General features: G+C 36.4%; 14 protein-coding genes and 1 non-coding gene across 19 annotated transcripts in view; 8 read left to right on the top strand and 7 right to left on the bottom strand.

The window, feature by feature from the left end:
* The first annotated feature begins 2,522 nt into the window (after positions 1-2,522).
* On the top strand, positions 2,523-6,323 carry LOC137736514 (zinc finger BED domain-containing protein RICESLEEPER 1). Its single transcript, XM_068475774.2, is given in 4 exon segments — positions 2,523-2,530; positions 3,701-3,842; positions 4,724-5,982; positions 6,111-6,323. Coding segments are annotated over 3 exon segments (1,386 nt in total). The 3' UTR covers positions 5,960-5,982; positions 6,111-6,323.
* Positions 6,324-8,617: 2,294 nt separating this feature from the next.
* On the top strand, positions 8,618-11,931 carry LOC137738249 (zinc finger BED domain-containing protein RICESLEEPER 2). Of its 3 annotated transcripts, none has more exons than XM_088682255.1 (3): positions 8,618-8,718; positions 9,692-11,386; positions 11,514-11,931. In XM_088682255.1, exon 2 carries the CDS (start codon positions 9,694-9,696, stop codon positions 11,371-11,373), a length of 1,680 nt encoding a protein of 559 aa, XP_088538381.1. In that variant the 5' UTR covers positions 8,618-8,718; positions 9,692-9,693; the 3' UTR covers positions 11,374-11,386; positions 11,514-11,931. The 3 variants fall into 3 exon arrangements, with proteins under 3 accessions (XP_088538381.1, XP_088538383.1, XP_088538382.1); XM_088682257.1 differs by having other exon boundaries at positions 8,672-8,794; XM_088682256.1 differs by having other exon boundaries at positions 8,701-8,866.
* A 4,911-nt stretch (positions 11,932-16,842) lies between these two features.
* LOC137738036 (Galactosyltransferase family protein) lies at positions 16,843-20,822 on the top strand. 2 transcript variants are annotated; one of them, XM_068477640.2, is made up of 8 exons: positions 16,843-17,172; positions 17,413-18,355; positions 18,726-18,958; positions 19,082-19,357; positions 19,660-19,788; positions 19,920-20,096; positions 20,183-20,290; positions 20,412-20,822. In XM_068477640.2, exons 2-8 carry the CDS (start codon positions 17,551-17,553, stop codon positions 20,616-20,618), a joined length of 1,935 nt encoding a protein of 644 aa, XP_068333741.2. In that variant the 5' UTR covers positions 16,843-17,172; positions 17,413-17,550; the 3' UTR covers positions 20,619-20,822. The 2 variants fall into 2 exon arrangements, with proteins under 2 accessions (XP_068333741.2, XP_088539444.1); XM_088683318.1 differs by having other exon boundaries at positions 17,014-17,172; positions 17,661-18,355.
* A 7,676-nt stretch (positions 20,823-28,498) lies between these two features.
* Positions 28,499-30,903, top strand: LOC137736835 (putative protein phosphatase 2C 47). The gene is made up of 2 exons (XM_068476118.2): positions 28,499-28,681; positions 29,643-30,903. Exons 1-2 carry the CDS (start codon positions 28,661-28,663, stop codon positions 30,645-30,647), a joined length of 1,026 nt encoding a protein of 341 aa, XP_068332219.2. The 5' UTR covers positions 28,499-28,660; the 3' UTR covers positions 30,648-30,903.
* Positions 30,904-31,537: 634 nt separating this feature from the next.
* Positions 31,538-34,110, top strand: LOC137736763 (dihydrolipoyl dehydrogenase, mitochondrial). Its single transcript, XM_068476021.2, has 2 exons — positions 31,538-32,110; positions 32,629-34,110. The coding sequence occupies exons 1-2, from the start codon at positions 31,820-31,822 to the stop codon at positions 33,877-33,879; spliced, it is 1,542 nt and encodes a 513-aa protein (XP_068332122.2). The 5' UTR covers positions 31,538-31,819; the 3' UTR covers positions 33,880-34,110.
* A 412-nt stretch (positions 34,111-34,522) lies between these two features.
* On the bottom strand, positions 34,523-37,353 carry LOC137737733 (craniofacial development-like protein). Its single transcript, XM_088682313.1, has 5 exons — positions 37,198-37,353; positions 36,193-36,282; positions 35,959-36,083; positions 35,659-35,868; positions 34,523-35,211 (listed from the first exon to the last, which is right to left on the bottom strand). Exons 1-5 carry the CDS (start codon positions 37,241-37,243, stop codon positions 34,849-34,851), a joined length of 834 nt encoding a protein of 277 aa, XP_088538439.1. The 5' UTR covers positions 37,244-37,353; the 3' UTR covers positions 34,523-34,848.
* Positions 37,354-39,620: 2,267 nt separating this feature from the next.
* Positions 39,621-41,193, bottom strand: LOC137737672 (stress-response A/B barrel domain-containing protein HS1). Its single transcript, XM_068477216.2, has 2 exons — positions 40,987-41,193; positions 39,621-39,948 (listed from the first exon to the last, which is right to left on the bottom strand). Exons 1-2 carry the CDS (start codon positions 41,124-41,126, stop codon positions 39,759-39,761), a joined length of 330 nt encoding a protein of 109 aa, XP_068333317.1. The 5' UTR covers positions 41,127-41,193; the 3' UTR covers positions 39,621-39,758.
* Positions 41,194-48,032: 6,839 nt separating this feature from the next.
* LOC137737671 (galactinol synthase 2) lies at positions 48,033-50,575 on the bottom strand. Its single transcript, XM_068477215.2, has 4 exons — positions 50,201-50,575; positions 49,458-49,778; positions 49,187-49,321; positions 48,033-48,468 (listed from the first exon to the last, which is right to left on the bottom strand). Exons 1-4 carry the CDS (start codon positions 50,489-50,491, stop codon positions 48,232-48,234), a joined length of 984 nt encoding a protein of 327 aa, XP_068333316.2. The 5' UTR covers positions 50,492-50,575; the 3' UTR covers positions 48,033-48,231.
* A 3,019-nt stretch (positions 50,576-53,594) lies between these two features.
* Positions 53,595-53,665, bottom strand: TRNAG-GCC (transfer RNA glycine (anticodon GCC)). Its single transcript has one exon. It is a non-coding gene; the product is annotated as a tRNA-Gly (tRNA).
* Positions 53,666-54,419: 754 nt separating this feature from the next.
* Positions 54,420-57,274, top strand: LOC137737670 (small ribosomal subunit protein bS1c-like). Its single transcript, XM_068477214.2, has 7 exons — positions 54,420-54,796; positions 55,243-55,518; positions 55,638-55,718; positions 55,968-56,249; positions 56,336-56,446; positions 56,631-56,717; positions 56,871-57,274. The coding sequence occupies exons 1-7, from the start codon at positions 54,503-54,505 to the stop codon at positions 56,976-56,978; spliced, it is 1,239 nt and encodes a 412-aa protein (XP_068333315.2). The 5' UTR covers positions 54,420-54,502; the 3' UTR covers positions 56,979-57,274.
* Positions 57,181-64,058, bottom strand: EMB1441 (zinc knuckle (CCHC-type) family protein). Of its 2 annotated transcripts, none has more exons than XM_068477212.2 (14): positions 63,736-64,058; positions 63,508-63,620; positions 63,330-63,426; positions 63,098-63,222; positions 62,283-62,814; positions 61,956-62,141; positions 61,400-61,693; positions 61,147-61,299; positions 60,558-60,712; positions 59,755-59,860; positions 58,641-59,636; positions 58,241-58,313; positions 57,730-58,095; positions 57,181-57,573 (listed from the first exon to the last, which is right to left on the bottom strand). In XM_068477212.2, exons 1-14 carry the CDS (start codon positions 63,838-63,840, stop codon positions 57,380-57,382), a joined length of 3,495 nt encoding a protein of 1,164 aa, XP_068333313.2. In that variant the 5' UTR covers positions 63,841-64,058; the 3' UTR covers positions 57,181-57,379. The 2 variants fall into 2 exon arrangements, with proteins under 2 accessions (XP_068333313.2, XP_068333314.2); XM_068477213.2 differs by having other exon boundaries at positions 57,730-58,092; positions 63,736-63,996.
* Positions 64,059-65,011: 953 nt separating this feature from the next.
* On the bottom strand, positions 65,012-77,309 carry LOC137736881 (E3 ubiquitin-protein ligase UPL6). Its single transcript, XM_068476189.2, has 26 exons — positions 76,788-77,309; positions 75,381-75,478; positions 75,142-75,269; positions 74,220-74,331; positions 73,353-73,533; positions 72,062-72,244; positions 71,749-71,931; positions 71,284-71,365; positions 71,001-71,116; positions 70,575-70,879; positions 70,322-70,418; positions 69,950-70,093; positions 69,682-69,765; positions 69,527-69,613; positions 69,279-69,419; positions 68,901-69,026; positions 68,233-68,331; positions 68,091-68,158; positions 67,927-67,993; positions 67,099-67,269; positions 66,924-67,013; positions 66,276-66,356; positions 66,041-66,114; positions 65,812-65,883; positions 65,609-65,698; positions 65,012-65,520 (listed from the first exon to the last, which is right to left on the bottom strand). The coding sequence occupies exons 1-26, from the start codon at positions 76,944-76,946 to the stop codon at positions 65,454-65,456; spliced, it is 3,105 nt and encodes a 1,034-aa protein (XP_068332290.2). The 5' UTR covers positions 76,947-77,309; the 3' UTR covers positions 65,012-65,453.
* An 18,142-nt stretch (positions 77,310-95,451) lies between these two features.
* On the top strand, positions 95,452-97,736 carry MYB108 (myb domain protein 108). The gene is made up of 3 exons (XM_068477564.2): positions 95,452-95,853; positions 96,395-96,524; positions 96,682-97,736. The coding sequence occupies exons 1-3, from the start codon at positions 95,637-95,639 to the stop codon at positions 97,394-97,396; spliced, it is 1,062 nt and encodes a 353-aa protein (XP_068333665.2). The 5' UTR covers positions 95,452-95,636; the 3' UTR covers positions 97,397-97,736.
* Positions 97,737-110,342: 12,606 nt separating this feature from the next.
* On the top strand, positions 110,343-114,305 carry LOC137737859 (alkaline/neutral invertase A, mitochondrial). The gene is made up of 6 exons (XM_068477427.2): positions 110,343-111,471; positions 111,847-112,012; positions 112,190-112,401; positions 112,694-113,187; positions 113,313-113,361; positions 113,546-114,305. The coding sequence occupies exons 1-6, from the start codon at positions 110,659-110,661 to the stop codon at positions 113,870-113,872; spliced, it is 2,061 nt and encodes a 686-aa protein (XP_068333528.1). The 5' UTR covers positions 110,343-110,658; the 3' UTR covers positions 113,873-114,305.
* A 1,003-nt stretch (positions 114,306-115,308) lies between these two features.
* Positions 115,309-117,098, bottom strand: part of LOC137738345 (gibberellin 2-beta-dioxygenase 2-like) — a 5,604-nt gene continuing 3,814 nt past the window's right edge. The window contains exon 3 of the mRNA XM_068477983.2: positions 115,309-115,900. Coding sequence (XP_068334084.1) covers positions 115,622-115,900 — 279 coding nt within the window. The 3' untranslated portion in view covers positions 115,309-115,621. The remainder of the gene's footprint in view (positions 115,901-117,098) is intronic.

Below are 117,098 nucleotides of genomic sequence, written 5' to 3'. Positions count from 1 at the left end.
ATATTTTCAACGATTCTGAATAAGAACATGTTACGCAACATAATTGGTTAAAAATTTTATCAAAATCTATTTACAAAAATTGTACTTTTGGATAATGACATATGGTGTGACGAGATCGGTTAAAAATCTTATTCAAAATTTAAATTTAAATTATTTTTTATTATTTTATAAAATAAAAATTACTAATATTTTATTATCTATTGTCATGACTATTCAATTTATGAGTAGAAATGCAAAAGACAATTACTATTCATTAAAGGCAATTACTATTTACCACTGTTCTAAAAATCCCCACCTAGCGCCGCGTAGGCCTTGCCTAGATGCTAGGCAGTTAGCCACCACTCCGATTAATGCCTATACGTTTGAAAATTAAGAAACGACACCTAGACCTCCTGAAGCGCCTACCTAGACTGCCTAGGCACCCGCCTAACCCGTTCAGACTTGTCTAGGCACTTGATGAGTCCATATTATACTATATATTTCACCCTAATCTTAGTATTAATTTATTGATTATTTTGGTAGAATTTTGATATTTTGTTATATATTCTCAATGTAGGACATGCGACTTCCTCTTGAGCAAAAAGTGAACTAACGGATAAATTTTGGAATGATTCTAATTGGACGATGTTCGTGATTCTTTCAAGATAATTGTGTCAAAATTTCAGATTTTTCTACCAAGCTGTTTGACCGTGGCAATGAAATAAAGGCTCAATGCATAGCTTTTCCAAATTGACCTTTCTCGACGTTTTGGGTATTTTGGAGGTCAAGATGGCATATTTTGAGGAAGATTCCTCCTGAGGATTTGTAGGGGACGTCTCCAGCTTTCAAAAGAGACCTTTTGGGACCAAATCGGAGTTGATTTGATCTGTCAAAAGTCTGATTTTCTAAGAAGTCTGAATTTTAGTTCAAATAGGAAACCTTTAATTTCTGTTTTATTATTTTTATTATGTTTGCTAGTTTTATTCTAAGACCTTTTAGGGTTTTATTTTGTAATAGTATAAATAAGGTTTTTTAGCCATTAGGGTTAGAAGGGGAAGGAGAGGTGGAAACGCATGCACAAGCCCTTGACAATTCAAGTTTATTTTCTTGGTGTTTTCTATCTTTATTCTTAATAATATTTTGTTTTATGATTGTTCATAACTAAGTTCTTTTGTTAGGGTGAAGTTTTGAGCCTTAGCATGAATATGTGATTATATTAACTTGCTTATGAATGGATGCATGTTTGCTTTGAGTTATTAATCACTGCGATTAAAACTATCTAATTGTCTTAGTGATTCGCGACTATTAGGGTTTTTAGACAAGTAATTTGATGCAATTTTTGTTGGAACATTACTCTGAAATTGAGGAGGGCTTCTTGTGATTAGTAATTGTAAATTCACTTAAGGTGAACATCACGCTCTTAAGGGTTGCATGATTTTTCAAAGGGTTTTCCCAAAGCTTAATGAGTCTTGCATGTTTATATTTGATCTGAACATCACAAACGGGTTGCATGTTAGATATACATTTTCGCTTGAACATCACGATGAAGATATGCATTAGGAAAACCTAACCTTCAAAGCATGTATGTGGAAATTCATAAGTAGTTGGTAAAACTGCGTAGGATTGTTAAGGGGACGGCAGAACCCTAGACTTTTACAAATTGATTTTCTTTGAATTGTTCTCTAGTTAATTTCTTTAATTGTTTTATTTTAAAATTCGTTTTTATTATATTAAATTCTAAAATCAACATTTTCCAAACTTTGTTTTCAATAATTAATTAAGAGTTGGTTTTAAACACAAATTATTCATTCAATCTCTGCGGAAAATGACCTTGCTTGAGCTGCTATACTACGACAACCTTATACTCTTGCAAGTGTTTTTAAGTGTTTTTATCCCTATTTTTGCAAGTGGTAAAAATCATATCAGCACTCGCCTAGGTCGCAATTCAGTTAGATAGAAAATAGATAACTTTCATTTTTCATTTTATTTTTTTCCAATAAATTGTAAAGAGACTTTTTGCATACTTAAATGAACACACATTATATCCTTATTTCATATGTTTTCATTATGTTCCAATACTTCATAATATATATATGCATTATATTTTGTAGTTTACGATGAAATTATATATATTTTAAGTATAAGCAAACATTTATTTACACAAAATATGATAGTTACTTAAATCTGCCTAGACGCTAGGCCCTAGCCTGTTATCCGACTATTGTCTAGCGTCTTTTAGAACTTTGTTATTTACTGGAGATGATTCAATTGCCAATGGCCATAAGGAGCCCTTAGACACTAAAATTTCTCTAAGGCCATCTCTAATTGAAGGAGGGCCAAATGACTCATTTTAACCTTATAGTCTTCTAAGAAATTAATATTTTAATGAACAGTGTTAAGCCATATTTCATATCATCTCCAACCGAGGGGTCAAATGACCATAAGCCAAACATAGCTTTGTGATAAAAAATCATCTCCAACCTAGGGGCCAAAGGATCATACTATGAAATGTAAAAAATTGAAATAAAATTAGGTAAGATAATATGGAATGGTAAAAAGTATGTGAGAAATAGTGTAGGAAAAAAAATTAAAAATTAAAAAGAAATCGTCATAAAAAAAAAGTGAATTGGAAAAAAAAAAAAATCCTCCAAAAAAAAAAATGTGGGCTGGCTCATCGGGCTAGCTGGCTGGCTGGAGATGGCCAACCCACTAGCCTGATTGGCTAGTTTTGATCCGGTAGGGCCCATAAGTTTTTTGGTCTAATTCTTGGTTGGAAACAATTTTCGTATTATTTTAGACTACTTTTGACCTTATTATTATCTAACTGGATCGATTGAAGATGGTCTAATAAACACCGCATAGCACCCTTCTTATTTGTTAAAAAGTTGAAATCGAACCAATACGGTTGGATTGATTTGATTTGTCCTGCTTGAACAGTTCAGCACCTTTTCTACCTACTTAGGGCTAGCCGGCTAGGGTTGCTCAATACATCTAAAAGCTATGAACCAAACGAAAATTGAATTAAGTTAAATGAAATTATTTTATTTAGCCAGGAAAGGTTGCCCACTTTTTAACCTTGTCGAGTCTGATTGACATGACGCAATGCTCCTTCGGCTGTGTCTCAGGATTTTCCAAGCAAATGAGTGTTTTCCTCATAAGTGCCAGAGATCTTGGCTTTTTTTTTCTCAATGAGATAGAGATCTTCTGACAAGTTGATGATAGCTTTTGACAAAATTGTGTTCTCATTTATTTGTGTAAAGTACCATCTAAATTTTTTTTTTTTTTTCGCACACTTTTAAATGTTCTATCACAATCGCTACTCTTATTTATTTTTTGCTTGAAATAAACTTCAAATTCGTAATTTACATAAAACGTTTTGCTATGATTTTAAATATTGAATGAATCACACAATAATGATTAAGGAAGGTTAAAATACTTTAGTAAGCATTTTCCGCTCAAAACCAACAGATTGTCTAGGTGCAACGACTAATTGGTCTTTATTTTTAAAACGAAATTTTTTTTTTACTGTACCGAAGAAATTCTACTATTTAAAAAACGAAACTCGTCGTGAACTTTATGTATTTTATATTTTAATATTAGTTTTGAGTCTAATATTAATGAGTCTGATTTCACTAAAATCATAAAATAAAAATTGAGCTTGCCACGTGTACGGTTCCGATGCTGTACTCTTTACTCTCCCGCCAAAATGATCGTTACACAGCCGACTCGTATACTTTGTTTCTCTCTCACCGGTCTCTTCCTCTTCTGGGAGAAGCCCTAAATTCCTGTGTGCCTCTTCTTTCCCCTTTTTCCATCGGGCTACTGCTGTTCTCACGACTCCGACCACCTCCGTACCTAAGGAGGTTAGATTTCTCCTCAAAATTGTACCTTTTTAATACTTTCTTATCAGAATACATTCTTTGGGAGATATTATCAATTAAATGTTTCAAATATTAATCACACATGTTTTGCTTCATGTATTCTAATTCCTTTTTTATGCTTCACTTTTTTGTTTGGGTCAGGATTATTCTGTCTTTTTATATACCAATTAGCGTATTTGTATAATTTCTCTTTTCGTTATAATATTTTTATGATCAGATTTTTGGTAATTTTGTTAATGGGTTTCCATGAAAATACTCAAATCTTACTATTTGAGTGTGCTTTGAGCGTTTGGAAACAAATTTAAAAGTGTTTTAAATGAAAATAAAATCACTTTAATTGGTTTTATGGAGAAGCGCATGGACTTTAGAAGTAATTACTTTGAAAAACAAGGGATGAAGATTTTAGGGTTCGTTTGATAACATTTTGTTTTTAGTTTCTACTAAAAAATGGAAAACTGAAACATTGTTTGACGACGGACCAAAAATTGGAAGCTATTTCTTGTGTTTGAAAAGTTGGTTTTGTTTTTTTTTTCCTCAAAAATGACTAGATGAATACATACGAGTGTAAAGGAGTCATTCGAAAATTATGTGTTTAGTGCATTTGTAAAGATTTTGTTGTAGGTTTTTGGTGCACGAGTAGTTCATTGATAGTGTTTATGTAGTGCATATTTGACAATTGAGTCAAGAAACTTTAAAAATTCCGTCATCCAAACATAGGGTTAGTTCCATAATGCAAGACAATTAGATGGCATGCTTGAATTATTAGTAAAAGGATGGGGTTTCTGAGTTTCTAATTATTGTGTGTTTCTTAGAAAGTGTGGGGGTTTTCCTGACTACTAATTGAGCTTTTGGTTTCTGAACAGAAGATAATGGGTACCAAAGAAATCTTGAAGAAATTTGACGGGCAGATTAGCCTCTCGGTGGACATTATGATGAACGAAAAAAACTTTGATCGTTATCTATGCCTTTCTGCACATTTTGTTGATGAGAAATGGGAGCTGAAAAAGCAGCAGGTTTATTTCCGTTCTCTTGAAGATACCAATAATCTCCTTCCTGAAGACGAAGATTGGGGCATTTTTAGTTCCCTTAAGAAATGGGGCATTGAGGACAAGGTATCCACACTCACTATGACCACTGATGGTGTGTATAATGAGTTAGCTGGATTTGTGAAGGGTCGGATCCAAGAAAAGAAAGAACTCCAACTTGATGGTCAGCTGTTTCGCGTGTATTGTTGTGGGGAATTAATTGGCGAAATGGTGAATGGTGCGTTTCAAAAGATTCAAGATATCATTAAATAAGTTGACCCGTTGTATTCTGTTGCAAATTTACCATTGTGGTATCTCACTAGTAGCAAGCTTAAAGAAGCTCTGGAGTTATGGTCTAAGGGAGAATTCTCCTCGGTAGATGAGACTTTTTACGAAGTACCATCCACTGAGGAATGGAAGAAAGTTGAAGGTGTTTGCAAAGTTTTGGAGAGCGTATATATAGTATCAAATGCATTGTTTGAAACAAAAGATCTAACTGCGAATGTTTATCTTTGTCGCCTTGATGAGCTTCGCGATGTTCTGACGCAAATGCACAATGACTCAGACGGTTTTACTAGAAAAATAGCTGAGGGCATGCTGAGTAAGCTTGACAAGTATGTGAACGACATGTTTTTGCATTTGGCAATAGCTGCAGTACTGGATCCTCGGTTAAAGATGCAATTTGTAGAAACTATTTGTTCAAAAGTTAAGGGTGCAGAGGGAGGCTCACGAGTTGCAGCTGTTTTGGAGGCCATTCACAAATTGTTTGATAAATATTCGCTGGACGTGCAAATGAATAATTACCCTTCAGTAGGATCAGACTTGCATCGCTATTTGGGAGAAGCTGTTGTGCCTTGGAGTCAGAATTTCACTGCATTGGCTTGGTGGAAGACCGCAGCTGCCCGGTATCCTACTGTTTCCAAGATGGCACGCGATTTTTTGGCCATTCCATTTTCTATTGCAACTTCATATGAGGCATTCTACATTGAACCAAGGCCAGCAATGAAAAATTTAGTTGGCTTGGAGCCAGGCTTGGCAAATGCCTTTTTATTCACCCGATCGAAGCTTGTCTAGTAGGCATGGAAGAATGTTAACAGGTTAACTTACACCTCAAGCTTCCTTCTGTGTTCCTTTGTTTTAATTGCCGTTTTTAATTTTTTTTTTACTTGCTATATTCTCCCAGATGATATTTTTTATGTTTTTATTTTTCTGTTCCATTTTTCAGCATTTGATGACTTGAACAGGTACTTGGCTTTTGTGATGACCTCTATTTTGGAAGACTTTTCGGAACTCCACTAGAGAGATTGAACATCTCCTTTTGTTTTTGGTTGTAACTTGCAATTGTTTGTGAACTTGTTCCCCTTGGATGGTGAGAACTGGTTAACTTTATGGCTGGAGATGGTTTAATATATGTATCAAGTTGAGATTGCTTACCTTATTTCTTGTATTTGTGTGTGCATAATCAAGGATAGTGCTATTCGCGCACATCTTTTTACTTTTCACACATTTTTGTTAATTTTTTATCATTGATCTTGTTCAATTCAATCGATTTGACTGTCAAAATTTAAAAGAGATGTGTGTGAATAGCATTGTCCTTAATTAATATGTAGAATTGCAATTACGTTGGAAATATTGGTTATTTGACTTGTTCATGAGGACAAAATGGACGTGACTCATGTTCTATTTGACAACAAAATGTTTTCGAAAAATTCTAAATTACAAAAGTATATGGCGTGCTTCGTTAATTTTACCATTGAATCCAACGGGGTCAACTATTTACCTTAGGCCACGTTTGGTGTATCAGTAAACTTAATAAGTAATTTGGTCTTTTTAACAAGTAATTAAAATTTGTTTTAATGCTAGACATCATTTAAGGCCTAGAGTATAGAATAGTAATCGCCGTTGGATCATCAACTATGTATCGATCCATATAAGTCTTGGTTGTCAATGCCTCATGATTATCAACCACAAATATCATCCGTTACCAGACTCTACGTATCCATCTCCTTCCTCTTATCAAACCTTAAATCTACAAACTCCATAGTCGTCGTCCCATGCTCCAGCTTAGGGCTGGTGGCAACTCTTTCTATATTTCTAGCCTTTCTCCTTTATCTTCTTATGGATTTTTATTTATCTATTTTTCATCTTAGTATTTCCGTCAATAAGTGTCTTCTTGGTGAAGTTGTTTATGAGTCTTTCTTCGTGAGTATTAAATTTTGTGTCGGTATGTTATCGGTTCCTTTGGGTCCACTTTGTTGGAATTAATATCTTCGTTGATTGTGTTGCGCAGAAATTTCATAGTGATATGAACATTAATTGGTTCATAGTCAGTTCCTCTTCAGAGTCCGTTATGATCATTGTCAAAATGTATCCTCACGCTCATTATAGTCAGAACTTTGTGTAAAGAAATATTTTTCAAGAATGAAGTTTCTTTGTAAGTTACAGAAAAGTTTTGTTCAAGTCAATACTTAATTATTACAAAGACTTTTACAGACTTACAAGTTAGAAGTCATAAAAAGTTGCTAAAGAGACTTTTAAGAGATTTTTTATAGATTTTCTGTCGTCTTATCGTTTAACGTCAATTCTCATCCCAATATAATAAAATATTATGTTAAAAATATAAGGTGACAAAAAGCTAATGAAAAGTTTCACTTTTGAAAAAGTCTTCATAGCATTTATCTTTATTCAATACAAAATGATTTTTACAAACTCCTTACAGGTTTATATTGAATATACCTAAACTAAAAAATCAAGCAAAGTCCATCAAGCTTCATATACAATACATCTCCCTAAATTTTAATTTTTAAATTATGTGAAAGTGTCTCGTTTAGTTAAATTTCAGTTCATTTCAAACTTGATTTATTTCTAACAAGTAAAACGTTAAGAAAAATAAAATAAAGACACCATTAGGATGCCACCAGGATCCTCTCCAGATCTTTTTGGTGAGGATCTTATAAATTCGTAAATTGTGTCTGCTCATCATACATTATTTTAATTTTTAAATTATGTGAAAGTGTCTCGTTTAGTTAAATTTCAGTTCATTTCAAACTTGATTTATTTCTAACAAGTAAAACGTTAAGAAAAATAAAATAAAGACACCATTAGGATGCCACTAGGATCCTCTCCAGATCTTTTTGGTGAGGATCTTATAAATTCGTAAATTGTGTCTACTCATCATACATTGTGCGATCAATTTTTATCATGTACTGTTTGTGTTTAATTTTAAATAAAAATATTTAAAATAATTTCTAATTGCATGATGTACGATGAACGAACGAACATAATTCATGAATTCCTAAGATCCTCATAAAAAGGATCCTACAAGAATCCGAATTCATTAGGATGTCGGGCTGGTTTGGTATTGCTGTGCTTTGAAGAAAAAAAAACTACTTTTGCTGTGCGGTGAGAATAAGCTCATTTTTACTGCTTCACATTTTCAGTTTTTTTTCACCTAAAACTGTAAAAATGTGCTGTTTTTAAGTGTTTACCAAATATCTTTTTAAATTTAACATTTTTTTATATTCATTTTTTATAAAAACACCTCAGCAACACATCAGTAGGTAGTCTAAAAAGGCTCTTCCAAATGTGAAGCGAGCGACTTAGTGAAACGAGAAAACGAAAAGTCACTTTGTCCTGTACACCAAAAAGCAAAAATTAAGACATGTCTTATCAATAACCCTGCCACGTGTACGGCTCCGATGGTGTTTCTTTTTTAACTTTCCCGCTAAGCTATTCATACGCTCCGTCTTTCTCTCTCTGTCTGGACTCTAGTGTCTATTCCATTTCCCACGACCCCAAAATCCCTTGAGCGACTGCGACTCGACGCGGACGAGGTTCGTCTTCGTCCTCCACTCAAGATTTCACCTTTACTGTTCATCTATCAAAATCGACGTTTGAATTACCTATTTCGTACGCTTCTCTTCCTGTGATGTCGTTCCGTGTTGTGCTTTCTGCGTTTTATTCTTCTTTTTTGTTCTGAGGGTCTGGTCTTTTCTGCCGTTTTCGTGCTTTTTCATTTACCAATATTGTAGTTTTTTGTGGTCATCTTTGTATTATCTTTAGTGGGCGAATAAATATTCAATTTTTACGATCTCTTGTGTAATATTTTTACTATATTGTTAATGCGTTTCCATGATTGTGCGCCAAGATTACTTTTTTGGTTGTTTTGTAGTAATTTAACTTGGAAATCTTGTGTTTTTGTTTACTAATATTGTCAATTTTTTTGTGTATTTTGTGTTTTTTATTTTATTTTATTTGTGATCTTTGAGTTCACAGTTTGGTGGATGAATATTAGAATTATGTTTTTCAGAATTTAAAGTAAGATTCTTGATTATATGGTTAATGATTATCCCTGATTGTGCCCCAAGATTACTCCTTTTTAGTACTTCAATGGTTCAACTCGAAACACGAAAGAGAAATAGATTTTATACATGAATCTAGGCGGCCTTTCTTATTTTTTAAGCGCTTAGCGATTAATCATGATGGTGACAAGCTGCCTAGCACCTAAGTGCGCTAGGTGGGGACTTTTAGAACACTAGCTATGGTGCTGTTAATCTTGTTCTGGCTGGGCTTAGACGTATCTGGGTCATTCTCTAGTCTATTTGTATCCTTGTGAATAAAGCTTCTGCTGTTATGAATTCACTGTAAGATTTTTGGTTGTGTTGTTAATGGGGTATCCACGATTCTGCACCAAGATTACGTTTTTAAGTACTTTAACTCCGTAGCACAGAATGAATAGATGTCATACGTTAATTAGTAGAAAAAATGATGGGTTTGATATGGTACTAATAATCTCGTGTTTTTCAGATATGCCTGGGGTTTCTGCAACCAATGAAAGTGACAACAGTGGTGATAGCAAGGATGCCAAATCCTCTTCATCAGTTTCAGTTACAAAGGGCAATGTGAAGGTACGTGAATACGATCCAAGAAAGGATTTGAGGGCTCTTGGACAGTGGATTTGCTCTAACCAAGATCCACCCAAGTATTTTGAAAATGTGGATTACATACAGTCAATTGGCGTGTTTAACCAGCTGTTTAAGCCTACTTTCAATGAGGTTGAAAGTGAATGCATGGAAGAATATGAGAGAATGAAAGTGGAAACTAAGAAAGTATTAAGAAACTTTGATGGACAGATTAGCCTCTCTGTGGACGTACTCACGGACAACAATGACTTTGGGCAGTGCAGCAATAACTTGGGACAACACTACAGTGATTATTTGTGCATTTCCGCGCATTTTATTGATGAGAAATGGAAGCTGCGAAAGTGGGTTCTTTACTTCTGTACTCTTTCGGTTTCGGGCCAGTCTGATGATTTACTTAAAAAATGTGAAGATCGGGGCATATTTAGGTCGCTGGAAGATTGGGGCATTGAGAACAAGATATTCACACTCACTATGGGTAATGATAAGTTCTGTAATGAGGTGGCTGAGTATGTGAAAAGGTACATCCAGGTAAAGAAGGAACTCCGACGTAATAGTCAGCTGTTTCGTGTGTATTGTTGTGGGGATCTGTTCCGTGAAATGGTGCAGGATGCATTTGACAAGATTGAAGATATCATTCACAAGGTCCGTCGAGTGTATACTTTTACAACTGATTACCCCATGTGGTTTCTCAAAATGGCCAATCTACAAGAAGCTCTGAAATTGTGGTCTATTGGAAAACTCTCTTCCAAGGATGTGATTGACTCTCACGACGTACCATCCCCAGAGGAATGGAACAAAGTTGAAGGTGTTTGTAAAGCTGTAGAGAGCATACATGAAGTATCAGGAGCATTATTTGAACCAGATATACAAGTAACTGCTAATGTTTATCTTTATCACCTTCATGAGCTTCGTGAAATGTTGACCCGAATGTCCATGGGCTCAGAGGGTTTTAATAGGTCAATAGTTGAGGGCATGTTGGGAAAGGTTGACGAGTACTGGGATCACATGTTCTTGCTGTTGGCAATATCTGCAGCACTGGATCCTCGATTCAAGATGAGATATATTGAATTTGTTTGTTCAAAAGTTGAGCGTAGGGACGGAAACTCACAAGTTCCAGCTGTTTTGGATGCCATTCGCAAACAGTTTGATGAATACGTGATCCGTTTTCCTGAAAAAAGGAACAATGCGAGTTATTCACATTCAGAAGGGCAGTCCGATCCTCCTGTACGTGCCAATCATACTTTCACTGTGTTGCAAGACTACCAGCAGTTTATCCAATCGAATCATCACCCTGCAAAAATATCAGAATTGGATATATATTTGGACCAACCTGTCTTGCCTTGGAGTCAGGATTTTAATCCATTGGCTTGGTGGAGAAGTGCAGCAGCCAAGTACCCTACCCTTTCTCGGATGGCACGTGATTTTCTGGCCATTCCAGTTTCTCTTTCGACTTGTGGCGAGGCATACTACACTTTATCAAGGCCAGCTGATGAACATATGATCTGCTTGAAGCCGGACTTGATGAATGCCTTAATGTGTGCTCGAAGCTGGGCTTATAGGCGCTGAAGAACATTAGCAGGTAATGAATACTACCTTCTCCTTTGTTCTTCTTCCCTTTTCTGTTCTTAATCATATCAGTATCTATCCTGCAAGATGCAAGACTGCTCACAATGCTTTTTTTTCCGTTCATTTGCGTGCTTGAACAGGTGCGTTTTTTGGGTTTTTTGCTGCCTCATTTTTGGAAGGCCAGAGAGAATCAATTTAGCTGAGCATTTGACGTGGACATCAAGTTACGTACTTTTGAAGTTTGAACTCCATTTGACACCGGCGGAGATTGAAAACCGATCATTGTTGCATTAGAACTGTTTTTTGAACAGTCGTTACTGGATGCCTCCACGTCTTGAGATGCTTTGAAATTCGGATGCTGAAAATTGGCCCCTCTCCCTGTGTATTTTGCGGTTCCGATTTCAGGGCGGAGTTTGCTGCTTAATATCGTGCTTTATGAACGTAAATCTGAAGCAAGTAGTTACCTTGTTCTTTCTAAATACTCGTGGTTGCCCATTTTTTGATGTGTTTTCGACACAGATCGATTTTTCTTTTACATGAAAGATCGATTCGGTTCAACCTTGCGAGATCATCCAAGAGAAAGTTTGGTCTTTAGAGGCGGAGAAAAGAAGCTGATGAGCCGGAGAAGCTTAAAAAACAAATAATGAGTAGTGAAAACATTTACTTCTCCAGTACGGACTGCTTTGCGTTTGAGGTCTTGCATTTGGTTCCCTCCTCGTCCGACGTAGATGTGGTAAACCGGAACACATTTACAACAAAAACAAGCAATAATTCTAATGGAAACACGTTTTTACAGCACGGGTCCCTCAAATCATTGTAGTTGCTAATTGAACATTGTAATTAATGTAACATGTACACTCCATATTTTACTATCTGGAGTTTAAAATATTTTTCACGTAATTTAGAATTTCTTCTAAAAAAGAAATTTAGTCACAAATAAGTTAACTTTAAAAGTGTACTCATCTCTACACTCAAACTCGAATCGCGTTCAAAATTTCCACTTAGTTTATAATAAAGTAAAATATTATTGACTAAAAAAAAAAATTAAAAAAAAAGGACACGTCCTCTTACCAACGTAACCATTTTACGCTAATTTAAAAAGTGAGTTGAACTTAAATTGTACACTTTCTTTATGTATTTCTTCTACATCTCTACCCCTATCATTCCTATTAGGGAGGGGTAAAATACCCATGGATTTGGGTAATCACGGTTACCCGCCCATTTAAAGTTCACAGCTACGGTTGTTTAGACGAACAAACGATTTATCAGTGAAATTTAAATGGGCGGCTATGAGTATTACCTGCGGTTATAACGGGTATTCACCGGTTATGGATATTACCCCCGATTATAACCAGTATCCATTTACCCATTTAATGTGTGTATATGAATGTTGTACACTCATAAAGAAAATAGAAGATATTGTGTACCACTGCGATGGGACGTTGTCGATCATCAAGACCTTCCCTTTGTAGGTGCTAAGATATATCTATTAGAGAGGAGAAGGACTAAGGATTGCTTTTTTTTTTTTTTTTTTTTTTGAGATAACTGAGGGTACAATGTAAACCTTCTGTGATCACTTACCTCTATTGAATTCATGATAATTGATGTCGGTGTTCATAAATGAGATACTAATTTAATTTATACATTTCTTTTGTAGGCCTCTTTTAGTGATAATGAGTCGATGAGACTTTGTGATTGAACGTGCTAAAGCATTAGTGTTCGAAAGTATTTAGTTTCGGAATATCTTTGGAGTTTTGAATCATCCAGTATTCAAGATAATGACTATTTTTTGTTTTTAAAAGGTTTACTTTGTAATCATATGCATTATAATTAAAGACTTGCTTGAGTGTAGTAGAAAAATATCGTTCATAAACTATTATTTTAATTATTGGAATTGTATGAGGTCTTAAATGATTAAAATAGGGAAATGCATGCTAAAATATACCTATAACGGTGTTTAATTGTCAGAAAACGAAAATTATGACAAATTTTTTCTTTTGTAATTTTCAAGTTGTTAAAAAAAAACATGTGGATGGGTGAAAAAATGGGTAAAAAAAAGATAAACGGGTAAATGGTTATGGTTAAATGGGTACACGGTTATGGGTATGGTTAGCCGTTTATAAACGGTTATGAGTATGAGTATAACCGCTTATAAACGGTTATATTTATGCAATTACCCAACGGGTAAACAGTTATGTGGGTATGAATATAAACGGTTATAGGTAAATAACATCGGTTACCCGCCCACTATAACCGTGCCCATCCCTAATTCCTATTCTATATCTTTCGTTTTCCCATTGTATTTTCCTCTCTCTATTCCAAAAATAGAAACTCAAAATAAAATGGTTATCAAGCCATCATCAGTAATATGAATTTTTTTCTTTTATCATTCTTAAAGAAAACAAACTAAATTGGCATAAGCAACATTTTAAAGTATGGTGGGACCAACAATTCACCGGGAGTACAAATACATGCTCTACAACTTCAGAAGGAGATTTAAATATATGTGCAAACTGTTAGAATTCCTCTGTCCTACATCGCCCAGAAGGCTTGGGAACAAGCCCTTTAAATAGAATTGCCTCACTCTAACTAACATCGAGGCATTTTGTAATAAAACCCCAAACATGACGGATTGAGCAGGTGCCCAAGTGGGGACAATATTGGTGTTGTTGGAGTGGGCCCATAGTTGTCTACCTAAAATTTAAGATGGTATCAGAGCCAGAGGACGGACCCGTACTACCATGTGAATGGGTTGGTCCCCTTTGGCCTCGCGCGAATGGATGAGCCCTGACTTGGCTCCACGTAGGCTAAGAGATACCACGTGAATGGGTGGGTCCCTATTGGCCCCGCGTGAACGAGTGAGCCCCAACTTGGTTCTACGTGGTTACTGATGTGTGGAACTCCAAGTGTGACCCATAAAATGGGGTCTCACGTGCGGGGGAGTGTTGGAATCCATTGTCTCACATTGGACAAAGGGAAAGAAAAAAATCAGTTTAAAGAGAATTACCCCACTTTAACTAACACATAGGCCTTTTGCAATAAAACCCCACACCTAACAGATTGAGCAAGTGGCCAAGTGAGGACAGTATTGGTGTTGTTGGAGTGAACCCTCAGCCTGTCTACCTGATATTTAATATGGTATCAAAGCCAATGGACGGACCAGTACTGCCACGTGAATGGTGGGTCCCCTTTAGCCTCGCGCGAATGGGTGAGCCCCGACTTGGCTCCACGTAGACCAGGAGATACCACGTGAATGGGTGGGTCCTTATTGGCCCCGCTTGAATGGGTGAGCCTCGGCTTGGCTCCATTTGGTTGTCGATGTATGGAACTCCATGTGTGAGGAATAAAAATGGGGTTTCACGTGCGGGGCAGTGTTAGAATTCATCTATCCCACATCGGCCAGAAAGCTTAAGAACAAGTCCTTTAAATAAAATTATCCCACTCTAACCATCACCGAGACCTTTTGTGATAAAACCTCACACCTGACGGATTAAGCAGGTGGCAGTGGGGACAATATTTGTTAGATCCCACATCGCCCAGGGAAGAGGATCCTCTATGTCTTATATGTACATGCCCACCTCCATATAGCACAAGGCATTTTGGGAGCTCACTGGCTTCGAAGTTCATCAAAACTCGGAAGTTAAGCGAGTTTGCGCGAGAGCAATCCTAGGATGGGTGACCCACTAGGAAGTTCTCGTGTGAATTCTCAGAAACAAAACCATGAAGGTATGGTCGAGGCACAAAGCAGACAATATCGTGCTACGGCGGATTCAAGCCTGGTTCGAGATGTGATAATTTAGTATTAGAGTCAATCCCTGGGCAAAAGTGTGCCGACGACGACTTTGGGCCCCTAAAGGGGAAGATTGTTAGATCCCACATTGCCCAGGGAAGAGGATCCTCTATCCCTTATACGTATAGTCCCACATCCATATAACACAAGGCCTTTTAGGAGCTCACTGGCTTCGGAGTTCATCGGAACTCTGAAATTAAGCGAGTTAACGCGAAAGCAATCTCAAAATGGATGACCCACTAGGAAGTTCTTGTGTGAGTTCACACAAAATAAACCCTAAGGGCGTGGTCGGGGCCCAAAGCGGACAATATCGTGCTACGGCAGAGTTGAGGCTGGGATGTAGTGGAGCCCGGGTCAGAATCTGACAGTATCGGTATTATTTGAGTAGGCACATAGCTCGTATACCTGAAACGTCCCCTTTGGCCCTACGTGAATGGGTGAGCCCCGACTTGGCTCCACGTAGGGCAAAAGATGCCACGTGAATTAGTGGGTCCCCATTGGCCCTGTGTGAACAGGTGAGCCCCAACTTGGCTCCACGTGATTGCCGATGTAGTGTGACCTATACAATGGGATCTCAAGTGCAAATGAGTGTTAGAATTCCTCTGTCTCACATCGGGCAGAAAGCTTGAGAACAAGCCCTTTAAATAGAATTATCCCACTTTAACTAACACCGAGACATTTTATGATAAAACCCCACACTTGACGGATTGAGCAGGTGGTCAAGTAGGGACAGTGTTGATGTTGTTGGAGTGGGCACATGACCTGTCTACCTGAAATTTAAGATGGTATCAGAGTCAAGGGACGGGCCAGTACTGCCACTTGAATGAGTGGATTCTTTTTTACCCTGCGTTAATGGGTAAGCCCCGACTTGGCTCCACGTAGACCAAGATATGCCACGTGAATGAATGGGTCCCCATTGGCCCCACACAAATAACTGGGCACCGACTATGTGGTTGCTGATGTGTGGAACTTCACGTGTGACCTATAAAATGAGGTCTCACATACAGGGGAATGTTAGAATTCCTCTGTCCCACATCGCCCAGAAGGCTTGAGAACAAACCTTTTAAATAGAATTACTCCACTCTAACTAACACCAATGCCTTTTGCAATAAACTCCAAACCTGACGGATTGAGTAGGTGCCCAAGTAGGAATAATATTGGTGTTGTTGGAGTGGGCCATGGCCCACCTACTTGAAATTTAACACAAAAAAACAACACAATGTATTGACCAATTGTCATAACTTATATCTCTAAACACAGTTAGACCTGGTTTGGTATTGAGGTGATTCTGAAAAAAGCTGCTATAAAAAAAAGCTGGGAGTTGTTTTTGTGTTTGGTAAACACTCAGCTTCAGCTTTTTTTCACAGTTTTGGGTGAAAAAAAACCAAAAACAAGAAGCTGCAAAACCCAGCTTTGAAAAACCGGTTTTTTTTCACATCTGTTTTACATAAAAGTTTACCAAACACTCTAATACTGTTTTTTTTTTTCAAAAGCACTTTTACAAAAAAGTTTACCAAACACTCTGCTGCTTTATTTCACAGCTGCTTATTCTCACAGCACAGCAGAAGCAGTTTTTTTTCAAAACACAATAATACCAAACTAGGCCTTAATCAATTTAAATCTAATCAAATCTACAGCTCTAAAAAATAAATTAAAATCGACAGTATGATCGGCACGCCTGGGCACACTGGATAATGACCCGGCAACCTCAATGTTGTTAATCAGACATTAATCATCTTTTGTAAAATCCAGACAAAACGTCGAACGGTGCGTTGACAAGGGAGCCTCCTAAAGACGACGCCGTATCGAAACCCCCCCGAATCTGCAGCATCTGAAACTCGATTTTTCTCACTGCATTAAGGTCACCCTAGCTTTCCATTTCAAGAACAACCCTTCTTAAAAGCTTGCAACTTTTGCATTTATAGTAAGATTGGATAGCAAATTTTGGTGCTTTTGCCTTTTTGGAGAATCAGATTTGGAAAAGCTCAACTTCTGGAGCACCATATAAGGTAATGCTTCTTCTGAGCTTATATTAGAAGCAGCTTCATTAAGGTTGCAATCATTTATTTTCGCTGATAGATACTTGATAGTGACACTGAAAGTCTGAATCTATATCCTCATCAGAAAGATGGAAAATTTTAGTAACATTTTTTAGTTCTGGGTTTTCTGGGGTTTTGATTTTTGAGCAATTTTTCCTTTGAAGTTTTGATTTTTAATTAGTTATTTTTGTGTATTATTGGGTATTGAAGAAAGAACAGTAGCATTCAATGTGATTGTGCAAGCTAAACTTTAGCAAGAATGTGAGAGAAGATGAGATTTCGGGAACTGGGTTTGATGCTCACTTGGGTTTACTGCTTATAGAAAGAGGGGATAGGAGTAGAGGTGTCATGGGGGTTTTGTATAAGCATCAGATTCGCCGGTTAACGAAAATGAAGAAGTGGTCCGGGGGCTTGTTAATCGTACTTCTTGCTATGATATTGGTTTTTCGATATTCCAGCATTGTCAAAATCGAGCCACCAACACAGGCGCCTAAGCAGTCGGCTGCTGAGTTCTTTGGAAACCATCCAACAACTAATGATTCTGTTATTGTGGATTCGGAGAAGAAAGGAGAAAAGCCATATAAGAAACCCCATTTTGTACAAGTTGATGGGCTGGATGATCTTTTTGCTTCACATGACATTTTCAAAGAAGGGTCGAGGGCCTTGCTTGTATGGCCTCACATGCATACCCTACTCTCTAGGTCCGATGCTTTGCCTGAAACAGCTAAAGGGGTTAAAGAGGCCTCCGTTGCGTGGAAAGACTTGTTGTCTGCAATTGACAAGGACAAGGCTTCCAAATTAAACAAAAGTGATAACGAGGAAGTCAAAAATTGCCCTTTCTCTGTAAGTACTTTTGACAAGATAGAGTCAAGATACGAGAATATACTTGATATCCCTTGTGGCCTCATTGATGATTCTTCCATTTCTTTGGTTGGCATTCCTAATGGGCACTCTAGAAGCTTTCAAATCCAACTCCTAGGCTCCCAACTTTTAGGAGAGTCTGAGCCTCCTATTATCTTGCATTACAACGTCAGTCTCCCCGGTGATAACATGACACAGGAGCCATTTGTAGTTCAAAATACATGGACACATGAACTTGGGTGGGGCAAAGAGGAAAGGTGCCCTTCTCACTGGTCTCCTAGCAACCTCAAAGGTAAATAACTAAATTTTCTGTTTAGACTTGGGACTGAGAGTGTCAAGTCCAACCTCTTTCGCTAGAACATTCTCACAATTTACTTATCATGTGATGGCTCAAATTTGAACCAAATATAGAACATTGTGTAAAAAATGTAAGTAAACTCATGGTATGCACGGCTCTAGTAAGATTTTTTTAATTTCTTATTTGTTATTCAAAAATGGTACTTACAACACTGTTTCCCAATATAGTCAAATCTCGATTGTTTGTTATTTTCTGCTTTCATTTTCTGTCACGTAAGAATGAAGGTCCCTTTAGAAATAAATAAAAAAAAATTTTAAAGGGGTTTTTGAGCTAGAAATCTAACATATTTTAACGAATTTGACAGTTGATGGACTTGTTCTTTGCAATGAACAAGCTGTGAGAAGCTCGTCGGAAGAAAATCTAAATGTGAGTCAGCCTAGTAGGGACATCTTGACCAATGTTTCCGGAGGTGCCTATGAAGGTTCCAATTTCCCATTTGTTGAAGGAAATCCCTTTACCGCCACATTTTGGGTTGGTTCAGAGGGATTTCACTTGACTGTGAACGGAAGGCATGAAACATCTTTTGCGTATAGGGAGGTAAGGTATGAATTATTGGTAATAAGCTAATAACAGATTATTGAACAAAATTTGTTGTTCTGCAAAACATTGCGTTTTTGTAGAACAATACAACCTACCTACAATACTTCTTTTCATATGCAGAAACTTGAGCCATGGTCGGTTTCCAAAGTCAGAGTGGCCGGTGGTCTGGACCTCTTATCTGCCTTAGCAAAAGGCTTGCCTGTTTCTGAGGATCATGATTTAGTTGATGTTGAGCACCTCAGAGCTCCGCCCACTTTGAAGAAAAGACTATTGATGTTGGTTGGAGTTTTCTCTACTGGAAATAATTTTGAGCGTAGAATGGCTTTGAGGAGGGCTTGGATGCAGTACAAGGCTGTGCGTTCTGGAGATGTGGCTGTCCGGTTTTTCATCGGCCTTGTAAGTTGAGCATTGCAGGCTGGGAGTGGTTTGCTTATATTTTTTGCTTAAATAGAAATTTAACCAACCGTTTCCAGAACAGATATGGGTGAAAAGAAATTTCTGCTACTTAGCTTTAGAGCTTGCTGCTCATTGCTTTCCTTCTTTTACTCTTTTACATTATGAACCTGAAGATGTGAAATAATCTCTGCGTTTAACATACTCCTCTGACTCCAACTTAGTGTTATAGTTGTGATATCAACATATTGATTGCTCGGAAAAATTGGCCGATAATGAGGTTGACAACTTTTTCATACATGCAGCACAAGAACAGCCAAGTCAATATTGAGCTGTGGCGAGAAGCGGAAGCATATGGAGATATCCAACTGATTCCATTTGTTGATTACTACAGCCTGATCAGTTTGAAGACAATTGCAATTTCTATTTTTGGAGTATGTTGATACAAATTTCTGCAAACTAAATTGTCCATGATTCATAACAACGTTTTTGTTATTGAACTTTTATTTGTTTTAGAAAATATATTGTTAGAAAAGTTACCAATCATCTTATCTTAAAAATGCAGACCAAAATCCATCCTGCTAAATATATCATGAAAACAGATGATGATGCTTTTGTTAGAATCGATGAAGTGATCTCTAGCCTCAAGGGCAAGCCGACCAAAGGTCTCTTGTATGGTCGAATATCCTTCGAATCTTCACCCGATAGGGACAAAGGCAGCAAATGGTTTATTGATAACCGGGTATTCACATCGGATTTCATTCTGCACAGTGCATTTTGCTTGTTTCACTTTGACTTTGTTTTTCTTATGAGTCTCCTTTTGTGCAGGAATGGCCATATGCTATGTACCCACCATGGGCCCATGGTCCAGGCTACATAATCTCTCGGGACATCGCCAAATTCATTGTCCGTAGCCACCAGGAAGGGGATCTCAAGGTAAAATTTCTTGTTAACTTTGTTTTGTTTTTCAAAAGACTGATAGTTGAAATACAAATGAGCAGGCTTTGAGTTGATTTTCTCACTCCTAAACTTACATCTCGGCGTTGTGACTTTTCAGCTCTTTAAACTAGAGGATGTTGCAATGGGAATCTGGATTCAACAATTCAAGTATAGGGGTCAAGAAGTGAATTATGTCACAGACGATAGGTTTTACAATGCTGGATGCGAGGCGAATTATATTCTCGCTCATTACCAAAGCCCGAGATTGGTGTTGTGCCTATGGGAGAAGCTGCAGAAAGAGCACGAGGCCGTCTGCTGTGAGTAAAAATGTCAACTTTAGGGGGAGTTGGTGGTTTTGGCAACATTGTGTTGGATAAAAGTTGTAACTGTACAGATATTCTTCAGCCTGAGGAAGTGGGATTTTGGATTGAACTCGTTTTTCTTGTTGGATCAAATGGTATTCTTTTGTTGATTTACAGTAAAGATTCTGGTGGTTTCCCACATCTAAGGGCTTTTTGGTTTTTCTCAATAGATCATATTGACCTCTTCAATGTCTTCATAGATATTCATGTAGCAAAAAAAATACCCAGAAGAATTTGCTCATGCTTATGAGCAAAAGTGCTTCGAGCCTGTTTAACGTTTTTGGTGTATAAGCACTTCTACTCATAAATACTTTTCTAGAACAACTTTTGTTAGAAGCATGCCAAATTGTTAAAAGAAAAAATCACTATAAAGTGCTTCAAAAGGCTCCACGCAAAGCATTTTTTTGGTCCTTTCAATGTTGACATGATCGCTTTTGATTGTCTAATCACGCTTCTAAACCTCAGAAATCAATACCAAACGAGCCATGTCCACAACATACTCTCAAATTGAAGAAACTTTAGTAGGGTTGGTCTATTAGTGTAAGTCTCATATTAAACAGAATCATTTTGGTATCAGATGAAATTAAAATACAATAATATTCTGTATTTTTATAAAAAAATCTTATGTAGCAAACGTGCTCGGGTGTATACATTTTTGTAAAATAAAAATATGTTACAAATAACGTGGTCGGATATTCCAGCACCCCAGATGGGTATTGGAAAAGAAGTAGTGGATGTATGACAATGGAGGGTGATGAGTTGACTTGTGGCTGTAAGCTCACCCCACCCAACCCAACCAGGCAACCACAACCCAACCTCCAGTTTTGGACCATGAGAAGTGTGGCACCAAATTAATAGAGATCAGATCAGATCAAGTGTCGCATCAAATTATTGTTATGTTATATGCAATGGTGGACCGACAGCCAACAGGGTCCTTTCCGAATTTTTTTTATGAGAATCTTAAGAATTTGTTAATTGTGTTCGTTCATCGTATATTGTGTAATCAGTTTTTATTAAATACTGTTTGTTTTTAATTTTAAATAAAAATATTTAAAATAATTTATGACCGCACAATATATGATGAACGAATATAATTGACGGATCTTAGAATTCTCACAAGAAGGGACCGGGTTCGACCTGCAGAGTCACATTTTTGTATACTTTTCAGCAGATGTGACATTTGGCATGCTGTTTGATGATCATTGGCCGGTGTGGATTGGACCAGAAGAAGATTGGCCAATCAAAAATATCCAAAGGGTAAGAACTTTGCCAACACAAGCGATTCTTGTTGGGACACGTATACAGAAGAAACTCGAGTGCGTTACCCTAGCTAAAAGTTTGTTGGAACTTTCGTGGATAAATACGAATATGTCGGACCAAATGATAAAAATATCGTCAAGGTTTTGGTTTTGGTTTTGATTGATGGGGAGGTTTTCAAGTTTTGGACCAATCATACTTGCTATCTAAATACCTCACGAGATATAAACTTCTACGTTACGGATGTTTGTAGATTTTATTTGGTTTCTCTCCTTGCGTAATTGGTTGAACCCTACTCGTAACACAGGGTTTGTTTTGAAATGTTATTAAAATGATCAAAACGCTTTCAGTGAATATGTTTTTAAAATAAATTTTTATTAAAAATCCAAGTAAATTCTAAAAAAAAAATATTTAAGTGATTCTTGGAAGAAGCATACATTTGGTGCTTCTTCTAAAAAAACACTTAAAATGGTTTGGAACTCAAGAATCAAAATCAATTTCATCAAAAACGTTTTTAGTCATTTTAAAATCAATTTAAAATGAGTTCTATAGAAGTTATTGTTAAAATTTGAACTTATTATAACAAAACAAAGAATAAAAATTATACAAGCGAGTCTTATCTGAATTTTGCTATTGAGAGGGTTTTAAAATAACATTCAGCTTGCTCTTCAAACTCGAATTCAGATTTTTTTTTTTTTTTTTCCCGTTCTCAATGAGATAGTGGTATTTATTTTATTTTTTGAGATGGACATAGTGGTATTTAAAGAAATCAAATTTGCAATTTATTTTACTTTATATTGGTATTAAGGGATATTAAACCAAAACAACTTTGTTTTAAAGTTGTATGTTCCAGAAAGCACCCAAGGGAATTTAATTTTATAAATTCGTACTTTTATGATCTACATAACAATTAGCATGCAGCATATCCACAAATTAAAAAAAAAAAAAAAAAAAAGGGAAAATACCTCCACCTTGTAAATATGGACGCCAAAGAAGAAAGATGTCAGAATCTTTGATGGGTAGGCTGAGATAGTTGATTAACCATCTAGCTAATCTGCTTTTGACTTTTTGTTAGATAATAAAATTAATAATTAACAAATTTAAAAGAAAAGTAATAAAAGTAGAGGAAAGAGGACTTGCTAGTTAAGTTACTCTGAGTAGTGTTGGTCTTAGAGTTGGTTAAGTATTGTTGTGCTTAAAAAAATAAAAACGTATGGTATGCTATAAGAATAAATAATTGTAAAATAAAGAAGTTGAGTATGTGGTCCAATGTCAGATCTCCATAACTTAGACAAGTCAGACCTCAGTGACCCCATTTGGAGTCACAAACTTGACAGGTTTGTCGCATGCAAAGCTCAAATTTCAATTTCCTTGTTCTTCCTTTCTATAAAACCTTCAATCTCTCTATGTTCCTATGTTGATTTTTAAGGTAATTGAAGGCCGCCAACCTTCAATCTGAAGAACTACAACGAGAAAGGGGTAAAGTAAAGGAGACGCGAGGATTGGTTGTGGAGGTTGATGTTCCTTACAGAGAAATTATTTTGAGAATTTTATTACATGAATACTATTCATCCGTGTTTAAAAAAATAAAAAAAAACTGATTTTGAGAAGCAACTCAAGCTTTTTTCTGATTATTTTGGCATAGGATTTTGAAAAGAAAAAAAAAACCGGATTTTTTTTTTTTTTTTACCAAACACATGATTTTTAACACAACTTTAAAAAAAATTAATCAATCTCAAACCACTGCTTAAACAACAAATTTTCCAAACTAAAATAATAACATCCCTTTCATATGATTTCCTAATACATATAGATATATTGACTTTACATTTCAGAAATTCTCCCCGATCCCGATCTATTTGAAAATAGTTATAATTCATTTATCATGTTTACACGTACATAAGAGCTTATGCCCAAAGGAAGCCGCAAATTATACCATATTTTACTAAATAGATATCCGTGTTATGATCCAAGTAAGTCTTAAAATATATATATATATATATATATGTATAAGATTTGTCCTTGTTGTATCTAAAAAATCTTGTTTTTTTTAACATAAAGAGATAACGAAGCCATTGCAATTGCCGGAAATACTAAGCCCACTAAAAGCACAAAAAAGGAGGGGAGACTGTTGAGAGTTATCATAGAATGGGTACCTCGATTTAATATTTGTACCTGTTATTTATTGTTATATTTATTGTTTTATATTTGAACCTTATATTGTTATAAAGATATCTTATAATTCATATATAATTGTTATATTATACTAAGTATACCTAAGTGAGTATATATATACTTAATAGGGATAGGGAGTCTATAAGTATATGTTTTAAGAAATATATATTAATTAATAAAATATAATAAATATATAAATAAATGGACCTATTCATCTTTCTACATGTTTCTAATTCATCTTTCTACATGTTTCTACATGAAATATATATATACGATAATCCACCCTTTTTATATTCGTATTAGTAGTTATTTTCTTGTCTTATAAATTTCATAATTTAATAAAATTTTAAGGTATTTCCTAAAAACTCCCAAAGAATTCATTATAATACAATCCAACAAAAAGGATTCTTAGTGGGGGATTATTTTCGGGAGATATAGAAAGATGCAAGACCTTGTTAACTAATTCCACGAAAGAAAGTGAAAGATCGAAGCTCCAATAGAAAAATATTGGAAGGGAAAAATACTTCGAAGATGAACCTGTTCCCATTCAATAGTCAGGAATTATTGATGGATTGTTTCGCTCCTGTATCTTCCAAAAGGAAAAAAGATATCTGAGAGCTGTTTCCTGGATCCGAAAGAGAGTACTTGGGTTCTCCCAATAACTAAAAAGTGTATCATGCCTGAATCTAACTGGGGTTCGCGGTGGTGGAGGAACTGGATCGGAAAAAAGAGGGCTTCTAGTTGTAAGATATCTAATGAAACCGTCGCTGGAATTGAGATCTCATTCAAAAAGAAAGAGAATGTATATTCTTCCTCGAATTTTTCATTGAGAGGGAAAAGATTAAATCCTTTTAAGAAATAAAGTTTTTGGTCGGAATGAAATATTAATCAAACCGAAAGAACCCTTAACTATAGAAAGGATTATAGAACGAATCACACTTTTACCACTAAACTATACCCGCTACAATCCGATTATTGTATATAAATGAACCTTTTGTCGAACAAGAAAATGGGTTGTAATAAAAAGTTAAAAGGGTAAAAAGAAAGGATAGGATCATAAGATAATCATGAAAATTGGTGCGTTTACGTGTTGTATCAGAGAACCCAATGAGATTCGGAAAAGAGAATTCATTAAATTTCAATAACTAAAACTAAATAACAAGTGTTTTTTTTTTACCGGAGGTTTTTGACCTAGACGTATCGACAAAACTAATTAAGCCATAACATACATGAAAATGTATTGTGCAAGATGATTACATACACCTAGTTCGACCACCCCCCCCCCCCCTTTTTTTTCTCCGCTAACCAATCTTTTTTTTATAAATCTCGTTTTTTGTAAATCCTTAATCTTACATTTTTATTATCCCACAAGGGTAGGTACAATCAATTTAAATGGAAATTTGTTAGGCCAAATCATTACATAGAAATATCAGTATTTGATTGATCTAAATTCATGTAATTTAGTATTTATTCAATTTATCGTATGATTTGATTTCTCGTACACTGCCCCTTCTTTTGACTTTTGAATGGGTTTCGAATAGAAAAATCATTTATTAATCTGTAGCCCGACCTAGTTTAATCCATGGAACTCAACCCGGTTATCTTATCCCTTCCTATTCTTAATAACAGTACGAACCATGAATTGTCTTCTGACTCATCAATCAGATAGATGAATTTTAGAATTGTTCAAGAAACAAGTGATCCCTTTTCTCCATACCGCTAAATCTTGGACATATTCTTCTTGTTTCATCAACTAATCTTAGTCTTGAATCCCGTTGAAGAGGGGAAATTTATAAATATTTTTATGTATTCTTCAAATTTCTATGTGTCTTAAACTACTACAGTATCATAAGTGTCATATATTTTATTACTTTCTACTTTACTCTTTTATTTTCTTTTAATAAATTTTCTATTATCAAATTAATATATTGTATTGAATTAAATACATATTAGTTAATTAAATATTAAATAATATGAGACTCGAAATGAAAGTACCCTTCTCGCACACATTTCCCATTACGTTGTCGGGACAAAAATATTGCATGTATCAATATAGGTGGAAATATTTAGTACATAAAATAGCGATTTGCTAGATATATAAATAGATATATAAGATATAACTAATAAAACGGATCTTGTGTTCTGGAATTGGAATCAAAGAAAGATGTTTAAAATAGCTCGTATGCTGTGAATTGGAATAAATGTTTCTCGGTAAAGGAAGGGAATAGTAATTTATTCATTCCTAATTTATTCTTATAGAACATCTAAGAATAAGAAATCGGATATATCGACAGATTCCCGCGTAGTCCAAAGAAAAAAATTGCAGACCCAAGCCACAAACTCTAAATCCAACAAGGCAACAACTAACCAAAACGAACTCTCGTACGCAACCTTTTGGCTATACGGTTGGAAAGGAGGAGCTTTAATAAAGTTGCTTAGTCACTCCGCTTCTTTAACTAAAAAAATTAGTAACCTAATTATTGAAAAGAAAGTACAATTAAAACAAAAACGTTTAACATAAAATACTGCATTTTAACGCTACGTGCATCCTTGTGTGAAACGAGGGAGGAATTTCGGCTTTCGTTTTCTTCATGATTAAAAAATAATGGCTTCCTCCTAATTTAATAATCATAATTTGTTGTAAATTTCAATGCTTCATTATTTGAAATCACAATAAGGTGCTCAGTGATTGGGGTTGAATTCCATATTTGTATTCTACACAACATTTTTTGTGTTCAATTTCTGGCGTTGATGACTCACATGATGGTCGTAAAAAAAAGTGAAATATTTTTGTGAATCTTTCCGACTCCTAAAAAGGTGGACTGCAATGACGAAGTTTTTTTTTTTTAAGAAAAAAGAACTTCATTATTTGCGTTGTACATCATGGTTCACGTGATTTAAAGCGAAACATAACAAATTTATGCAATGATCTTGCTTATGGCTATATAAAGTAAATATATTACATATGATTTGTGAGATTTCAATCATTTGCAAATCTTACGCACGTGGTTAACAGACGTTTTAATAATATCCTTGTGGTTAGTTTCGTTGTCAAATTCAGTCCACATCAAATTTTCTAACCTACTTCCCATCAATTCGGAATAATGCATGTGTTTGTGACATGGGTAAAATGCAATGCATCTTTATGTGTCAAATGAGTTTTGATGACTTAAGATCATCTCCATAAGATATCGTAAATTGTACAAATCAACAATAACAGTGAAAGAAGACAACAATATTGATTCCCAACCGAAAAGCCATCTATAATGCGACATGACATAAATTGACATTCCTAACCCTTATTGTAAAATTGATAGTAGGTTCATTTTATTTTTTTCAAGTGATTATATGCATTTTATTATTATTTTTTTAATTTTAAAACATTTATTATAATTATTTATAATAAATGTTTTATAATAGTTGTTTAATTTGACATATTGGATTGAAAAAAAAAACTTTAATGGTGTCAAGTGCCATATAAGCTGTCAAATTTAAAATTTGACGTCTCTTTTGAAGATAATTTTAAATGACTATTCGTGACTCACATGTAGACGAAATAGGATAGAATGAAAATATCAAGTTGGGCCAAGAATGATAACAAACTTAATCATAAGGTATTATTACGATTTTATTCACCACGTGACTAATATTGACACATGAACTACTCCATTTGGATAATTTATGCAATTATTGTATTTCGAACATTAACACAAGAGAGTAGTCTAATTTTCATTCAATTTCAAATTTTCTCTGTAGTTTTTTATTTAGGAAAACTAATGAAAATGGTTTGAAAACTTTAAGTTTTAATAATAAGGACAAAATAAAGGATAAAGTAAATAGTACAAATGTTGACTTTTTATAATTTTTCGTTAAAGTGAACAGTATTACACGCTTTTCGTTAAAACTCTCTTTTTATTTTGTTTTCACAAGTCATACAGTAGGCAAGTGGATTCAAACTCGTAACACATTAACCTACAGAGTTCGTTTTTTCGTAATTAAATATAATTAAAAGTAAATTACTGTTACCGAGTAGTAGGTGGCGTCAAAGTGGAGGCGGCAGCGGGAAGCAATCCCATGTCGGCACACTGTTTAGCTGTCACTCCGTATAAGGAAAGCAAAGCACGGAATTCCAATTCCCGAGTCCGAATTGGAAACAAACGGCCACAAAGGACACCTACAAACGGTAAAACCGTCAAAAAACCATTCAACCGCCTTCGGGTTGCCTCCAACAATTTACCCGCCAGGATTCACGAGTCAAACACGCTTCCTCATACAAAAACACCCCGAACCCGGTCCGCCACGCACACGTCCCGTCCTTGACAACGGTGTTACCGGTTCATCCGGTCATTTACTCATTACCGGACTTGGATCCCCGATACGAATATAAAGCCGACTCTCTCTCACGTTCCTCTTCACATTTACACACAACAACAAAATTCAGATAAAATCCGAGATCGATCGAGAATTGGAAACCCCAAAGCCGAAATAAAAACCTAATTTGCTATCCCTCTTCTTCTTCACTGAAAAAATCCCTAATTTGGTAATTTTTTGGACGGTACGACGGCGTTTAAGGATGATTGTGAGCCCGGAATCGGTATGTTCTATAGCTCTGTTCCACGTCGTATGAAGAATTAGTGAATTATTTTCTGCGTTAAGGGTTTTTGTAATTGGGTTTTCTATGAGGGATTTGTTCGATTATTCTGTTTTTTAATTATTTTTTGTGTGGGATTTGTTCGATTGTTTTGTTTTTTTTTTTTTGGGTTCTTCTGCTCTAGATTAGTTGTGTTTTGGGAATTCTATGAACATAGTCGACATGGGTTCTTGAATTTTTGTGGGTTCAGTTAGGGTCTACTGAGCTAACTGCTTCCGAGGTTCTTTCTTTTCCTTTATTTTTTATTTTTAGATTTGATGGTGTTTTTCATTAGCCTGGAATACCTTTTCCTCATGAACTCTGGCGAATTTTTTTACCGAATAAGTTCCAATTCCTTGGTGGTTTAGCTTTACAGTAAATTCCAAGTGAACCTTTTGATTTGGTTGAATTTTTAATGGAATTGATCAGAATTGTGCACTTGATAGATTGTTTGTAGAATTTCGAGTCTGTATGAGCCCGATTAGATCAGGTGCGAATTTATATACTGGGGTTTGGAAACTGATTTTCTTATATGGTTTTCTCTATGCTTGAATTTCTTTAATGGGTTACTCATTCGGTGATCGAGGTTTTTCTTTTATAACATTTGATTTGCTGCTTAATTTTTGGGAAATTCTGACTGAGGCAATCAACAGCTTAATTAAAAATGAATTGTAATGAAAGAATTAGAGGAAAAAAATGAGCCTTTACTCTTGTAGCGCTCTTAGACGAAATTTTTGGGTGAAATCTTGTATCATTGATAATACACCGGTCAGTTCTGTAATTTTGGTGATTTCTTCATTCATACTTTTTATGCTTGTTGGATTTCCAGTTTCTTTGTGTGCATACCAAAATCTATATCCAGGATTATGTTCTTTTGAGATGCATGGAACATGTTTACTCACCTACTTGGTTTCTGTTTTACCAGGTTCTGAGTTGCACAGAGACGATTAATAATGCTGGAATGGAGTCTTCTGCAGTCAACTTTGTGCCGAACATTCATTCAGGAAGCCATAGTGACATTGGACCAAGGGATTCCATGGATGACGAGCACATTCGGATTGATGATCTGTCTGCCCATGTTGGGGCTCTCTTCAAGTGTCCCTTTCCAAGTGCATTTTATGCGGTGTTTGATGGTCACGGAGGGCCTGAGGCAGCTGCTTATATGAAGAGGCATGCCATGAGACTATTCTTTGAAGATGCTGATTTACCGCAGAGAACGGATATGGATGCTGTTTTTTTCAGAGAGTTGGAGAATTCCCACAGGAAAGCATTTCTACAGGCAGATCAAGCCTTGTCTGAGGAACACAGTGTGCGAAGGTCGTGTGGAACAACAGCATTGACTGCTCTTATACTTGGAAGGCATTTGTTGGTTGCAAATGCTGGTGACTGTCGAGCGGTTCTTTGCAAGAAAGGAACAGCAGTTGACATGTCTCGGGATCATAAACCTAGTTACTTGCCGGAACGCATGCGAGTTGAGCAGTTGGGTGGTTTCTTTGATGATGAGTATGAGTGTCTTAATGATTCTATCAGAGTCACCCGCGCCCTTGGAGATTGGGGCTTGAAGTTACCATTAGGTTCCTTGTCGCCTCTAATTGCCGAGCCTGATGTTCAGCAGGTTATGTTAACAGAAGATGATGAGTTTTTGATCATTGGTTGTGATGGGATCTGGGATGTCATGTCAAGCGAATATGCTGTGAAGCTGGTTCGGCTTGGGCTGAGGAGGCACGATGACCCCCAACAGTGTGCGAAAGAACTTGTCGAGGAAGCACTGCGCTTGAACACATCAGACAACCTCACGGTTATTGTGGTGCGCCTCTCTTCACCGGAACGTGTTGAGTTCCCTCGCCAGCGCCCGAGGTTGGGGACCTGCAGGCTCTCGGAGGAAGCACTCAGCCGGCTGAGAAGCTTGTTAGAAGGCAAGTTAATGTAAATAGCAGTCGATTCCTATTCGCTGAGTCCAAATGGGAGATGCATTTTTATATGTTTGTGGCTGCTTCAGATTAGGTTTAGAACAAAGCACCCGGCAGTTTGGCTAGGATAGATTTACGACTTGATTGTGTTGTTGAGGTTGTGGAATGTAGCGGTCAATCGGTATTTACATTTGAGCTCAGTGTTGTTTTAAATGAATTGGGTTAAACTGATTCATTTATTTACATTAATCTTAATTATCTGATTATTTTAAATAATTGTTGTTTCGAGTGAACTTTCTCTTAATCCAAACTAGCTATGTAATTTATTTTTTGTTGTTGAGACTAAACGATTCATGTTGGTCGTATATCACCTAATTAGTATCTCTGATCGCATGTCACAGATTAGAGTGCACATATAACCAATTGGATGTATGGTCTTTTACTAATATCTTTCGTCACGGGACACAAATGCTAATAAGCTGTTGTGTATATCGGAACGGATGAGATGTATACCTCGATTACATGTTAGAATTTCTCTCCTGGTGATGAATTTGGCTTGGATGTTGTTTTAATCGGCACAAGACAAATAACCTCATCATGTTTGGGGGCAATTGCCCCTCCACCAAACATCCAAATTGGTGATATGCTAAGAGTGTGTGAGGCTCTACCATTTTCTCCATTTCGCTTTTTTTTTCTTCTATTTTTGTTACATAAAAAGATAAAATACGAACGAAAAAATAATAAATAAATAAATCGTTGAAATTAATTTTCTCAGATTATGATAGTAAATTATTGATCTAGTTGCCACCGCATGATTGTTCATCCTATTTATTTAATAAATTCCCAAAAAAAATAAGGGAGAAACAATTGGTAGTCAAATAAGGTAAGCGTAGAACAAGCGCACCAACATCACGTATCAAACGGCCACGATTCCATCTCATTTCTAAATCACAACTATATTACAACGTGGCAGCCACCTTTTGGAAGACCACGGATTATATCCTGGATCTTAGCACGCTGTATCTGTAAAAAAGAATATAATCAATTTTAATAATAGCAGAAAATAATTGTGAAAAAAGCGGCTCATTGGCCAGCGGTCGCATTTGAAGGCCTTTTACCAAGCGGCAGAAGCGCAAAGCGAAAGAGAGACGAAATAGTGAGAGGTTTAACATATCGAAGTTTCAAAAGGGCAATGGCGATGGCGATGGCGATGGCGAGCTTGGCGCGGCGGAAGGCCTACCTTCTCTCTAGAAACTTGTCCAACACGTCATCGGAGGCCGTCAGGTACTCCTCCCTCACCTCCTTCTCCAGGGGCTTCGCCTCCGCCGGATCTGACGACAACGACGTCGTCGTCGTTGGCGGCGGTCCCGGCGGTTACGTTGCGGCAATCAAGGCCGCGCAGCTCGGCCTTAAGACCACCTGCATCGAGAAGCGCGGTGCTCTTGGCGGCACCTGCCTCAACGTCGGGTGCATACCCTCCAAGGTCTCTCTTTTTTTAACTCTTGCTTGCTCCTGCAGTTCCGTACTTGCCTGCTAGGGTTCTTAACTTTCTGGATTTTTATTTTTATTTTATTTTCGTGATTGTGTTTGTTTTTACTGCTTGTCAGATCTAATTGTTGATCATTGGAATTATTTAATTGAATCCCAGTTGATTGATTTCGATTTCATGTTTGATAATATTTATTTCGATTGGAGTTTAATTAATTTTGAAAATTTAATGGATTTATTCAGTCGAATTGTGGAAATTTATATCATATTGCTATTGGGCTCCCTCAGAAATTTATAAAAGAAAAAGAAAAAAAAATTCTAATCTTGAGTAGCATGGCATTAATCATCCACTAAATAAGCAAAGAGCATTTCCAAGTTAAAGTTTTCTAATGTTGTGTGAATTACGTATTCTCGTTTCGGGTTGTTTTCAGTGTAATTTAGGGGTGTTTCTTCTCGTTGAATTTAGATTGGTATGTGGAATTTATCTCTAATATCGTCTGCTTTTGTGTCCAGGCGCTTCTTCATTCCTCTCACATGTACTACGAAGCTAAGCATGCGTTTTCGCACCATGGAGTGAAGTTCTCCGATGTCGAAATAGATTTACCTGCCATGATGTCCCAGAAAGACAAAGCTGTTTCTAATCTTACACGAGGAATTGAAGGGCTGTTCAAGAAGAACAAGGTCACTTATGTTAAAGGTTATGGAAAGTTCATCTCCCCGTCTGAAATTTCAGTGGACACCATTGATGGCGAGAATACAGTTGTGAAGGGAAAGAATATCATAATTGCCACCGGTTCTGATGTCAAGTCTTTACCCGGAATTACCATTGATGAGAAGAAGATAGTGTCATCCACAGGAGCTCTGGCTTTGCAGGAAATCCCAAAGAAACTTGTGGTGGTTGGAGCAGGATATATCGGCCTAGAGATGGGCTCGGTGTGGGGCAGACTTGGTTCTGAGGTAACTGTTGTTGAGTTTGGTCCTGATATTGTCCCATCAATGGACTCAGAAATCCGCAAGCAATTTCAGCGTTCCCTTGAGAAGCAAGGGATGAAGTTCATGCTCAAAACAAAGGTGGTTGGAGTTGATACCTCTGGAGATGGTGTGAAGTTGACCCTTGAACCAGCATCTGGTGGCGACCAGACTTCCTTTGAAGCTGATGTCGTTCTTGTATCTGCTGGTAGGGTTCCATTCACATCCGGGCTTGATTTGGACACGATAGGAGTTGAAATGGACAAGGGAGGGAGAATTTTAGTGAATGAGAGGTTTTCTACAAATGTCTCGGGTGTTTATGCAATCGGAGATGTTATTCCTGGACCTATGTTGGCTCATAAGGCAGAAGAGGATGGGGTTGCATGCGTGGAGTTCCTAGCTGGTAAGGTTGGCCATGTGGACTATGACAAGGTCCCTGGGGTCGTCTACACGCACCCTGAGGTCGCATCTGTTGGAAAGACTGAGGAACAAGTGAAGGCCTCTGGCGTTGCATACCGAGTTGGAAAGTTCCCTTTCATGGCAAACAGCAGAGCCAAGGCAATAGACAATGCTGAAGGACTCGTCAAGATATTGGCCGAGAAGGAAACAGATAAGATATTGGGAGTTCATATCATGGCATCCAATGCTGGAGAGCTCATTCACGAGGCAGCCATAGCCTTGCAGTATGATGCATCGAGCGAGGACATTGCACGAGTTTGCCATGCACATCCGACCATGAGCGAGGCGTTGAAGGAAGCTGCCATGGCTACTTATGACAAGCCCATTCACATCTAGAAAAAAATCATTACTTCCATTCATCTTTGTTTTCAATTTTTGTTTTTAAGAATTTTGGAATGACTTGGTATGAACTTTCCACTTAGTTGTTTTAGCCTTCATTCAAGGTTAGCAGATAAAAGTGTTTTCAGTACTTTTTTACCGTTCCCATTGGCTGTGTCAAGGGAATAAGTCTGTATGCTTTCTCAACTCAATGTGAATAACAACATATGGAAGGCTATGTTGGGCAAATGGAATGTTACCCATTTTGCGCAGTTTTACTGCCTAGTAATTACTTGTTCTTGGATGGTACTACTCGGGGTTAAGTAGGGCTACGGATCTGTTCTTACCGTGTCTTAATGATCGACAACTGATTAGGATAGGTCGGGGCTTGGCACACGTTGTAAGGGAAAGCGAGATAATAATGAGTTAAGATTAGGATAGGTTAGGGTTCAGTTCAAACGACGGAGATGGGGATTAAAACTTAGGTTGAAAGAGGGAGCTTTGCTATCTTAGGCAACTTGGCTGCGCCATGTTTGTTGCAATCGTCAACTGATTTATACGTCTTGTCTTAATTTTTGGTTTAACGCAGTACTCGGTGAAACTAGCAACATGATAAAAAATGGTCGAGTTTGAAGACCAACCATTATTTGACAAAGGGAAATAATTGAACTGGGACTCGATATTCCCATCATGTCATACTGCAAGTTCCTCGTCTAAGAATCGAGACCTACAAATAGGGTTTGAAAACGGCCCAAACCCAATAAAACCAACCCGTTTACAGGGCTACCTACACTCCCATCCGTAAAATCAGAATAAGATTAAAATATCTTCACTAGTTTACAATTAATGACCATTCTCTCCTCGAAAATCCAGGATCTGTTGAAAAAACCTCATGCAAATGCACAATACGCCTTAAAATTGTAGCTACTGCCCATCGTCCTCTCTATAATTCTGAATTCCCAGTTTGGCAAACCGATCATTGCGCAGTTATGGCTCCTCCCGCATATCTGGTTTCCTTTTGGCCTGCACGGCCAGGCGCGCATCCCTCTCCCGTTCAAACTCTCGGAAATCTGCTCGCTGCAAAAAGTTTACCTTATCCAAATATTGATTTGAACTCTTCTTGTAAGATTCCAACTCCTCCTCCAACCCTTTCTCTTCCTTGAACTCCCCCCAATCCTTTTTCGTTTTATCAAGCACACTGAGCTTTTGTTTCTTCTTAATCTGTTCGAGCACAGCATCGACACCTGAAGATGCAGGAGCTTTTGCCTTTTCGGATGCTTCCTTTGAATCAGCATCAACAAGCTTCTTGTATTCAATTTCTTTACCAGCAAAATCCCGAACCTCCATGATCTATAAAAAGAAAGAGACCTGGCTGTTGAATATGATTATAACCAATAAACTTTCAAAAGTCCGCACCCACAATCAAGATTTTTCAAACTTCAAACTTGTCTGTAGGATGATAATTGATCGTGACACTAATAGTTACGAGTTTTGGTCTAAGAACCAGCTCCAAGAGATTCAAGTTAAAAAGGAAAACTGCTCGGCAATCAGAGACTACTCAGGTGGTAAAAGGGGTGTGTAACTACATGCATACATGGATGTGTTTGTGTGTAATCTTATTATTTCCAAAATTAACTGGAAAGAAAACTAAGAACTAAGTATACATCTCTTAAAAAATGATTATCGAGGAGATTAAACAACTAGTGACTAAGCAAAAGGTCTATCTAAACCAAAGTTTAGCAAGACAGGTGCCCCCGACGGAATAGAAACAAACAGATAATACAACAATATGCTTACCTCAACTTTCCCTCTGCCAGATGTTGCAACTGCAGCATCCTTAACTTCTACAAGAGCAGCAGCAGCAAGCCGCCTGGCTTCGTCACGAGATTTGTCCTGCACGCCATTATCACTGGAGCTGTTCTTCATGACACTTGATCCCTTCTGTGCAGCATCTTCTTTAGGGGACTCTGCCTTCTTTTGTGCCAGGCCCAGATATCCCATCCAATTCTGAGAAATAAATCGACGTAAAAGATTAAATTCTGGCCAACTACAATTTTATAATTCCAACACAGATAGGAAGAATGAGGATATTCTCACATTAGATGACTTCTTGGGAGTTTTATTCACAGATGAGGAAGACTTCTTTAATAAATCCTTGAACTGCTTATTTGATACTCCTTTATTCATTTGCTCCCACATGGCATCTACCCGAGCTTTTACCTCTATCAAGATAGGAAATAACATTAGCCTTCTGGTCAATGAATTTATGGTACTTAACATCAGAATAGAAAATGGATAAACAAGCGTCTGTGAGTACAAAGAATTACTGACCCGTTTGTTCAGGTTTTGTCTCTAAGCTTGGAAGAGGAGCAGCTCCGTTGGTAGACTCGACCGGTAAACCATCCTTTTCACCTGCAGTACCTGAACCGGAAAACCAAACTGCTTAACCATAAGTATGAAAAAAACGAAAAACAAACTGCAACTAAAGTACTGCTAGTGAAAAAAGTCGTGGTACAACCAGTCCTGGCAGTGCCCGCATCAAATAGCATAAGACCAAATATCAGAAACGAACCAACAATCCAACATCAATGATTCAACTAGAAGCTGTGACACGAGTCTATCTATGGAGCAAAGTCATCAAATGAATATTTCTCATGCCCCCTGAATTTTTCTTTCACTAGAAACCTATGAAACTTCAAAAGATACGATAAATATCAGTCGTAAATAGTTGTAGCTGCCAGTATTGATCTCCAAATCATCTTAGACACCAAGCACCCAATTGGGAATTCAACTAACGAGTAAATAACATTGTGACGGCGAGCTTCAATGGTTCGGCGTGCAACTCCACCTATATTACAAATTCTGTACTCAACTAAAAACACCTAATTTTTAGAGTGCACAGAAGTTTAGCCAAACTTTGGTTCTGATCTAATTATTAAAACCCATTAACAGTAGATAACCCAGCTGAAAAATCAGAGATTATTCCAGGAAACTTACGATCCTTGAAATGGGTTTTAAGATTTTCACAAGAAAATAAATAAATAAAAAAGCAGGAAACTTCCGCTCATAAATCCATGAATGCTAAACCAAACAAAACACTCCAAAGTCTCTACAATCACATAGCCCATATATAAACTCATGATCCCCAAAGAAAAAAAGGGCGAAACTTTTCCAGGCTCAGCCTGTTTCGACCGCTCGGAAAACCCATTTTCTTTCATCATCAATGGTTTTTTTTCGAGGGAAACAAACAGACCTGGCCCAGCGTAAACATAAGAAAGACGGAATTATGAATAAGAAAATAAAATCGAGAAATATAAAAAGAAAAAAATGGGTAACCTGAACTGGAGGCGCCGAGAGCGGTGGTTGTGGTGGTGGTTGCCATCCAAGAGATAACCCAAAAGTGGAGAGAGAGGGAGAGAGAGAGAGGGAGAGCGTCTTGGTGGTAACTGGTACCAAAAGAATAGTCTGTTTATTGGGTTCTTCGAGCTTATATTTTGACTTGTTGGAGGCCCATCAGGCCCATAAGGCTAAATAACTAATTATCCCCCCAATTTAAATGTAATTAATAAAAAATTCTTTAGTTTTGTTTATTGAAGAACTAGCAGATGCCCACACACATTGTATGTGAACAATTTCATTTCATTTTGTTTTGTTTTTATTATGAAGTGGGATTAGATTTTAAAATTAAAAAAAAAAAAAAATCAGTTATGAAAATTGGGTTCATGTAAATAGAGCATGTTATATTAACCTAGCTGTGAGATTGCTGTAAAAAAAAGTAAAATATATGTTCATGTAATTATTAAATTGCCCATATTTTTTACTTGACTTCAATTTTGGTGAGGGGTTTAAAATGGTAATTTCCTGAAATTTTGGTTGACAACCATGATTTTATTAATAGGTAGTGTAGATTACAAATATAATGGAGATCAAATTTTCTTTAAAAAATTTTATTATTTGTAATATTTATTGGGAACCACTATATAAAGAAATAACAACGTTTAATAACCACCAGAGATAACTCAGTATATAAGGACGAATTCCATATTCGTATTTTATATGCTAAGTCATATGTTCGATTTCTGACGCTAGTGAATCACACAATGGTGGCTAAGAGTGAGTTGAAATATCTCTGTAAGACTTTTTGATCCCAAAAGAAAGACTACGTTGATGTAGTCACCAGTTAGTCCCCTTATTGCAAAACAAAAAAGAAAAACGAAGTTTAATTACATTAAAATGTGGCCAATATCAACTCAAAAAAAAAATGTAGCCTATATTTGGGTTGACTAATAGACCTTGCGAGCAGGTTTGAGATTGGCTAATTTGACTAGAGCCAAAAATAAAAAAATAAAAAAATGTTGCCGCATCAAGTTTTTTCTGACAACCAAAAGCATACCCGACTGTGTTTACCACATCAATCTTGCTAGGTGTTTTTTTTAGAAATAACTTTTAGCAAAGTGCTTTCAAGCATAATTACTTTCCATATCAGCAATCTCAAACGAGCCAAACTTAGTAACTGGTAATTTAATTGGGTATAACAAAAAATGAAGGAGGTTATGGATGAGAGGGGGTACCAGTGGAAGGACTTCAAGGGATTGGCTTAGGATTGGATGAACTTTGCTATCAAAACATTCTTTAACTCTCCCACCCTTTGCTTCACAAACTTCTGATATGTCGAGTTCGATTATTTTTAGTGAAAGAATCCTATATATGTCTTGTTTTAGGGGGGTGTATTCAACTGAGATTTTGAGAGATTTTAATTTTTTTGATGAATCTAGAAGTATTCAATCAGGATTTTAAATGATTATTTGATATTCGAGGTGTATTCAATTATAATTATAAAACAGTCTATTAAAATCCTTAGAAATCTAGGTGTAATCAATTAGGATTTAAAATTTTTTTATAACATTCTAGGTGTATTCAATTAAAAATTGATTTTATAGAATTTGAGAAAGTTGAGGAATTAAAGGGAATTAGAGAGATTTCGTAGTGCATTTTAAGCATCCACAAATCTCACATCTCCCCATGAAATTTCGAGGGAACAGAATCAAAATTTTATATGGAATCTCTACAAAAATCCATGAATTTATATACCTATTAAAGTCTTTCACATTCTCAATTGAACACAATTTGATTTTCAATTCGATTCGGGCATCAATCAAAGGACTCCTTTATGCATTACAATTTAGTGAAGATCTGAGTCCTCAACGATATAACTCCAAAATAAAAGATTAATTTCCGGATTCGTGACAGAAGATTTCGATCAAGTGAAACATCAGACAATCAGAATTCAGATCATATCTAAGGGGCAGAGTGTACTGGTCAGGGCCCAGCTCTATCCGAGCCTCAAAAGTTACTTGCGAACTCACTAGATTCAAGGTATGCTGATATAAGAAATGAAGGTCTAATAACTTCCAAGTTCAAGTTAAACGAATTAGATCGACTGGATTTGAAGTTAGGCCTCCATTTCGTCCTACATCACATACCTTGAGTTACCGTGAGCTATCAAATCCAATCCAATTATAGGCACCAAACGTGTCCCAAATCTCCCTCTCCCCGTCTCTCTGAAGCCGCCCTCCGCTGGATCCTCAGAGGAACTGATTGTCTAAGCACAATGCTATGGAGCAAAACACCAGTAAGGAATACTATGGACTTGAAGCAGTCCAATGTAATTATATAAGAAATCTAACTGAGTATTAAATCGATTCGATAGCGTCAACACCAATACAAGGCAATGCAGTTAAAATTTGAGGCACAACCAATGACAGACCTGAATTATTTCATTTTACTCACGGTTTGTAAATCAGATAAAACAGATCTGAATCAACCTCTTACACAGAAGCTTAAGTTCCACCAGGAGAAACAACACGACATACGACACCTGGGATGGTCCTTCCGATTTAAACATGAACTGTAGTTGGTTTGTAGTCGATCACAATGACCTTCTCCAAATTGGAAAGGAACAAATTTGCAAAGTCAACGTGGGCAGGATGGGCTACGTATTCTGCGACACCCTCCGTACTCTCAAAGGTTGACTCAAAGACATGAGTGAAACCTTGATGTAGGTTCTCAAAGCTCACGTCTTTTCCCCTGATCACAAAAACATGAATCAAATACTTACTCAATTAATTGCAGCTTGTCCAACTCAGGAGAAAACTTGGTGAATTCATTACTTGTTCGATAGCCTTAAGGGAAGGGGAACGCCATACATGAACAACGACTAGAAAATCATGTCGAATAATCTATGAAATGCTAAATAACCGTCTCAGGTTAAAAGGCATTCTAGTGATGTCCAGCTCTTTGATCATAATCCTAAATGGCCTCGTTTGGTCGAGAGGACCCAATTTACATGGTTATCCATTCAAATCCAATCCTAGAGACCAAACGAGGCCCATGTGCTTGGTACAAGCAACTGCAGTGTGATATGCCAAATGCGGCAAAAATATCCAAACATATCCACCAACTAAAAATTGGGAATATTTTTCGCTCACCGCTCTCAAGTGATGGTGATTCTCACAAACCTATTTATCCCCGTAGATGAGTTTAAATTCGAGACCTGTGTAGTGAACAGACACAAATCTCAAAATTTAAACTTATCCAATGGTAACAAAATAAGATGGTGAGCATTACCACCAATTGAGGATGGTGAGCAAAAATGCAACCATAAAAATTAGCTCTTTTCAAGAGAAAAACTGCAGCTTTAACCAATAGCTGATGCTTCAACCCCTTTTAAGCATCAAATTTTCACTAAAGCTGCACTCTTGCGAATAATGGGAGCTAAATTTTGCCTTAAAATATAGGATCTTGAGGACCCATCTGACTCCCACAGTCAAAGCAGCATCAACAACACTAATTTCTTTTCACAATAAAGGGTCAGACTAATGAAAAGCAAGTCTAAATCAAAGGTCAGATAACCAAGGCCAAACTAAATAGACAACTTCACAGGTTAACAAATTTCAATTAAAATTAATCAGAGAGAAAAATGCATCGAGATTCAAGTCTTTAAATTGGTAGCTCCATCAGTAAATTTCCAAGCAAAAAATGAATGAATTTCCAAGCAAGAACATTAAGATTTAAGAGAGATTAGATTACTAGTAACTTGGAAATTGGTATTATTATTGTTATTACCAGTTGAAAGACTTCATGGGTTCGATGAGATTGACGAGGTTGGTGTAACCTTTGATGAGTTCTTCGATCTTGCTTTCTGAGATCCCGTCTTTGAACTTTGCCAGCAGTACATGCTTCACCAATCCCTGTGCTTCCTCCATCTCTCTCTCTCTCTCTCCCTCCACCAAACTTCGTATATGCCTCACGACTCCCTCGCTCTCCACCAAACGTCGTATATGCTTCACCACTCTTTATGCTATACTGTATTGTAAAGGAAACGACGTGTCGTGTAATCGTGTGGACTCACATTCTTTTACATTCATGTATTAGAGTAACTCCACTCCACCCCTATCAATCCCCAAGGCTATTGGGCAATCCAATTCTCCAACCCAAAAAACGGCCCAGCCCTTTCCAATAACCTGAGCTCCAAGGGAGCCTGACACAGTCCCCTGGCCCTAATCGCCAATGACTGGAGGGAGTGACATCAAGTTGACGTCACGATGACATATTTTCCTCCAAATTAATGCTTATCCGAACTCATACTTTGAACAAATCAGACACATTCTTATGTTTTTAAGCTTTCAGTTCTTCATTGGTAATGTGTTTTATTCAATGAACATTCTCGTTGCTGCAAATTTGATTAATGCAATTGGGTTTTGTTTTGTGGACCTTTGGATCTTCCCAAGATTTGACTTTTGCCAAGGGATTTGTCTAATTACATTGTTTATGTGGTTCTTCAGGGTTGATCTTTCTTGTAATTCAATCATCTTTAAAACATTGGAATAAATGCATGTTTTCCTCTCACAGTTTAATTTTCAAGTTTTTGGATATTTCCAGGATACATTACATTACTGAAGACGTGCACTCTCAGATTCTCAAGGATTGGTACCCAATCATCCTTATCACTGGCTACAACGTTTTTGATCTCGTTGGCCAGTGCTTTTCTTGACATGGTAACCATCGCATCGTGGCACACCATAACATTGCTATTGGCCATGACATGACAAGCGTCGCGAATTGTTAGCAGAATGCATGTCATGACACGCTAGAGAATAAACCCTAATGCTTTGCTTGGTTTCTCGAAAAATTTAGGAAATTGAAACTAAGAATTTGGAGAGGAGAGAAAGAGAGGCTTACATACGTGATCAGCAAGTGACGGAACCGATTTATTAGAGAGAATTTGAAGGAGAATTTTGAAAGCCAACGACGTCGTTAAGGTAAAGCCAAGGAAGGTGAATCGCACGCTAGAACACCGATGTTGGCATGCGATGACATGTCATGGCATGTGTTTTGTTGACTTTTTGCACGTTTGGCATGACTTCTCTTGACACGGTAACCCTTGCATCGTGGCACACTAGAACATCGTTGTTGGCCACGACATGAAAAGCGTCGCGAATTGTCGACATAATGCATGTCATGACAAGCCATGCATTCTCTCTAAAAACCCTAATGCTTCGCTTGGTTTCTCGAAAAATTTAGGAAATTGAAACTAAGAATTTGGAGAGGAGAGAAAGAGAGCCTTACATACACGATCGGTGAGTGACGGAGCCGATTTATTGGAGAGAATTTGGAGGAGAATTTTGAAAGCCAACGACGTCATTAAGGTAAAGCTAAGGAAGGTGAACCGCCGTGCAGTTTTATTTTTTCCTTTTTGGATAACACTTGCCAACATCGATGGTTTAGTGTGCCACGATGTGAGGGTTAGCGTGTCAAAGTGTTAGAAAAATGCATGTCATGGTTTGTCTTGACACGGTAAACCTTGGATTATGGCACACCACTATTGGCCACGACATGACAACCATCACGAATTGTCGGTTGAAATGCATGTCATGACATGCATTTTGCTGATAATTTGCGAGGCTTATTATTGTGTGCCACGATGCGAGGGTTAGCGTGTCAAGATGAATCATTACACACCATGCATTTTGCTAACACTTTGCCTACTATTTTGGAATATTTAAAAAAAAAAAAAAATTTAGGAAATATATGAAGCGTTCTTATCGGTAATAACCTTGGTAAATATTCAAATCACACAATGCACGTGTTCTTACCGGTAAGAACCTGTATAAATATTCAGCTCAGATATTGAACGTGTTCTTACTGGTAAAAACACGTGCAAATAAAAGATCCATGTCATTACTTGTCTTGACACGCTAAGTCTCACATCGTGGCACGACAAAACATCGTTGTTGGCATGCGATGAAATGTCATGGCTTGCATTTTGCCGACGTTTTGCGTGCTTGGCATGACTAGTCTTGACATGGCAACCCTCGCATCGTGGCACATCAGAACATGTTGTTGGCGAAGATATAACAAGCATCGTGAATTGTTGGCATAATGCATGTCATAACATGTCATGCATTCTCTCTATAAACCTTAATGCTCAGCTTGGTTTCTCAAAAATTTAAGAAATTGAAACTAAGAAATTGGAGAGGAGAGAAAGGGAGATTTATGTACGTGATTGGCGAGTGACGGAGCTGGTTTATTAGAGAGAATTCGAAGCAGAATTTCAAAAGCCAATGATGTCGTTAAGGTAAAGCTGAGGAAGGTAAACCACCATTCAGTTTTGTTTTTCCTTTCTGAGTAATGCCTGCTAATAGCGATATTTTGGTGTAGGGATGGGTTCAAAAAACTGAAAACCAAAAAAAACCAAATCGAACCAAGGAAAACGAATCGAACCAAAATTGGTTTGTTCAATTTCGATTTTGTTGGTCCGGAAAACGAACCAGTCCGAACCAAATTGATATATGAAAATCTTATATAAATATTCAAAACCTGGTGGCGTGAAGATTCGAACCCTTTCCCTTCAGGTTGCAAATAGTTGCTTCAAGCCAACTTGACTGTAGGTTTTGTGTTGCTATAATTGTATAAGTAAGTTATTTATAGGGATTCTAATCTTTAATGCTTTATAAAATTTCTAAAGTTTACAAACCCTAGCCGTCACTCCCATTTTACCTTTTGGTTTTCTCAAACTCTCTCTCCCCTCCTCTACTTTCTTCCTCTCTGTTTTCTCAGTCTCTTTCTTTCTCTCCTTTCTTCCTCTCTTCCTCCAAATCACTCTCTCTCCAGTCTTCTCCTGTCCTCCTCGCTGATTCCTTCTTCCAAACCATATTTTCCCTTGCCCATTTCGAATTGGAACCCTTTCCAAATTGGAAGATTCTAATGTGGATTTTCCGATCTCTCATAGGTAATTTTCATATCAAAACAAATATGATTTATATTGTGGTTTTGCTTAATTAAAATGGGTTTTTCTTTTAATTATTTTGTTGGGGTATTGCATATTGTTCATGTGACAGCCCGTCCCGGATTATTCGTACCGTATGGGTGAAATGACGGTTTTGCCCCTAGTGGTTATGTTTCATTGTGTGGTTGTTCTGGGGTTTTGGTTGGCTGCATCTGGACTACACACACACCCACACTCTCATCCTCATCACCTTCTCTGTCCCGTGTCTCTCTCTCTCTCTTTCTCTTCTTCTTCTTTGTACTGACAAGTATCAAAACCCTCGCAAACGTTGCAGATCGAGTTGGAAAGTTATATATTTGTGTTCGTGAGGATCATACGAGTTCAACCATACCCATTTCACATAAGGAATCCTTCGATTTCACGTTGAACCATGGAACCCCGATTTTGGTCACTGTTCATGCACACGTGAAATGTTGTTTTTCAGGGAATTAGAAACTTGTAGGAAACTTAGTGAGGTCCTTAGGAAGCTTGGGGTGGTTCGTTGGAAGGTTTTGGACGTCGGGATCGTGAGTTGCAGGTTTGGCCGGAATATCGTGGGTTTTTCCGGCGAGATTCCGTTGGTTTTAGGGCTCCAAAGTGGTAAGGTTTTGTTCTACTTGTTGTAAGCTTCATTTTGGTACCAATTTCGTGGAATTTGGTTGAGAAATGAAGAAGATATGAAGTTTTGAAATTTTTTCCAGTTTCCGGCAACGCAAACGGCGGTGGCTTCGGCGAGACTCACCAGAGAAGACAGGGGAATATTCCGTTAAGTTAACGGAATATTCTTAACGGCGTCAGGTTAGTTTTAACGGAATATGCTTACTATTGGACGGAATATTCCCTAACGCCGTTAGGGATCCCGTCAACGTGCCAGGCACATGCCTGCGTGTAGGCGGCGGGTGTGGCCGTGCCTTGGCCAACGCGTGGGGGTGTGTGAGGCGTCGAAAAATTATTTTAAAAATATGGGGATGTTCGTGAGGTTAAGTAGATCACGTTGGTGTATTCATACACCCCATTTGAGCATTGTATAAGAAATTATTACCTAGTTTTGATTATGTGCTTTAAATTAACGTTTTTATAGTTGTTTCGCATATAGGTGAGACCTATCCTGAGGACGAGCGCAGTCACTCGAGGCAAGGGGGTTACGACCCTTCTACATACCAGTGAGTGGGCTTTTGGTTTTCTGTATATACCTATATACTTGTGATTTTCCCAGAAAATGAAATGGAATGTTTATATATTTTAAATGCCATGCATTGCGTTTTCCTATTGATTTATGCATTGGCAGTTGCATATATGTATGTTTGGTGCTGCGGACGCACAGGTAAGTGCCAGGTAAGTTATGGTTTATGATGATGTTTAGCGGTTATGTGAGATGCATAGAGAGTTCATAACCTGCACTCCCGGTGTTAGTGCTCCTGTCCAGAGTAGGGCACAGTCCTTCACGTGATGTTCATTTCTCGCACCACACGCTCATCTTGGATCCAAGTTAGGTGCACAGTCCTGTCGTACAGACCACTTTAGGTGGTTCCGACTCGTAGGTGACCCACGATTATTCGCCCAGTCTTCATGTGATTGTAGCACTTGAGCGTATTTATTTACACCTAGTTCTGTCGTACAGACCACTTTAGGTGGTTCCGACTCGTGTGCAGGTATAGTTAGTGAGTTGGGGATTTGAGCTCTAGATTCAGCCGTACAGGTCACGTTAAGTGACTCCAGTTGACAGATTCATTGCATTGATTGACATTACCTGAGTTACTTACATTTTATGTAGAGGCACTCGACATGACATATTTCTGAGCATGTTTTCTATATATGTGTATATTCTATTTTCTGGGAAACTATACAGGTTTTACAGCAAGGGGTTAGAATTTTTGATAATGAAGTGATTTTGAAAAACTTTGTTTTTGCCCACTCACACTTTCTGTTTTGCGCCCCTCCAGGTTCTAGTTTGGATTGCTCTTTTGGTGGCTTATGAGGAATTCTCGGCATATCTGACAGATTATCACCAGTGTAGGACCACCTCTGAGTGTGTTTAGTTAGTGTTTGTTCCTCTGGACTGTACTAGATTTTGTGTGCTCTGAATATTGTTTTTCACACTTACGCTTGCACATGTATGTTAACTACTCAATGTGTAGTTTGGTTTTTATTTATTCGTACTTTTATTATTATTCTTAGCTTCCGCACTGTGCACATGGTTACGTCACTCTCACATGACGACCAGCATGCCCTGATTTTGCTCGGGATGTGTCAGTTCATATTTTGGGGTTTTCCATATTTCTCATATTTGTTTGTTGCGTTTTTGCTATTTTGTTTCTCATTTGCTAATTATTTTTATTTTTTATTTTTATTTTTATATCTGAAGCATATATTAAACAAAAGATTGGGATCAAATATCACATTAACTTGATTCGGGTTGAAATTTCTTCCAACTTGTTTTGATTATATTTACTTTGTGTTGCATGTCATTGGAGGTCTGACTTTAATTTGGTTTTATGTAGGTTTTGCCTTGCAGTTTGTTTTGTGCAAGATTTCTACATGAACGGACAAAAGGTTAAAAAAAAAAATCGAAACCAAACTGAAACCGAACCGAACAAAAATCGAAAAAAAATTGAACTAAACTGAACTGAAAATTCGGTTTGATTTTGATTTTGTCAAAAAACCGAACCAATTCAAATCGAACCCACTCCTATTTTGGTGTGCCATGATGAGAGGGTTAGCATGTCAAAATGTTAGAAAAATACATATATTCATATCATACTCATATTCATATGAATATGGGGTAAATTAATTGCATATTTTTAAATAAAATATAGATAAATTAATTTTGATTTGTATAAATTATTATAATGAAATCCATGCATGAATACGTTTAAAATATATTGTCAAATAATTATTTTTGGGTAAATTAATTGCATATTTTTAAATAAAATACAGATAAATTAATTTTGATTTGTACAAGTTATTATAATGAAATACATGGATGAATATGTTTAAAATATATGTGCATGTTATGTGCAAATAATTATTTTGGATGCATTATTACATAAATATGGTGGTGGGAATCAGTAACAACGGAAGCTGCTTTTTGTGACATCTGATCAACTGACTCTACTTCTGGAATGAAGCAGTTGAGTGCCGATCGTTGCAGACACCATCAAATCGGAAAGATGTACAAAAATAATTTGTACAAATGTGGCACGCCATCATTTTGGCAACATTTTGCCCACTATTTTGGAATAACTTAAATGTCGGCAATGCATGTCGTGTCATGAGCAGTTGCTGCTTACTAAAGTCAGTAATTGCTTTGCTCAATAGCGGGTAATAGCCTATGGAATATTTTAGGAGTAGAGTTGCTCTTAACTATAGTTTTGAGAAAAAAAAGGTACCAGTGTGAAGGGAACTAAAAAAATGAAAAGGGAAAGGGTGGAAGGGGACTTTATATATGCTCCTGTGTATTTATATGCTTGGATTTTTTGCCGTTAAATTTTTTGACCAACGATTATAATCCAATAAACAAGATTTAACGGTCAAACTCAACGCTTATAGGATATTCCAAAGCATATTAGAATTTTCAAATGTGGAAGAAGTTTGGTATTACTAGTGGAAAGGACCATGGGTTCGATGAGATTGACGGGGCTGGCATTCCCCTTGATGAGTTTCCTCAATCTGACTTTCTGAGATTCCACCTTTGAACTTTGCTAGCAATATACAGTATGATTCACCACTCCTTTTGCTTCCTCCATCTCTCTCTCTCTCTCTCTGGTCTTCTACTTTTCTTACGATCAAATTAGTCAACTAATATACAGTAAGCTACATACCTTAAAGAAACTGCAAATCCAAGTACATAATAGCATCGTTTTATTCGCAAACTCGGTTCACGTTACAAACACAACCGCATATAGACTTATGGAGTATATATAATAGAAAGTGTAGTTTCCTACACACACAAGCTGGTGTAGCTAGTATAGCTAAAATAGTTAATACATAGAAGTCTGGCTCTCAAAGCCAAATCGGCGTCACGTTACCCCGGGACTAGTTGATCAAGCTGCAGAAGGTGCACTTATTTGCTCATCAACGTCAGTCCCAGATAATCTGGAAATAAGGGGTGGAAGCTTTACTTGCTCGTCATCCTTCACCACACGATCATCCACATCATCATCATTCTTGTAATCCAGTAAAGCGTCATCATAAATGTCCCACCATTTCTTCACCAGCATCTTGATGTCCTCTCTCTCCATATGCTGTTCCTTTCCTGTGTACCTCCATGGCTTTGATCCCTGCATCCCACTCAATTTAATCAAACTTCAGTTCCATGTCATACATATGTTTCCAGACCGTGAATTTTAAGTGTTTATTTGTTGAGAGTTGTCCCACATTGGTGAGGGACAAGGTTTGCTATGTGCTTATATGGTCTTGGGCTACTCCCCATATTGCCAATTGGTTTTATGGTGGAACCTCAATTTCATCATGGTATCAGAGCGGGTTGTCCTCGTGTGAAGCCAAACGGCCACACGCGCTCCACGTCACCCAGTTGTTGTCCACGTGTAGGCTTGAAAATCCGCCACACGTGCGGGGGCGTGTTGAGAGTTGTCCCACATTGGTGAGGGACAAGGTTTGCTATGTGCTTATATGGTCTTGGGCTACTCCCCATATTGCCAATTGGTTTTATGGTGGAACCTCAATTTCATCATTATTATGGCAAAAATCCACTGGATCAATAATCCAGTCTCATATGAAAACCAAATTATTTAATTAGGTAATCTTTGTATGTGACGGGATTTGAAGTTCTGTTTTGGCAAAAATCAACTTCATCAATGATCAAGATTCACACTCTTGATTACATGATTCCGTATCGAAAATTGAATGATATTTAAGATCAAATTAATGTTTTGTATTGGCAAAAATCAACTTCATCAATATAATTCAGATTCAATCTGGTTAGAGAATATTTTCTTGTTCGTAGCGAAAATTGGATGAGCTTTAATTGTTACATACCGCAGCACAATAGTGAACAACCTTCACTTTGTCAAGGTCGACATTCTCAGGGTGGCGCCACAACATAGCCAAAACAAGATTGTATATAGGTGGGATAGGACTGTATATGTCCTTGAAGAACATGTTCAGAAAGTCCTGCATATGGTCATCAAAACTATAGTTCAAATTGGGAATGATTTTTTTCTCAAAGAAACCCAAAATAACATGCGTTTTTGGCGCAATTAATTACGACATCAACACAAAAAGTATAAGCAGACGATCCTGCTATTACCTGCTCGGCGAACAAGGAAGGAGGGGTGACTTGGAGGGTCTCTAGCAGATCATGGTAAGTTAGAACACAAGGCTTAAAGACAAACATGCCGGCATTGAAGTAAAGTGGTGGTGGTGAGCCCAACTCGGCCGGCCACTGCACCTTCCCCGGGCACTGCTGGCAGTACCCAATCTTGTACTGAGGAGATTCACTCCATGTCTTCTCACAAAAGCAATCCATCACAGCATAAAAATTGCCCTCGGGCATGTCGAAAAGGTGATCAATGTTTTCAAACACTTGAATGTCTCCATCCAAGTATATCATCTTCTCGTACTCCACAAACTACAAGTTAATACACATAAATAATCAAATTTTACACATATGGTAGTTGCATGATTGAAATGCACTAATGACTTGTAAATCATTTAAATGGAAAACGTTCTCGTCTCACCATAACAAGTTTCGTTTATAGAATATGAAAGTTCTGAACCACTAATTACGTAGAATATTAATCAAATATATTGTTTAAATTTCACCGATAATATATTAAACATGTTTAAACTGCATCGACAATCAGTGTAAATTGCACCGACAACATGTTTAAATTGCACCAACAACACCAAGAATATGTTTAACATGCTTAAACTGCACCGACAATCAGTTTAAACTGTACCGACAAACAATTTAAACTGCACCGATGGCACCGATAATATGTTTAACATGTTTAAACTGCACCGACAATATATTTGATGAGAGAATATTACCTCCCAAATACGAAGCTTGGAGTAATTGATGACATAATAAGCCATGGCAAATTGGGTTTGGTTTTCAGGAGGGTAGACAGGGTCAATTGCATGAACAATGCATCCTTGAGAGTGAAGAATCTGAAGGTGGTCCTCAGGAACATCAGGCAGGACAGCCACCACAAGAGGATATGCAGATTTGGCCTTCCTTAGGCCCTTGGCAAGGCCAACCACACCTTTCCAATAGTCTCCATTGCCAGCCAAGAAGGTCACAAAGGCCCTCTTGGGACCGTTTGTCTCTACAGGGGACATCTCTGGATAAAAGTAGGGGAAGAGATTGCAGAAGATTTGAGAAGATTATCAGAAGAAGAGAACAAGAAAATTAGATGTTGAGAAGAAGTAGTAGGTATCAGTTTATATAGAGGATGAATGAAAAGATTGTGGGTGTGTTGGCATGAATATGGAAAAAAAATTACGAGGTGGAAAGTTTTGAGTGAAGAAAATGATTCTTTGCAATCCTTTAAAATTTCAACACGTGGCAAGAACAAATTGACATGTGTAATAGGTTAAAAAGAAGACCCTAACTTCTCAGACAATTTACTATTTGCACTCATTTTCTAACACATAAACTTATAACACGACATAATATTATGGTAATAATTAACACTAAATAAAATATTATGTTTATGAGGCTTAATTTTTCCTCTTTGTGCTCAATACTCAACTCGCAACCCGTAACATATTAATGATTTGATATTTGGCAGAGATATGATAATATATCTACTATGTATATGTACCGAAAGTCACTATCGATGTCGAAAAGGGTTATATTTTAGTTTAAATACTATTGTGAAAGAAAATCTAAGAAGAAATGCGAGTTTGGTGATGGCTGCTATGAAGGGACGGGGGGATGATTCTTCCTCCTACGGCCCTATTGTAAATGACTTGAGATGCTTCCTTGCAGAAATGCCGCACTCGACGGTTAGCCATGTTCAACGGGAAGGAAATGAGGTGGCACATCGGCTTGCTAGGATGGGTATTAGTAGCTCTTAGGAGTTTGTGTGGTTTGAGGAACCTCCGGATTTGATTCAGGATATATTAGTCAAGGAGGGTTTGTAATTTGTTGGTTTATTGTTGTTGATTGTTCGTTTGAGGATAGGTTTCCAGTATGTGTGAGATACTCTTTTCCTTAGACCGAGTTGAAACTAGTCATCAAAAGAATAGGGTAGAGCTATTCACAACATTATTTTTATTTCTCACACACGTCTCTCAATTTTCGGCCATCGGACGATTGAATTGAAGATGATCAATGGTGAAAAATTAAAAAGAGTGTGTGGGAGGTAAAAATGGATGTGTAATACTAAAGAATATTGTTCTCATTGGATATAATCGTGTGCAATCTTGTATATTCTTTTTTGGTTCCCTTTATCTTTTACTTTTCTTTGGAGAGAAGTTAAACTAGGCCGATCATATTTCTGATCCTCGATCAATTTAGGATGTTGAGTGATCTAAATTTTAGAGATTTTATGTTCAATTCGGAAACTCATTAAAATCCCAAATAAATAAATGTCACAAATCAATTTCAGTTAATCCTATGTGATGCTCTTGAAAGATACAGTTCAGATTATTCGGTGTAATTTGTTTCAGTTTCCATTTTGATCTCAACAATTCGTTCCTTAGAACGTACTCTTAATTAACTGCACTCCCTTATGGAAGGTGATAACATAATTTTAACTGAAAGCCATTAAATATAGAACGTATATATGTATTATGACTCAAATGGTTAAAAATATTTGTCTATACACCTAGTTTTAGGTTTGATTTTCTTGTATATGTATATATATAAATAAGAAAATGAGTTCAAACTTCCTATAGAATGAGTCATATTTTAATATATTTTTTAATTATTTGAGTTGTTACATTTTAGTTTGTGTTACCTTCAAGCACAAACCGCTATATAACTTAATACCACACAAACCACTATATTATCTTATATTGTCAAGTTACTTTTAGTGGTGTGTGCTTGAACATTCATATTTATCATACAACTAATTTGAACATACAAGTATCATTTTCTCTTGAATTGTTCTGCTTCCCATAAAAGTTTATAGTTTATACTCCATCAATTCGTAAGGGGAAAATATATATTCGCATTTCCTAGAGGGTTTCTTTCCATTCGATTTGGTAAAGAATCTAATCTTGTCATTTACAAATACAACAAATGAAGGCAGCAAAAAACATGATGAAAGCAAAGACAAAGATACTTGGATTGAGCATATTTTTTGGAGTTTTGTTTTTGAAGAACAAATTGTTCCACACGGTTGAAACACCATAATATTATAATTTATAAGTTTAATGGAGCAAGTTGTTAACTAGGATTGTGTTAACTTTTTATCTGCAGAAGGGTTTAGTATTAGCGGGGTGAGAGGGATCTGATTAGCCAATGAAGGTTATGGTACAAAGATTAGTAACTAAACAGTTAAGTTTAAATATTAACACCAAAATAATCCAGTTTCAAACTCTGCATGCAGTTTGAATAACCTAATCGATAATCCAAAGTTTATTACAAAATTGCAGGGTGAAAACTTTCCGAAACGTCACGCTCATTTTTTATTCTTTGATTCCTACCAGTTCTAACTAGCTAAGACATGGATATTCTTGTTTTAGTAATCTGCAAACAAGTGTAAAAGGTGGCATGAAATAGTGGGAATCTGCCCGAATACTTGTGAAGCAACTTTTCTGGAAGAGGTGGGCAGCTCTCTACAAACTACAAGGTCGACGGAGATGGAAAGGATTTTAGCCTTTGAATTAGGGTTTTTATCTGTTCTTTTTCTTTTTCAGGTGGTCGGTCAGTGCTGATGAAAACTATATAACCCATACGTGGAGAATAGTGCTTCGCTTGGTTTGAGTCTGGACAGGTACTCCGATTGATTGAACGCCAGATTATTTTTTTACAATAGATTAAACTGGCAATATCTTAACGTACGGAAAGCGGGATTTGAATGTGTTATTAAGTTTATTAGTTTGTGTTGTACGTAATCAAAGAGAATTCTTGCGTATCAAAACTCAGAAGATATGGTTTTTAATAGACAATTTTGACATTTTTATAATAATTGGAGCAAGATAATGTTGTTGATTATTTCCCTAATGTGTTATTAAGTTTTTAAGTTTTTATTGTACGTAATCAAGAGAATTATAGTTTTTTTTTTTAGTACATCGTTATTTTTATACTAAGAGAAGAGGGAGTTTGGCAAAACCACATAATGGATAGCCTAATTTGGTATCGAATTTGCTATCTATGAAGAGGAATATCATCTGAAATTTTGAGATTTTTCTGAATTTTGTTGTTGGATTTTGTTCCCTTAACAAAAATGCTATCGAGGGAGCAAGAACTTTGACGGAAGACAAAAAAGAATGCACCAGCCGGGAATCGAACCCGGGTCTGTACCGTGGCAGGGTACTATTCTACCACTAGACCACTGGTGCTGCTTGACAGTCAATGTCAGCTTTTATATATTTGTTGGTATATTTGTTACGAGTATGAATATTATGGCTTCATTCTTCTTTCACACAGGTGCCTCATGCCTAATGAGAGGAACTTGTTTAAAAGAATTACACAATTACAGTGGCGTTTCGTACCAATAATACAATGATGCGTTAATTTTTTGCTATATATCTTTGCATCATTAACATAAGATATATTTCGTGGTGCACGTGTCATACATCATTCTCATAATGAACAGTTAGTCACACAGGTGCCTCATGCCTAATAAGCTACTTATATACGCTGTTCATTATGAGAATGACGTATGACACGTGCACCACGAAATATATCTTATGTTAATGATGCAAAGATATATAGCAAAAAATTAACGCATCATTGTATTATTGGTACGAAACGCCACTGTAAGTGTGTAATTATTTTAAACAAGTTCCTCTCATTCTAAACGCCATTGTGACATTCATGCCAATAATAAATATTATGTGTTTTGACTCTAATAAAGTATTATGTTATTAGTTCAGGACGGTATGGTAATAGTGCACTGAAGTTTCGATCAAGTCTCTCCTTTGTTGCCCTGACTATCCTTGTGGATCATGACAGCCCAAATTTAGTAAGGATCTAGATCCAATTAAATGGGCCGATCTTCCACCATGACCCATAAACATCAACACAATCACATTGTCCAAAATCCATGCAACTCTCTCTCTCTCTCTCCCTCCCGCGTCAGTGCCTTATCAGCAAAACCAAAAAAAACTTCTAACTTCCTGAAAAGCCACACTGCGAGCAAAGCAACACAAAAGAACAGGGAGAGAGAGAGAGCCATGGCGTCTCTGGCTCAGCAATTCACAGGCTTAAGATGCTCACCGATCTCCACCTCGAGGCTTTCGAAGCCCTCAATCCTGCCGAAGCAAAACAAAATGCCGGGTTTGCTCCCCATCGTCTCCGCCGCGGTCATCTCGAATGCACAGACCAAAGAGCGCCTCAAGCTCAAGGAAATCTTCGAGGATGCTCACGAACGGTGTCGTACTGCCCCCATGGAAGGCGTCTCTTTCACTCTCGACTCCTTTTACAACGCTCTCGAGAAGTACGACTTCAATTCTGAGATTGGAACTAAGGTCTTTCTCTCAACCTCTCCTTTTGGTAATTCAAATTTGGTTCTTTTTTTTTAACCCTTTTGATTAAATGGGAAAATGGTTTGATGTATATGAGCTGAAACGAAGAAATTATATGTCTTTTTGTATCGAATTCGAGACTTGGGTCTGTGTCATTGGGCTCACATTAAACATACCCAGAAGAACTATTTGTTCTTCTTTTATGTGTAGAATCTACAATTGCATAAAGTGTTGGAAATGGCACTACTTTGTTTGTGGTTATGTAAGTTTACATGGGCAATGCCTGTGGATTTTTCGGTTTTGAGCTTTTCTTCAATTCATTTTTTTCACTTGTCATATAGGTTTACAGTGAGTACCTGTAACTGTTTGCAGCATATGTAGTTTCTTTGTTATCCTGCGGGAGATTTTAAATTTGCGCACACGGCTTTGTTTTGTGGTTGTTTTTTCAGGTGAGGGGAACAGTTTTCAATATAGATAACAATGGAGCATTAGTTGACATTACTGCAAAATCTTCAGCATACTTGCCTCTTGAAGAGGCATGCATTCACAAAATAAAGAGTGTAGAAGAAGTGGGCATAGTTCCCGGAGTGAGAGAGGAGTTTGTGATTATTGGTGAAAACGGAGCTGACGATAGCTTGATCTTGAGCTTAAAGTCCATCCAGTATGACCTATCATGGGAAAGATGTAGACAGCTCCAAGCTGAGGATGTTGTTGTCAAGGGTAAGGTAAGTATCTTCTTACCTTGGTTTCTTGCCTGGAATGTTAGAATTGGTATATATTTCCAAGCATCATGAATATGATTGTAATTTTCAGACAAATAGCGCTCTAAAATGTATTTGTTCAGGTCGTTGGTGCGAATAAAGGTGGAGTGGTGGCCGTGGTGGAAGGCCTTAGAGGTTTTGTTCCTTTCTCCCAGATATCAACAGTTAGTCCTTTAACCTCACTTCTAGATTTCCAATTCTCTTCTTAGCTGATACTTATGCCATCTTTCTGATTGCATTTGCTTGTGTGGTAGTCCATGAATTAAACAGGCAGTTCCATAACATTATGCTTCTTCCTTCCAAAATTCTTTTCTATTCGGCATTCAGCGCTGTCACTGGCATAGTTCTGAGTTCGAATTACTGTTAACACTAAATGCTTCAGTATCTGAACCACATTTACTTTTATATATTAGAAATCAACTGCAGAAGATCTTCTTGAAAAGGAGATTCCTCTGAAGTTTGTGGAGGTTGATGAAGAACAGTCTAGGCTTGTCCTCAGTAACCGCAAGGCCATGGCAGACAACCAAGCACAGCTTGGAATTGGGTCAGTTGTCCTTGGTACTGTTCAGAGCTTGAAGCCATATGGTGCCTTTATCGACATTGGTGGAATCAACGGCCTTCTTCATGTTAGTCAGATCAGTCATGACCGAGTCTCTGATATTGCGACAGTTCTCCAACCTGGTGACACTCTCAAGGTCTAGATACTATATCCTTGGCAAGTTATTGGCTGATAGTCTTTTGCCACTGTTAAAACATTTCTAAATTCGTACTCTTTTTGTAGGTCATGATATTGAGCCATGACCGTGAGAGAGGCCGTGTAAGTCTTTCTACCAAGAAGTTAGAACCTACTCCCGGTGACATGATTCGCAATCCAAAGCTTGTATTTGAGAAGGTATTTTCTGTACAATTACCTCTTAACATCTTTACTAGTTTCACTAACCGAATGGCGAATACTAAGTTGTAGCAGTGAAGGTCAATCTTCCTTTCTTCTTGTGTTTTCTCCTGTTATGTCCTTGTTACCTTTCCTGAAACCAGATAAATGACTTATATGTATGTTTTTTATTCTGTTCTATTAGGCGGAGGAGATGGCACAGACATTCCGGCAGAGAATTGCTCAAGCGGAAGCTATGGCTCGTGCGGACATGCTCCGTTTCCAGCCGGAGGTACTTGCTGATTTATTATTTCATTAAACTTGCTCCGAATGCCAAATGGAAAAAGCAGACTAGGAAACCAGAGTTGAATGTACTAGAATCAGCTTTTAGGGCTATTGGCATGTTTGTTAACTTAACCGTACGCTTTTTTCCTTAATTTTGCAGAGTGGGTTAACCCTCAGCTCCGACGGAATCTTGGGTCCTCTCACTTCGGACTTGCCAGCCGAGGGTTTAGATTTGAGCGACATTCCCCCAGCTGAAGTGACTGGCTGAGGAAGTGGGTTAACCATCAGCTCCGACGGACTCTTGGGTCCTCTCACTTCGGACTTGGCTGTCGAGGGTTTAGATTTGAGGGACGTTCCCCCGGCTGAAGTGACTGACTGAGACGTAAATGTTCCTCAGCATATTCGGGGTTTGTCCCGCTTTAATTTTCTTGTAGAAATTGTTTGTAAAAGCTCATGCCCCATACCGCCTGTAATGCTAATACACAATTACATTGCTTTAACAAAACTGTTTATACATATAGCTAGCTATGGAAAATGGAAACATCATTATTCTGCTTTTGTGCAGTAGAGAGTATACTGGCGTAACAATCCGAGACGGGTCCAAACAGAGGAAACGAGTGTTGTCTGTGTTTACAAAACGTTGACGCAGCACGAAGCTGTTTAGGCTACCTACTTAGCTTTGCTGCTGCTCTTCTTGACTTTCTTTTGCTTCTGCTTCAACTGAGTGAGGCCTGCAGATGTTATCTTCACATTGCCGATAATTGCAGCAACCAACTCAGGATCAGTGCATGCTTTCATCAACTCTTTCTCTCTAACCGTTGCTTCCGGCCTGTGGCTAAACAAATTCATGGCAGTTTTCGCAGCTACAAAAAAGAATTCAAGAAAGAGGTCAACCGATGCGATAAAAGCACTTGAACCAAAAAAAAACGCACGTAAGGGAAACGAGAAGATAATTTTCTATCCTAGCATTGCAGGTACTTTAAAAGTTAGCGGACAAATTCATGTGAGAAGTTCTTTACCTTTCCCCCTCTTCACAGAGCCAGGAACTATCTTCACATGATATTTATAAGACTGGACGGAGCTATAAGGACCACAGACAGGCACCGCATATAAGAGAATATCACTGGGCAGTGGATTGCCCGTCAAGTAATCAACATCGTTTAATTTCTCCTTCTCCTCTTCACCTATCTCATGAATATCATCCTCCTCCATTGTCACCTTGTCAACTTCAGAAGTAGATTTATCCAAACCCACAGGAGGGTCATCTTCAACTCCACCATTTGCATGACTATGTAACGTACCGTCTTGATGTTCAGGACAATCCCGGGACAGATGACCTACCTTTTTACATTTATAACATATTTTTGGAGCATCGACAGGACCTGCTAGATTAATAAGAATTGACGTTAACCACAAAAAAAAACAATCGACTTCCATTATATGATACTAGAGAGAAATAACCAGCAAAGATGGCCTATGGCCTTGGAAGTTTAAAACGCTGATGAAACATGAAGAATGAGGATGACATACTCAGTTTCTTATCTTCAGCCAGAGCTGAATTTTCATTTTGGGACTCTCCACTCTTCTGTACTCTTCCAGCAGACTGAAATTCACAAATATCGTCATTTAGATCTATTATCAGGTTTCTTGAGCAAAAAAATGGTATAACTTCAAAAAAATCATAGGAAAATTCTTAAGGATGATGTTATGGACACAGTTATATGTTTGCAGTTCATTTGTGAGAAAATATTAGAATGAAAGTTCTATAACTAGTGCACATGCAAAGATGCGGATGCATGTGTACGAAAAAGCACGAAATTATGCATCAAGTTTAAGAGGCATCAAAGCTCAAATTTAGAAAAGATGAATTAAGGGCTACAGAAAATCAATTGGTTATAAATATAAGAATGGTGCAAGTAACTTTACTCACAGCTAGCAAAGCCATACGGATCCTTCTTTCTTCCTCATCCTGATCAGCATACTTCTCTTTCATCTTCTTGAGTTTACCCTTTTGTCCACGGCTGGCTTTTCCACTACTTGGCTTCTTATCATGAACTTCATTTTCGGTCTGTCTGGCAGAAATATTGTGTTGTTTTGATTGGCTGGTTTTTCCACCACTAGGCTTCTTCTCATGAACTTCCTTTTCAGGCTGACTGACTGAAATCTCATGTTGCTTCAATTTTTCGTTTTGCAGATCAGCTTGTTCTTCATGAGCACTACCAGTCTGGCCTTTCTTGAGCTTTCTTCTTTCAGCTTTTGAAATATGAGGTTTCTCTCTTCCTGTAGCCTTATTCTCCTCAACATTAGGTTCCGCTACCAAATCAACTGGAGAAGTGTCAATCTGATATTTTTTAGCAGACATAGCTGTAGATCCAAGCCCAAGAGCTCTATCAATGAGATCCTCAAGTTCTGGGGTGACAGATGAAACACCATTTACAGAAATATCAGCATCACTAAAGGTCTTCTTTTCTTTCATGGGAATTTCAGCTGAGTCTTTTGCTTCAGCATTGCTTGTAAGTAAGCCATTCCCAGATGGGTCTTTCAGATCTGGTTTATCAATATGTATAGATGAATCAGGAGCGGGTTTTGGTTCTTCTGCAAGTTTTTCCTCTATGGTTTCATTCTCTGACTCAGAATCAGATACCTCTTCTAGAGGTCCATTTTCATCAACATCATTCGTCCCTTCCTCCTCACCTCTTACCCTCCTCTCATTCAGATGGGAGCCCAATGAGCTCTCGTCCAAGCGAAATAACAACCCAAAGCCCATAATTAGAGGGTGTGGAGGAAGAAAATTCTTTTTCCCACGAATCATAAAACTTCCAACTGTCAGATACTCCCCAGTAGGAGCAGTTTTACTGACCTGGTGAGGATGAACCCACCACGCACTAGTGACAATCTTTGAATCCCATGCTGCGCTGTGGCAAACCTAGAGCATAATATCAGTTAACTATTCAGTAATTACACATCCAGTGATATGAAGCACTCGCAATAACACAATAAACTAATATGAAAACAAAAGCATTACATGAAGGTCTGTGACTTACTGTGAAGCACCCTGCTTGGTTTAATGTAAGTGGAGGCACTGGTTGGTCAGGCCTATGGTTCTTTATCACGGTGCTGGAAGCCCCATGCAACTCCGCATGGACATACCTGTTTTTTTTTTTTTTTTTTAAATCAATCAACATGAGAAAGAAGATGCTAAGTTGGCTTCACACTAAATGAAATAAGCAGCTACTTATTGGCATATTTGTAATAACTTTGAGGTAAACTAAAGATTCTTGGAAATGTGAAATTGACCAACCAAGAATTCCTATCTCCTATCAATGTGGCAATAATAAATTTTGTCAGCTCCATTTATAAGCTTATTTCCTTTCGTTTCTCTTGGAGTAGTATGAAGATGTGAAATCACGAAAGGGCAAAAAAATCAAGGGAGGATAAAAAGAAGAAAGTCCAAAGTCACTGGATAAGGAAAAAAAGAATAGAAATCCAAATAAAAAGAAACAAGAACTTATAAAAAAATAAAAAATAAAATTTAATAAAAGAAACTTATATAGAAAGGGAACAAGAATTATCAATCGCCAATAGCAGAGGAGTTTCTGAGGAGGCAGCCATAGACAAGAAACATGCAGACACTTCCGGTGACCAATGCAAAGGACATACAAAATTGAAAGACAAAACAAAACTAAATGATGGATATAAGCTTCAGGAAGAATTTTCCCACACACTATAAGAACAATCATAAATCACAGTAAGTGTATTATTTAAATCTATAATTATTGTTTCGTAGTGCTAGATCATTTAGACAAGAACTAAAATGTATTATGTCCACATAACTACATTGACTTACAGATCTCCTTTTGACATATAGCGCTTGACTATCATCTCGTTTTGTTGAGCATCACGTCCACTGATAATCAAATAGTTCTCACTGCTGATGAACCAGTTAAATTTCTCAAACCAGTGAACCTTGCGCATATGTGAAATGCTAGCAACAGCTTTTTCCTGCAAGTTATTTGAAACAAAGTGGAATTAAAAAATCGAAGACAGCTATCTTCTAAGATTATATTGGATAATGGTGACAAAAATCTACAGCTAAGTATGCTTCTCCTCTTATAAATAATTCTGTTTTTCCTTGTATACATATTTTTATACGTCTACGAATATATGCTTCGTGTTTCGGTCGCATTGATGTTGACATACTGCTCTTGTCACACAGTATATATTTTCTGAATCCCTATTATTCTGTCCTTATATTTATGACACCGTGCCTTGAAAATTCTGTTGTGCTAAACATGCTACAGCTTCTACTTAGCAGTTGGATGAATACCATCAGAAAAACTTGGTTGTGCGAAAAGGCTAAAACAACTGATTTGCATTTTATATTTGCAAGCTCGCCATTTAAAACTAAATCATAAGACTCTGGAAGCTGAAGCTACCTGTGACAGCTGGAGACGAGTCTTTTTCTCCGCTGCCTTAAATGCTTTTTCATGTGCTGTTACAGTCTTCTCCTGTTTGCTCTCCTGTTTTTTCTTTAGTTCATACCACCGCCGAGCATTGGCATGTGCTGAAAGTGCTAAATCAACTTCCACCTATAATAGGGAAGAAAGGTAATGGAAGTAGAAGGTAAGATGAAGCGACTCATCATTTTATTCTAGAGAAGATGTAGAAAAATAGAACATTCAAACAAACCTTATCTGCAGGGAGAGTCTTCTCATCATCATCCATTTCATCAAGATTGTTGCTCAGCAGCAATGTCATGCAATTCTTTTCAAGCTGAAGCTTGTCAATGAGGCTAGCAACAGGGTTTCCATATTTCTTCTCCTCCTTCACCATTCTAGCAATATCCTCCCAACTTGTGCCCTTTGCTAAAGCTACACGAACAGCTACTATAGCAGCATCCACATCATCTAAATTATATTCTATCAATTCCGCCATTTTAACACACTGATCAACTTCTTTCCTTAGCATGTGAACACGATTTTCCTATATCATAGGGTTGAAATGATTGAGAAAAAATATTCCAAGCATAAATAGCACATATGGTCCAACAACATAGAATGCAGAACGTAAACCAAGTATATATATAAACATTAATATTTCGGAACCCCTGACCCCTCTACCCATCCCCCTACAAAGGGGGACAGGGTACATGGAATTTCGGTTCAACCTAAGTCATAACGCAGAAAAAATCTGCTCAAACCTGCCTTTGAATTTCAAATAACATAGTAGAAGAAACAGGGCAAACCTGATCAACACGTATTTTATTAAGCTTCTGGGTGGCAGAGCTCTCTTTTGCCTTTTGCTGTTGTTCTGCCCTTTGACTCTCAATTTTGCTATAGAACTCATCCAAAGAAGCATCAAATGTTTCAAACTCCACATGCTCCCTCGATTTGAATTGGTTCAATAATATGGGGCAGAATTCATCATATATCTGCAAAATAGATGTAGAAGTCACTGTTAAAGTTTAAAACACCATGTAATGGAATCCTAACTAGGCAGATCTCCATCAACCAAGGGAAGAAAAAAGGGAAATTACACACTAGTCTAAAGCAAGTTAAGGCAGTGTGCTAACCTGGACAGAACTCCCTGGTTCAGATGGGGGACCACTTTTCCCTGAATTCTTCTGCATTAAAATGTACCCTTCAGGAATTTTATCACCTGAAATGACATCATGCAGCCAATCCTCAAACTTCGCAACAGCTTCAACCAAAAGCTGAATTGCATTATCGTCTAACTTGTTCTCTTTAGAAACTTTTGTATTTGGAATGAGGCCAGCATCTAATATAACATGCTCAGATAGCGCAGGTCCATAGCCCAACGCATCCCCAAGAACATTCTTCAAGGTGGCCTGTTTGGCTTTAGTATCACCGCTACTTTTACTTGACTCAGCAGGCTTCCCACCTTTACTTTTACCCTTTTTCTCTTTTGGTGCATCAGGCACATTATTTCCACCTTCATGATCCTTAACGGGTTCATTGTTATCTGGTTCCTTGGACAAGGTAAGAGCTTCCTGTAACTTTTCAGCAGTTGTTCGCTCAAAAACTCGACATATTTCAATTGGATAACGATGACGTGACATGATTGCAACCCCCTTATCGTCATCCCTATTAAATGAGAATTACCACCTAATTAATATTTCAACTTAAGAGAAAGAAAACAAAAGAATCAGAAATTTGTGTGCTCTCTTACTGAACAGTAAGAACAATCAGAAGCTAGCAAAGATGTTTCTAGCAAAATCTTAAAGCTACAAATGCTAACACAAATAGTAGCACATCTATAATTAAGCAAGAACTGGAAAACTTTTTATTCATAACATGCCAAGTTGATGTGCAAGAAAGTGAGCCCAATAATTAACAATTTCATAAGAAATGGATGCTACTCACTAACCTATGGGAGCGAAGAAGGGTCATGACCATAAAATCCGAATCTGCGAGAATAACATTTCCCTGGGCATAAAGCTCCAATATAACATAGTACGCATTTTCACCGAGCCCAAATTGAAAGAGAACAATCTGCAAAGGAGACCACAAAAGTTAGACAAAATCCAGAAACTAAACAGTAAAAAAAGCCAAAACTGAAAAAAAGAACCCAATTTGCAGAAATGTCATATAGCTTGTACCCTATCATATCCAAGCTGCCGTACATCCTCGAGCCTTCGTGTTCGTATGTGCTTCCTCAATTTTAAGGTAAACCCAGATGGAGTATTACTCTTATCCCTGCACAAATTGCAGAAAAAAAGATATCCTTTTACCCATTATCTGCAAATTTCAATGGAATGCAATAACTGATAGGCATACCGAACGTATTGAGTCGTATGCAATCTGACGCCACTCTCAATCAATAGAAAAACCTTCTCGCTCTCGCCGGACTCTGTGACTCCACTGCTATTCATGAGCTTCAACATATACGTCTGCAGAAAACCCAATTTCACAACACATTTGAGAATCATAGGAATGCGAATTTGATTGATTAAAGGCAGAAGAAGGAGAGAATGGAGGGGAGAAAGAGAGAGAGAGAGAAGAGACCTTGGGGGAGAGATCGTAGACGTTGGAGCAGCGCATGCCGATGAGCCGCCGCAAGCACTTGACCTCGGCGGCGACATCAGCGGTGTTCATCCGGACCTTCACCATCTTCGCCGATGAGGCTCCTCCTCTGTCTCTGGGTGTTGTATTGCGTGATCGGCGGCGGCGTTATTAGCGTTCTGTGCAAAGGCGAAGGAGCCTTTCTTCTCTTTCTACAATTCTATGCGACAAACAAATGGCGAACGACAGAGGGCTTTTACCCAATTATCACACCATGAAGCGGGAATTATATAACTTCTAGTTTCCTGGTCACGCGCGTTGGGCATGTTTTTCCTTTACTTGGTACATAAACACACATTTTATAGACTATCTGCCACTACACAATTTAACATCAATTATTATGTCAACAATATAAAATATTATGCCAAAAACATAAGGTGACAGAGAGTCCATGGAGAATCCCACTTATGAGAGAGTCTGTTTAACAGTTCTCTACTTGGTATAGTGATAATAATACAAGTAGGATTTTTTTTTTTTTTTACAGCAGGTTTACTTGAAATTGGAGGAATCATGAACCGGTATAGAAAAAATGGGGACGTAAAGTTTGTGATGAACAACCTTAAGCAACCAGTCCGCCTATCGTGTACTTGATGTTTTAGGTTTATCATACCCAAAACCAATGTAAGGTTCACTTACTTTTTCATTTTCTGATTATAAGTGAACGCATGATATGACATAAATAAGAATGAGAATGATACTTATTCTCTCGTACCTGAGTTTTGGTTTCCATAAAAGCCTGCATTTATGTAGACTCTTGCGCCATTTAGGTTAATATAATGATATGGAAACCGCATTCTCATTTGATATACACGCCCATTTGCAAAGCGAACCACGAACTCGTTTTGAAGTATCAGCGTGTAAGCACCAAACAGAGAAAAAATAAAGCATCAACAGAGGGCAGGAGAAATCAGAGCTATGCACATCTCTGAGACGAGTCTCGTGTATTTCGACACGAGACTTGTAGGGCGCTTTTAAGATGATTGAAAGCGTTTTTGGTGAAAATGTTTTTAAAACCAATCTTTAGTAAAAATTCAAATAGATCCTGAAAAAACACTTTTAAGTGTTTTCTGCAAAAAACATATCTGGTGCTTTTTCCAAAAAAAACTTGAAGTGCTTTTAAAACCCAAAAACAATTTTTCAAAAAAACGCTTTCAATTATTTTAAAAGCACTTCCAAACAAGCCCATAATTATTTCTGCAGATGACTTGTTCAACAGGAGGAATTAAAAGCACTTACTATTTATAAAATCTGCCCCTTCTCCTTTACAGAAATATATAAAACAAAATAGGAACGTTACAGTTATAAAAACAATCGCCTATTCATGCCGGGGAAAGCCACTAGCGACTGACCCAAGACCTGCATGTATAATCTGTAAACTTAACAAAGCTGTAGCAAGAACTTCGGCAGATCACCACCCCACAGATATATACATGTCAAATCAGGAGCTTGCCGGAAAATATGAATATCTACATGCCATCAAGTTTGAGCTTCACTCTATCGGCTTTTTGAAGTCTGTTCGATTATTACACAGCTCGGATTCCAAGCAGGGACATCAAATTAACAGCGCATGATGTAAACTGTCTCCGCCTCGAGGATGGTTTGCTCCACAGAAGAAAGAAGCAGGGGATTAGATTAGGTGCAACTAGAATGCACGGTTTCAATCAGCTCAAATCAAAGCCGGCATCTGCACTTATAGCATACATCAATTTTGATTCCAGTTGCTCCTTACTGCATCATAACCAGGAAGCAATTTCAGCCGAATACATTTAATGGCTTATATAATCATAAAACCAAAAAATATAGAGAGATAGCCAACCTTCTATATGGTGGAAGCTTTAGGAGATTCATACAAGTGGCTGCAGTCGGTAATCGGTCAAGAGCTCCTTCAGCTGCATTGCCACCAGCCCTATGGAAAGAGGCAGAAAAATTAAGGTAAAAAAAATACCAAGAGAAAAAGAAAACTTTTTGCAAAATAAACTAGCCATTTTGCCAACATATAAATCTTTCATGAACTCTTACCTCTGTATGCAAAATAATGGTTCCAAGTATTTGAATCCAAGCAGAGGTCCCCGAGAGCACCCAGTCACAAATCTGGATGAAAAGTAGTGTAGTCAGTATCTCTCCTGATGTTCATCAACTTCAAATCCAATTAATTACAGGGACTCGCAATAGCCGACATTGTTGTATTTTGACGAGCCAAAACACAAAAAATGTTCGAGGGATTTTGTGATGGATACTAAAAACTCACTTTAGAAATTTCTTCTGGTTTTCCAATGAAAAACTTTTCAGAACTTCCCAGAACATGTCAATGACATAATGCTCCTGTCAAAACAAATAACAAGCATAATCAGTCACGGGAAAATGTAATGAAAATGGTTGACAACCAATGACTGGGTTCATCTAGAGCTACATTTATCCACACAAACAGTTTTATATGTCCCACACGAATACAAATAAGCCAAAACAAATGTGAAGGAACTTACACTATGATAGCCACCCACATAATTTGTGTTCATCCGTAGATCATCGACATCCAAGCTGTCAAGTGAACCTGATATCAGAAGCTGTAAAAACAAGGCGGGTCAAAAAGGTATTTATGCATAATTGCCTGTGAATGTGGAAAAAGCGTGTCAAAGTGTATATTACAGCTACAGCCGCTTATCAAACAATGGATTATGATTAAACTTTTGCTTCCTAATACAATTTTTTTTTCAGACTGTAACTAGGAGAAACAATGTGGATCTGACTCTAGGTTCCACCCAATAGAAACTCTAAAGTTGTGCCGAGCATGCCATTGCCACATACAACATCCCGCATTGCCATGGTAGTACTCTTGTACAGCATAATGGCTATTTCTTCAGAACAATTTTAGTGTTCCAATACCGAGACAGCATAACAAAAAATATCACACATGATACATATATGCAAAAACCTCAAAATAACCATTCGTAGCATCACTAGCAACTCTTAAATGCAATAATGGCATCACAACTATATTGTCAAATTGGACAGAATGACTAAGCTTGTTTTAGTTTATTGATCTTATAGAACCGGCAAACAAGAAGTGAGTATACTCAGGTTATTTTAGCAACAAACCCTAAGCAACAAAGCCAAAGGGTAGACGAATATACCTGAAGTTCATGCTCATTAAACATATCTATCCAATCTTTCGGTATAAGCTGCTGAAACCCCCTTAAAAAATGTAAACTTTGTTGATGTATCTGAAAATGATCATTTGTCATGTTCACGTGAGGAAGCTACAACGTCATTTGGAACAAGAAAAAGTTCAAAATGGAGTTGCACTACCTGAAAGTTCAAACGATGGTTGGCAACAAGATGAATAAAGGAAATGACGTTCTCATTAGTGACACGTAGGTTTTTGCCCCAGGGACGCAGCTCCTCTTCTGTTTGCTCTCCATATTCATTATTTACAATGACAAAGTACAATTCTAATTCTGAAATATCACCTTTATAATGCTGCAGATATAATGGCAAACAGGTCGCAGTGAGCTCTACATGCAACTAAACAGGAGCCACACTTTAAACCAAATTGCAGATGAGAGATAGTGATTGAACCAACTGCTTTTCATCAAGCATGATTATAGTATCCAATCCAATAAAATGTAGACTAAGAATAAATTTCGTCAAAGTCTGGAACGTGAAATTTAGTTGTGAAAAATAAAAATTTATAATCAACAGGTACTGTGAAAATTGACATAACTAAATACAAATTTGCAATTCATGCAATTGGATTCCTAAAACAAATATCCATTCCATAGGACAAATCTATTTCTAAATCCAACAGTATATTGTACAAATATAAAGATTAGAAAGTGTTTTTGTATACATAAATTGAATATCAGAGAACTTTATACCAAGGTCACAATAAAGTTTGGTGCATTTTTGTGAAATTCCATCGACTATGTTAAAATTTATAACCATACATCAATAGACTGCATACAGCAACAGAAGTCAGATATGAGTTTAGTATTTTACTTAATTTCTTTAAACTGAGTATTCGCATCAAGATGTTGGGTTGTGTAGTCTTTTTCTTAGAATCGTGTCAAAATAAACCTGAGTAATCGGTAGATGCTACAATATATCAGGAGGCATATTTAGAAAGAACTGGGTTACCTTCAAGAAAATAAGGTGACGGTACAACTCTGGGTCCAATGAAGGCAAATCATTTAAATAGTTGAACCTAATCAACAAACAGAAAGAGATTTCTAGTATTAACATTGCAGCATGTTGCAAATGGTATATCAACAAGATTTTCTCAAGAGAAAACATGCACTTACTTTTGTTTTAATTTGCTCAGAAAAAACGTTGCAAATGGTATATCTACAAGAATCCCCTCGAACATGGCCTGTAAGGAATCGAACATGTGATACCATGAAGAAGCATCATACGAACTAAAACAGTAGACAAAATTTTTTATACCTTTGCAAGAAGAACCCCAAGAAAGTGAAAAAATTGGAGATGCTGTTCGTGAATCATTCCCGAACCAGGGTTAGGGTAGAGTAAATGATCGGATGTTTCCTGGATATACCAAGCAAAGCAGGAGGAACACAAATAAGCAAAATCAGCACAAACATAAATACCTAAGTAGCAAAGTTATGACCTGTCTAGGTGTGAATATCACATTGCTAACAACATAATAAAGAAAGATCTTTTGTCTGATAATTGTGAGTCAGCTTCTACCACAATTTCGAGACACAATTTATTTTAGTACTGGACTTTCTATTTTGATTTTCTTATTAAAAAGCATGGTATGCATTTCTACATCTGTTTCCACTTAATTTTTGGACACATCATATGTCACACGGGAAACTTGACTTTCATCAAGCATTCTAGTAGACTAGTAGTGATTGTTTCTGCTACATGGAGGTTTACTCAGACTGGAGGAAGGATTTAAATTTTGTCTTGAAAATGGGGACAAATGTACACTACTGCTGAAGCTACGAGCCCCTGGTTTTTATTGCTTGATGAATGTAATTTTGAAATGTGCAACTGCTATTTACTTTCTTTTGCATAATTCAGAGTCATAGATTTAACTGTGCATAGATAATACAGGCTTTAGAAACATAGATGAAAGGAAATTTTCTAACCTTAAACAATCCATACTGAACATCAAAGGCTGCTTGAGTAATGTTCTCCATGAAGTCTTTGAAAATCCCACCACCATCAATTCCAGCCTCCTCAACCCCAAATTCATTTACAAACGTTACACGAATCTGCAAATTAAATAGACAGGTCAAAATGATAAGGCGGTTATTCTGGTGTTGGATAAGAAAATGAGAGGATAAGTGCTTGCAAAAATAGGCAGACTCTGAAAATTCAGTGCCTATTTGACCCCAAAAAGCACTCAGCAAAACATTACAAAGTAACTATTTTGGTTATTTGGTAGCATTTATCGAATTGTCAAAAACACTCCCAACCACAACCCTCATCTATTGTATGTATACAAACAAAAACAGATGCATTACCGGTCCCCGAAGATCATCTTCAGACAGCGCACTCATTTGATCATAAGCATCTTCCAAGATACGATCCCGCCGTATTCTGAATCGGTTTCTGGTAAATACAGAATTAGACTCATGTCTTTGTCTAGCTGCTGCCAATTGTGACTGACAAATTGGTTTGAAGAAACTAATTAATTTTTTTTTAAACATGATAAGACTTAAGTGCATAAAGATTTGCATATTGTTTTTCCTCTAACCACTTAAATACTTACAGTGAATATTTTAACTCTGCTTGTGAATGGTACCAGGAAGGGAGCTTGCTTCATGATGTCATTTGCCCGAGTATTTTCTATCACAGCCTGAAAAATAAAGACATTAAAACCAGTGCTAGCAAGATCTTGGTTCTAGACACCTAGGAACTGTTTACCTGTGCAATAAAGAACTCATTGACACCATCAGCATGGAAGTCACTGGGGGATGTGAATTCACGTCTATTGTTCCAATCTTGCAACTACACACAACAAATTGGAAAAAAAAAATGAGTAAGATTTCCTGTCCATTGTATTTGGGGCATGTCCCTAAAAAGAGAACCAAAAATCAGACAACCTGCAAAGGAGAGGGCAAACACAAAATGTGCAATAAAAAGGGTATATCCTTTTTCAATAAAACAGACGCAACACATAGCTCGTTAATACCTGGGAGAGGAGTTCAGAAGCTACAATGCTAACCCTATGTTGAATTAACTCCACAGGGTGCTTCTTATTAGAAGCGCGGGTTGTGACAGGTTTCATAGAATTAGTGGGAGCTGTAGGATTCACCCAAAGAAGTTGCCATAGGGCCTGCAAAAAAAGGAGTCCAGATAATACAACTATTCATTTGAAATTCAGAGTAAACATCAACATTATGTGCAGAATTAACAATTGATCCAGTTTTGTACATCTTGCTTGCCAATGTCATACACAGAAAGTAACAAATTACAGCCTTATAGACTACATTTAGCCAAAGGATAACCACATGTCAGTTCTACAATGAACATCCTTCTTTTGATCATTTTACTACAGAATCACCTGTCTGAGTATGATAACTAGGCATCTGATATCCTTCAATGACAGTGGCTTCTCCTGCTCATAGAACTCTTCATTATCAACTAATGTAAGCATGTGCCTGATCCATAACAAAAGGGAAACGAACGAATCATAGGTAATGCTATCTCAAGCTGCTACGCAATACTCTAGGATCAACACAGAATACATAAAACTAACTTCACACCACTAAAATATATATAGACAAGATCCAAGCAAAAGTAGAAGGGACTATTACTTGTACACAGGACAGAATACAGCCAAAGGTAATAGCCAGCCAGGTGCATCTCCAGGCAGCAGATACGCCAACTGCTCAGACACTGACTGCCATTTCTGATTTTCATGGCACCGTCTCATAAAATTCCAAAGCACCGGAACAAGTTTCGTTCTATAAGCTAGTATAGTCATGATTCTCTCCAGAGGTAAGGTGTTGAAAGTAACATGTAGAAAAGCACAAGCCGCACCAACAGCTGACACCTCTTTATCATCAGGTCCGTGGTGCGAGCCACTGGCAAGTGAAATACCTCCAAACAAAACATTTGTCTGCTCAAAACATTAAACAACAAATCTTTGTTACAATTTAGAGTTAAAACAAATTGGCTTAAAATAGATGTACTTGCATCTTGCATAGAAAATAGAATTAGATAATCACAAGATGGCTTACTAATTGCAGAAGAAAGCGCAGATCTATGGCATCACATATCTGTCGCTCTAAATTGTTATTTAAACAAACTTCCATTGCATCATCTCCTTCAATCATGTCATCATCACCCATCGAATCTGAAAATCACCAAATGTATGTACATTTGTACACATGTAATAGAGAATTTAAGTATATTACACATTAAAAATTGAACAGAAGATTATAGATGGAGACAACAAGGAAAAAATGAAACTATAAAAACAATAGTAAGAGGGGAATAAAATACAGTATTTGGAATGCAGACCTTCTTTGCTTTCTCTATTTGATGATTTCATTGAAGGAAGGGCCTCCAACAAGAATGTTGCAACGCCAGCAAGGTCTAAAGCCTGATATTAGAAAGGATAGAATTAAATCAGGGATCAAAGCCGTAAAAAAGGATGGATTATAAATATATATATATATATATATATATAATGTGTGCATGTGTGTGAGTGAGCACAATGAGAAACTTCACATGAAGTACTAATGTACCATACATATTTATAAGAATAGTTATCCATTGTCAAAAACCTATCACTCGTACTATGTTAATCACCATACGTACTAATTTTTCCCCAGAGTAGATCACAAAGTACACCTGTTGCTAAAATTGAACCTAAGACCTCCCTCATTTCTAAGCACATAAATTTATGCAACAACTTGAACCAAAACATACTAAATAACCATTACATGTTGCCATTTCTACTTCTGATAGCAGTCTGGTTTTTACCATTTGAAATGAGCAGTCAGTCTGAGATAGAGCGACTCCGGAAGATTCCAATATATTTCCAATAAGGCAGGCATAACCGGGTAACTCAATTGATGCATCTTTTGGAAGTACATCAGCATGACTTTTCACACAGAGTGCCATTTGATTAATGTAATGCTGGCTCAGCCCTTGTCTTGCAAAAACCTAAATGAAAAGAGATTATCTTAATTGCAGAATGGTATAAGACGGGAAATCTTAATACAGTCAAAAAAAAAAACAAAAAAAAAAAAAAGAGGGTTTCAAAAGACATAGGTACCAAGTGATTCAAGTTTACCTCTCCTAAGTAGGGGAATAGCTTCCATAAAAAAGGAACTGTAAGAATTTGAGAAGAGAAACTCCAATGTGGATCGATGTTTGGGCACGTACATGGCTCCTGACCAATGTGAGAAATTACAACAGCAAGACCACGCTCCAACGAAGACACTCTGCCAATTGAGTTATGAGTCTTTATACTTTCCTGCACCCCATTACTCGTAGGTTTAGGAAATGAGTTCACTCATGTGTGAATGCCAACATAGAGTAAATGACAGATCTCCAGAAACAGAAAGACTAGAAAAAATACATAATCAAATAAACTGAAAAAAAAGTTTAAGGGAGAGCTTTCAGCTAACTTTCTATATTAATGGGAAAGCAGATTTAAAGCTAATTGAAGGCTGAGAAGGTGATCCTTTGTCATCACCCTTGTTCACTTGTTATAGATGTTCTGAGTCGCTTCTTTGCGAGAAACCTTAGTTTCAGGAATTAATATGATAGGGAGATCCAAAGCTTGACAACTATGTTTGGAGTGGGGTGTAAGATTCACCAATAACTTATTTGGGGTTAGCATTGGGTGTTAAAGTGGCGATGATTTCTTGATTGATGTAACTGCCTTTAGTTTAGGAATATTGTGTTAGTTTCCGCTCACAGCTTTATATGATGTATTATAAGTTCAGCCTCAGAGAGAAGAATATACAGAATACATTCTTGGTAATATTTTGTTCATGGTATCAGAGCCTATCTGATTTACAGGAGGTTATAGGTTTTCTTTGAGTCTGACACATCATAGTAGAACTGTGGTGTCATGTTGCCAAAATCTTTTTCAGTATTTTTTTATTTTTTATTTTCTGGTTTCTTGGCTTCTCTTTGATCCATCTTGGGGTTTCGAAATGTCAGAAAATTCAGAAATTTGCCCATCAAATTGAATGTGAAGAACTCTTTTTCTTGGGAGTTTCAGTTTCGTATGTTTGTAAAGGGGAAAGAGTTGTAAGGAAATATTGATGGATCCAATCTGAAGCTAAATGCAGAAACTGATAATTTCAAAGTTTGCTCAATGGGAGTCTCATGATGCCAAAATCAAGAAATCATTACCATAACATTAGAAACAGCCCTAGGATTAATAACTTTAGGGTGCTCTTGACCGAGATGAGGCCAAACCTTTATAGGTTTCCTTAATGGTTCATACTTCGTAAAAAGAATGGGGGTTTACTACATTTTTCTTTGAATTGTGATTTGGCTTATAGGGAAAGCCTCTCCTGTTTGAACAAAAGCTATTGCGTATGAACAAAGAGCTGGAATCAGGTGCATACCTTTCCTGTAAAAATAATCTCTCTATACAGGACAAAAGCCCTTCTTTGCAAAAGATAGCCAACTGTCTCACAAGCCCATGGAAGCTTGGGATCTATCAATAAAACTAATGCTTCTAACAATAAAGTTGTTGACATGGTGGGCTCCTCTGGGGCTGCAAATAGTTGATCCTTCAACTGATTTCTGTCCAATAACTCAGTTCAGTATGCAACTATGGGTTATCACGCAACTCAAAAACCATATATTTATTGGACATCAGAAACCAACAAAACCATAGAACTATAGTTCATATCCCACTTCTAAAACAAATTTGCAGATGACTCCTTTCTAGCATGCATGAAAGTCTAGTGAAACGCAAATCAGCAAGTCCTCTAACCCAACAACTAGAACAAAAGAATTAGTTAAGCCATTATAAATTACACAACTAAAGTGAAATGTAACCGTAAACACAAAATTCCTAGAATTTCAATGTCTAGAATAGCTTTTATTCCACGATTCCATGTGCTATTAGATGCAAAAGAGATGTCATCACAGTACAACAACTTTCATTTACCCGCCCATTAATAGAAAAGAGTACAATGAGCCTAGAAATGAGAACCAATATAATGACTTGAGTAGTGATTTTATATAAGAAATCAATCAAGAAATGAGATGCTCATAATAAAATTGAGCTAGGCATAAAAAAAAACAAAAAAAAACACATGAGATCGAAAACACCAAATTGGGGTTGGCTGTATGAATCCTAAACACCACTGCGCTCGATTTTGTTCCAAGTCTTCCGTCAGCTCCAGGTACTCTATATCTTTTCTTAAAGTCCGGAAGAAAAATGACCAAAAACATAAAAGTAAATTGATATCGATGCAACCAACCTGTTTTGATGAACAGCCTTAATACAGATATATGCAAGCTGCTTCACTCTGTGTTTCACCAAAGCATGCTTGTACGAATAATCCATGCCCGCAATGAGGCTAACAATATCCCCTGTTTCATGATCAGATATTGTCAACAACACCCAACATGCACTAAGCAGTGTGAAACAAGCAGAACCTCAAGACGTCTTCATTAAATCTTAAAACCAATATTATTATATAATTGTACAAAAGTTTTTTTTAAAATGTGCTTCCTTGGCTATTTCTGCATAATCAAATTTTGAAATTCATCAGATAAGAACCAGATCAATAGCACACTTGTAGCCAGCTCCATACTTATCAAGTACAGCATGGATCAGGGTTTAATGTGAAGACAGGCTAGTCATATCTCTTTAAACCACAATCAACCGCACTAAGTCATGGACAGTTGAAGATCCTTAATGGAAGAATTGGCATGTTCCCTTTGAGAATTGTTTGGGCAACCAATGATTTCCAATCTAAATAAATCTGGATTGTAGAAAAGTGTTGAAGGTTTCAGGGTTTTTAACCATAAAAAGCTATTACAAATTAGTTCTATCTTTGTCAGATTCTAATTATCTTACAATCAACCAAATCATTAACCCCTCTTAAAAACCAAACCAAGCCTACTCAGCGGCCCTAGAACATATAGTGCCAATTATTCATTACTCATTTGGGGGAGATGGACGGGTTTCAGGTTAAGTCTTAAAATACATGAGAACAGAGAAACCGTAATAGTAATCCCTGCACTAAAATGAGAATTCAAGAGAAGATCAGCCCAAAACAGAATTTACCAGTGGAGTATATGGTTTTTTTCATTTTTTTGAGAGAGAATTTATTATGTGAGGTATATTTATCACATAATTTCTTGTACAGACAGCTCTTCATAAAAGAATAAACTTACCTGTATCTCTGACAAATTGATGAAGCAACCGGCACGTCTCCACAAGGATGGAAAAATCACCAACGCTTTGAGCATCAAAGAAGAAAAGTAACTGCCGTAGAAACTCTGAATCGGGACCAAAACTAAACCTGAATGCACAGGGACAATTTGAAGAAGGTCGCGATGCTTAAAGCAAAGCTTAATTAACAATAACTAAGACAAAAGTCGAATATAAAAGATAATATGGATCCAAATCTAACCTGTCCACATTCTGGCAGTGCTTCCCATATCTTCCATAGAACTGCTCGCGCACCTTAGAATGTTCAGCCGCTGCCACCTTCCTCCCTCTGAAGCATTTCTGTAGCTAGTAATTAGTCAACACTTGAAAAACTCGAATGGAGACATGATAAACTTGATGTTAGCCAAACGGCCGAGAAAAACTATTTCAAACAAAAAGCAATAAAAAAAGTACTCATAGCCTACTAAAATTAGTGACCGGGTTGAGACATATATGCATACGGATACCCAGTAACGTGCAATATAAGTCTGAATCTAATTGAAAATTCACCTTTTCAATGCTTCAATAGATATTCTAGCCACATGTAATAATTTCACAAATACGACACCAAAGGACGGATGATTGCTACATTTATTACCTTGATGACATCAAATCCATGTCATGCAAATTTACTTAGCTTTATTGACCAGTCATAACCTAAATAGAAAAAAGTATTTCAGAAAGGCTGACTAGAGACAGAAGGATGGCAAACGTTCTCCCGTACATACATTAAGTGAGAGGAAGGAAAAGTAAAGCCCCTTTAAATATCATAAGAAAGGCACATTACACTATTTCCAGCTGTGCTTATGTCCACTTAGCTTTTATAAAATATTGCACACGTTCTATAAAACTAATATGAATTTCTCAAATCTAGGTTATGTATACTTCTTCAGTCCAGTTGCAACAATTGAAAACAATTTGAACTTGGTAGCTTCTCTTCGCATGGGGCGTGAAACTAAAAACTGAGTTATGCCTCAGACACATGTAAGCTGAGTATACACCTTTAATATTATTTTGAAGATGTCTGGTCAGTGTTTGGTTCTAGAAAATCAACACGTGCTCAACGTTTCATTCTTCACATAATTATCTATTCCAAGCATAAAGTTGTAAGTTAAAACATTTGATGGTGTGAAAAATGTGGTTAGGTGAATGTTAGCTGCATTCCCACAAATCTGTACATCCAGTTATGTACTAACCTGGAAAGCACGTCTCACCCGATCAACCATAGTAAATTAATTAGCGTTCAGCACTTACAGGCATTCAGAATAAACAGAGATTAAATAACCAAAACATATCAACTTCCACCTATCCTCTTGACCACCACATAATCTATCCCGCAACAATTAAAAACAAGTTCAAACTCCGTAAACTCCACACATTTCATGAGCTATCATCCAATGCACAAACCATTACCAATAACTACCCAAAGAACCTCAATTTACTGTCTTTTACAATCGAAACTACACCGCAGAATGTGGCAACATACACCTCCAACTAATTAAGTTAAAAACACAATCAAACCGATGCAATTTTCACCAATTCCACACATTTTCAACTCTCAACACTGTCGAATTAGACCGCATAGAAAGCAAAATGCACAAGTCCAAACCTGGATTTTCAAAGCCGCCGAGTTCTGCTGTCGTATCCACAACCGGCGGTTGCGTTCCAACCTTGTCTGCTCCAAAAGCTTCTGCCTGTCCCTTTCCTTCGTACTCCGTCCCCCCAAATCAACTCGCTTCCGAGTCGATGAATCGCCCGAGAAGAACATCCTTCCGCGTCGACTCAGTCAATTTCAATCCAATCCCAGACGAAGAGAATTGGGTGTGTTGCTAGGTTTGATGCTTCAGAAGACTGGTTTCAGAGCCTGTGAGTGTTTGATCGGATGGATTGAGTGGGCGTAGAATCGGAGAAACTGTGGACAACGAGAGGGGATTGGAGGAGGTAATCGTGGGAAAAAGGACGAATCTTGTGTTTGGTTGCCGAGAAAAATAGGAGTGGAAAGGTGCGAGTGCGCGTATTTTCTCTCGCTATTTTCTTAAGAGGATTGATGTTTCTCGGCTGGACCACTGGAGAATGGATACGTCGGCTGCGAAATTCAATAATTTATCTAGCCGACGAAAACGTTCCGTTTCGTCTCGCTGACGACAACAAACCTTATTTTACGTTGTGATTTTTTTAGGAATCCGGAATGGATATCCTGGAAATTTATGAATCGTGACCGTTTATTATATATTGTGCGATCAGAAATCATTTTAAATATTTTTATTTAAAATTAAACACCAAATGTACTTGACAAAAAATGACCGTACGATGTACAATAAATGGACACGATTCACGAATCTCTAAGATCCTCACCAAAAGGATCCGTAGAGGATCCTATTGGTGATTTTAGAACAATGCATCCACTGGAACTTATATTCCAAACTCTTTGGATTCGAATTACAAAATTTTGTTCTTATAAATGACTCTACAAACATCATCCCTGCCAAAAATGAACTAAAGTCGTTTTAGTTAATTTATTGTAACAAATACATAGACAGTTTGTGATAGTATTACTAATTCTCTTCATCTGTTTTTTTGCAATTCGATAACTAAACGATATTAGTTTTAATTGATTTTTTGCACAAGCAATCCTTATAGAATGATACAATTCTGATCATAAACAAAAAGTTCTATAATCTGACAACGAGCAATTTTGAATAATAACTCCTACTCGTCATTGTAGGTGGTGGTCATGGTCCGGTACGCCGTGGTTTTGGTTTTCCCTTTGTTGGAAGTTGCATTTGATGCTTGCTTGTTTCATGCCCTAATCAAGGCATCTTCTTTCGCTTTGGTTTAGGTCTGATTTGGAAGAGAAACTTTGCTACCTTGATTGGATGCTTATCTATACGTAGAGTGTATACGCTCATGTCACGGAATTTTATTGTATGTTGTTGCTCCATTCTTTTGGTGTTGTCATATATTGGATGGATCAGAATGGTTTAATCATTATTCAATTTGTGGATGGGAAATTTTTTGAATTGTCATATGAACTTATAATTTGTCATATGAATTAAAATTTTAAGCAATTTGTTATATCAATTTTCTGAAATTATTAATTTGTCGTCCACTTTTAATTTCATTAAGTTTTCCATCCAAACTAAGTCATGTTCAGTCATATCAATTCTTCGCTCCTCTCCTAACAAGTTCTCTTCGACCAAACAAAACTTTAGCGTTTCAACAAACCAGAACTTAAAATTATCAGACTATGGAATATACTAATTTTGATATAGTAGAACATAATGAAACTTACTACAATGACATGGCAAAATTTTAATCGAGTTTCTCTCAAACAATATAGTCCTCAAAACATATACACATGTTTTTGAAGTATGGTTGTCCTCTGAAACAATGGTAGACATCAAAGTTGCCATTTTTACTAAGTTACTGCTCACGGCAAACAATGAAATAAAATGAAAATGAGGTCAAGCGTCTAAAATAATCTTGTTTTCTTTTGTTGGATTAGTAATCTTGTTCTTTATAGTGTTTATTTATTATTTCGTTTTATCTTTGATTTCCTATTATAAGAAAAGAAGTTTAAGCACATCATCAATACTTAAAACAAATTCAAATTACTGTTAGACCTATATATTTTTTACAAATAAAAAGTATATATTATGTAAAATCCATAGGTCTAATTCATATTTGATTTATCAAGTTAACGAGTAACGACTTGTATTTTGATTATTGGACATGCCAACCATGTATAATGTTATTCCCATGTTTACAAGTAATAAAACTCTCCTACTACCCTCACACGCACCGCTATGTTTGATTCAATTCAACATTTCACAAACGATTGAGTTATGTCAAGAAATTCACAAATGAATCTACATGTAGTCGTCCAACTCAACCCGTTCCATACGACACCCACACAATCCTGTTTCATGTGTTTCTCGTGCCGACACATTTTGGAAATGGTGAAGTAACTTATCAAAATAAACAATGAATCGAGCTTACTTAATGATGATTAGATGGGTCCTAAAAATTATCTATTTGGTCTCATACAAGCCCAAATTCCCTCCATGCAAATATACAATTGGACACTTATTGGGCTATTATTTATTTTGACTCTAAGCCCATAAAAATAGCCCATCACAGCCCAAGGAAATGTCCTTCAAATAGTTGTTCCCACTTCCCAAACGCAATTGATTCCCAAAAGAAAGATCTCGAAGTGGTCCAATCCGACCAATTGACAGAAAAAGAAGGTCAAAAACAATCACCAGTGTGTTCATATTATCCTAAGAAGCATGCCTCTTTGTATTCAAACATTCAACAAGAAGACCACAGACAAGAAAAACACACTTCTAAATCATCTTTGCCACAGCAACATTAACATAGATGCTGAATAAATTGAACACAAAAAGTTGGTTACATCCCCACCTCCTCCTTCTTCTTCTTATTCCTTCAGTGTGCGTGAACTTAAATTCATAATTATTGTTAGGTTTTTCTGCAATTTTGGATTAGCGGTCGATTAATTCATGATGATCAAGTGCTTAATCAAGTCTAATACAGTGAGCAAGATTACGAACACCTTAAAAATATCAAACCATCGTTGCCTTATTATATTAGGAGTGCAAACCATGCAAAATGCTTGTTGATCTGATTCACTTCTTATAAATTTATAATTAACCCTAATTGAATTATAAATAAATTCATACCAAGTTGCTAGTTGACATTTTTTATAATTTGACTGTGTTATTTTAACTGTCTTTCAATATGTTTTTGTTTTTTGTTTTTTTTTTTTTTTGGGGGGTGGGGGGGTTGGTGTGTGGTTGGTCGTGGTGTGGTAAAACTCAGTTTTTGACTTCCTAAAACATGTCTAGATAATTTACTTTAATTTGGGTGTCAACTCTGAACTGACATGTTTAATTATTGTATAAATTTAGTTTAGGCCAAAAAACTCAAACATGCATCATGATAAGGCTACACTTTTGCCTTAGATTTCCAGTTTTAATACAATAATTATGGAGCTAGCTTAAGATCTTTTAAGCTAAACTAAATGATTTCTGAAAGGTTTTCTTTGTGGACAAGCAACTAAGCAAATGTGAATGAATGGTTTGTCCTTGTCAACGACTTAATAGACTTATAATATCAGTGGTTTTATTTTGGTATACAACAGTATTTAGAAACACAAAAATTGAGCACATGTAGACCTAAAGTGATATATAGAGACACGATATTTAAACGAATACATGCAGTCGTCGAGTGCATGATCAATACTCCAAACATGTTGAAATTTGAAACTTTTGATCCCTATTAACTAATGTAGAGCATGATAAGTTAGACGGGAAATCATGAGAGCTTCAGAATCTGAAGGAAAAATGGCTTGCAGCGTTCACATTTTGGTGGTGCTTGCTTTAAGTTAATTGTATAATATTTTAAAGGTTTAAATGTTGATTAAATAGCATTGCAGGCCCTATGTCTGAGTTTAATTCAACACAATGAATCAGTGATGCTGTGCTTTATCCAACAAAATGTCTCTAATATTAATAGACAAATACTAAGGAAACAATCGGACAAAAAATAATGTGACATGCAAGCTGTTTGCTTTGTAGCTTTGGAGTTACTTGGAACTCGAACTCAAAAATCTTGTGCTTTAAATAGAAACTTTATCTTTGTTTTTTTATCGGGTTTACCAAAAGGGTGCAGGTTTTAAGTCCTTGGAGTGCTCATGTTTTGCTAATGCTCTTCCTTTGCTTCACCTTTTCCCACTCTTTCTTTCTTTGTGCTCATGGAAAAATGAATAAAAATATGAAGAATACATCATTATAATTTATTACACTTGTTAATTAACAAGGTTGGTTGTTTAATTCAACTCGCAATTCTTTAACATCTGTCGACACATTGTGTGAAATTCTAACAACTAAACAGCTCCATGTGGACGAAATTACATGCACATATTCCTCAAAAGTCCATTGATAGTACTATCACAATCATTGTTAATTTCATCAATTTGACTTTAAACATGTGCATGATGGTACCCATAATTTCCTCCCCCTTAAAAATGGATTAAAGTTAAACCTTAAATTAATCAATCACAAATGGACTAATTTAGGTCTTATATTTCGGACATGACAATGGAGATTACTCACGTCACACGGCCGTACTAATTTTCTAACATCATTGAAAATAATGTTAGTGGGATTTAGTTAAACAAAGCATTATTATGAAGCCAAATGCTACTTTCTATATGGACGATCAAAAGCTTTGAAGAAAAATAAAGCAGAAGCTTAATCATGGAATAGTGGCCAATTAACTAATAATTTTGGGGAGTAACACAAGCTATTGAAAATTTCCGAAAGTAGGGCAAAGAAAAGGTCTACAGGGACGTCGTTTTACAAAGACGACTTGAGGACTTGAGGTGCCATTGAATCTGGTCTCAAAATCTGTTGTCGTTTGACAAGTGTCTCGTCCTAAATTTTCCACATTAACATCGCAATCTTGAAGCCAAATAAGTGCCTTCCTTTTCGATCACACTTTAGTTATAAAACCATTATTATCAAAATTTTGATCATATCGTTCATATCGTCATTATCCTCATCATTTTCATCGTCACCATTATTTTTAGAGATTCGATCATGAAACACTTCGCATTTTTTGCTTGTTGGACCTAATTACTTAATGTGTTTGTTGTTAGAGAAATGTTAAAAAGACCCTAAAAAATGAGACTCTCAATGAATTGTCTGCCTTTCCTTAACATTTCTCTTGTTTGTTAACCATTGTTCATCAGTTGGCTCAAAGATACAAAGGTTACACCAGTACCATGGTTAGCAGCTAGTATTGCAAAGAAGTAGCTAGATTTTGGAGACATGCCACCTATACAGATCTACTTGATCATACTGTAAATTTTGTGTGCGATATTCGGATTAAGAAATTGGTCCCTTTTTTGAAAAAACACATGCGATAGTGTTTTCCTTAAGTTTGAAACCCAACAAGGTTTAACCCAGGTAGTACATCAAGGATTACAGAGAGAAATTACAAGCAATCCTCAATGAGGAGGTCCAAAATGAAGGAAGGAGGGGTCTCCAACCACTCACAGTGACTTCCAATTGAAAGAGCATAACGAGCAAGCTGGTGAGCAACAATGTTGGCCTGGTGACGGACGTAGGTAACTAAATCTTCAGTGACCGCGGGTATATATAATGTATTCCTATTTAGCACTCCGTAATAATTGTTTAATTTCTTAACATACTAATGCTACTTTTCAAAAGTAGTTAGATTGAGGATATTAGGATAGTAATTATTTTTCATACGTGAATTTTTGTATGCCGGTATATATAATATATGTTAAAAAAAATTTTGTATGTGCCAGTTATACACAAAGCTTATTTTCTACAAACACTATTGACTAGTGTGATCTAATAGTAAAACTCAAAATCAATCAACGGTTGAAAATCGTTACTATAACAAGCAAATTATCCTCAACGGACTTTGGATGGTCTTCCTCTAGCCATCACCTTCGTAGATGTCTTTGTACAAAGATACATGAATGGCACCTTTGACAGTAGACGTATGGGTCAATCCGCCACATGAAAACGTAACTATGGACGGTGGATAAATCGGTATCACCGTATCTCACGATTGGGATTCTCCTCTAACCTGAAGAAATTAGTAAAATTGACACTTAAACAATTGCAAACTAGCTACGATAACGATATAAGAGTCCCTACTTTCACACGTTCACCAATCGTAGATCGACACAGTGATGCCCCTACATTGCAAACTGATTACAAGGTCCACGTATATGTGTGAGCAAGTTAGCTTTAGGGTTTAAGTTTATGGATGAAAGTTGAAACATGAGCTAAAACGAATCACAATCAAGATTTGATGGCCGGTTTGAGTGATGATCCGTGGCTAATTATCCATCTTTAATCTTGCTGGTCTTCTCCATGAAAGGGTCACCAACCCCAAAGTGGGATTTTACTATAACAAGTTAAAATAATGAAAAGGACGAATTGGGTTTTCATTTCTTATTTTCATTCTCGAAATCTTACTTCTATTTTTATCAAGGTCCTTTAACATTATTATTTGAATATTAAAGGATTTACATGTTAGCATATTTCAGTTTTAAAATTGAGAACTTATTTAATCATTTCTAAATATATCCTTTTAATTTGTACACTTTTTTTTTTTTTAAATTTTGCACCAATAAATAAATTTTTTTTTTAGCTTTAACTTGTACCCACATGTTTTATTATTATTTTTTTGGCCCATATTTTTTTTAAAAATAAAAACTTTGATTTGTACCCCATAAATTTAATTTTGATATATGCCCATATTTTTAAATTTATTTTGGACCCATATTTATTTTTTGCTGAATGTACCATGCTAATTGGATGTACTTATGTTTATGTTTTAAACTATAGCAATAGTTTTTTTTTTTTTAATATTAATAAATGCGTGGGTACATTATATTTTCGCAATAACTATGTGAAGAACAATATTATTCTATTATTGATTTCTAAGTAATTATTATATCTAAAAATATTATTTACTCTTATTTGAATTTGTTTAAATATCATAATTTGTAGGATATTAAATGCATAAATGCAGGATTTACAATGATGCTAAGAACCTTGATGAAAATATTTAATAAACATGATTTCGGCCTAACAATTGAGTTGACCAAGGACTAGAGTCAAACCCTCATGAACAAGACTTGGTGAACCCTGTGTCAATTTGCATGAAAATGAAGAAATGCTAGCATTAACCACCCATTAACGCAAGAACTTTTGACATGAGTGTTAATAGTCGTAAATGCTCAAACTTATTCATGCATGCGATGTACACTGACAACAAGGAATGCTAATGAAATTCTAAAACATATGTTGTTAATTTTGACAAGAACATTATTTGCCCCCCTTATCTGAAGAGTCATTCATCCTTATATTCCTTAATCACAAGCGACATGTATATAAAAGGGTTCATAAAAAAACTTAAAAAAAAAAAAATTATATATACACATCTCAAACTATAGTTTTATTTTAAAAAAAAAGAGTTTTAACGAAACACTCCTGATACTGTTCATTTTTAATGAAAAATCACATTTTTACCTTTTTCTAGTACTATTTATTACACTTTTATTTATCATTTTTCATTAAAACTAAAAAAAAATTAAAATTTTCATTAATTTTCCTTAGAAAAAATAATGCAGAGAGCCAACTAGCCAAGCATTTTCTCTTCGATAAACCTAATAAACATCACCAATTTAAAATTGTCGACGTGGATGACATTCTGTCATCCATCGAATCGGATCTCCTCCGTCCTCCACCAGTGTGAACTCTGACAAAGAAAGATTGCCAAAAGTTGCACCATGGCAGCTCAATGGAGGCCTTTAAACAATCAAATCAAGCAATTAGTCTTATTTTTTTTCATTCTTTTAAATCAATCATTAACCTAAACAAGCTTATGATAGACCATTGTGCCTAGTGGGGGCAACAACACGCTTGTCCAAAGACATAAAGCAGTTGTTAACTAGGGGAAAAGCAGTCTAATTATGTATAATCATATTACTAAAACTCACTAATTATTTTTGTAGAGTTAGAGACCAACATAGTTACGCAAATAAACAAAATAGCAGAGAGTGTAGGGATCACTGAGGACACTTTTCTTAATTTTAATCTTTGAAACCCTAGCTTTTGTATTTTTAAACCTAAAAAGGGGGGAAGGCGTGCGTCTAAGAGATGAGACACTAGTCGTCATTTTTCTTGTTTTCCTTGGTCTCTTTGGTGGCTTCTTCGTGCTTAGCTACATTCTTCCACGTCACATATAGAAATCAACACGTCCAAAATATTACCTTAAATTAGTATAGTGCTAATTAATTAATTTATTTATAAAGCTTGCTGCTGATCTCAATTGTCATAATGCATGCTATACTAGAAATGTATCTCTGTAGTTTTTAAATTCGTCTTATATTTGTTTGAAGGTCCTAGGGGTGCAAACCAAATGCGAAACAAGTTAACTTCTTGGATAATATTTTTTTTCCTTGCTAGCAAACAAAACATAGGTACGCTTGGTCTCTACCTCATGACGTACGACCCCTGCACTCTCTCAATTGGTTAAGCCATGCACTAAACCTATCTATTCAAATTAATTGGTTGAAAATTGAAATGCTGAATATGACTCATTCACCAACTCAAAACCTTTCAGTTGGACGCATCTGTGTACTTTGCTGGCTAGTTGACGGGGAGAGAGATAGATACAAGGGACGCTGCACAATATTAGAGCAGTTTTCACACAGTAATTAAGGTGGGACCAGCATACGAGCAATAATTCAAATGCATGGTCATACCCTACTATGCTCTATATAGCAACCGTTATCAAGAATTTCTACACAGTATATGACCGATTTGACTTCAACAATTTGGAGAGCTAATATGTAAATTTTGGCATGAAATTGAGGAAATTAATCGGCTGGGGCTTAAGCTGGGGTTGGCATAAAGGCACTGCCAGGGGCAGAGCCATTCATTTGAGCATAACATGTAAGAAAATTATCTAGAATAAGGTCAATCTGCGCATGCCATACATAGTACATACCCCCTCACCTTCCAAAAAATAAACTGTTGTTATATCTAGTGGAACAGTAGTGAATATGATTGGTCTTGCTGTGAAATGTTTATCTCCAAGGTTTACAAATTTTAAGTTCGGATTGAGATTGATTGGACTTGCCACTTGCGAGATATACGCCTTTTTTTTCTTGAATATACACTATTTTTATACAGTATTCAAATTTATATATTTGGTTTGAACCTGATTGATCGATAGGTTCATTAATCTTCTCTTTTAAAATGTAAATTAATCACAATTTTTTATTGTGTTCGAATTGAGTATGAAATTGTACTACTTAAGCTAAGCTCTACACTTTTTAATTTTGTTTAGTTTTTTTTGTGGATGAACTAATTAATGTCCAAGTATTTATGCATGGAGTTATGGATATAAAACTCATGCAAAATTTGAGATTGCTTGGGAAGGTGGACTAGGGTTTCAACATATTGCTTGTTTCTCTTATTAGAAAAGAAACAAACAGGATATTTTCGATAATTCTTTATGTCTGCTTTTTCTGGTTCCTTTTGACAATTCAAGCGTGCATAATGTAAAGATACAATGGATTGGTTCAATTTTCATGGCACATCTCTTTATCTCTCTAAACATATCAATTTTACATGTATTTATATATTCAACTAATTTATATACCTAACATATGTACCAAGTATACTTGTAGTGAAGAAAAATGTACACATACGCATGTGCCTATTTTATATGCCTTCAAATAGGTCAAAAAGTAGGGTGAGAAGAAAAAAGGGTTTACAAAACGAAGTAATTGGGTCAAAGACGCTTCACATAGGGAAGAAGAAAATAGATACTTAGAACACATTTGAACGACTAAATTAAACAGATTCGAAGAAAAAAACAGAGAGATAAAATTGAACGACTAAATTAAACAGATTCAAAGAAAAAAACAGAGAGATAAAGAATAATAAGAAGAAGAAGATGACTGGGCAGTGGAAATGTCAACCACATGAAGCCCTTAAAGCACGCCTTAGCTTTTGAAAATAGAGACCAAAATAGAAAATACTATGGATTGTATGGTGTTCTGTTCAGTGTGTCTCTTTCATCGTGAATTTCCCATATTAATCGTTTTTTTTTTGTTTTTTTAACAAACCTATTGGAATTACATACCTTTTTTTATTGATTATTCAACTTGCCAAGAAGTGTGAATTTCAACTCAAACATGACTTCGAGGATGAAACCAAATTGTCACTTGTGAGAGTATTAAATTAAGTTATCAGTCATTTTAAGTGAACTAATTTTTTAGACTACATTTGCAAACTTCTTTTAGACTACATTTGCAAAATATTTGATTATGTTAATCAACATTTAAGATAATAATCAAATCATCAACAATTACATTATGTAAAAATATAACTTAAATAAATATCTTTCTTACCTTATAGCATTACCCCGGAAGTTACATCATGACGAGGATGGAGCGGCTCCCTTTAAAAGTGTATGATTTGTGGTGTGGGAACAGTAGAAAGTAGCCAGAAAGAACTCAAGAAGTGACACATGATGATGAGGATGGAGCGGCTCCATTTAAAGTTACATGGTTTGCTGTGGGAACAGTAGAAAGTAGCCAGAAAGAACTCAAGAAGTGACACATCTTCCTTTCATAGTTACTTTATTAATACAAACCCTAGACACGATTCGACTTTTGATATAGGTCGAGAAGATCGAGATGCACATGATTCTGCAATTCGATTTTCTTGTTTTAATCATTTACTAATACTAAGATAAAAATATATATACAAGCGAAGCATCTAATAATCATGAGAAGTATTCAGAATTTCCAAGACAAAATACATTTCACATTTTAAAAGAACATTTGGCTTCTTCACGTGCTTCATGTGTTACGTGTATGCAGAGGTATTTAGTTATGCCTAATTGGTCGAGAGGGAAGTGCTTCATGACTGTGCGGAGCTCATTATTTCTATTCATGTTTATGGTACGGGCAAAGTAAAAATTGGTAAATTCAACCAACACGTGTGCTTGGGGAACTGATTGTAGCACTCATTTGGAACGAGATTTGTGATGTAAATAAAAAATGGTTCTTTATTTGTGCTTCACTTAGTGTATAAATCTCCCAAGAGTCATGTCGTGAAAAAAAAAAGGAAAATTTCAGTCCCCAGTTGAAAAATCAATGTGATTTTCATTGGGGTTCTTCCGATTCAAAGAAAAGTTGAGGTCTTAGAAGGTTCTTGTTCGAAGGGTTTGCAGCTGGGTTTTTGGTTCCATTGATTTATTGGAAAGTTTCGTTTTGGGTTGAGAAAATATAAAATTTGAGGTTTTTTAATCAAGTTTTTGAGAATATGTAAAATATGGTTGCTGGATGTATTTGGAGTCTGCAGAAATTTTGTGTTGGGGTTCAATTTCTTTGTATCAGAAAATGGGTTAATTTTTTTTTTTGTCATTATCTTGTTTCTTAGTCTGATACTACATTAAACACTTCATTAAATCAGTCTAGTTTAGTCTATTCTAAGCCAGTCTCACATAGTGTCTAAAACTAATCAAATCCGAGATAGTCTAATACAACAAACGCACCTCACCCAAAAAAACAAAAAATGTGTCATATGCGTTCTGCAACAAAAATCGATCGAAACAGTGGTTCTGTTAAAAAGAACAGCACTACAGCAGATGATCCATCACAAGTTAAAAGCTTAATCTTACGTACAGCGCTACAAAGCATTCGACTTGATAGGTCGCAATCATGTTTCTATACAATTTCGAAACTACTGGAGCTGGGTAGAAATGAAAAAAAATTACTTTTACATGCATTTAACTGCAAATCCAATAATGGTGTGAAGTGAATGAAAGAGAAATTAAACTTGAACAGCATCTGTTGAAAATTTTATATCGGAAAATTGACAAGAAAATTGTTTTTAATTACACAAGTTTTTTAAGATTAAAGTCTCATAATTAATGGACTAACAAATAATTTAGTTGGAAATAATACTGTCATGGTCCTCCTAGAAGAGAAATTTTTAGTTGTGACGGGAACACGGGTTGTACACTATGTGTTTTTATATAAGACGTGAGAAATTTTATTTTTTAGGTTATTAAATTTTTAACACACATATCGCACAATTTATATAATAACACATAATGTACCATTCTGTATAACAATCATACTGAAAAATCTCTTTTTCTAGAACTATTCGACCCGCAATTATAGGTGGGTTATATAGTAGGAGGTTTTCAAGTTCCAGAAGAAATATTTTTGGTGGTGGTGGGACACGTGTCAAAGAGTTAGACAGTTGGAGTTTTCTTTTCTGGTTGTGCTTTTCTCCCTCTGGTTTCCTTTACGGGAGTAGAAGCTGATTCTTAGAGTTGGTATAGACCCTCCTCTGCCCCCAGCTTTTTCAAGGAAAGGTCTTTTCAGTTTTCACACTACATATATATATATATATATATGTATGTATATGTCTATGTATATAGATATATCAGTTGGGCCTTTTATATAATTGTATTCTGATCACGCTGGTGCTCAAACAATTTTAAAACCGAAGGAATACTCATGAACAGAATATTAACTGAATTATTAAAGGGTTCTGCACAATAATTGCTTGTTTTTCACCCTGCAAAGTGGCACTGAGAGTGTTTTTTCACCGTTGAGTATTACAAGGGTAGAAAAAAGGTGTTTGCAGATGTTATCTGTTTTTTCTCCATATAATTTTGCCTTTTACTTGGTAAAGGGGTAATTTGGGCATGAGATGCATGACCCAGTACGTAGAAGCAAGTAACCGACTCATGACAAAGATTGAACACCTATATTTTCTCTTTCCTTCCCCAAGTTACCGTACAAGCGTGGATGTCAAGTTACTGTAGATGGAGCTAGAAATTTACATAGGGGTAGGCTACTATTTTCTCTTTGTGGAACAAGGAGTGTAAATTTAGTTTAGGATGGACTAAATTTTGTCATCACAAATTTAGGGTAAATATTAGTAGTAATTTCGGATTTCTCCAACAAATGAACAAGGCTATAACCCATGGAAGCCTGTAGCCGGCTGCAATGACGAAACTACATAGGAGCAAGGAGGTGCAGTCGCACCTCCAATCATTAAAAATTAACCTTAAGAGCGATAATTCACTCCTCTAATTTCTCTGAACATGCATAGAAGGGTTTCATTTTCTACTTCTTTACCCCCACAACACCATGATCGTCTTCTCTTCCTTCTCATGGATTCATGTGACTGTGACTGTGAACTCCATTTGATGTTCTCTCTGTTTTTTATTGTCTTCTTCTTTTGGTTGGGGTTGTTATTATTTGTGTTTGTATTTGAGATGTACTAATTGCAGTGTTACTCAATTACGAATTTGTAAACATGTCATTAGAATGATTAACTTGATGTTTAGGATTTGATTATCTACATTTTTGGAGACCTTTAACCCTTTTAAATTTCGCCCCTTGCCCCTCCCTCGATAATTCTAGACTTCGCTACTAGCTGACTAGGCTCTTATTATTGGATATTGTGTACAAGAAATATACCTTGTACTCATCTCATTGCTCATTTCTCTTCAAATTTAGACAAATGGAGATGAGAACAATGACTCTGAAATATATGGAAGTTTCTCTCCGTGTTTCGACAATTCATTTTCTTAAATGTTAAATAATTAACTTTATAGAACATTTGTTTGAACTTTTTTTTTTTATTTTTTTTATAACAACGATATTATCTACACTAAGGGAGAGGGTGAGCTAAGCCTTACAATAAGCTAGTAATAATGTGGTTCAAATTCACCTTTGGCAATAACCGAACTTAAGACCTCTTACAAGTGAAGAGGAATATACCACTATCCGTAGTACTAAGTGGCAAGTTTGAACTAATTATATATGATAAATTCCTTATCAAAATGAAAACTTGGGTTATAAGGCTTAGGTGTTGAACCAGAACAACAAACAAAACGGTTTTCTACTCCCCTTTTCTTCTCTTTCTTTTGTTGTACTCGGATTGGGATCTTCTCCGGATTTCACACTCCAGAGCCTACGGATCCCACAATCCGGATCGTTCAATTTAAATTTAGTGGTCTCCGTTAGCCCATCCACTGGCCAAGCTCACACACATCCCTCTCTCTCTTAAATATTTTGAATTGCCTGATTTATAGGCTCCGGAGTATGAGATCCAGAGTGGATCTCAATCCTTGTATTGGAGAGGGCATAATAAAAACCATGATTGGTTTTGTAGAATAGAGAGATGTTCCGTTTCTCACTATATATAAATTAAAGCTACTTGATTGAAGTATGCTTCCATTTTACAGTGAATATAATTATATAAATGTATGCCCCTACTATTTCTATAGGCTGTATGATTAATTAAACTAGCTTTTAGGCACTTAAACCTTATTCATTATTTTTATAAGCAACATTGTCATATCCAACTCATTCAGGCCTCCACTAATTTTTTTTCTTCTTCTTTTGGTTTGTGCAGCATAATCCTGCATAAACTTCATTAAACAATAATTATAAAAATTAGTAAACATCTTTTCGGTTTTAGTTCACACTGTGCCAACATTGGCTCCTTTGAATCATAACCCTAAACCCCAACTCCCACTAATTCTAAGGCTCATGGATGGAACCAGGTTATGTGATATTTCACGTGACTCCTAAATTCCTTTTCTTTTCTTCCTTTTTGTTTTGTATTTTATAACATCATCTACTTTTCATATTTTGGCTGGTTCCATTGCTACTCGTAGGAGTGTTTTCTAAAAGTATTTTAAAAATAAATGGATATATATATATATATATATAATATGGAGAAATATGTGCATACAGACAACCGTCGTAATAAAAAACTTGAAAACACATGTAGATTTCCGACCAAATTGACATAAAGTATTTGGAGAACACAAAAGATGTTCCCCTGATATGAGAAAGAGAGGGCCGGAATTGGATACTTATGAACAATAAAAAATCTACATTAGCAAGGTGCATGCATATATTACATAAACATCGCACGTGTTGATCATGCCCTCCTCTTTTTGTATCAACTCATATATAAAGACAGAGATTTTGTGTTTGTATTATTTTTATAAACTTATCACTCAAATGCGCATGCATGTCTCTAATGCTATGAGTTTCCCTTCACCGGCCCCGGTAGCTTTTCTTCTTTCTTTTAAGGTTCGGCCATAAATTTTCGCTTTAGAATCAAGTCAATCAACAAAAATAAGATTAGAGGTTAATCATATTCTCATGAAGGATTATACCATATATATAATACTGTGTGAAATTGTTCTTTAAACCACGACGTAAATAAAAATATTAGTGTCTAAGACAATATACTGGTTCATTTGATTTGCGGATTATAGCCATAGGAATCATTTATGTGAATCATTCTTATATGTGATAAAACCAGTGATGGGAACGACTAATGCCACATGGATTTTTAAACCCACTTCTACTTTTTTTTCTTCTATAAATTACCATCAGTGTAAATTTGTACGTAATACTGTTTTAATTTACATATGCAATGCAAATGTATTATTGGAAAACAAACCATTTTTCTCGTTTCCTTTCTCCGTAGTTTTCAAACTCTGGAATGAAACTCTTCCGTTATCATGCTCTATAGGAATTAACTCTTCATTCTCAAACAGACTTTCTATGAACCAAATGAGTGTTATGTTAAAAAAAATTAAAGGACGAGAAAAGAAGAAAACTTAATGAAAAACTCTAAATCTTATTTTATATACACAAAGGAAAGAACACTACAAATTTGACAAAAAGGCAACATAACACGAAAGGACCACACCTTGCTAAACTTGAGTTACACGATGTGTAAAAACTTAACTCTGGACAAATAGGAAAGGCAAAAAAACCCTAATAACAAATAGGAAAGTACAGAACTATAATACATGAAATACCAAAATACAACAACATCAACAAAGCCTTATCCTAAGTGGGGTTGGCTATATGAATCCTAGAACGTCACTGTGCTTGTTTTGTGCCAATTTCGTTTAGGATTCATTATCATAAGGATTCGACATAAGACCAAAGTGCCGATTGTCCACTACTTGACGCACTCCCCTCCTCCTTCGTCCGGGTTTGGGACCAATAGTATAAGATAAACTCCCACAGGTGGAGTTCAAATACCAAAATACAAGGTGAAAAAAAGAAGCAGTATATCAGTAGTTAGTTGATTAAATACACCAGTAGTTTAGTTGCAAGATTGACGATGCATAATATAGAGATTAGTACGCTAAAACTTCTTCATTTAATTAAAATTGCACTAATTAGCCGCAGTGGAGGACTATATCTACTTCCGTTTCTTTAATTATCAATCCCGCATTGTCAACTTTTGGGCAACTTTAATCACCAATTTGCTATGATATTTGATGGCCGTCTACTCTGCTTTAATATAAGTGGGATAAAAAAAATTAAATACAAGCAATTAATTAAAGTTTTACCCCTTCTGCTAGGCAATCAAAGCATTTATTTGGATGAACTCCTATCAATGATCAGCCTGCTCAAACTGGCAAAACTATATGTACATTTGATTTGTAAAGTTCAAATTAACTGCAACGGCATGTAATTTTGGTGATCGAGAGCATATACAATGCCACGTCTAAGACTTATTTGTGAGGCTCGAATTATTTTTAAAGTTAAACTTCCACATTACAAGGAACTTGTAACTCAATTAGTTAAGAGTATATACAATTACTCTTGGTATCTTGAGTCCAAATCTATTCTCCTACTTGTGTAAGAAAAATGTGTAAACTTCCTTTACGATATACAAGATTATTGGACCAATCCCAAGTTGTGGTGAATAAAAGCCGACCTATTAGACGGAGACAGCATTGTGTGGGGACTGCTAGCTCATATCAAGGAGGTTGTTTATAAAGAATATTAGAAGATTAGAGCTCTAATAACCTCACAAAAGAGTAATTTAATTTTCATATTCACTGGGAAAAAGGGTGTTGAGCAGTCAAATGCTGTACCTTCTCAACACTCATCAGAAATTCAGAATGTAGGTTGGGGTTTGTAACTATTAATTAGTAGCCTGAGGCTACGAGAGGTGCTTAATTGGATTATTTGCCAGAAAAAAGGGGGAAAACAAGATAAAAAAGTTGCTTCGATACAAGAAAATAAAATACAAGAAAAACGTTTTCTTTGTTGTAATTGGACAATACATGAAAAGAAAACAAACAAACAAACAAACAAACAACTTTTTTTATATTTAAATTTATTATTATTAAGGGGCGGGGAAATGATTCGAAACTATTACAATAATTTAGAGGAGATGAGAGTTTCGAACTTGAAACCTATGGGTGGAAATCCAACACCCTATCCGTTAGGATATTGGACCACATGAAACAAACAAACAAACAAATGATTATTGATCACTTATTTTATAAATTGATTGATGCTAAAACGAAAAAAAGGTGTTACTTTTTCATATGCCTCTCCTATTTTGAGTAAGATTTTCAATGAATATTATCTAGTAATTTAAATAAAAGTAATCAATAGGATGAGAATTAGTCTCATATTGGTTGAATTGCTTGAATTAGTGTATATATTTATTGAGTCCCTTCACATAACAAGCTATGTTTCTGATCGGATAAGTTTTTTTATTTCCTTTTGGCAATAAGGCTAGCCAGGTAAGCAGCAGAGCCAGTATATGGGTTGGTGATCTTAATATGCAGGACCACCAAATGGAATTCTCAATCACCCTATGATCTCTTCACTTGTCAGCTTAAACTTGTGGATTGAAATATGCAAAACCTTTTATTGGAGCATTTTCAATGGAGATGCGCACATTTGAGATCATTTGCATCCCATTTTACATTTTTTGTGGACATAAACGTGGGTTGTACTCCAATAGTAGAGATATAAAATTGAAATCCCGTTAATTTTCCCTCCACGAGATGTAAAAATAATATGCAAATTTACATTTTGATTTACATTTTCCGATCAAGTTGTAAATTCCAGTTTTTCATTGGAGAACTTTCCGGCTAACAGAAAATGTATTCAAGACATTTTACATCTTCCGTTGTAGATGTCCTTAGGCATCCACCAAGAGATGTACAAATTTGTTCTTGTACTCAATAAAAATGCACAAAAGAATCTCCAACCCATGAAGCAAAAAGAAGAAGATTAAATAAGGTTCAAAGAGCTGTTCTTGACCCTTCTTACTGTTTTCTGTTGATATGGATGTGATTCGAGGTTAATATTCTTTCCCGATTGTATATAGACAAGTTCGAATTTGTGGAGCTTATGGCATCTAACTAGCAGGCACAAGATTCATTTAACTAATTAATCAGAGTGCCAAAAGAATAAGCATATGAATAGAAGAAAAAACCAGAGTAATCCATTAGAAAACCTTAGTTTGTCTTTATCGTCATCACAGTAGAATTTGGCAGTTCCATATATAATAAGAATAAAAATTTACAACAAAAAAAATGCAACATGCTTCGAGATGGATAAAACCCATTTTCTAAACACAAAATGCACGCACGTATTCATTTACAAAGGCACAACAAAGAGGAGGAGGTAATAAAGTCAAAGGGTCAAACTTGAAAGCCTCTTTTTCTAACTAATATATTTACTTAAGTTAAACAAGCTTAAGTGTGTGTGCTTAATTATTTGATTAAAAAGTAATTAGACTTCCCCACTCCAACAAGTCCCCATTGCGGCATCGCGTAAGTCCGTCCTATTCCTACATCTATCCTATCTCATCTCTCACATGCTTAACTTTTTCTCCATTTTCAAACCTATCCTTTCATCTATAAAAGCCATCCCCTCTCTGTTTCCCGTACATCCATCCAACTCTCTCTCTCTCTCTCTCAAAATCTCCAAGAACAAAGCAAGGAAAGCATTAAGCAAACCCTTTTTTTTTGTGTGTCCATTTGGAGAATTGATATTCTGGAGATGGACATGGCGAAAGGAAGCAGAGATTGCAACAGCCCATCATCACAATTCTCGGCAGAAATCCTCAATGAAACTGGCTCTTATGATCATGAGGAAGCTGAGGATCAGATGATGGACCTGCGAAGAGGGCCTTGGACTGTTGAGGAAGACCTAGCTCTCATGAATTACATTGCTAACCACGGTGAAGGCCGCTGGAACTCCCTCGCTCGCTGCGCAGGTAAATCATAATTTTATAATAAGATGAGTTTAGCGTAAATTATTCTATCGTTTATCAACAATATAGAAATTGGCTTAATAGTTGGGTATTTCTTTTTACAGCTTTTTGTTTAGTTCATTGAGATGGGTTTTAAATTGCGTGAGAAAGAGTGAAAGAAACTACATAATTTGCACCCAAAAAAATCATCTCTCTTCTTTATTGGGTCCTACGAAAAGGATAGATGTAGTGTGAAAAACTTCACATTTCCTTGAAAAAGAAAAAAAATTAGTGCGTGAAAATTTATAAAGATTTGGGAGTGAGAATATGCTAGATATTTTGATGATGATGTGAACTACATCTTCCATGAAGATTTTGATAATTCTTTAGCTAGCCTTATCCCCAGAGGCTACAAAAGCTTATATATATTTTAGAGAACCCAATTGTCATAAAGTATGAGCAATTTGAAGGAAATAATTAAAAAATGTTCTTAAAAGAACTTCACTTAAATTATTTTGCTACATAATATCTGACAAACTTATTCAACTTTGCAACCAAAACCCAGGTCTGAAAAGAACCGGAAAGAGCTGCAGATTGCGGTGGCTCAACTATCTCCGCCCTGATGTCCGTCGTGGTAACATCAGTCTTGAAGAACAGCTTCTGATTCTGGAACTTCATTCTCGCTGGGGAAACAGGTAATTATACATAATCATCATCAAAACATACGATAAAAATTATTCTAAGAATCTATCTACATATATGGATTTTAGATTTTTTATGTCTGCTTTCCCGAATTAACCCTAATGAGTATTTACTAAGACAAAAAGGTCACTTTTCTGTCAATCATTACAGATGGTCGAAAATTGCACAGCAATTGCCAGGAAGGACTGACAATGAGATAAAAAACTATTGGAGGACCCGTGTCCAAAAACACGCCAAGCAACTCAAATGTGATGTCAACAGCAAGCAGTTCAAGGACACCATGAGATACCTCTGGATGCCTAGATTGGTCGAAAGAATCCAAGCCGCCGCGGCCACCTCCACTGCCATCAACGCCACCGCCACTAATTCCTCCATCGCGGCCCCATCCACCACTCACCACTTCAACAACAACATTAACAACAACTTCCAATCTTCAGCACAAATGTTATTACAGCCAAGTGACCATCAGTTCGGGGTTTCATCACACTCCCAACTCACACCGAGTTACAATACTCCGGAGAATTCTAGTACGGCGGCCTCATCGGACTCGTTTGGGACTCAGGTATCACCTGTTTCCGACCTCACTGATTATTACACCCCTACTACTGCTGCTGCGGCTATCTCGGTTAACAATAACCATACCCCGGATAATAGTTACTTCGTCCAGGCCAATCATCAAGTTGGTACTTACGACAACTACTCGGGGTACTTCGGTAATCAAGGGTTCGGATTAGAACATTTCCAAAACATGGACGAGCAAAACAACAATGGTCAGTGGGGCACTGTGGACGGTGGGGACATATCGGACAATTTGTGGAATGTTGAAGACATGTGGTTCTTACAACAGCAGCTCAGCAACATTTGATGATCGAACGTCTGAAATTACTATAAAAGGGGGTGAAAGTGATGCATTCATTGTAGCTAGAGATAAAAACAGAACAAAAATGTAGAAGAAAATATATTTGGGAAATAGAAGAAAACCCCATGAAATAGAATTGATCTAAATATAGGAATTGTGAGGGACATAGATCTAATTGTGGATTAATAACCGGTTTGTAATTTGTTCTTTTTTATTTTTGGGTGAGGAATCTGTAATTTGAGATTTTATTTTTTAATTTCTTCTTTCTTTGGAATGTATGACATTGATGAATTGTGCAACCAGATTTGTTAAGTTGGCACATAATTACGATCATATTTGTGTATTACTTACTAATTTTTATGATAAACATAATATTTGAAATTTGGCTACTATACAATTACCACCTCCACGTTCATATACCGTTTATTAGTACATATATACATTAAAATTGTAACTTAATTACGTCAAAATACATGTAAGTTTTAAAAATTTGTCAAGAATCCGATTTGTAATATGTTTCTTGTTTTAATAAAAAAACATAAAAAAAAATTAATTGTTTTAACGATTGATTGCATTATAGAAGCATGTTTAATAATATATTTTATTTTAAATATATTATAATACAAAAGAAGTGCATAATTGGTTCCACCATCTTTAGTTACATATGTCCTTATTAAACTGTTATAATATGCAACTGATTAAGTGGTGCAAACTTTTGAAAGTCTTGTCCATGGGGCCTGAACCAGATTAAAGCCCCCTCAAAGTTTCTAGATTGCTTAAAGGTAGTTTGCAATTATTTTCCCTAAGTGGTGTCGTGGGATTTGTGGACTTGTATCTTAAGTTGGCCATTAAGAACAACGTTCCACAGGTTAATTAAAAAGATTGAGCTTTATCTCTTGTTAGTTACCCATATCAAAAGCCATCTAAATACGATTTCAAAGCTCCGTTTCTTTTTTGTATGCCCTCGTACCGACGTGACAAGTTGCTTAATTAGAACCCATTTAGCAAGACAAATCAAAGATGGTTTGTGACGTGTGTCCATAATCCATATAATCCAAATCTTCGGCTAGTTTAATTGGTAACCGATTTGTTTAATACTGCCTTTATGTTGAATTATCTTTTTGCTATGGTTCTAGAAGAAGGCTTAAATAACATCAATGTATATTTTCACTTCTAGGTCGGAGTTGAAAGATTTTTAAAAAGGCTTATTGACATGTTTATGGCCAGTTTATCGAAGGTCAATTTAAAAATGTCTCGTTTTTGAGGGTTGGCAAATCAAGTATTAAGATTTGAAGTGGTTTCATATGTTTATATTTATTGCAATAGAACAACACATCTAGTTGTCTCTTTTGCGTATCGTCATAAATTTTTTTATGAGATCTATTCGATTACTTAATATCATTAAGATACCTACTCAAATCCAACAAAATTCCACTGTGGAAAAATAAAAACATGAAGAATTTGTAAAAGAAAGAAAACAAATCCTAATTGGAGGGCTATTAAATATAGGTTGGCACGTGCAAAGATGAAAAAAAGTCCAAATAAAACGTGATGGAATGGTAGACTACGAGAAAGAGAAATAGGGTGTATGGCGGCGGGAATTCTTGTACGCCGCGTGCCCATAAGAGAAGCCACCACAGTGGTCCCGGTCGGTGACAGGGTTGAGGACCTGCCACGTGTTACATATGCACAGGAAGTGCCTTGTGATTTATGGGTAAGGGAAAGAGATCATTTCCGAATCTTTTCTTTCAAACGCACGGATTAAGTGATCTTGAAATTTGATTTAACGGTTAAAAAATAGAAAAGTTGGTAAAAAATTTTAAATGTTATAATAATTTTTTACCGTTTGATTAAATTTTAAAAGTCTAGATTACTTTATTCTTAAGCTTTGAAGAAAGAGATCCGAAGATGATCTCTTTCCCCAATACCACATACGCTTCCTGGGACAGAAGCACTGAGAGCCGCAACCCTTGAAACTGCCCCTATAAAACCAGTGCACGTATGACCTGTATATACATAAAAACCTATATGTATATGTTTATACGATGCACATACGGTGTGCATACGGTATGGGGGACTCGCTAAATTGAATGTACAACTGGACTCCACAATCACAAATGGTCTTGGAGACTTATCTTCCGCCACGTTGATTTTCAATTTTTCCCCTTTTAGTTCAACGCAAAGTTTTTATGAGTGGAAAAATTTGCATGCGCTGGAAAATTATGTACACCTACATGTTACAATATAAATAGTAATATTTTTTTTTTCAAATATTCAATTACTTGTATTATAACATTTGGTATACAAAATCGTGTTTCAACACACAAAAAAATCTCTTATGAGCGGGTCCCCCTTCGAGAGTAGACTATCTACGACTTCTCTGTCAGGATTTGAGACCAATTTGGCTTACGTGGCACCTTGACTGCCTCTTATTGCGGGCGTCGGTGGTGTCCTTTGTTCTTCGGTTGGCTATTGTACAATCCACCTAAATCCTAAAAGGAGCAAATGTATCCATATGATTCAGGCATACATAGAACCTTAAAAATAGAGAGATTCATTTAATTTGACAAGAACAAAAAGAGATGTGATCGATGGTTCGAACTGCCCATTTGTTCGTTACTCATCACCAAAGGTTAACTAATTTGATGTTAAACGTTTAAGTCTTGTTTGGTCTCGATGATAAGATTGAAATGAATAAATCTTATATTAACATATGTTAAAGGTACAAATAAAAATTTATGTTCCATGATAACTCAATTTTTGACATATTAATCTGAGTATTTAAAATTATGGGTATGAGTTTGAACTTAAGATTATCATTGAAATACGAGCGTGTTTTAAAAACAATTGCATTGTCGTTGGAAAATTTTTGTAGCTAGTCCCATATTTTACAATATTATATGTATATATGCATATACATATGTACTATAGAATATTGTATGTATATGCATACCATACAATATTATATGACCATACATATGTACGTGGATATTTTTATATATGTTCTAAATTTTGATGACAATTTGATTTTGAACTGGTACAGCCTCTTTTTGTGTCCTAAGGGTGTTCTAGTGTGTATAGAACAGAAGTTGGTGAAAACAAACTAATATAGGGCGGTGAGGAAGAGTCAAAATGCTTTTATTTTCAAAGTTTTCATGCAACTAGTCTTTTGACATTATGTAGCTTCAACTCGTTCTTCTTCATAACATTGAATATAGTAAGCAATAACGTTTAATATAGCAGCAGGTAGCCGAGGTTAAATTACCACAAAATGCCATGCATGCTCTGAATGTAAATTTCCTCCATCTTCTCCTTTAACGAAAATGTACATACAAAATAATAACACTAAAGATTAAGGCAAAAAGCCTCATGCGCCCACGATGAATGAGGGGCTTTGGCTGAAAAATCTTCGATGCTAAAATTAGAATTCTGAAAAGAATGTGTTTAGGAGTTTGTGGGTAGAAACTGGTTTAGCTTTTTAGTGGGAGAATAGAGCTATTTATAGGGGAGTGACCCGCCCTATTTGGAGAATAGTGGCCGGCCATATATGGTGGAATTGTGTGAATAATTAACATGACAATTAATCCTAAATTAAATAGGAAAATTGGGAGTTACCTTTTGAATAAGGATTTGATGAGGAGTGATAAGAGGGATTTGAATAAATACCATTTTGATCACCTTTGACTCTTCCTTGATTGAGCAGTTATCGTCCGTCGCATGCTCGTGGGAATCCTGGTGTTCCTTGAGAGTAATTTTGTCATTTTAATCCAAAAATCCACGTGTCACCTTTATAATTTTCTTAATTATTTTTTGGGTCCACGCATGCATACGCATATGTTTTGTTAGCCAGTTAATTAGTATATAGCATATTGTTAATAGCCGTCATTTGTTAACCTTGAAATATAACTGTTTTCAAACAATAACATTCGCGATTATCAACATATATACTAATATATACGAGATGTAAGACGAAGGTCTGAGCTAAATCACACAATGAATCATCTATAATTTGTTATAAATTAAACTCATCTTTTAGATCAGTTGAACTTAAAATCCTCACTTACAAGTAAAAAAAAATACCGTCAAAACTGTCGTCCTAGTGTCATCAAGTGTAAAAGTTTGATAGCCCTAAACCCACACGTCCCCAAAAGACAAAAACTTACAAAGAGATTGTATTAACGTCCACCGCTTCCTTTTATGTAAACAAAAGAACTTGTTAATCAAGATCATCCAATAAAGCATTCTCTTCACTTTCCCCAATTAGAGAACAATTAGGGCCACACACGTACTTAAGCATCATAATCTCACAGACAAAACCACATGGTAACCTAATCCATCAGAGACAAATTTCATTATTTCCGGACCCGTGTACAAACAGAGATATTGAGCCCACATGGATTTTCCCAGTTCTTACAACTCTGGACCACCTTGAAGCACTTTCTCTTCTCTTTTACTAAGCATTTTCGAGCTGATTGATGTATCCATTACCATTCCCTTATTTCTATTCCCTTTCCCATTCCCTTTATATCTCTGACCGATGATATCAATTGCGTGAAGCTTTGTGTTGAAAACGAGGTTCTTAAATTAATTAGGGTTTGTCAAAGGCCTCCACAGCCACAAATTGTAGAGATAATGAGCTTAATAGATTCTAAGCTTAGCTACTAATCAATTGTGTCTTGTCTTTCTAGTTTTGATGCCCTAAATTGTATAGAAGATGATTCCAACCCGTAACACATAAACTAAGTGCCCTTGTTAGTGTTTCATTTTTGAGTTATATGATAAGATCTTATTTAGTACTTGGATTATGTCATTGAGTCGTTGTACTTATCTTGTTAGGGTGGTATATTTGTTCATGCTTACATATAATTAGGGTTCTTTAATTCATGTTCATGTTAAGAATAAGATTAATTAAGGAAAGCAAACTCGATTACGAATTTAAAAACCATATGACATGGTACCTTCGTGGTCTTCCAAATAATTGAAATTGATAAACTTCTTAATCCATAGAAATTAACGATTCTTCAAAATTTTACCTGTACCTTGGAGATTAACAATTTTGATTTTCCTCAATTTAGCCATTGATGTTTTGTGCGAGATCACTAAAAAAGAGGGTAAATTTTTCGACACCCACTAGTAAAAAAAAAAAACCTTGTGCGACGAAACACACATCGTCACGCAAAGTCATTACTACAAAAGTGGCTTATTTTATCGGAGACTGGTGGCGGTTTTATACAATGTATTGTCGGATAAGACATTTTCGATAGCCTGTTTAGATGATGTTGGATAACAAAGCAGTACTGTCGCTTATAACCGACAAGACTTGCTTTTTGTTTTTTAAATATTTTCAAACTTGCGTCGGATAGCTTAATGTTGGCATTATTGTCGCTTATAACTGACATGACTTGCTTTTTGTTTTTAAATATTTTCAAACTTGGCAGTACTGTCGCTTATAACCAACAAGACTTACTTTTAGTTTTTTTTTTTAATATTTTCAAACTTGAGTCGGATAGCCTAATGTTGGTTTTATCCGACGGAATTGGCGTGAAATATTTGGGTGGGAAATTTCCCGCTAGTTTTGCACACGGAATTGGGCAGAGTGATGTTAGTGGGCATATGATGGTATCAGTTTTAACCGACGGAATTAATATATGATGTCGGTCTTATCCAACGCTAGTTTTCTACCCTAAATAAAAGCCGTATCTTCACCCATTTCCTTTGTGCGCTGCTTCTCCCTCCTTGTTTCTTTCTCCTTCACCTACCTTCAAAACAACATCGCTCTCACCCTACCTTCGAAGCATCCCCATGGCTCTCTTTCCACTACTCCTCAAAACTTTCAATCTTTTTTTTCTCTATTTATTTTCCAGAAGAAAAAAAAAACCATCTTTGCAGAAAATGTTTAAAATTTTCTCTGGAATTCTTGCCCATCCTTGAAATTTTCTTTCTGGGTTTGTTCCTCAGGTCACAAATTTAAAAAGATTTTGGCTTTCAAAGGAGGTGGAGATTGGTTATACAGCAACAGGTGACGTCGCAGTGGAGCAGCTACTCGACAAGAATCCTTAGAACTTTGGCATCCTTTCCGATCTTGAAAACAACGTCAACGAGCATATGTATATCTGTCTCTTTATTGATGGAAATCAATACTTGGGTATGATTAATTTCGATTGGTTGTTTTAGGTTTCTTCACAAATCGATACTTAGGTTTAATGTTAATCTCTGCCTTCTTTGCCTCTATCAGGTAAATTTGAGAGTTGAGTTTTTGTTTTTTCTTTATATTAGATTTTGATTTAGAGTCAATGCATAAGTGAATTTTTTTTTTCTATTGTGTTTTGTTTTGAAAATTACTGCAAAAGTGAAATATTTTGATTTGAAAATTCATAGTTTTCTGCAACTTCGCTTAATTGGTCTTGAATTTGCTTAATTGCTTTTTGTATTAGAATCCATAATTTATTGCGAAGCTAGACTTTGTTAGTTGGTTTTTAGTTTATATTCTATGATTTACTGAAAATTTGAACTCTGTTAATTGGTTTGTGTTTTTAGATTCCGTTAATTATTTATTTTATTAATTTAATAAAAAACTGGAATAGGCTTTTTATATATATATTTTAATTATTAGTGGTTAGTGGTGTTGGTTATGAGCGACACAAATATGCTTTTTTTTATTATCCGATGCAAGTTTCAATGTCACTTTTATTTGACACTACTATCCTTTTTTTATTTGTAAAGGCTTTCCTTTTTCTTGGCGGCTTAAGGGAACTAACCGAGAGCAAAAGCCTTTTCATGATGCTAGCAATAATGTCAGTTCTTCTATTTGCCATTACACTAGTTTCTGTCAGATTTTTTCTTAATATCCAACAGGAATGGGTTTTTCTTGTCGCTTTTTAAAATGACACTACTGGGTACTTTTGTAGTAGTGAGTCTTGTGCGATGAAATTTTGCGCGACGATGTGAGTCTTGTGCGATGAAATTTTGCGCGACGAAACACACATCGTCACGCAAAGTCACTTTGAGCGACGAAACTTTAAACTTCGTCGCGCAAAGTCTTTACAAAAATAAATAAAATAAAAAATTTATCTTTTTAAGTCTTTGCGCAATGTGATCCAAATATTTCATCGCCTAAACCAATTTATTTTCATTTTTTATTTAATTTTATATTATAAATTTTAAAATATAGATATTTTCATAAATTTTTGTTATTTTTAAAACACTTTGCGCGACGAACTTCAATATTTCGTCGCCTAAACCCTATTTACTTTTTTTTATTATTTATTTTTATATTTTATATTGTTTAACTAAATTATTTCTTTATTTTTTATTATTTTCTTTGTGCGATGAATACACATTTGGTCGCCTAAACCTTATATATTTTAGTTTATTATATTTTAAATTGTAAAATAAAATTATTTTCTTTTTTATTATTTATAAAAAAAAATTTATAAATTTTGTGCGAGGAACCAATATTTCGTCGAGCAAAATCCTTAAATTTAGGCGGGAGCCAAAAATGGGATGAGCGAAATTTTTTTTTTAATTTTTTTTTAAGGCTTTGCACGACCAATCCTTCGTCGAGCAAAACTTTGCGCGGCCAATCCTTTTTTTGCGCGACCAACACTTTATCGAGCAAAACTGTAAAAATTTGGGCGAGCCCTAAAAATGGGACGCGGGATTTTTTTTGAAGACTTTGCGCGACCAATATTTCATCGCGCAAACTCGTATCCTTCGTCACGCAAAGTGATACAGTTTTTAAAACTAAAATAACTCCTCCACAATTTTCTCAATATCTTTCTCTATTCTTTTACCTCTCCTCTCTCTTTCCCTCTCCCCAAATCGACCCTTTCTCTCACACTCACTCCTCTCACTTAATCTCTCTTCTCTCTCTCTTCACCATCTCTCACTCTCACTCACTCTCTCATCTCTCTCTCACTATCTCCTCTAATTCTCTCACACTCACTCCTCCCTCTCATTCTCACTCACTCTCAATCTTATCAAAAGGTATATTCTCCCCAAATTTTAATTTTTTCATTAATGTGTTTTTGGAGTTAATTTTGAGTTTGGTGCGGGGTTTGGGGTTGAGTATAGGGTGAAGGGTGGAGTTTGGGGTATACCAATTTTAGGGGAGATTATGCCAATTTTTTTTGGTTTTTTTTTATGTTATTTTTTGGTTATTTGACCATGTTTGTTTTTTTATAGGGAATTGTTGAGACTTTGATGACTAAAGTTGAGGATTAGGACGCTATCGAACCATATCCCTTGCCACTACCACCACAATAGAGATGTATTAGGATTTTATTATTGTACTTTGTTAATTTGTGTGTACATTTTGAATATTATATTTTATATATATATATATATATATTGGATAATTTGATCACTATTTTTCATATGTAATTTTATTTTGAATATGTCAATTTAAATTAAAGTAATTAAAAAGATAAAATCATACAATTAAATTAAATTAAAAAAGTAAAAATTCGAAAAATCTTGCACTACCAAATATTTAGTCGCGCAAACAATTAATATAATTAAATTAATATAAGAGAAATAATAAAACAAAAAGTCAAAGACCTTGGGCGACAAAATATTTCGTTGCGCAAACAATTAATTTTGTCGCGCAAAATATTAAATTAATTTAATTAAAAAACAAAAATCTTTGCGTGATGAAATATTTCGTTGCGCAAACCCTATCTTCAGGAGCTTTGCACGACCAAAATTTCTTCGCGAAAGGTTTTGCGCGACGAAATTGTACTTTGCGCAACAAACTTATTTCGTCGCGCAAAGTGTTTTTTGTAGTAGTGACCTTTGTGCATTTGTAACTTACGTCAAAGTGATTTGACAACATATGCGTTGAGCCAAAACAAGTTTGTTTGGGTACACTAGGTTTCATGCATATAGATATAAATTTGGCGTCTTACTTAATTCTAGCGATATTAGGGGGAGATGATTCATATTGAAACTACATATATATGATAAAAAGTGCACATTTTTTTTTATTTTATATATAAACGATATTGGAGGAGGGAGGGGTCGAGCTCACACCTCAGATGCAATAGAAAATACTATACTGTTAACCAATTAACGAGCTACAACCCACTCATGTACTTAAATCTATATAATTAAACAAAATATATAAATAGATGCGTGTGCATGACTAAACTGATTAGCTAGCTGTTATGTAAGGTGGAGCATGCTTGATCATTTCAGATTCTTGATCACCTGGCATACATATTGGACAAGGCCAAGTACATACTTTTGTTACGTCATGAACAATTAACATTGAACATATGCCATATATTTTGCCAAATTATTGAGCAAATGCGGGCACAAATAGCTTTCGTACAAGCATGGATTGAGATCCACTATATGAAGCATATATAAATTTGATGATCCTGCTTATTACTACTTCATTGTCTTGAAGAGACAAAGTTGAATAAGAAGCATGAATGTCAACGAACGGCGACCCTTGCCATCCATGTTAATTTGTAGGAATGTAAAAGTGTGAAGCCATTAAACTTGAGGTTTGGAAAGCGATCGCTAAGGGATGAAATAGGAATAGCAAGAAAATTAACTACTAGGTTGATAAATCCAATGCAAAATGCATTACTTAAGATAATGCGAGTTGATCATAACGTAGTTTCACATCAATCAACACTAGTTCATTGATGAACACACCTTTTTTTACCAAGTTGAACGTACCTGAAGAGAAAGAGTCAACTACCAAGACAAACTATCAGAAGATGACTGAGCAACACTAGAAAGAGCATCGGCTACTAAATTTGTTTCACGATAAATATGATGGAAAGAGATATTCTAAAATCTGCAAACAATTTTTGAATATGATGCACCAGTGGAGACAGATGGTCCCATTAATGGCATGAACACGGACTTTAGAATCACTTTCAAGTTTCAACCTCCAAGCAAAGGAAATCCCGAACCAACGCAGCTTGAAGACCTTCTAAAAGCGCTCGACCTTCAGCTACCAGAATATAAGTAATGCCAATCTTTCTAGTTGTCGGCAAACCTCGATTGTCTCGTAACATAAAGGCACAAGCAGCTTGGGAAGAGGAGTCAACCGACCATCAAAATTGTGATCTTTTTTTTTTATAATTTTTTTTATTGGAGAGTTTTTAACTCTATACATAGCTACTCATACTTGTACATATAACCCAACTCTTAATGGGTTAACCTTAGTCGGTTAAAAAATTACAACAGTGGATGATTTGTTGATTATAGTTATAAACCAAGAAGTAGAAGATTTAACACAAAGAATTTAGAGAGAGAAGTCGAGAGAAATTGAAGATAGAGAGAAAGAATGTTTTTGTGAATTTCTTACTTAATGAGGAAGTTATTACACTATGAGGGTATTTATACAAGGATCTTTACAGTTGCATATTCAAACAACTATAACTAACTCTTCTAATTAATCTTTTGACAAGTGTCACAATCCTAGTTCATACAAGTTCTACATTAGCTCTATCATCCCCCCCCCCCCTCTCAAACTCATGGTTGGGAGAGCCAAGCATGAAATTGCTGCAGTGAGTTTGAAAGTGTGGGCACTGAGACCCTTGGTGAGAATGTTTGCAAACTGCTCTTGAGAAGATACAAACTGCACAAGCAACTTCTTCTAAGCAATCTTTTCACGAACAAAATGAACATCTATCTCAATATGCTTGGCCTTTTGATGTTGAACTGGATTAAAAGATAGTGCTATGGCTGACAAATTATCACAAAAGAGCACAGTAGCACTAGACATTTTGACATGTAGAAAGGTCAAGAATTGTTGAATCCAATCAAGTTCAGCTGTAGTGGATGACATGACCCAATACTTTACCTTTGTAGATGATCGAGAAACAGTTTGTTGCTTCTTGAAAGACCAAGATATTGGATTTGATCCCAATAAAACAACGAACTTTGTTGTAGACCTTTTGTCATTGGGGTCGCTTGCCCAATTTGCACCACTAAAGGCTTTCAAGCATAACTCTCCAGTAGAATATGTAATCCCAGATGACATTGTACCTTTCAAATATTGCAAAATGCGTTTGACAGCAGTGTAGTGAGATAACATGTTATGGCTACCACGCAACGTGATGTTATCAATCAACTCATGTTATAGCATGTATATCTGTTTATGAATAAGGAAGTGTTATTGGCACTCCAAAAATCTTATTCTAAACTCCTCACAAGTGTATTTTTCTTTCCAAATATAGAAAGTTTGGAGTGTAGAATGAGATTTTTTGAGTGTTAATAACAATTTTCTATGAATATTGTATTTTAACATGAAACACGAAAAATATCAATCATACCGATCACATATACTATTACACGTAAATTTGCGACACACCAAATTACTGAGTAACCATCAAACAACAAAGAATTACTCATTGTTAACGCACCTCCAACTTCAAATCCGTGACTGAAGTACCATGCTTTGCCCTTCTGATATCAAAACCACAATTGCATGACGTACATGCACAACGTTTATATGATGAAGTCTAAATTAAACCAGCTAAATTTGGATTAACGGGTTACATTATCCCACCAAGTGGGACATAGTTTAAGCGTAAACAAAGTGACAAGAAACAATATAATTTTGTGTTAGAAAACATTGATCTTCTTTTTAAACTAAACATATATTATTATTATTATTATTGACGAGTTTTAGCAGCCAAGTGGCTTGACTGGAAACGAAAGTTTAAATTGTTTATGCATAATATTAACATCCACGTAAAACGCGGGTCAAGCAGCAGCTGAGTGAGTTTGATCATTCATCTTTTTTTATTATTACTCATATTTTATGTAATACACAATTATTTAGTGGAATCTGGCATATGTACGAATGTAAATGGAATCACTGCTTACGCCATCAGTGACGATATTCAGCATGAAATTTGCTTATTTTACTTAGAAGCAAATTTGTCTTTACCACCAAGTTTGGGGCCAAGCTTCCTTGTGCTTCAATTCTGAATTGGACAATAAGAGACTAATGAGGACTTGTATGACACAAGTAAACAACTACGGTAATATTCGGTACCAGATAGGAACAAATAAAATATGAGGTCCACTATTTATTTGAAAAGAAATTCTAAGATACAACACCACTCACAAGAGGTGTGATTCTAAATCACCCTATACATCCCTTGTGAGTGTGCCTATGAACGAATAATTAAATACCAATTTAATGCTGATTGGTCCTTTTTTTTTTTAACAAACAATATTATCTATATTAAGGAAGTGCGAGAATAGGCTAACCTTCACAATGAGTTAGTATAATGTGATTCAAATTATCCTTTTGACGAGAATTGAAATGAAGACCTATTTCACTTACCAGTGAAAATAAATACTACTGCACCTCCTGTTTCCGCCACTCCGCCTATTGAAATTGCTAAGTTTGAGCCCATTAAAACCACCCTATTTGAAGACCAGAGAATACCAATTGCATCAAAAGGCCTTAACCAAACCAAGTTTGGATTTGAATCTTTGAAGCCTCCAAGCCCAATATTCTTGACCCAAATCTGAAGTTAGATTCTAACGGTAACGTGCAAGACTTGTTGACAGATATTCCTGGTCAAAGCACTCAACCTACTCGCACGCACGCACGCACGCGTGCGTTTCCGTATAGATTTTCCTCCGTCGCTGTTGGAACCCCGCCTGTTACCCAATCCTCCACGTCATCCAAAACATGCTCATCCCCCACGTCATCTAAATATCAAACCCGCAGACGCGCGCTTTATTGATTTCCGCACATTTTTAATTCTGAAGACCGAGACACCGTGGGTCCCCGCAAGGGACCCTACTGATAGTACAAGGACAAATTTAGCCTCGTTTAAAAACGCCACCCCTTTCTCGAATATGCACCTATAACCCGGCACAAGCAGGGCTATTAATGTAATTAAAAATAGAGGTCCCACCTAACTTTAGCCTTTCCGTTGGTTATAAAACAGCGGGTTTCAACCGACTTTCCCGATCGAACACGCTCTCTCTCTCTCTCTCTTCATCGCATTCGAATTCATTCGAACTCTTGGCGCAGATCAACTGTAAGTAACGTCTACTTTCTGTTTTTTTTTCTAATAATTTTAGCTTTAAATTCTGATAATTTATATAGTCCAAGAATTTCGTCGGATCGAGCTCTGTTTTTCTGAATTTTTTTCGAGATTAACAGAGCCGTAATTACCAAAATACAACACAAATTTCTGTTTTTGGTACTTATTTTTTGAATTTTTAAGGAAAAAAAGGGAGAAAAAATAGTGGATTTTGTGATCAGTGTAAATATAGATAGAATGAGTAGCAGCAATTGTATTGGAATCTGTACCGTGAGCTTGAGACCATGTTGTAGAATTATCACGGGCTATGGCTACAGAGGTTCTTCAATCTTCGGTTCTGGGCAGCCGAAATTGAATAGAAAAGTTACTGGTAATTTGTCGAAATTGCGATCCAGAAGTCACGATCGTGGCTGTAGTTCCCAGATTGTAAGGTACATACGTGTAATTGATCCGAATCGGAGAGATTTTAGTGGTTTCGATTCGAATTGGGGGCGGTCTAGGGTTTATTCGGCGAATAGCCGTGTTGGTTGTAGGAGGGGTAGTAGTAGGAGAAGGGGTGTTTTAGTGATACCGAATGTAGCGTCGGATATTAGGAACCATTCAACCTCGGTGGAGTCTCAGGTTAAAGGGAAGACCTCGTTCGAGAGTATTTACATTCAAGGTGGCTTGAATGTGAAACCTTTAGTGGTTGAGAGGATTGAGACGGATCGTGGTGATGTAGTTAAGGAAGAGGAGTCTAGGGTAGAGGTAAATAGCTCAAACGTGAATGTAAATGTAAATGTAGGTAATTCCAAGGGTTTGAATGACAATAAGGTTGAGAGAGAGCTGTCTGATATTGAAGAGGAGGCCTGGAGGTTACTTCGAGATTCCGTTGTTAGTTACTGTGGAAATCCGGTGGGAACTCTTGCTGCTACTGATCCGGCTGACAAGACACCCCTCAATTACGATCAGGTCTTTGTTCGTGATTTTGTCCCATCGGCACTTGCTTTCTTGCTCAATGGGGATGCGGAGATTGTCAAGAACTTTCTGCTTCACACTTTGCAGTTACAGGTAATGTCACAATCTTTATCAGTTGCGTATATGTTGCCATTAGCTTTTTTGTAAACCAATGCTCATTCAACTTTTGGTTGTAATGGTATTGTCTATTCTTCTTCCCACGATTGTTTTAAACCAATGCTATTTCAACTTTGTTGCTAGAGTTTTGATTTTGAAATTTTGTATATGATCTCATTGTTTCCTCCAACTACCAAATTTAACTTGTTTAACTCTTTATTGATACCCCGAATGACATCTGTGGTCATGTAAGAATAGAAATTGGCATGCTGTTCAAAATTCAAATATATTTTGGTAATCTGGTTCCGCATTGAGCATTGCCACATTTTTGTGACTGCTCATCTGATTAATTCTTGTTTGGTCATTTGTTAGAGCTGGGAGAAGACAGTGGACTGCCACAGCCCTGGGCAAGGGTTGATGCCGGCAAGCTTTAAAGTGAGGACTGTTCCTCTTGATGGAAGCCCAGGAGAATTTGAGGAAGTTTTAGATCCTGATTTTGGTGAATCAGCCATCGGCCGTGTAGCACCTGTTGATTCAGGTAATCTATTCTTAATTGCTGGTTACTGTGACATATATAAAGTACCGTTTCAGTTTTTTTCTTGTCCATTTTGGGTTGGGATAAGTGATGCAAAGGGGAGAGTTGGAGACCGTATTGACATTACAATCTTACAATCAGTTAGATAGTATCTGATTTATATTTGAATTACTTTGACAGGGTTGTGGTGGATTATCTTGTTGAGAGCTTATGGAAAGATCACGGGTGATTATGCATTACAAGAAAGGGTGGAGTTCCAGACAGGCATAAGGCTGATTCTTAATCTGTGTTTAAAAAATAGATTTGACATGTTTCCAACCCTGTTGGTCACTGATGGGTCCTGTATGATTGATAGACGGATGGGTATTCATGGACACCCTCTCGAAATCCAAGTAAGTTTGAAAATGTAAAAATGTTTAGTGCCTTTATACTTGTCATATCCTAGGCTTCTAGCTGGGTTTTGTTGTCCGTTGTTCTTTCTATAGAAGTCACACCATCGGTTGTGTCCAATATTTCTTAAGAGAAAACTCCTAACTATCATAGTGTCCCCCAAGGGAATGGTGGCTTAAATTGCTTAATTAAGCAATTAGATAGAACACTAGCCCTCTGCTTGCCTTCTTATTTGGCCCCTTATTTTGCTTGCCTCTCTGGTTTGTACTTTACTTAACAAATCTGGTTATACAGGCATTGTTTTATTCAGCTTTACGATGCTCACGTGAAATGCTCATTGTCAATGATGGAACAAAAGATTTGGTGACTGCAGTCAATAACCGACTTAGTGCACTCTCATTTCACATCAGAGAGTATTATTGGGCGGATATGAAGAAGATCAATGAGATTTATCGTTACAAGACAGAGGAATATTCCACAGATGCCATCAACAGGTTCAATATCTATCCAGATCAAATTCCCTCTTGGTTAGTAGATTGGATTCCTGAGGAAGGTGGTTACCTCATCGGCAATCTGCAACCTGCTCATATGGATTTTAGGTTCTTCACTCTTGGAAATCTTTGGTCCATTGTATCATCTCTGGGTACCCAAAGACAGAATGAGGGTATTTTGAATTTGATTGAGTCCAAATGGGATGATTTCGTGGCTCAAATGCCCCTTAAAATTTGCTACCCTGCTCTGGAGTATGAAGAATGGCGAATAACTACTGGTGGTGACCCAAAAAACACGTGAGGCTCTACAAATTTTATTCTCTTTGTTACTTATGTATACCTCCTTGTTCTGCAAATCTTCTGACTACAAGCTTTTCTCCCGGTAGAATTATTTCTTATGCACTTATTGTCTCCACTTGTAGGCCTTGGTCATATCATAATGGCGGATCTTGGCCAACCCTCCTATGGCAGGTATGTCCATAAAAGGAGTTTCTTTAGATCGTTTCGCTTTCTTTTTGGGGTTACTTTGTTGAGGTGATCCAGAGAGTTATTCTGTGCCCCTGTCGATTGTCCTTAGTTCTATAAATCCTGTATACTATGTGCTGCAACCCAATTATCTGATTTTCTGTAACTCTGTCTTTTATAATTATCGTAGTTCACATTGGCTTGCATCAAGATGGGGAGGACAGAATTAGCGGAAAAGGCAGTTGCTTTGGCAGAAAAGAGGCTTTCTATGGATCACTGGCCCGAATACTATGACACAAAAAGTGGGAGATTTGTAGGCAAGCAATCCCGGCTTCACCAGACGTGGACAATTGCTGGTTACCTAAGCTCGAAGATGCTTTTGGAGAACCCCGAGAAAGCGTCATTGTTGTTTTGGGAGGAAGATTATGAACTTCTCGAGACTTGCGTTTGTGTTCTCAACAAAACTAGTCGAAAGAAGTGTTCACGCTTCGCAGCAAAATCTCAGGTAGCGGTCTAGTGACAAGGATATATTTATGCTCGGTGCTTGTGGGCAACGCGGTGAACGTGGGTAACTAACAAAACCGTGGATGATGATTCGGAGGTGACTTGGTCCAAAACAAGGATAGGCATTGGAGTTTCTCTAACACCCAGCGGGTGTAAACTGCATATTCTTCTGTAATTTCTATCCACACACCTATTTTTACTTCATACACCCCTTGTTAATTTCTATCCAGTGATCCTCTTCAATTCATTCGATCTAACAGTCGGAAATTGAGAAGAGTGTGTGGAAAATAAAAAGAGGTGTGTGGATAGCATATACCCCATTGAAGTACAGATTGATTTTAGGAGAGCCTTTTAGCTCATGTCTCCTATGTTTATATGGCTTAACAATTTACATGTATCATTATACGATGTGGAAAATGTAATAAATTTGAACGGAGTTTAGCAAATTAATTCTCTTATTTCATTTTGTGCGTTGGAATTAGGTTCATCCGAGTAGATTACTTAATGCCTAACTAATTTAAGAACAATTCTTTGCTGCTCAAGGTTTTGAAGGAATCCATCTCAACACATTTTGTACTCAATTCATAGACTTCGTGCTTAAGATCGGGGCTTTTAGATTATAAATCACGAAACATATAAAATAAAAAGATGATTTCCGGAAAAAATTAAACGAGTGGTTTTGGCTGAAGAATATTTGCAGCTTTCTGTGTGATTTTCTTCGTGCTTGGGTTGCAGGATGCAGTTGGGGGCCACACAACTCCTGAAGGGACACTTCCACACTAGCCACTAGTCCTTACCTATTTCAATAATTCTTTGTATCCAGATCCATAAACCTAGCAAATAATTTTGATGGTTTTTCGTTAGATTCTTACCCTCCACATCATCTTACATCATACTTTATGTCCTATTAGTAATGATGTCGAGACAAAAATCCTTACGTATAATCAAAATTATATTTTACATTTACAAGTTTACAGGTCAAAAAATGAATGTCGTAAATTCATAAGAATATATTATGATGATACATAAGAATCTCACCACTTTCTCATATTTGAAGTGGAGATTATTATGGTGCGGTCTGGTCCATGCTGAAAGGTAGGAGAGGAGAACAATCTTTAGAAGGATACCTGCCAAAGATTGTCATTCGATGCCATGAGCTGGACACTTGTACGGTTGCACCAAAATAAAAGGGACCATTTTTCTTTTTTCCCTTTACAAAGAATCCCACGTGCATGCAGGCAAAATTTTCTTCTTTTTGAGAATTGCACCAAGACAGATATTTGAACCTTTTCTTTTGAAACTAAACGAATACATACACAGCTTAGAAACCTAAGATCAATCATTTTGATGGTGGGGTTTCAATCTCAAATAATAGAGCATTAATTTGTTCACATTCACAATAAAAGTTTGATGTTCATCTTCAGTTTTTCAATTAAATAAAAATAAAAATATCAAATGTCACATTCACATTCACGATAAGAGTTTGATTCTTTATCTCAACTTTTTTCCATATCGAAAAGAAACTAAATATAGACCATAGGTCTTGAGATTAATTTTTTTTTTCCTTTTCTTTCATCGATAACCTAATTAAGTACAACATTTTCCCATATATAAGTACAAAGTCTATGACTTTCGCTTGAGTAAGAAAAACTTTGGGAAAAACTGAATGCATGAAGAACAAAAAAGAAAGAAAAAAAGCTGCTTCACTTCACAATGCAGTAAGAATTTTCACTTTCCTCATCTTCTTTTTCTCTATGACTTCTCATTGCTGCGGTTGATCTATGAAGCATTCATCATTGGTAGAAATTCTGAAGAGGTTAAGACGGTTTTCACCAAGGCGTAGAGAGTGCGTGGTTTTCTTGTACTCAGCCCAAGTGAAGTGTTTGTAGAGCTGAGGCTTCTCCGGTGTGACCATTTCTGGAAGAGCACTCAAACATGCGTTCAGGGAGGAAGCTGCAAAATACGCCATTGACATTCTAGACTTTGTTGGATTGGTTAAGGCTCTATGTCTAACGCTCACAAATCTTCCATTTGTCATGGCCTTACAAAATTAAGGGTAAAATTAGTGAAAAAAACAATTGAGCTAAACAAAAGCAACAGTATTTTACTATTATTGAAGATGTTGTCTATGAGCATGGGACTACATTCTAAATTTATGCAAGTTTGTAAATCTCACCTATATTATTGATATGATTCATAACTTGGTGTTAAATTGATTGCCAAACTTTTTTATGACCTTTAAGAAAGTTGTGCTTGGAAAAGCATAAAGTCACTTCAACCGTTTCCCCAAAAAACAAAAAAAAAAAAAAACTTCAATTATGTATGAGAAGTTGTTTTCATTTCCAACCAAAAAGGAATGTCCCTTATCATGAGACGTGACTACCTAACGAGCACCTTTCTTAGGTTGAATTGGGTTCTTTAAGAAGTATGCAAACCCTAGTTTAAATTTTTTAAGAAGTATGAATACTCTTTCCTATTTTTTAATACTCAGTGGGACAATTCTTATTGTTATGACTTGAGGTAAGTTAAGGTTTATCATGCTTCTCCCCCTCTTTTGTTCTAACTTCTACGAATAAATACATTTGTTGTTTTAACAACATATGTCAAACGTATGCATGTGATCTCAGTCATTGATAAGTTGTAGGATTCACTTTCAACAGTGACTGACAGCTACCCATGCCCAACTATCAATCATTGATAAATTGTGAGATTATCATCAGTCAGCACGCTTTAACCCACAAAGCTCATATGCAGAGGAAGGACTATGACTACCTGAACAAAGGAAACCAACCCAAAGGGAACATAAAGGGGATTAGGTCTAGGTGTGTAATTACTTATGATATTCATATTCCTTGGACACAATTAAATTAACTTGATAGGAAAAATGACCCGGTTTTGTGAGGTTGTCCTAAACACACCATAAATGGCATGCTTCCAACTAACCAAAGCACTTTTCAGTTCCAATCTGCTTTCAAATATGGGCAGTCATCAATTACCCAATGGGGCGAATCCCCCAGACTAAGAACACACTCTGATTGGTTAGACTCAAAATTCTGGGCCCCCACTTACCATAAAATGCAAAAGCTACATGCAGTCAAAAAATTGCAGCGATTACTCCAAATCAGTTCTCAGTCAGTCTCAATCAATTCAAAGTCTTCTTTTTAAGATTGTTATGATTACCATGACATGTGAATATCTAGAGAGAGAAACAAGAGAGAGAGGGTGAGAGAAAATCGACC

Source organism: Pyrus communis, chromosome 13 (assembly GCF_041283825.1).
Source record: "Pyrus communis isolate YQ-2024b chromosome 13, ASM4128382v1, whole genome shotgun sequence".
Lineage (NCBI taxonomy): Eukaryota > Viridiplantae > Streptophyta > Magnoliopsida > Rosales > Rosaceae > Pyrus > Pyrus communis.
Note: the sequence above shows the minus strand (reverse complement) of the source record. Positions and strands in the feature narration are given on the sequence as shown.

Bases quoted from the DNA above. Each gene is read 5' to 3' on its own strand.
- LOC137737670 (XM_068477214.2), top strand. From the start codon at position 54,503: ATGGCGTCTCTGGCTCAGCAATTCACAGGCTTAAGATGCTCACCGATC. The intron at 55,719-55,967 runs GTTAGTCCTTTA...TTTATATATTAG, and splicing joins CTTTCTCCCAGATATCAACA to AAATCAACTGCAGAAGATCT. The intron at 56,250-56,335 runs GTCTAGATACTA...CTCTTTTTGTAG, and splicing joins AACCTGGTGACACTCTCAAG to GTCATGATATTGAGCCATGA.
- MYB108 (XM_068477564.2), top strand. From the start codon at position 95,637: ATGGACATGGCGAAAGGAAGCAGAGATTGCAACAGCCCATCATCACAA. The intron at 95,854-96,394 runs GTAAATCATAAT...ACCAAAACCCAG, and splicing joins CTCCCTCGCTCGCTGCGCAG to GTCTGAAAAGAACCGGAAAG. The intron at 96,525-96,681 runs GTAATTATACAT...CAATCATTACAG, and splicing joins CATTCTCGCTGGGGAAACAG to ATGGTCGAAAATTGCACAGC.
- LOC137738249 (XM_088682255.1), top strand. From the start codon at position 9,694: ATGCCTGGGGTTTCTGCAACCAATGAAAGTGACAACAGTGGTGATAGC.
- LOC137737672 (XM_068477216.2), bottom strand. From the start codon at position 41,126: ATGGAGGAAGCACAGGGATTGGTGAAGCATGTACTGCTGGCAAAGTTC. The intron at 39,949-40,986 runs GTAATAACAATA...TTTTGTGATCAG, and splicing joins CCCATGAAGTCTTTCAACTG to GGGAAAAGACGTGAGCTTTG.
- EMB1441 (XM_068477212.2), bottom strand. From the start codon at position 63,840: ATGGTGAAGGTCCGGATGAACACCGCTGATGTCGCCGCCGAGGTCAAG. The intron at 63,223-63,329 runs GTACAAGCTATA...TCTCCTTTGCAG, and splicing joins GGCAGCTTGGATATGATAGG to ATTGTTCTCTTTCAATTTGG. The intron at 57,574-57,729 runs GTAAAGAACTTC...TCTTTTTTGTAG, and splicing joins CTCTGTGAAGAGGGGGAAAG to CTGCGAAAACTGCCATGAAT.
- LOC137736881 (XM_068476189.2), bottom strand. From the start codon at position 76,946: ATGTTCTTCTCGGGCGATTCATCGACTCGGAAGCGAGTTGATTTGGGG. The intron at 72,245-73,352 runs GTATGCACCTGA...AATGGGGTGCAG, and splicing joins AGATTATTTTTACAGGAAAG to GAAAGTATAAAGACTCATAA. The intron at 67,014-67,098 runs GTAGTGCAACTC...GATCATTTTCAG, and splicing joins ACCATCGTTTGAACTTTCAG to ATACATCAACAAAGTTTACA.
- LOC137736763 (XM_068476021.2), top strand. From the start codon at position 31,820: ATGGCGATGGCGATGGCGATGGCGAGCTTGGCGCGGCGGAAGGCCTAC. The intron at 32,111-32,628 runs GTCTCTCTTTTT...TTTTGTGTCCAG, and splicing joins TCGGGTGCATACCCTCCAAG to GCGCTTCTTCATTCCTCTCA.
- LOC137737671 (XM_068477215.2), bottom strand. From the start codon at position 50,491: ATGTCCCCTGTAGAGACAAACGGTCCCAAGAGGGCCTTTGTGACCTTC. The intron at 49,779-50,200 runs GTAATATTCTCT...ATTAACTTGTAG, and splicing joins CCAAGCTTCGTATTTGGGAG to TTTGTGGAGTACGAGAAGAT. The intron at 48,469-49,186 runs GTATGTAACAAT...AGTGGGATGCAG, and splicing joins TTGTTCACTATTGTGCTGCG to GGATCAAAGCCATGGAGGTA.
- LOC137737859 (XM_068477427.2), top strand. From the start codon at position 110,659: ATGAGTAGCAGCAATTGTATTGGAATCTGTACCGTGAGCTTGAGACCA. The intron at 111,472-111,846 runs GTAATGTCACAA...GTCATTTGTTAG, and splicing joins TTCACACTTTGCAGTTACAG to AGCTGGGAGAAGACAGTGGA. The intron at 112,013-112,189 runs GTAATCTATTCT...TTACTTTGACAG, and splicing joins TGTAGCACCTGTTGATTCAG to GGTTGTGGTGGATTATCTTG.
- LOC137736835 (XM_068476118.2), top strand. From the start codon at position 28,661: ATGATTGTGAGCCCGGAATCG. The intron at 28,682-29,642 runs GTATGTTCTATA...CTGTTTTACCAG, and splicing joins TGATTGTGAGCCCGGAATCG to GTTCTGAGTTGCACAGAGAC.
- LOC137737733 (XM_088682313.1), bottom strand. From the start codon at position 37,243: ATGGCAACCACCACCACAACCACCGCTCTCGGCGCCTCCAGTTCAG. The intron at 36,084-36,192 runs GTCAGTAATTCT...CTATCTTGATAG, and splicing joins GACAAAACCTGAACAAACGG to AGGTAAAAGCTCGGGTAGAT. The intron at 35,212-35,658 runs GTAAGCATATTG...TTCTTTTTATAG, and splicing joins CTGGCAGAGGGAAAGTTGAG to ATCATGGAGGTTCGGGATTT.
- LOC137738036 (XM_068477640.2), top strand. From the start codon at position 17,551: ATGGGGGTTTTGTATAAGCATCAGATTCGCCGGTTAACGAAAATGAAG. The intron at 18,959-19,081 runs GTAAGGTATGAA...TTTCATATGCAG, and splicing joins CATCTTTTGCGTATAGGGAG to AAACTTGAGCCATGGTCGGT. The intron at 20,097-20,182 runs GTATTCACATCG...CCTTTTGTGCAG, and splicing joins AATGGTTTATTGATAACCGG to GAATGGCCATATGCTATGTA.